The following is a 121896-nucleotide window of genomic DNA, read 5'->3' as shown; positions in this document are numbered from 1 at the left end:
CCAGCCAGTCCTGGGGTTGTAATGTACAGCATGGTGACTACAGTTAATAACACTGCATTGTATATTCGAAAGTTGCTGAGAGAGTAAATCTTAAAAGTTCTCATCGCAAGAAAAAAAAGTGTAACCATGTGTGGTGACAGATGTTAACTAAACTTACTGTGGTAATCATTTCACAATATGTATATATCAAATCGTTATGTTGCATGCCTAAAACTAATACAATGTTATACGTCAATTATATCTCAATAAAAGAAAGAATAGATAAATCTCCTTTATAATTTGTTCCCAGAAATAAAAGTTGTCTTACATTAACATTTTATATTGAGTTTAAGGTGAGTTTAAGGCATCTTGCATTTTTTAAGCTGGTAGAGAATAAGTTACTAAGGAGTTTTTGTTATTGACTTAAATTCTCTCAACCATCGATATTTTCTCACCGTTGTATTTTTCAATCAGAAATACCCTTCAATTTTATTGTGGTTGATTCAGGCTCTTCTTGAGGATTTAGCAACAAAAACTTGGAATGGTTCTGACATCAGGATGACTACCAAGCAAAGTGACTAATGAAGATCTGGACGTTAAGAGAGAACAAAGGTTACTCTGTTTGAGGAGCATCTTCAGAAACTTCTGGGGTGGTTCTGCCCCTTTTTATGGAGTTGCAGAAGCCATATTGCAGCATTCCTCCAACATCATTTATCCTGTAAAGTATTTCTGCATACCTTCTCTCGTTCAATCCTCTCCATAACACTAAGCCTCGCATCATCTTATCTTGAAGACTGAGGATTGAGGCCCAGAAGGCATTGAAGGACCTATCCATTGTCAAGCAACCAAGAAACAGAACTAACCTCAGAACTTGGTCTTCAGACACCAAATCCACAATTGTTTCTCATAGACCTCAGCTGCCAAATTTTGCCCATTTGATGCCATATGGTAGGTGTGAATAGCTTCATTTGTCACAGCCTCTTGGCTCTGCCATCTGCTCAAATGGAAAAGTACTTGGCTGGATAATAACTAAGTAACAAGTATGTGTAAGAAAACAAAGGAGAAACGTTAATTTTAACAAATCCATATTCTAGAGTTTGACAGAGTGCTGATTGAATGCTTCTCTCTGGTTCTAAGATATTTGGGTTGGTTTTGAAATGAGATACAGAGATGACTTTAGCACAAAGGAATTTTTTAAAATTCCAACTCATTGGCTAAATAAAGCATCTTATTTTAATAGGAATGAAGTCCACATGAGTATTGCACACAGATAAGTTTTTCATAACAAACCACATTTTCCCCGTGCCTAAGTGACGTGCTGGACTGGGAATTAAATGACATGCACAGAACATCATGGCAACCAGTTAACATTGGAAAATAAAACTGGGTGAAACAACTAAAAACAGCAACAAACAGTCAATTAACCTGTTGTTTGTTCCATGCTGTATCAAACATCCACTCCAACTTTTAATCTCTTGATTGCCCCTTGCTTTGGTGGAGTAGACACTCAGTTGTGGCTCATCTGGGTGCTGAATGACCCTTTCAGGTTGCTATTATTAAGGTTCATGTTGAAGCTATTTAAGTTTCTCCCTCTCTCTTTCTTACACACACACATACTCAAGATGAAACTAATGTTGACGTTTGCAATGGGACATGGTAAGTACTTGATAAATAATTCTTAAAATAAGATGAATGAGATTGCTCTGTATCTCAGGGGATCTCACCATGGCCACCCAATGGAATCCACATTGACTATTGGCCACTGTATGGCCAGTAGGAGGCGGTTTTTATATAACCGACAAAACCCAAGGGCAGAGACATTGTGGAGACATTTTAAGTGGGCTGTAAGATGCTAGAGCCCAGGGACACATCTTACACTTGCTCTTTAGTCTCCACGCTATCTAGCACAGTACAGGGTACCTTGAAGATGACAAATAAAGACTTCTTAACTGGTGGAGTGAAAAAACCAGCATCTGCTTCTCTCATTGTCCGTTTGTGGGTTGGGAACGGGAGAAAAGTTGTGTGGGAGATATTTACAGAGTGAATATTCTCTTTCTTACTTTTCTCTTCAATTTTTTTTCATTTAACATATATTATTAATTATAACAACCAATATTTGTATTTGAATATTATGTAATTTGTACTACTGTTTTTATTTGCCACTACTTTTGTGTTTATTTTGTACATAATTATAGCACACATTATGAGTAATATCCAACTTATCCATAAGATGCTTATGTGTCTGTAAGTTATACACGTTCAATATTTAACTTAGAAACAAACATTCTGTAATACAAAAAATTTTATTAAATGTAATGTCTCACTCCAGTGACAACAAAGCATATACCACAGCGTTGACTCTCCTTCAGAGGCAACTTCCTCTCTCTCTCTAGCGGAAGTGAAAACTTTGACCTGATGAAAGTGGTGAAACCCCCATTTCCCAAGAAGGCCCACTGTCTGAACACAGGAACTGAACACAGGAAGCTCAGTATTTGTTTTGCATTATAAAGATATTGGCGCCATAAAGATTTTTTAAAAAATTTTTGATTATTAGAGATTCCAACAATGTTTACATACAAGATACCAGTCTATATGACACTACGTACTGGCAGAGGGCCAGCCTGTGCACATACAGCCCCCATTGTGAGCAGCAGACAGTGGCCAATGGGCTTTGGATTTTATAAATTAAATTAACAAACGTTTAATGGGAACCAGCTTTAGTAGATAGCTTGGCCAGATTTAGGAGGAAGTTTTTATGTTCTCGTTTTTTTTTAATTCCTCCCCACTGACAGCTGTTGATAGAACCAGACAGTTATTAACTCTTCATCTCATCTACCGATTCACATTGACACAGATGTTTTATATTTATTTTTTTAATTTTAATGTTTTACTTTACTTTTTTTTTTTTTTTTTACAATTTTGGATTCTCCCAGCTACCCCTTTGCTTCTTCTCTTCAAGCATTGGGCTCTGATATTGGGGTCACAGGCATTGTGGCTGGAGTTCTTAGAGAGAAGGTGCATGGAACTGAATCCACCTGGTGTTGTCTTCTTGCCAGTGGAGCACTGAAAGGCATTAAAAAGAAATTATTGAGGCCACTGAAACCATGTCCTCCATCACATCCACTCTGTGGGGCAGCCTTGTTCATGGTAGCTGTGAAATCCAGAGAGTTCCTACTCTGTATTTTCACTTTTCCAGCCCAACAAAGGCACATCAAAGGCCCTAAAACCTTAATGAATTCATTGTACGTTTATAAGTTTCAATTCCTATGCACTCAAATCGTATCATGGAATTAATTACCGTATAAGCATGTGAAATCCTATTGTACTTTCTTGTTTATGCAATTTTGTGGAAAATTTTATTTTGGAAGATACTAATTAATATGCCAAACATGACAATAATTTTGATTATTAAATTCATATCTTTATTCTGAATACTTACAGTCATTCTCCTCTGAAAAAATATTTAGGAATGAATTATTATTAATATTTTATATATGTATGTATATCATGCATTATTAGTTATGATTTGTTTATATCTTTGTATATAAATATGTATGTGTATATATATTTGAGATTATCTTTAATCTCCTAGTTTCCTTAAGGTTGCCAGTAATATAGAGGATGCTCAGTTAAATTTGAATTTCAGATAAATAATGAATTCTTTTAGTAGAAGTGTATTCCAAAGAATGCACAAGACACACTTATACTAAAATGTTAGTCATTGTTTATGAAATTCTGTTTTAACCTGGCATCTTGTATTTTTATTTGCTAAATCTGGCAACTCTAAGTAGAATGTGTTTCTAGCCTTCATAGTTTATGCCTGGCCTGCACGTGCTCTCTAACAGTATAAAATCTTGACCCCTAAAATAACAGACTTGGAACAAAGTTTTCATGTTTGGTTCAAGGCTGTTCACATATATTTTACAGATATAGTATTCTTAGACACTATTTTAGAGAGTATGGGTTGTATTTGATAATACAGAAACTGATTATAGAATGCCTTTATCAGTCGCTTCACTGCTCTTCAGTAAAATAAAGGCAGTGGGTGTCATCAAAATAGAAGCAAACCATAAGTCCAGAGAACTGGGTTCCAGTTTCATGTCTGACACGATCTCTGGGTCTGTAATTATCATCTGTGACTGTGAGTACATCTGCAGATTCACTGCATTGACTCCAATTTTTTCTCCTCCTTATAACCTCACCTTTTGAGGTACAAAGTAGTAGAGTCTATTTCTGTGCCTCTTGAGTCCAACTGTGGTCATGTGACCAATTTTGGCCAACGAGATGTTAGCAGATGGGACACATGCAGAGGCTTGAAAACCAACTGTATTTGTATGTTTCTTCTTCCCCTGGTGCACATCTGCCTTCATGATGAGAACACGCCCAGGCTAGCCTGTTGGAGGGATGGGAGAGTGAGGAGGAGAAGAGCATTTAGCTTCTATGCATTCCTGTCTCTCGCCCAGGAGAGGAAATAATCTGATTGAAAGATTTTATTTTTCTCCACGAATCATTATTCATCATTTGTATGTAGCTATCGGCAAGGTTTCAAGAAAACATATTGATACATGCATATTGGAGTCTTAAGTAAAGTTTGATCTGGCTGTAAAATTCTGAGCAAATCAAGGACCTAAGTATAAACTTTTACTTTCTGTATTGCATCGCCCCTCCCAAGTTTAAAGAAAACTTTTAAAAAAGGAGGACTATAGGATAAAAAGCAAATAAAAATGAAGGATGAGAACTGGAGGCTTGTTAGTCCATGTGGTTAGTTTTGTGGGCAACTTCAGTTGAACATGTGAAGGTAATGTTTAGATGTTCATTAGTGTGGGCATGGCCTTGGCTAAAGCTGAATAATAAAAGAGAAAGAATAAAAATAATAAATGAGAAAGAATAAAAATTTGGAAGGCCCTGTACCAAGCCTAGTACCACTTTTCCGAGTTCTACAGAATTAGAGAGTTCTGTTATGGTTAACGGTGTTTGAATATTTACTAGCTGGGTTTAGGGTTACAATGGATACTGCATGGAACTTATTTCATCCAGCTGCATGCGTGAGTTTCTCTGACTGTCTGACTTGTTCTTTACGGCTGTTAATGAACAAGCAGGGCAATATGAGTGATTTTCTGTTTGTGCCATGCGTGGCAGAATGTTGAATTGTTGTCTCATCTCCACGTTACATTGAACTAAATTTTTTTCTGACTTACAATGAAAAGACCTGATTTATGTTCCATTTTTGCAGGTTAGTTAAAAAGGAAGGATCATCCAGGGCTGGAGAGCTGATATCTCCTCTTCTCCAATAGGCTCCTGAGATTTGACGGGCTGTGAGAGAGGGAAGGGAAGAAGGACTTACGGTCTCATTTCAGGCCTGTCTTTACTGCGTCTCCATATACTCCTGTACCAGTAAGTAAACTGAACCGTACAGAAGATTACCTGTGTTTAACCTGGGCTTAAATAAAAACATGGAAAGTATCATGGGCCAAAATTCTCACCAGACTTTGACAAGAGTACAAGAGCGTATACTCAGAAACTTGTACAAATACTGTAACTACTACTACTGTTAATTTCAAATTGCTAAGCAACCCTCGTCTAAATGCCAATAAAACACAGAATAAGGAAAACAGATGAAAGTAGTGTGCATTTTCTTCAAAGTTTCTAAGTTTGGAAGGAATTCCTAGATATAATAGGTATGTGGGGAAAAAAAATCTTGTTGACGGCACAACAATTCATTCACTTCCTAACATGACTAGTCATGTACTGTACTTCAGTGCAAACAATAAGGTTATTGTTCAGATGGGAAAACAAGCAATTTGTTGGAAGGCGAAAAGGTGAAAATGTTTTATAAGCTGATTTTGTTTTGGCAGGCTGTGCGTCATTTTCCAGGTAGTCTTAAAAGATGTATTTAATGGACACATGTTTAAAGATTTGACCACTTGTGAAAGCAAGGATTCCTTCTAGTTTTCTTAGCTCTTGGGTGGGATTTTTTTTGTCCTTTGGTTTTTATGTATTTAGATCCAGTGGCTCAATATGCTTATTAAGTAAGGACAGTAGGGTCCCAGATAACATTGCCTGTTCTGTTTCTCTCCAGCATGCAAGCATTGGGGATTTGTGGCTGGAAATCTTTCAAGGTGACAACACATCAATGAGTTAATATGACCCAGGACTATGATGAATGAAGCTGCTGGTAAGTTCACTTTATGCTCTAATTAGAGGACTTTGCCAGAGTAACCTCATGGTTTGGGTTCCTTCCTTTCCTTATTTTGCATCAATTCTTGGCTGATGGTAGTCCAATTGGGATGGTCTGGAGGGGAGAGGAGAAAGAGCCTGACACTTTGGGAGAAAGAAGAAAAATTTGGAAGGCCCTGTACCAAGCCTAGTACCATTTTTCTGAGTTCTACAGAATTAGAGAGTTCTGTTATGGTTAATGGTGTTTGGATATTTACTAGCTGGGTTTAGGGTTACTTACTGATCCCCAAATAGATACTACTCGTACAATGCTTAGAATCTGTGTTAACCATTTGCTTTTCCTAATTAAAAGACACCTGAATTTGGCCTGATGTTTTTCTATAAGTTTCTAAACCTAGGGACTTGTTTTTGTGTGATTGACTCAATTGAAAAATAAATAAATGTGGCCCAACTTGTATTTTCTCTCTATGCACAAAATGGCAAGTATCCAGCTGTCCTTAGCTCTTCTGGTTCTCCTGGAAAGAAATCTTTGGACACACACACACGCATACACACACACACCATGGATAAGCTCTCTCCAGCCTATTCCTCTGAACTTCCATCCTTCCATCCCTGTGAAGCAGCTAAATAGCTAAGAAAGATTTAGGCAAGTTCTCAAGTAGTAGGTGTTCGGAATCCAGCCCCTCATATTCTGTCTAGAGAATCTTTTGTGGGCGCCATGGTCAGACTGGATGCTTCTTCCTACATTTGTTTATAGGTTCCTCCCAAGTACTTGGGTCTTTCTGGTTTCCATTTGAGTGTCTGCGGCTGAGAGCAACCACGTGAGCAAAAATAGTCCAGGGGCAAAACAACCTCAGACAGACTGCAGCGAGCAGGGAACTGCAGCCTGAAATATCTGCATTGTCATCAGTCAGTGCTAAAAGGAGGTCAGTGGATGTTGCTGGATTTGAGGCATAGGCAGGATATGGAATCTTGGAAGGTTTTTATTCTATTGATATCCATGTGATTTAGAGGTTTTTGCTATTAGATCTTGCTGCTAACTTGGAGTGCCAGAGTAAATAATAGTGGCCAGGGAAAAAAGCCCTCTGGAGCTCATTTAAAGAAAACTGAAAGGAGATTTTTCCTGCCAACCTGGGCGTCTTCTTTGAACCCACAACTGAGCGAGATGGAGACAGAGACAGATATGCTGTAGTCTGGCAGGCAGGTCATAAAAGAGGAGTCGCCATTTTCTATTTGATTTTTATGCATTGGTTTGATTACCGATCTGATGATTTTCGTATCACTCTGCACTGACTTTGTGCCCCTCATGAATTCTGTCATTCTGTTCGCTTCAACAGTACTTTGAAGTAAGGACTATCACTGACCCCAATTTACAGATGGGGAAATTGATGCACAGATGGCAAGTGATTTGTTCATGGATATATACCTAGAAAGCGGGGAGAAGGAAGATGGATCTGAACTCAGGAAGACTGGTTCCAAGCACCATGCCTTGTAGTTATCCAATATTTTTATTATCCTTGTCTTTGTTTCTTCACCTCCCTTCATGTTTTCCCTTTCTCATACAGGCGGCCTTTGAAAAATACCTGGGATCTAGATTAGAGGGTGGTAAGAAATCCACCACGGATCTGGCTGATCAGAGTCAAGTTTGTGGGATATTGGAGGATTTCAATTGCTTCTGCTAACACTGTTGCTAATCAACACAGATAATCAGGAATTGACTCTATCTCAATTTGTACAGCTATCTTGCTATTTCTAAGAAATATTTCCCTGTAAAATTTTAAATTCATAAAGATAATTAATGGACTTTAGAGATAGGCTCTGTTCCAAGGAACTGAAAAATCTTGTCTAACACTTTTTTTTATATAGTAAGTAGAAATAGGGTACCTGTTTGAACTTAGAAATGCTTTGCAGGTTTGACCACAGGATAAAGGTGTGTAGCGGAGGGAGAGCATAGCAATGATGATTATAGCCCAGCATGTAGCCCAGCATGGCAATGATGATTATAGGCTGTGACGTCACTAATCAGGTCCAAATCTTGGGCTTGACACCAATTCTTGCCTTGGGCGAGTTAAATAACCTTTGCACGTCTCAGTTTCCTCAGCTGTAAATGGGAATGATAGCAGAGCCTACTTCATGGGGTTGTTGTGAGATTCATAATTGTCATTTTAAACATTGAAGCCCATGTTTTGTATCAGAAAGTGCTCAATAAACATTAGATATTTTTACTTATTCTTAAAGTCTCCCATATAAATTTACCTAGTGCGAACTGTGTGCACTTTTCAAATAAAACAGCCTAGAGGTTTGTTTATCAGTGATGTACGATTGTCTAAGTTCCACGCATAGTTGATGTTACCATGCTGCAATCCGGCCTCTTGGAAACCTAAGTGTCGTTTTCAGCATCTCTCTCTTTCTTCTCCACACATAAAATTTGTCCCTCAAACTTACGGATCATCCCTCCATTGTCACTCTGAAATTGCCTGCTTTCTATTCCTCAAGTTAGAACACTTGGCACCCTGTGCATACAAGTCCCCCCAAAATGCCTCTTGGACCCACCCCTCACTCACAGCCTCCCTGGCAGCTGTTCCGTAAAAGGTCCCTTTTCCCCACCAGTTGCCTTTTGGGCTCTCTCCAGCTACTCTAACTCCAACCATAACCTGCTCTTGCCTGCTCGCTTTTGTGGACCTTTTATTTCTGGGCAACTTCTTTTATTGTACCTACACTTGGGGGCTTTGAATCTTTGTTATCCTCGACTTCCAGAATTTATCCTGGACCGGTATATTAACTTCAGATTTCCTTTGCTCCTCGCTCAAGGCTTTGGGCCAGACCCTAACTCTTTGAGATCCAGCCTGGCCAAGCTGGGGATAGTCAACATTTTCAATTACACTTGTGCTTTTCACACTGTGGATCTCACCAAAACGAGAGAATCTGAGTTACTAGGTCTGAGATGGAGTCTGAAATTCTGTATTTCTAACAAACTCCCAGGTGATGCGGATGTTACTGTGAGTAGCAAGTCTGCAGATCTCCTAAAGAACCTCTGAACTCTTCCCTCTACTTTTCAAATGTCCCTACTGCCAGAGCTGTTCCCTCAAACAATCCTGCTTCTTTATCTTTAATGGCTCCCTACAGCCTATAGAAAAAATCCAAATACGTTTGCAGAGCATTCAAGTCACTCTGCCTAAAATCCTGTTAAATATTCAAAGACCAGCTAAGTGATAACTCTTCCTCCCCAAATCTCCTCCACTCCTGGTCAGCCTTAATCATCCCTTTGCATGCAGGTTCCTAGTTTGCTCCTCTGCTAAGCCTTTTCTTTCCTTTATATTCATGGATAGTAAGTGTGTTCATTTCCTCCACTCGGAAAAACTCTTCAAGAGTCCACTTTTGCAGCCCCAGTCTAAGCACAGAGCCAGAATATGGCCAGCGCTCCCTAAATGCCTGGGCCCATGAAACCAGGGTGTGGCCATGGTGGGGGAGCTAGTGGTGGAACCAGCCGAAGGACGCGGTGGATGGTTTTGTTGTAAATCACTTAAATTTTTTGGGAGGGGAGGTGACCAGTTGTAAATAATAGAGCTGTGCATACCAGGTTCAGAACTGAGAGGAAAAGGAACTAAGCCTCAACATTGAGGATTTTAAATACCAAATGAATATTGGAATCATCTTTCCTTTCGCAGACTGCTACTGCTTGAAAAAAATGTTGTTTCTGTGACACCATGGATCTGAGAGAAAGATATCATTAATGTCTGGGTGTTAGTGTTTGAGGGTTGTAGGCTCTTACTGATTCTATCTTCATGGCTCTATGTTGATGCTTACATATGATTTTGCTTTCATTTTCTGTCTTTGATACAGTCCTTAGAACTCAACGTGCAATGATTCACCACTTTAACACTGTATTGGGATCCATTTTTTCCCATTGCTGTCTGATTAAAGTGCTTATTTAATTATGCTTATAAAAACTTACAGTTAAAATTTTATTAAAGCATCACTTATATACATACTAAGGTCAGTGGCCAACTTTTAAAGACGGGTTTACTTATTATAATATTCCTGAATCACAGTTATTTGTTTAGATGCATTCTGTATGGTGAATTCATAATGCCAATAGTCAATATCTACTTTAAGAAATCAAGATTCAAATAAGTTTTCCATTCCCAGAGTTCTTTGTATACGGTCACAGAAAGCTGGAAAGAGTCCTACAATTCAGGACTTGCATGGGGATTGTCGTGGCAGAGTTAGACACAGCAGCGGCTCCCAAGATCTTGTTTTAGTATTTTGTTCAACCACTAGACAGTGTTGTGATTCTAGACTGTCCACTTTATCTTCTTGGACTGCAGTTTCCTTAGTTACAATAGGATAGAGCTAAGAAAAAAATCATTCATTCAGAAGTATGTACTGAGAACCTACCACAGGGTAGGCTATGGGATAGATTTGCAAACCAGGTAAACGTGGCCCTTGTCCCCAAGGAACTCCTAAGATACATATGTGTCCAAGGCAGACGAGAGAGAGCATCAGATGGGAGCTAAGGAGATGGGAGTTTCCTAGTTTCCTGAGCCCTGTGTTCATGTCATATTGAACTTTCTGACATTGTGTAAACTCAGCAGCATCTTTCTCCTCCTATGCTGTAGGGTCTCTGTCTATGCATTAGGGGAACTCTTTGTTTTCTGTCTTTTCCTGCTTATCATTTGAGACTTACCTCAGGAGTTACTTCACATGACCAGGTCTGTCTGGGGCAGAAGCTCTCCCCGGCACATCCATAGCCCTCATCTTTGAATTTCATCTTAGTGCCATATTACAGTATCTATTTACTCATCTGCCACCCACTAGATGTAAACTGCTTAGGATAGAGTCATTTTAAAAATCTCAGTTGCATTTAAAACTACAGCATAGTGGACATAATATATATGGGTTAATTAGTTAATAAACTAACTAATGAGGGTCAATAATTAATTAATTAATGATGCTTGATAATGTTAATACTTTGTATCTCTTAGGTGCTTGTTAATAGAGTTCAAATTATTCTATAGCAATGTGGGTCAGTAACACTCATTTAGTTATATAAGGTAGAACAACACAGCAGGAAAGTCTCTACTTTGTAACAAAAATTCAAACATGATGAGTTTCAGTTTGACAATCCATTTTTATTTCATGCATGCAGCCTTCCCTGACCCTCCCAAAGCACATCTGACTTTGGACTCAGAGCACTGGCTGAATCTCTTACTCTTATTTGACCCTTCTCACGAACGCTTTGATTTTTCTTTCATTTTAATTTGTGTATAATCTTTACCAATGCTATCATGACCTCCTCCAAAGAGGATAGTCTAGTGGATCTTTAAGAAATTTACAGCAGCCATCCATAAACAACTAATTGGTTTATTGGCTGGATGTAGCCAATCAAGTAGGCAACATACCAACCATGTGTCGTCACTGAACCTTTGGCAAAGAGTGGACACTCAGGTTTGGTGTAGTTGAGACAACCATTTGACAGTTACTGCCTCATTTGTTAAATATTCACACATCTGAATGATCACAGAGAGGGTGGTGAGAGCTATTCCATAGAAGAGCAAAGCATCAGCCTTTTCCAACCACAGTTGCGCCAGAATCACCCGTGGGCTTTTAAAGCATCCAGATGCCCAGACCATGTCCCTAGAGAATCCAGCTTGGGAGGTCTGAAGTGGAGCCACAGCACCATGGTACTTAAAACCCTCTACAGATTGCACTAGAAGAAGTCAGGGCTGGGAATCTCTCTAGCAAACTTCAGAAAATTAGGAGATACTTGCCCCGAGGACTTTGTGATTCCCTGAAGAGACTTCCAAGTGTTATTACTTTTGAAAAAGTGACTCTAGTCCTCAATTGTCTTAACTGATGAGAACATTTCTTGATTTTAAGCCTGTTCGTGTGAGCTAAAGGGTTTTAGTGAACACAGAAACCATGAGTTAATTAAAATCAACCATTAAGTTGAAGCAGAAATGCCAGTAGTCTACTGACTTGTTGATTGTTGACAGATTGTCATGGAGGGACTTGAGCCATTTCACATCCTATGTGTTACACAAATAGGGCGTAAAGGAGTTGATTTTCAAAAATTGTGAAACCCATTTTAAATGTATTCATAAACTTTCTCAGAAGGTCTGAACAACAAGGAGGCTGTGTGGTCTGGAGCAAAAGGACCTTAGACCTTGGACCTCCTCCCAGGGCTGCTGCTGACCACACATGTGACCTTGGGCCTATGATTTAACCTCTTGAGGTTGGTTTTCTTATCTGAAAAATGCGTGGGCTCTATTAATTATTCTCTAAGTCCGCTCTCAACTTAAAAATCTATAATGAATAGAATTTTTAGAATTTCTTTATGATTCTAAAATATCCAACAAATTAATGTTCTCCCCACCTCCCGCAAAATTCTCCGCTGTTATATTTTTTACCTGAATCTTATGAATCAAGATCACTTGTGTTGATTCACCAGTGGTTCCCAGTGTAGACTAAAATGGGAGTCTGTTAACATCCCATATTTAGTTTAACCACTAAGTATTTGATTAATGACATTTATGCAAGAAAAATAAGTTCTGAATGACCCCAAATAATGGGGTATTCGGTTCAGTTGAGCAAACTTATTCCTTTTAATTTTTTTTGAGGAACAACATGCATAGAGGTACAAAAATTAAACCTCTGAAGTTTGATGATTTTTTCTAAAGTGAACACACCCATGTAACCAGCATCAAAATTAATAAAAAGAACATTACTGGTGCCCAAGTGCTGCTTCGTCATGCTCCCTTCCGGTAGACCACTAACCTGACCTATAAAACTACACATTAGCTTTTGCCTAGTTTTACGCTGATTTGTGTCTGTCTTCTTTCCATCAACGTTACGTTTTGAAATTCATTCAAACAGTAATATATAGGTGGAAATTGTTCATTCTTGGCTCTGTATAGTAATCTATTGTATGCAAATATCACAGTTTAGTGTTGATTAGCATTTGAGTGGTTTCCAGTTTGGGGCTCCTCCAAATAATGCTGCTATGAACACCCTGACATATGTCTTTTGACAGCGTATATCCACGTTTCTGTTGAGTGTGTTCCTAAGAGTGTAATTGTTGGGTTATGTTGTACAACACACTGTTCTTTGAGTGCTTCATATATAACTGACCTATTGCTTGGTGCTGGGGTCCCAATTATATTTTCAGCCCTCAGGGGATGGAACCACTGTTTCTTGGATTAGAAATGCATTATAGAACCATGCATCTATATCTGAGCTACAGATAAACTTCCTGCTGAAGCTTACTTAGGCTCATGTTGAAGCACGTTTTTGTTCATTGAACAAAAACCATGTAGGGGCAGAGGGAAAGAGACCCTCCCTTCTACCACATAGTAACATCAGGCATTAGAATGTCGCAATGAGTTTGAAGAATGTCCTTTAAAAAAAAAATAAACAGGAAAGAAAGAAAAACATCATGTTCTGCTAATAGTCTCTGTGTATTCATTTAAAGTCATCTGGGGAGTTGTAGGCACGGTGGGACTGTGCTTTGTTTTGCTTTGTTTTCAGTTTAACCAAGGGCTCAGGCAATGCCCTTAAAACCTGGAACAAGGGCCTCCCACACATCACATCAATCCCTTAAATTGATCCTGAGATTTGGTATATAAAAAGTTTTATGGTTCTTTTCTCCCAGAGCCTTCCTGGAGGATCCATTTTTAGGCATTCTCAGAAAGTCACCTGCTCATTATTTCCACTGTGGATGGGTGGAGCAGTTTGGCCCCAAGGGCAGTTCCGATGTCTTTGTGCTACTATTATTGGAGATTTGTTTCTGCTAGAGGTCACGTCCACCTTATCACTTAGTGGCCTGCTGGCCCCTAAATGAATGGGGCCACTTTAGGCAATGCATTCTGCTTAGACTAGTAGCAGATTGTGAGAAGGAGTGGCAGTGACTGAGTGGGTAGCTTCAGGAAGGTGGGAAGTCCTTATTCATCTTCTGCAGAGTCAGCTGAGGTCTGAGGGGGATCAAATGAGCCATAATGCCTTTCCCTGGGCTTATGAAGAAGGCTCACTCCTGTCATACACGTAGGGTGTTGGGTCAGGTTCTCTGGAAGCAGAGCCTGGGAGAGGAATGTGGGTGATTTATGGAACTGGGCACTTTCACGATAAGGGGGATGAGAGAAGCAGGGTAAAGCATCTTACCCAATCCTATCATCTCGCCTGATCCTAAGGGAGCTCTGGAATGTGAGTTGCAGCATCTAGAGACTTGGAGGCCCAGCATTTTATACCCCCTTGCCATTGATGTCAGCCAGTCATCTGTTGCAGGCTGCCATCAACAGGGGCACTGAGCAATCTCCCAGGCAAGGAGGCACCCATTTGGCCAAGGGTACTTCTTGAGAGAAGGGAGCAGCTGAGAGCCATTAGTAGCCCATAGGACCTGTGGGATGGATACATTAGCCAGTAACAGGGACTCAGATGAGGACACCAAAAGCATCCACTGCACACAAATTGTGATTGGAACCTTTACTTGGCCAAACAGGAAATAACAGAAGACGCTTTATGATGCCATCTTCTGCATGCCAATAGGTCTCTGGCCAACTTTCATCAGACTTGTTTCTGAAACAACCTGCTCCCCCCTCAATTCTGCAAATACCCTACGCTCTTTTCCTGACTCCTAACATCTCTCTCCTCGCATATCCAGCTAAAAAGCCACTATGTCCCTCAGAGTCTGGCAAAATATCCTACTTCCTCTTCAAAGTTCAAAGCATGCCTGTCATCTTTAGCCTAATTTATCCCCTTCTCCATTTATGGCAGTTAGCTCCTGCCACATAGTCTCACATTTAGGTGTCAGCTTTCGAGATATATTGTCTTTCATTAATAGACTATAAGTTTGTCTTAGGTTGGGATTCCCCAGAAGCAGACCCTGGGATGAGAACTTGAGTATAAGGATGATTCCACAGAGCACTGATAGAGGAACAGGGAAGTGAGACAGGAAATGGGAGGCAGGCAATTTAAGGCATAGTACTGAGGTTACCCCGTCAGTAACTGGAGCATAATGCCACTGAGGACCTCTGGGAGAATCTGCAGAGCACATCTCAGAATTGTTCCACCGAAGGGGTGAGGAAATGGAGCATTTACCCTCCAATTCTTGTTCATCATTAGTGGGAGCCTCATGTGGGGCAGCTAAGTCCCAGCACTTCTGGCATGTACCGGCCAGGCTGCTCCCTTCTACCAGAGAATGCTCTCAAGCCAAGAGAGATAAGTACTTGCAGTAAAGAGCCTTCAGATGATATGGGAAGTCTGAGTGCTAAGGAGATAAGGGTGGAGCACCCACAGCATCTGCTCTGACCTTCTGGAAGACAAGGACCATATATGCATACAAATCTTCCATTCCAACTTACACGGAACATGTAGTGATATCTTTATTGGTTTCACTGATCTCTTGGTTGCAGATGACTAAGAAGTGGTGAAATGGAATTGTTAAACACATATTTGTATTAGAGGTCTTGTAAAATTTGAGGAGCCTAAGGCAATAATTCAGCAAATGTTCCTAAAACTAAATTTTACCAGGATGAAATGCCACCATATCTGTGCTACACCAATTGATAAAGTTTTGTGGATGCCAGATGCTATTAAGAAGTTTCATGAATTTGATGGGTCTACATTGTGGATTCCATGTCCAGACACATTGTTTTGTTTTGTTTTATGGAGAGGGGATATTAGAATTCTATTCCGCTTAGAACACCTACCACAAGGCAGATTCTTAAGTTCAACCTTTAGTTGTCGTGTCACACACTCACAGTTCTTTGACTCTTCTTTCTCTGTGACACTTAGTGGAATTTTCTATTCTTTTTCTAATGTTTGCCACATTCCTGTAAAGTAGGTTGGCTCCAAGAGAAGGTATAATGCTGGGCTTGTTTCCTCTGTAAATCAGTATCAAGTGCACTTATTATATAACGGGAAATGTCATAGTTCAAGTTCAGTACGTGACCTTGCCTCCTTGAATATTATATTTCCTATTCTTTCATGCATTCATCAAATATTTTTGAAGTGCCTGCTGTATGTCAGACAATTCTAGATGCTTGAGATACATCATTGAACAAGCGCGCTCTGCTCTCAGTGGGCTTCCACTCTAGCTAGGGAAATGATGTCATTCAATAAAAAAAAAAATGAAAAACTAATATAAGGCATTAGAAGGTGTTGTGCTATGAAAGAAAATTAGGACAAGACAAGGGGGATAAGGGATATAGAGGGAAGGAGGCTCAGATGAGTGATAATTTTAAATAGCGTGGTCATTCTAGGCAACTTTGAGAGGGTAATATCTTAAAAAGTGAGAGAATTTTGTCCATATTTTTTCCCCATTGGTTGGATGCTACATTATTCCCTTTTGTTTGCAATATCCCATCCATTTCATTTCATGAGACTCCTCATTCCTGAAATTAACCACCAATCCTCCCTTCTCCTGAGGGCTCTAAGCCTATTGTTACCCATTTCCTTTCACATGTCATAATTCTGACTCTCATGACTTTTTTCTGGCTTCTTCTAACACGAATACCACTTGCAAAACTGAGCTCCAGAACTCTATATTTCCCCAATTTCCAGAGTCAACCTCATGACTACTTTTGACATGCTTAATGTATTGCTTGGGGATATTGTTTTCTTTCCTTTGCATTGCTTGGACTATCTTCTTTTAGGGGTACAATTGCACCTCACTCATTTTCTATTCCTTTCTGCCTCCTCCCCACAAGAAAGAAAAACACCCACAGTGGTAAAAACACAACTTATATATTTTGAGGTTTTATATATTATCTATATATATATATAAGCTGATTCTAAATGCTTAAATGCACACAGGACTGAATGACCAAATGTCAGTTAGGACTTCTTTCCAGTCTGAATTACTGCTCCTCCAAGGAACATTTCTAAAATATGACCACAGCTTGTTTTCATGCTTTTTAAATTTCTTTGTAGTTTCTAATAAATGTAAGCAATGCAAAGATTGCATTTCTCTAGACTACCCCAAATGGAATGCCTTTGCTCGCCTAATCATGCTCTCTCAGCCTACGATGAGATGCTGCAGACATTGGGTTTCTTCTTGTGGGATCTCTGCCCAAGATATTGCTTTATTCAATCTAGTTGTATTTATCCTGTTCTGCTCTTGACAGATATGCTGTACGTTTATAGATAATAAGGAATTCATTATTCAACAACCAAAAAATGAGGAAATTTCTCTCAATCCATATCAAGTTATTTTTCTTATAAAGACAATAGACTGAAGTCGAAATCTACTTTTGCCTCCTGTTTTCTAGATAGGAAGGAACAGGAACAAGTTTTATTGCACTTGCAATTTATCGTAGCTTTACTTTTATGACTTAAGTTAAATATGTTAATTTATTTCTTCTAAGACCCAGAAGAAATTTGTGTTACAGATCTTTTTTGTAAAGAATGCATATAAATCAGATTTGGACAAATCAAATCCTATCTGAAATGTACAAGAATGTCTCAACATAGGAAATGTATCCTGTCCGCAAATAACTCTTTTAATATTCAGTTTCTATTTGGTCAAGCTTTTAAAATGGTTTTCTTATTTTAATTTGATTTTGTTTTAAATTTCTTATTTGTTTTTAAAGACTGGCACCTGAGCTAACATCTGTTGCCAATCTTCTCTTTTTTATTTTCTTCTCCCAAAGCCCCCCAGTACATAGTTGTATATTCTAGTTGTAGATCCTTCTGGTTGTGCTATGTGGGACGTTGCCTCAGCATGGCTTGATGAGCATTGCTGTGTCCGTGCCCAGGATCCAAATCTGCAAAACCCTGGGCCCCGAAAGTGGAGTGCGCGAACTTAACCACTCAGCCCAGGGGCTGGCCCCTTAATTTGACACGTAGCCTGGGACTGAGATGAGACCGCCAATAAACATTTTCCATTGTTGGTATATTTATGAGCTATGCATTTAATTTACACAATGAATTAACCAAAATGTATAACTCTGACATATTTCTTGACATATTCTTTATCCTTTAATTATCCAGTGGATACTAGAGCTGCTCTCGTGGGCGTCAGCAATTTCCTAGTCCAAAGGAGTGGAGTTTGGCCACTGAGGTGACCCAGACCACGTGAAGAATGGAGGTTAATGCAAACACCTCTAACCAAACACGTTCACTTGGCTGAATACTGACTCCAGCTTGGACTGTATGCAATATTGGACACACCAGCTTAACTTGCTTGGGCTGACCTCCCCCCTCGGGACATCCAGCACAGTTGGAAGGATTAACAAAAGAAACAATAAAGCTTTTTTGTTGTTGTTATTTGGCCTTGAAATCAGAAAACATTGGGAGGCTTTTTTTCTCCTTCTCTTTTTTACAGAAGGACCCACCCGGTATATTTCATAAACTCTTTTCCTGTTACTCACCCTACCCCCAAAACAACAAAATCCAGTGGGAACAAGAAAGGCCTAAATCCCAGTTTAAATTGGCTGATGTTCACATTTTTTTGTTACATAAAATTAGCAATCTGGTTTTTTGGCTCTGGGTTCCGGAAGCTTAGATTCATCAAGAGGCCATTAATTGATGTTGTACAGTTTCATTTTTATCTACTAAGAGATGTGGACTAGAGAAAGACCTGGGACTACAGTGAATACTTATTTGCTTAATTTCAATCAGAGAAGTTAATAGAATTTTGAGTATGGAATTGCTCCATATCCGAGCCTCCAAGGTTTATAATGCTAGCATTATAGGAGTTTCTTTTTCTTTGGCTACACTGAAGAAGTTATGAGTCTAAACAAAGGCAGAGAAATGTGAACTTCCAAGATTATAGAAATGATTATTATTCCATCAGAAGCATCCTGCTATGTATGGCTGCATCTGCCCCCTGTTTCTTGAGCACTTCTATTTTAGTAGACAGAATTTAAGAAATTAATCAATATGATAGGGCTTCCCTATGTGTCTCCCACTAGCTAATTGGTCATAAAAAGTGGAACATTCTTAAATTACCCTGGGGCTTGTCTCGTTTCATCTGTGAAATAGGAACAATACAACTTCATCTGGTCTCTAAAACAGTGATTTAACAAAAAGAAAACTAAAAAGGTTATTGTATAGAGAATCTCTATGAGTATAAAGTATCTTTATTAGTTGAGCTCTGTGGAGGGTAAAGAAAGCCATCAAGAAGCTGACAAACCTAAAGGCCTTGGTTCCAATCCCAGACTTGTTGCATCTCTTCTTATTGATTCCAATCATCTGGGCAAGTCTCTTATTATCTCAGGACCTCTATCCTCTGATTGTGCACCAAAGATATGAAAATCCACATTTATCTCGTACTTGTGAGAATCAGGTCAGAAAACAAGAATGCAAGCATGTCGTGAAAGTCGTTAAGCTCAATTCTTTAAACCACTGTTGCTGTTGCTGTTGCTGCTGTTATTATTATTATTGCTAAGAAACAAAATAGTGAAACCACCCTGGACCTGGAGGTTTGGGAGACACTGAGCATCCATCTGAGGAGGACATGGAAACAGAATGTTCAGGACAGGCGTAATTATATCCACATAAAGACATCTCTCTTTAAATCTTTTCCTTGAAATTTCCATTTTCTGGCTGTTCATTTTCCTAAAACCTCCTTTGAAAGTCTGAACATGTTAAATGAATGAATTCTGCATGCTATTTCAGTGCTTTTACTTTATTTTGCTTAATGTTTTGCCTATGTTTATTGAATCTGTACACATTTTACTCATTTAAAGTATGTGGCTTGATGACAGACCCAGTAGATAAAATTAAAAAGACATACAATATCAAGTATTGAGGATGCTAAGCAACCAAAACTCTTACACACAGCTGGTGAAATTAAGTGGATACAAACACTGTAGAAATTGTTTGGAGAATGTCTGCTACAAGTGAACATCTGCATAGGAATCCCACTACTAAGAATAAGCATCCCCTGTGATGTGCACGCGTAGGTACACCAAACGAAATGGTCATAGCAGCTTTATTCACAGTAGCCAAAAACCTGAGACTAACTGCTGCCCTTCAGTAGTTTCATGGATATATAAATTGTGGCATATTCCTACAATGGAAAACTCTGTAGCCATGAGACTTAATGAACTACAGCTGTATACAACACTATCAGTGAATTCTACAAACATTGTGTTGAGCAGAAACACCCAATCATAAGCGTACATAACATATGATCCTGTCCGCATAAAGTTTAAAGGCAGGGGTTACAAGTCAGGATAGTGGTTACCCTAGGGGGCATCGGCTGTGGAATGCCCAGGAACCACCACAAGCACAGCTTTCAAGGTGCTGGCAAGGCTCTGTGTCTTCATGTGGGTGTTGGTTATGAGGATGAGCTCAGTGTGCAAGAGTTCTCCAAGCTGTACAGTTATACTACACGGCTGGCCCTGGACCCCTGGTCTCCATATTCTAAGAATGGCTCTGACTAACTAGTTTGATGGAATGCTTTGAACACAAAGAGAATTTATTTCGGGCTGACCCCATGGCCGAGTGGTTAAGTTCACGCGCTCCGCTTTGGCGGCCCAGGGTTTTGCTGGTTTGGATCCTGGGCGCAGACCTAGCACCACTCATCAAGCCACACTGAGGTGGCATCCCACATAGCACAACTGGAAGGACCTACAACCAGAATATACAACTATGTACTGGGGTGCTTTGGGGTGAAGAAGAAAAATTAAAAAAAAAAAAAGATCATCAACAGATGTTAGCTCAGGTGCCAATCTTAAAAAAAAAAAAAAAAAAAAATTATTTCCTTTGTTTTCAGCATTAGATAGGGGTTTAAGTGACTTGCTGCCAAAAGAACTACTCTATATTCTTAGTCTACTTGTCTTCAGGACCAAGTGGAATTAGAAGCCCCTAGACAAGTGGCAATTCTACAACCGAACTTTGGAAGTAGGGCCATGTCTGACCTCAGGTAGGCCATGTATTTGCCATAACTCAATGAGCTGAGTCAAGACCAGCTCTCTGGCCATGCAGGGCCTCTCATGTTCCTGTGACAGGCTCCTGTGAAGTGCTCTGGGGAAAGAAGCCAGCGTGGATGTTATTGCTCAGGCACTGATGTGGGGACAAGTTGCTGAGGGGCACCCAGCCTCCAGGCAAGTCCTCCAGGAACGTCCACCACTTCTCCAAAATGGTCTCTGCAGCCTCCAGATGAAAATGGCTGGAAGCATCATGCTGCCTCACGGTCTGAAGCAGAGTGAGATGCACCTGTGCCTCCCTCTGACTCAGAGGTAGGAAGCAGAAGACAGAATGACTCTACATCTGCGCTGACATCAATTCCGGAACTAAAATATCTGACTGGTGGCTAGTGTTTGTTATTTTCATGGCAGAACACCTGCCCTACAAGGCAATATCATCCCTTAAAGTATGGGCAGTGCTCTAGCAAACTCAGCCTAGAGATTGACTATCTTTATGCAGTTAATGACTACACTTCTGAGCTCAGTGATGGGGTCAACTGGTCTCATGGTCATGCAGCTCCTGGTACAAAGAGCTCTTAGGTAGCAAAGTTAATCTGAAGCCCATTTCTGCCACTTGGTAATTTTTCTCAAGTTCTTTCAGAAGCTTGAATGGCCTGATAACTTGATCTTTGTGCATAAAAAAATGCGAAAAAGCTGGAAGACAATTTGTTCTCACAAACCATTTTACAAGGAGCTATTTTTTTTAAGTATGCTTTTTTTTTGTTGGTGAAGAAGATTGGCCCTGAGCTAACATCTGCTGCCAGTCTTCCTCTTTTCTTTTTTCTCCTTAGAGCCCCAATACATAGCTGTATATCTGACTTGTAAGTCATTCTAGTTCTTCTATGTGGGATGCAGCCACAGCATGGCTTGATGACCAGTGTGTAGGTCCATACCCAGGATCCAAACCAGGGAACCCTGGGCCTCTGAAGCAGAGTGCTCATACTTAACCACTCAGCCCTGGGGTGGCTCCTACAAGGAGCTATTTTTATCCAAAGATACAAGGGACAGTCATTCTGAGAGGTTTCATTGGCTGGTGGCTAAAATCAGATTCTCACTTTAAAACAAAGAACTGAAGAACTATAGAATTATTTGAACTCTTAGGTCATCCTCATCAACACCAGCATTTCATAGACGAGGGTACTAAGACCAAGATGCTTGTTCATTCTTTCACTGTCTCTATCGCTGTGAACCTTTCGATGATGCCCATCTTCCTTGTTTTACCTTCCTATCCTTTTCCCTTTCTTGCTCTGCTCTGTGTTTCCCTCATGATTCTCTACTTCCGTAGCCAAAGGGACACACGTTAGAGAGAGTGTAACTTAAATGTGGAGGGTGTATATATGATTTTCTTCTATCATGTCTTCTAATCAGTGTACCTCTCAACTCATTCTATCCCCACTTAGCTTATCATCTCATTCTGTCAATTTGGACATGTTTAATGTGGCTTTATCATTTAAGAGGCATAAAGATTTCAATAGCCAGTGGAGATTTGGGGGATTTCACAGTTGAAATTTTTGGCTTTCCAGTCTAAATAAATAATAAAACAATACAGAAAGTACCCAAATCAGCTGAATAAGTCCAAGTTGCAAAATTATACCCATATTCAAATTACAATATTGGTAGGTAGATTCTTTTTCTCTTAAAAGAGATGTTTTTGACACTAGTTTGCACTGGCAACAAAGAGTCCCTTACGTGTAACAGAGAACACAACATAAGAAAACCAAGAAATTGACACTCAATTTAGGATATCTTTTGATATTAATTGTCCCAGTGCCAAACTGGTAGCTTTAAGCCAAGTTACTTTAGACAGCATTCCCAGGCATGACTGTAGCCAGGAAATCCTTCCACAGTTTGTAAATATTGCTGGAGGGCAAACAGTTGAAGTGGGAATAAATTGAATTTAAAGACACAATTAAACAATCATACCTTGTGTGTGTGTCAAACTTAAACGTAGTTTGCTTGGATCCACAGAGCACACAAGAGGAAGTCTTCTGAATTTCAGAACTGACCAGAGGCAGGAGGAAATCTAAACCTGGCATGCTACTTTCCACAGTGTCTCCATCTGATGAGTCTGCAGATCTTTAGGGGAAAAAAATCCCTCTCTGAATCCATTCAAATGGCTTTAGGGCATCGTGTCCATTGCACTGTAATTGGTGGCCCTTCATGAACAAGGGGGTGGTTTTAATTCTTTGCAAAGCTGTAGTTTGTGCAGCTGTGGCCACTCCAACATTTTGGGAAAAGGTATTGAGCATACCTAAAATAACACCAGATTCTTATTCACTTTCTTTGTCAACCAAATTTGGTGGTTTCCGAAAGTGCTGTATGAATTCACGTGACATTTCTCCTGATGGGCTAAAAAATTGGTTTTACTTCAGTATGACACTCTTTACATATTCAATCATTATGTACTTTGTGGAGGTAGGGAGAAATTTTTCAATTAATAAAAAATCATTTTCCTTTTTCTTTATATTTCAGATGAGAAATTCACAATTTTTACGTACATTTTTCTGAATTGAACAACTTAATAGAAGGGATATAAAACCATTTACATTTGAAAATAAATTACTAATTCCAGGTGAATAGCATTTTTCCATGTAGAATCTTAATGTCAATAATTAAAAATTGTTATATTATATAAATATTAAAAATAATTCCATATAGAACAGCAAATCTTATTTAGAATTTCTGCTTATTTTCTTTTTCTTTTCTTTTTTTTGAGGAAGATTAGCCCTGAGCTAACATCTGCCAATCCTCCTCTTTTTGCTGAGGAAGCATGGCCCTGAGCTAACATCTGTGCCTATCTTCCTCTGCTTTATATGTGGGATGCCTACCACAGCATGGCATGCCAAGCGGTGCCATGTCTGCACCCAGGATCCGAACCGGCAAGCCCCAGGCCTCCAAGAAGCGGAACATGTACACTTAACCAACAGGCTGGCCCCTCTGCTTATTTTCAATCTATGCCTGGTGACACTCAGAGACCTGAGATTGTACCATGAAACCTGCTCTTAGACAAGGCAAAAGACTTTAACAGAACTAGGACATACACATAGGAGGTGTTTTTAAATTTTCCACTGGGGGCATCCTCTACTTTGGGGTATAAAGAAAATTTTACATTTTACCAGATATGGAAGGACTCTCAAGTTGAAATCCAAGTGAACTGGTATCATAGGTCCAATTCATCACCGTGATAACATCAGTCACTCATAGACTGGCAATCAGCTGGCCAGTTCCCTGCCCTTAACCTGGTTTGCTGTTTCTGCAGAAGAGACATATTAAATGTAATAAGGCTTGGCTGGCTCTTGCCTAGTAAGTCCTTTCTTCCATGGTCCTGATAAAGAATAGTAGCTGGCTTCAAAGTCTTCCTTTTTCCAAGTCCCTGTAGCTGACGTTTTCAGGGCTCCTCTCGCATCCTTGGGCCTTACCATTTCAGTACACCTTTGCCTGAATCCCAACTGCCAGACCTGCACCTTTGGCTGGGGACTTGCTCTGGCCCCTGAAGCCCAATTTGCTCCTGCAAGAGGCAGGCTACAAGTACCAGGGAATGAATGTTCCCCTGGAGCAGCCTTCAACCAATGACAGATACGAGTCAGGATTCAAAGACTCCAGCTCCGACTGCCTGTGGGGAAGCTCATCTTGAAGCACGTGTTCCACACTGTCTCCCAGAGTTCCTCACGTAGGGTTGAGTCCCCGTTGTCCAGGATGATAACTTGCTTGATAAAGCATCCTTATTGGCTGCCTTCCATCACCAGTCTCACTGTCTCCCACTTCTCTACCAGTATTTCCTAAAGCAGCCTGCCAAACAATCTACATCGAAATCTTTGTTTCAGGGTCTGCCTCTGGGTCTACAGCTGGAGGAATTTTGGAAAATTCTTAATAGAAACACCTTCAACCTGACTGTTCCTCCCACAAAATAACTAAATAAGCCATCTCTCACCCCCAAATATTCAGAGATTGTCTCCACTTTTTCTAGGTTTTCCATTTGGAGCATATTGTTACCTTGGAAAATCTACTGGAGTATACATAGTATAGAGAATTACCGTCCGCTGCCGACCATCATGCTTAATGAGCACTTGCTTGGACTGAAGCTCCGGTCAGCAGCCTGCTGAGACCTGGGTTATATAAACCTCAGGAGCTACGTGGCTGAGCAGCTCTGGTGAATGAGGTTCAATTGTGAAATTAAAATGATGCAGGGACGATTTCTGATGTACTGTTTTTCAGATAACTGGCCTGCATAAAATAAAAAGCACATTCATCTTCCATCTTCCTTCCTTCTCCTCTAAGAGATTTCAGAGCAAGTTTAATGCAATTTACAGGGGTCCAAGGCAATCTTCACCTATATCAAAATCACTTGTGAAGCTTTCTTATATTACATTTTTCTGAATTTCATCTTGAGGATAAAGAATCAGAACTTCTGGAATTGAGGAATTCATACTTTACAAGTCCCCTCCCCCCAAAATGATTTCTATACGCTTTGAAGTTTCATTGGCTTGGTGCTGAATAGGGGGTTGTTCTTGTTTTCTCCACTTTTCCTTTCTTCTAATCTCATAGTTAAGTTGAATCAGATTGCCCCATTCTTTTGACAATCAAAAGGAAACATGTTTGCATGTACACCCTGGAGAACAGTATTTACTTAAGCCTAGGCTTAACAGAAAATAATAAGCTTTATAAGATGCCCAAATTCCTACAATAAAAATAAAACAATAAATGCATAGAAATATGAGGAAGAAATTACACCCATTAAATGCATCTAGCCCGATGAGTGATAGGATGGCTGTCTATTCAAGCTGGGAATTTTACACATGATCGAAGCTTTATTTAGTCTAATGGAATGTGCTTCCTGAATTTGCCTCTGACTAAGCCAGAGCACAATAGCGAGTATTATGTGATTGGCCTGAGCTCACTGCCGTCTCAAAGTCATTGTGATTCATTCTTGACTGCCTCTTTCTCTCAGGTAGCCCACCATCTTGCTGGTCCTCTCTGGTTTAGAAATTCATTGAGGATGTTACCAAAACTGATTTGACCATCTTTATGCATCATGGGTTCCTCTTCCCAGGCTTGCTTGAAAAACTTCTGAAATCACTGGGAAGATTCAGCATCATTCTACAGTTCAGGAAACACAAGCTCAGTGATTTATGGGAACAAAATTCGCAGCAAATGTTACTAGTGGCCAAGATTAATGAGCCCGTCTCACTGCTAGATGATCACATAGGTGGACTGGTGCCATGCCTATTGCACCAGCAAAACAGAGATGACCCCAAAATGGTTTGGGGGAAGAATTTAATATTTGCAATTTCCAAGAACAATATTGAAGACATCATTCTTAGAAGTTTCCAAACACTCATATATGTCCTTACATTTATTTGTCTTTATTTTGACATATATTGAGAGGTAGAGGCGAACCAAAATCTAATTAGAATTTGTGGCTTCTGACCATTCTTAATCTAAACCTTTCCTGTTCTCATACATTGCTTAGCCACTGAGCATAAACCCGCAAATGACAGAATCAGGAAAGCAATGTCAAGATGCTCATATATCCTGGGAATAATTTTGCTGTTCCTTCTAGTCACCCTGGGTTGCCCATACAAGTGTCCAAGTTGATGCTCCAATCCTAAGTTGTTTTGAGAGTTTGAACTGAGTACCTGTGGGACCTTGATATCAGGGGAAGCGTACGCCATCCCCAGGCAGATCCTCAAGGGTGGCAAATTTCTAACGAAGTTGTTAAGGTTATGATTGGCTAGAAGTGTTGTGAAGTGGCCCACCTACCATAGCTCTTCAGACTTCCCAGGAAAGTGGCAGACCTCCCTGCTTTTGTAAGACTTTCAAACACTCTGGTTAAATCTTGACTTTCTAAGACCTCTCTTTACATGCCGTGCCTCTGAGTCTATCCCCCAACAATAAGGACATATTTGGCCCTTAAAATCAATAGAAGAAAATCCCGTTTTTCTTTCAAGACATCTCCCTTAGAGTTTCAGTGTGGGCTCATTCTGGACCACTGGTTTGACTATGAATTCTGGGAAGTGCCCAGTTATCAGATAGTAATCCACAATTCATACTGACCTATGAAAGACATATAGTTTATAATAACTTAAACCACATCTTAAGTTTCCCCTCCTCTGGAGTCTAGAATGAAGACAGAACATCATCAGCATCATCAGGCAATATCCCTCCTAGAGACATTAGATGCTGGTTCTGGATCCCCAGCAATGTAATCCCCAGCACTTCAGTCTTGCTAACAGCATTTCTCACATCGTTGACGTTGTGGGCCTTACATAGATGGTGTAGGCTTGCTTCCATCTGTTTACCATCCACGGTCCTAGACTTCTTCCACTTCACTGTCACATTGCTAAGTTCAGGGTAGGGGAAGGCAGACTCCTCCTCCCTCTAGCACGACAATGTTATATTGATCAGGTCCTGACACAGAAGTTTTGATGACTTAATTTGGTATAATTCTTTTAAGATAGCCACTCTCATTTGACTCACATTTCCTTTTCTTACAGTCACTCTCTTTGGGAATGCAGGTTAGCTTCCCTTGGAGAGAGTTCTAAAGATGATATGAGTAAAAATATACAGTTGGACACATCAAACAATTTCTTGCTGCCTAAAATTCTTGGTCCAAGCTCAGTCTCTCCTGAATCTAGAATGGTAGCTCTAGGGGAGCAAAGATGCGCAAGGACACCAACTGACTGAAAAAACTGACTCACTAAGTAACCAGTTTGCTGAAAGCCAATTTGGCCGCCATTTGCATATATACATTGATCATTCAAGAAATGTCTAGGGCTCTTAACATGAGAAAACTATTTCTATTTTATCTGGTATCATCTGCGAATCACTACTAAATCCAATCAACTTAATTTACTTTATTTTTTTACAAAGTAGAAATAATATCACCACTGTCTTTTTTACTTCTAGTTTTCCACTGTGGTGTAATCTGTATATTATTTAAAAATAGAGAGTAAATAATTAAGTGAATATGTAATAAATAAATAAATAAATAAATAAATAACAAATCCTTTCAATGAGTGGTAAGGGAAAGTCAGTGTTCCAAAGTAAAGAAGCAATAGGATAATACAATAAATCACGCACACAAACAACATGTTAAATTCAATTCACTATCTACATATCTTCAGTAGATGACAGTGCACTTCCATTGAATGTAGATTTATTTGGTATTTTATAATTTGGATTCGTGAACTCTTCTCTATCATTCACCATTTTTTATGTGAATGTGATGTTATATTTGTCAGCATCGCTGTGGTAACAAGTGATCCCCATATCTCAGTGGCTTACAACCATAAACATTTATGCCTTGCTCACCTTTCATAGCAACTGTTTGGTGTTGCTCTGTGTGTCTTCTCAATCTGCGGCTAAGGCTGAAATCTTCTTTGGCCCATGCCATTCTCATGGAAGAGGAAAGAAAATAAAAACCAACCACGCAGTGGCTCCTAATGCTTCTGCTTAAACATCATGACAGTTTGCATTACACTGAATAAAGCAGATCGCATGACTTGATCCAACATCAAGGGGAAAGTATATTTAGCTTTGTAAGAAACTGTCAAACTATCTTCTAAAGTGGTTATCCTACTTTGCATTCTTATCACCACCAATGAATGAGAACTCCTGTTGCTCTAGAATCTTGCCAGTAATTGATATTGTCAGTTTTTTGGATTTTATCCTTTCAAACAAGTGTGTAGTGCTATCTCACTGCTATTTGTATTTACATTTTCCTGGTCATCATTTTTATAATCAATCTACCACATTCTACATAGCAATTGGTAATGAAAAGTAATTTTTGATGAATTCATAATTTGAAGGAATGGTCTTTCTGCAAGATAGTTTTTCAATAGGCCTTCAGAAAATGAGCTATTCAGCATGTGGCTGTTGACTGATTGAATTTTGGGAACATCTAAGCCCGTAGGCATCATATTTGTATTGTTTACTTTCACATCATCAGCATCTGACATATTTTAGGTGCTCAATAAATATCTCTTCTATGAATGAATGGATAAGCTTAAAGTCATCCCCCCTCATCTCAGAGACAAGCCCTTTGAGATTGGCAGTGGCTTTTGTTTTGTTTTTTTATCTTATTCTGCATTCTCAACTGAAATGTAGCATTACTTGTTACTTGTTTTCTCCAAGGAGACTATCAGACCCCCTTTCTGTAATTCTAGCTCAGTGATATTTTGGAAAAAAAATATTTTAAAAGTCAAAATACCAATTAATGTGCTGAGAGACCCAGGATGGCATAGAAATGCTTGGGAACATGGTACTGTTTCTTAGATTTTCTTCCTTTAATTCCCTCTCCCGCTTCTCGCAGCTCTTGATGGCAAGACTTAGAAAAATTGACAAGTACAAAAAAATTTACCTAATCCCTGCTCCTTTTTAGCACTCTTTAACTGATATTGCAGCAATAACTTACATTAATGTATAGACTTATTTCTGGAAGTCTATGTGAGAAATTAATGACTTTGGAGACGGGAACTTGGTGGCTAGAAGCAGAGGAGAGAGAGATCTTTAGTTTTCAGGTATAATTGTTGACATCTTTTCTGATTTTTTCAGTTTGCATAAAAAAACCAAATATCTCACATGCATTTTCATGTTTTTCTAGCTGTTCAAGCCTGAAAATACATACTTCTGTATAAAGTTTATTTTACCATTTTATCCACATGCATAACTGACCTGAATGTTTTTAAAGTGAATCATCAATTTGCCCAGTAAACTACTATCAAACTGGGTGAAGAAATCAATTAGAGCCAACCCTGATGGCCTAGTGGTTAATGATCAGCACACTCTGCTTCAGTGGCTGGGGTTCAGTTCCCAGGTGCAGAACCACGCTACCCATCTGTCAGTAGCCATGCTGTGGTGGTGGTTCACATAGAAGAACTAGAAGGACTTATAACTAGAATATACAACTATGTACTGGGGCTTTGGGGAGGAAAAAAAAATAGAAAGAGAAAGATTAGCAACAGATGTTAGCTCAGGGTGAAACTTTCCTAGCCAAAAAAAAAAAAAAAAAGTTTTGGTTATTAAAAAAGAGAGAAAAGAAAAGAAATCAACTATTTTTTAATTATTTATTTCAATAATTGCTCATTTTTAACTAAGAGTTTGAACCAGCTTGGCCTAATTTAACTGCATTTTCACACAAGTAAAGGTACTTTTTAAAAAACAAATAAACAATATCAACAACAAAAGAATTTATGAAGATTGGCTCTCTGGGAGAAAAACTATTTTGATTAATTCTTCTCTGCAAAAATTTGTTAATTTTTCATGATGAAATTGTTGTGGTTTCCACCAAGCCAGGCTGGTGCACTGGTCTTCATGAAGAATGCAGGGCACCTTTCTTGTCTTCTTGTCTTCCCCTTCCCAGTTCAGGATCAGAGGACAAGGCTCACTCTCCAAAGGTCAGTTTCTCAATTTAAAAATGAAAACAATAGTAACCGTTTCATTTATTTCTAAATGGGATAAAGCTGGACTCAAATATTGACCAATGAGAGAGGTAACACTTGGAGAGCTGAAATGCATTATTTAATTTTTACTGTGGCAAAACAAGCAATATGTGAGAAAAAGGGAATTTCCCTTCTATTGTTTACTGATGACTGAGTGCATGAACAGTATATTCAATCTGATGACTGTTAATACAGACAAATGTGAGTACCCCGAATCTAATAAACTCTGGGCAAATATTTAATCAATACATTGTGGTTTGACTAAAGGAAACTGTAAATCCTTTAGCCTAGGGCTCAGTGTAATCATGCTCACCACAGTTTCGAGAGCTGGCCTGCTATTTCAGGAGAATGATGATAGTGTTTCCCGAACCCATCAGTCTAACACTATATCCATCTATTTGACCATCCTACTAAAACCATATCAATCACTGGAAACTGTATTCCCAGACTGTGCTATTTAGTTTGCTACTTAAAATATCAGCATTTTCTATAATGTTAAACATCTCAACCTACTGGTTCCACTAAGAAATGTTTTGTTGTTAAACATTTGTTTATTCCAGGTGGAGGAACTAGATTGCATAACTCTAGAGGGCATTCTCGTTATTTTTTTCCTTTTAAGTTTAGAAAAAAAGATGTAGGTTAATGTAGTCTACTGTTTATTGTACCCAACATCCAGTTCCTTCTTGTCAAAGAATTATCAATCTCTGCTTATTGCCATGTGAATTGCAGTGACTCCTTAGCTCAACGACACCACTCTGCCTGTGTGACGTGCTTTCGCCAGTGGAATGTGAGCAGCGTGACACATGCCGTGTTTGAAGTCTGAAGAGCCATATTTGATTCAACCATCTCCATTTTTTCGTGCAATGAGAAGGGTATGTCCCAAAGAAAGACTACTTCTGTTCCTTGGCTTCTGGGATGAGGATGTATGTGGACCAGATTCACGGTCAGTGTGCAGCTGCCACAGCCCCAAAGTAAGGCAAACAAAAATAAACCCTTGTCAACCTTTGTAGCTATATGTTGCTGGGTTTCAGAAGCTGTTGGTCATTGTAGCACAATGTAGTAAATGCCGGCTTACACATTCAGCAAGGATTCTGAACACAATGAGAAAAAATCATCTGAGAAGCTTATGAGAGCTGAGATCTTTCTCAAGCCAAATTTTGTTTTCTTTTTATTACAAACATACAAGCCTTTTCCACCTCGTAGAATTTATTCCTTTAAAAACTAATATTTACAACACATAAATTTATTTGTATATATGCCTTGTCCGTACCATATACTATACCAGATCCTTATAAATGTCTTTTAAGTTTTCAAAGTAGTCTAATGAGAAGTTACTTTGGGTTCTCTGTTACAAAGAAGGAAATTGGAGCTCAGAGGTCAATATTACATGGGCCACAGAGACACAGTCAGGATTTCAACTTATACTGCAGCCCCCATTCATGCACTGTTTTATCACCTCTGTTGCTTAATCAGCCTTCAAATTAAATGATGTTTTTCGAAAAAAGCTGAAAGTATAGGATAAAGAGATGTGTGACTCAACAGAGACGACGTAGTTACTCAACCCAAGGCCCCCACATGCCTTCCCCAGAGCTCCATGTGAGGGAAAAATTGCTCCTTAACAGGTTTTCCCAGGTGCAGAATCCAGGTGGTGTATTACCTTTTCTCCATTTACCTTAGACATTGAAGCATTTCCATGGTCCAACGTAACCATGCACATTTCAAGGACATGATTTAAAAAACTGTCAACAAAAATTTTTAGCAGGTTGGAATTTCCTTTTATTAACATTTGCATTTCTATTACTTCTCATAACAGAAGTGATTCATGGGGGTTTTTTTGTAGATAAATTGGAAAATGAACAAAGGCGTTAAAAATAGAATAGAAACTATGCCACGATGCATTTCTCTGAGTGTAATGTATATTTCAATTAAAAATTTGCATACACTTAAAAATTACACCATAGAATTGGCCTAAGTTTTTAAATTGATAGATCCATTTATTACATCATTTATTCAATACTTATGTATCTGCTGTCTGTTAGACTAGCCTTTGGATATAGCAAATCCGACGGATAAGTATTTACCCTCACATCGCTTGCATTCTATATGAAAGACAAATAAGGAACTGGCTAAAAAAAAAGGGGCAATCAAAACTGTTAAATATCAGAATAGAGTCTATAAAGGAAATCATTAAGGTGAAGAGGGAGATGCTGACTTTGGTTGAAGTGGTCAGTGGAGAAGTAATAGCTAAGTTGACACTTAAAGGATGAGAATGAGTCAGCCATGCAAGGTACTGGGGAAACACCACTACAGTCAGAGAGAAGAGTGAGGAAAGGCCTAGAGCCAGGAAAGGGTGAAGTAGGCTGCAGGAAAAGAGAAGATGCCAGCTGGGCTGAAGTGTAATGAACAAGGATGAGCGTGGTCAGAGGTGGTGAAGAGATGGAGGTGAAGGTGGAATTTGTCTCAGGCAGAAACTTAAAGAGTTTAATTAGGAGTATGGATTATTTTTCAGGGCAAAGGAAAGCCATCAGAGTGACTTTCTGACTAATGCTTTAGCAAGTTCACTTCAGATGCTGTACGCAAAATCCTCTGAGAGAGAGTAGGAGTGGAAACTTCTACTTTACCAGTGTATGTTGTCAATGTGATCACACAGTTTCCATATACCTCGAAGTAATGACAAGAACTCTGTTTGCAAGGATTTAGCAAATAGAAAAGACAGAAAAGGGAAAGATTTCAATTAGGAAGTTCTTATAGGAATCCAGGTAACGGATAAGAGTAGCTTGGACCAGATGGAGAGAATTAAGCAGATTTGAGGTATGTCTTAGAAGTACAATCCGCAGAATTTGGTGATGGATTGGATATGGAGTATACTAAAGGAGCACTCAAGAATGGTTAGCAATTTTATGGCTGTAGTAACTATGAGGAAGATGTGAAAGTATTTTTCTCAGACAGAAAAGACCTGGTAAAAAATGCAATGGAAGAAGAGAGTTACAGCTTCCATTTTAGACACCGAAAGTGTCTGAGGAATGACCAACGAGAGATATCAATACTCAGTTGTAAAGTCCAAAAGGGAAGTATTGGCTTGAGACATAAATTTGAAGAACTGATCATTTAGATGAAGGATTAGCTCACTACAGTATGTGGGCCAAATCCTGCCGCTGTCTGGTTTTGTAGGGCTCCATAAGCTATGAAGGCTTTTTTCACGTTTAAATTGTTGGAAAAAATTCAAAACAAGAAGAATATTCTATGACACATGAAAATTATAGGGAACTCAAATTTTAGTGTCCATAAATAAAGCTTTATTGGAACCGAGCCACATTCATTCATTTACATATTATCTATGGCTACTTTCATGCTACAGCGGCAGGGTTGAGTAATTGTGACGAAGACCATATGGCCTGCAAAGCCAAAAACATTTACTGTCTGGCTATTTACAGAAAACGTTTGCCTACCACTAATCTAGATGATATTAAACCTATGGGATTGGATGGTAGAAATCCTAGACAGTTTTGCTTTGCTTTTGCATCCAGCGACCCAGATGTCCTGAAAGAATGTGGGAACCTGGAGAGAGGACCATCCATTCACTTGCCTGCTGTGAGTTCCCCTTGTGGACTCTCCAAGGAAGGAATAACTTCAGAAGAGAATGATAAATTAGAAGGGCCAGACAGGGTTCCTGCATTGTAAGCTCCAAATTAACTGTATAGTGAACAGATTTAGGAAGTTGAAAAAAAACACATGGGAAAAGGACCTTCTGTTTATTTTTTCTCTTTATTAATTTACCACAACCACCGTCAAGTGTCCCAGTTTCTGTCTGGGAAGAGAGGCTGGCAGAGCCAGTGATCAAAAAGCAGCTGGAAAACCCCAAGAAATTATGGAACCCTCATAAAAGAATCAAAGGACAATGTTTTTCAAACCACTTGAAAAACTGAAGAGTCTTTTCTGGTCATGTTATTGTGTTTTTCGTTATGTGTCAACAACTGTAACGAAGAGCATCGGCAGTTGTGGACTGGGGTGGAATGTTTTCAGTGAAATTCCAGCCTCCTAAATGCTAGGATTTACAGGATCTTTTAGGGAAGATGGTGCTTTAGCATGAAAATAATGCCCATCATGTATCTTAACTAAGAACCCAAGCAAGCAATTCTTTAGCAGAACTTCAAACAAATAAATGTTTATAATAGAGTGCAAGACATATTGCGTATAAAATATATTTACACTTGTCTTCTCCTTGAGCCACACAAATTGTCTGCATTGATAATGTAGTTTCTATTTATCTCAGAAGCAACGATAATAACCCTTTTTGAAAAAGTTTAGCTAATAGAAGAGAGAAAAGGGGAGGTTTCAGTTTTTTACCTCAGGATTGTGACTTAAGACTGAATGGCAAGGAAACCACTGAATCTTTAAAAAAAAACCTCTTTATTTCAATTTATTCACCAGGCTTTTGAGCATAGGTGGCATTTTATTAGTGTTTTGAAATATCGACTGTGACGCAAGGAAGGCCAGAAGATGCCACATCCATTCACATTTTATTCTAGAATTCTTACTGCTTCTAATTGTGGTGAACCAACCTTATTCTACCAGTCATGCCTGCTTACGATGACTTGTCAGTTTTTCCATTTCCTGGTCACTTAAGTTAAGTGTATCCATCTATTTATTTACCTCCAATATTGCCAAAAACTACAGTGAGGGAAAACATTATCTAAGCCATTATACGTTGAAATATTATTATTAAAAACATTAGCATTTGTGTATAAATAGTTCCAGGTGTAGAACTAAGTGCATATGTTAAGGTTTCTAGACTCTCTCTTCCAGAAAATATTATCATTAAATAGGCTCATAAAATTATTTTGTCATAATATGTATCACAATGTAATATAACCTGGTTATTGGTGTATACGGGCACACACGCACATGCATACACACACACACATACACATATCAGCCATTTGGTGAATTTCCTAAGGCAGTGGCTATTCAATAAATGTTGGAAGAAAGGAATACAGACACGCTCATACGTATATGGTAGCTTTGACCTTGACCAATTTAACCTTCCAGTGTTCATGACCATGTCTTATTCTATTTAGGTGGCACCAGCGTTGTTAGCAGAGCACCTTGCATATGCTAAGTACTCAATAAATGGTGGTTGAATGCAGGATAAAATCAATCCTGCCATTTTCTTTTCCAATCCTTAAGGGCATTGACTTTCAGCAAATACTAGGTTGTTTTAAGATGGAAGTAATACCATTTTGTAGTTTATAAAGTCCTCTTATACCCAGTTTCTCATTTAATCCTTAGTACAGCCTATGCAACTAAACATTTTTATTCACATTCTCAGATGAGAAAATTAAGCACAGACAAATTAATGACTTGCTCAGGGTCGTCAAACGTTAAGTCATCACATTGGGAATCAAACCAAATCTTGATCTTTGCACCATCAATTTTCCGTGTAGCGTTGACAAGTCAAAAAGCCTGTCTCCTTTACAGGTGGGGGTGCTCGAATGTGGAACCTCAGGCATTTAAGGGACAATTTGTCGCCAGTTTAGATCAGCATTTGTGGGATCTGCACCTACAAAACCACCTCCTTTTCTCTTTATAATCTTAAGGGCTGAGTATTTTCCTTGTGAGATTGCGCTGAAATGAGATAAGTCCCATACATTTTGTCCCAATATCTCAGGCTTAGATTCTTTGCTGAAGTCTTTCATGCTGTTGAACTCAAAGAACTTCCCACGTCCTAACATATTTCAAGTCACACCTTTACCCTCCCATCTTGTGCAGAGTTTGTCTGAAATTCCACCTTAGTCCACCAAAAGTTTCAATAAATGATTATTTGTATTGATAATTTCATACTCCCAGTCACTTATCCTCCTTTCTTCTATTTACTTATTTTTCCAATAGCTCCTTTTAAAAAATCTAGTTTTATTAGTAAGAAAGGATTATCTTTCCCTCTTGGTTTTGGTGTTTTATTTTGTTTCCTTTTTTTGGTATCAATGTTCAGGTCAGTTCTGTAAGGATTTAGACTAAAAGGCATACATATACAAAAATATAATGCCTATTCCCAAAGCTACAATTAAAAAAACACTTTTGGGGCCGGCCCCGTGGCCGAGTGGTTAAGTTTGCGTGCTCCGCTACGGCGGCCCAGGGTTTCACTGGTTCAGATCCTGGGCCAGGACATGGCATCATTCATCAGGCCACAGTGAGGCGGCGTCCCACATGTCACAACTAGGAGGACCCACAACTAAAATATACAACTATGTACTGGGGGGATTTAGGGACAAAAAGCAGAAAGAGAAAGAAAAAAAGAAGATTGGCAACAGTTGTTAGCTCAGGTGCCAATCTTTAAAAAAAAAAAAAACACTTTTGGAGAGGAAGAAGGTGGAGAAGATCTCAGTAAAGCGAAGAACACGTGTTTTGAGGGGTTTGAAGACCTAGATTTGAGGCCCAGCTCTAACACTTTCTAGCACTTTCTTTTGACCCGAACCAAATCAGCTACCCTGGCTCCCTCTTGGTTTCTTTATCCTAGACAATGGGAATGATGACTGTTCCTCTGAGTGGCTTTGAGGGTCTTGAGAGGATGGATATAAGCGCAATTTAAACTCTGGAACATTTGATAATTGCCAGGTAGCATTATTCACCCAAACATAAAAATAGGTCATTAAATATCATCAAAGAGAAAAGCAAATGTCCAGGGTTCATCTCTGTTCCCCTGTTGCTGGGGAAAGAGGCTCTTTGTCCCTTTAAGAGCTCTCAGACACATCTCCAATCACATCCTAAAAGGCTTCCTGGTTGTGTAGCTTAGGTGCATCCGGTAGCACAGCCATGTCCTGATCTTCCTGGCAGATGTCATAATTTACTGTCACCCTCATGCAGGAATGTGGCGCAAGGGCCCCCATGCTGGCTCTGTGATCCGTTGCCTGACAAGTCCTGGGTGTCAACCTTAGGCTGGCCCAGCGGAGGTGGAACGCCATTTACCTGATAGCGTCTGTGATAAAGTGGGCAATTAGATGCACTTGGAAAATCCTGGCTGGAAGCTGGCTGGCATTTAAGAAACATTACAGCCAGGTCAGGCTTCATAAAAGTTAATGGGGAAAAATAAGTCTTTCGGGATCTACCTTGGTCTCTAAGGAAGCCAGGAACCCAGGACTCCATAGCTTTATCTCTTTTTGTGTCTCCCCGACCTTCTCACTCTATTTCCCCTGGACAGGGTGATATATTCTCATTGGAGATGGGAGGAAAGGGGAGAGAATTGAGTTAAGGTTTCAAGTTTTTGATCTCAGAGCCATGTTATTTCTTTAGTCCTCAATCTCCTCTCTCTCTCTCTCTCACACACACACATGTACACACACACACAATTTCAGTGCCAGGATTTAATTTGGCACATTAGCATACATTTTGTCTCTCCCTGGAGTTTCTTGAGTTTGGTGCCAGCTCGAGAGCGTGATTTGTTTGACATGTATTCGTCGGCCCCTCTTCCTTTCCTCCTAACTGGATAGCTTCAGCTTGTCAATGATTAATGAGTCTGGAAGGTGAGCGACAGTTATCTTAAGGGCTCTCAAATGTTTGTTTCGAGAGACTGGCCAAAATCTCCCACACTGCATGAACTGCAGTTAAGATTTCCTGTTGATAAGAGCACGTGGAAAATAACCGCTCGCCCCCCAAGCTGCCATGAGCAAAGCTGTTTGTCAGCCAACAATGTGCATGTTCTCTCCTATGCATTTGCTGTTTCCCTTCAGGCCGATAAACACTTTACCTATGAGAAGTAGGAAGGACACAGTGAGGCTGGTCCAACACGGGGCCTCACTTGGATGTGGAGACTTTCTGAAATTGAAAAGTCAGGACTGAGCTGGAAAATGTGCTTACAGACAGTGGAACAGGAAAACGATTCCCCCCCAAGGCTAGTTCCTCCTCCTCTGCTGGGTGGAAAAGGTGGGAGGAAGGGACAGGGTGTTCTCTGTGTGATTGGAATTCCCCTCTAGAGTCACAGGGGATGAGCAAGCCTTGGGTTTTCATTTTTTATATTTTATTTTGCACCTAGAATAATATACTTGCAGAGAAGAGACAGAGGTGCCCACATGAGGTTTTTTCCTCTCTAAATAATGATGAGTTCTACGCTAAGCAGAGGGCTCCTAAGGAATGCTGGTGGCTAGATGGTGGGGACTATTTGGGTTTTGGCTTAATTATAAGGAGGGCAGAGGGACATCCAGGGGCCAGAGGATGTGCCTTAATGCCAGCCACTTCACTGGGGAAGAAGAATGATTGGGTCTGCTCCCCCCAAGTCTTCAGAGGACATCTGGGATTTGGGCCAAGACAGTCACGGTCTCTTTATTGAATAAACAGGCTTGTTTTAGTTGTTGGAGCTTAGGGAGGGGGAGCTAGAGAAGAAAGCACATGCTTTCAGACTCCAGCAGACTTCCAGAGACTGAGATAGGGAGATGATGGAGTGCTCTTCACCCATAGGTGCGTTGGTCTCTCGTGTCATCCTGTGGTGGTGCTAATATGGACCCAAGTTATAGTTTCCTTGTGATGCCACTTCGCTGGCTTGAAGCCCGCCCCACTCATCATCTCATCATCTTTGGAGAGTACACGCAAATGAGCTGTTGGTAAAACCGTGTTAAGGGAAGCAACATGTGTATACATGTATATAAAGAAACAAAAACAAGAAAATAAACAAATTTGTGATACATCAGGTGGTACTTAGTGCTGTGGGAAAAAATTAAGTGGCTTCAGCCAATCACTGAGTGTTGAGGGGAAGAGGGCTGGTGCAGAGGGGCACTGCTGTTCCAGAAAGGATCATCAGGAAAGGCCTCTCTGAGACTGAGACATTTGAACAAATTCTGGGCGAATTTAATTTTTCTAGACCATGTTGAAGTGGGATGAGGGACACAAAGACATCACTTTCCTGGTTCCATGTCCATCCCAATTCAAGGATGGACATAGAGACTTGTGAAGACTCACCATGACTTACCCAATAAAGTGCTGTTCATCTTTGGTCCCTGTGGGAAGGAGACAGCATTTCAGGGCATGCAACCCTTCACGTGCTTAATCCTTCTGGTATCAGAGCTCTAACAAGCACCTGTTGGGCCTGGGACCTAGAGAGCTAGAGTCTCACATCTGCACTGCCATAAGGAAATCACATGACCTTGGCAAAGTCATTTATTTTCTCTGGGCTGGATTTTTCCCATTTCTTAAGTGGGGAGTTGAATTACATGCACTCTAGTGAAACTACTGAGTCTGACAGTCCATGGTTTTATGAGATTGTATGGCTGACGCTGTGTTGGGCTTTGCAGGAGAAAGAAAAGAAAAAATAAAAATGGTAATAATCTTGCCCTCCCCAGAGTCACTTATAATCTTCTTGAATTCTTCATAAGATGAAAGAGAGAGAAAGAATAATGCAAAGTGGTAGAAAACGATGCACCCTACAGGAACCTGAGCAATATCTTTTCTCTGGCCCACCAAGTCCTCTTATCCCCTGCCCAAATCCAGAAGCAACTAGTTTGCTTTTCATGAGCTATCGTAAATCAATAGGGCTTTGATCCTTTGGGCAACCACCAGGTCCCAGTTTCAAAGGATGATGTAAGACTGGCATCAAAGTCGCTACACTGTCTCCAGTTCAGTCTCTGGAGTTTCCCTGAGTCCTAGGAGCACTGCTGATGGTAATTTCGGATGAGGAGACACCCATAGTGAGCTTCCATTCATTCTCTTCTCAACCAGGGTCTCACTGGAATGTCCTTGTGGTCAAGAAAAAACAAGGCCAATCTTGGCTCTCATGCACAGACAACAAAATCAAACTTTGATGTTTGTAGAGAAAGGCAAGGCTGCCATCTCGTAACCTTCCTAGAGTGATAGAACTCTTGACAAGCATGATGACTATGCAGATGAGAAGAGCATCGCAAGCTCAATAAAGGTTCATAGGGTGTGTGAGCAGAGGAGAGGGCTGGCTGGCAAGGCAGAATGAGGCCAGGAATGAGAAAGAGTGTCTAAGCTAGAAAGAGGCCAGCATCCAGAGGAAGTGCTGGTAGCCAAAGCCGCCCGCTTGGGTCTGGTGCAGCATACACCCTCAATTCTGACGTCAGTGCTCTCAAGGTTAGAGCACACAGAAGGGCAGGAACTGCACCGAAAACGCCTTGTACGAAACAGGGAGGGAGAGGAAGCTGCGCTGTAGCAGCCAGGGCGGGGCATTGGATCTTCCTGCATGGCTCTTTTCAGACATGGTGAGGACAAGAGAATGGGGAAATACAATTTTACAAGGAAAAATTATTAAAAGAGACAAAACATCAACATCACGTGCACACACAAACACTGACATACACACACAAACACACATACAACAGAATATGGACTGCAAGGAATAAGTGATTTTGTTTTCATCCTGTTGCCAAAGGGGGCTGGTTCTCCCCAGCTGTTGATTTCTCACTCTCTTTTTGCTGTTTCTCATTTGATTATCCTGAAAATGTTTGTAAACTGTTAACCACTCTTGACAATTTTGTATAATGGAAGCTTACAAATGGGAATTTTGGAGCTGGGCATCCTGAGATGAAACCTCAGGTTCCACCACTTCCTAACTTTGGTCTGGGAACTTTATCTCCCCATTCCTTAATTTTGTTACCTATAAATTAGAAATGATAATAAATCTACTTCATAAAATTGTTATGAAGATTGTATAAAATAATACATGTGAAGCACATAGAAAATCAACGTCTTAATTATTATAAGTTTTTTCAACTCAAATAAAATGTATCAGTTTCTGGAGATCCAATAACAGGCAAGAAAAATGGATGGAGGTTGTGAGCGGTTTATAAAGGTATACATGAAGCCATTCCTTATCTACAAATTAGTTAAGGAGAAAGCCATAAATGCGTAAAAAATTTAAATAACAGGAATATTCAAGGCAAAATAGATAATAAATACAATCAGATAGAGATATTGAGTAAATGGAGGATTAATAAGTGGATCCTTCTTCCAGAATGTATAAAAAGAAAACAAAATTTACTGAAAATAAATTTTCAGTTTGACCACATTCTTTGATTTAGACAGCACTTCAGATGTTATTTAGTTCAATCTTTTACTTATTTAAGGAATTTTTTTATCAACCAGTGATTGATTATTTCATGTGACTCATAGTTCATTCACTCCTGCAGCAATCTAGTCCATTTCTGAACAGCTATAAGAGGAAAGATGAGCAGAAAGCTACCTAGAGAAATATTTTAAGGCAAAGAGGACAAAGGATTGATACTGTTAACTTATGAAGAGCTTAACTGAGTGCTTCTATTTCTATTAATAGCAGATTAGGTTATTCATATCAATCTTTCTGCTGAAAACAATAAAAAAATTCTGGATAAAATATTTTAAAATAATTCTTATAAAGTGTCAAAGAACTGGTAAAATAGTAAAGATTTATCAGGTCAAAATTGTAGGGAAAAATGCAATCCAAGAGATAGGCGAAAAAAACATTTGATTTTGCCTTGTCGGCAATTACCAAAACTTTATATACATGAACCTGGATTTTGAGAACTTTAGCCTTGCAGGAAAAGAGAGGAAAGAAAGCAAACTCAGAGACTTTTCAGGCTGTGGAATCATCAACTTCAGTTAGGAACCCAAGGAGTGTATCAGAAAAGGGTAAAGCAAAAATAAGGTGGACTTGCATGGAGTTTCAAACCAATTTGCAGTTCCTGGGTGCCTCCTTATGGAAAAAAAAAAAAAAAAGCCACAAGTGATTACATTAATTGAAGTAGTACTGGTCTTGGTAATAACAATAAGCAAACAGAAGAAGTAATACAAATCCTTACTAGAGAAAGATATTATCATAGGCCTCAAAATCCTTCTGCAAAAATAAATTTTAAGTAAAATGAGAAACATACAGTCAAAGATTTCTAAGAATCCAAGGAAAAGGGAGTCAGGTGGAAGAACAAGCAGAAAATTAAACATGAAAAAAAAAAAGAAAGAAAGAAAGGAAAGAAATGCCAAAAATGCCAGATATTGTAATTATTAGACATAGATTATAAAACCACTATGTTTGCTAGATTTAAGGAAATAAAAGCCAAGTTTGAAAACATCTTCAAGGAACAGAAAAGTTTAAGTCGTGGTCTAACATATTTTAAAAAGTAACAATTCTAGAATTTAAAAATACGATAAGGTAAAATTTAAAGCATGGGTTTGAATGTAGATTAGATGTAATCTAAGAAAGAAGCAGAACTAGAAGAAACCTCAGAAGAAACTGTCCAGGACGTAGCATGGAGAGACAGCAGATGAAATACCGAAGGGAGGTCCAGAGGCAAGAAATACAGATGGAGCAGGTCTAATATACCTTTAATTGGAGTCCTGAAAGTTGAGAATGAGAGTATGATAGAGAGATAATATCTGAATGTATAATAATCGAGAATTTTCCAGAACTGATGAAAGTCAAAATTTAGAGATTTGAGAAGCCTAACAAATTTCTAGAAAGGTAAATAAAAAAGGCATTTACACTTAATCATGCTACAGTGAAACTGCAGAACTCTGAAGAAAAAGAAAAATTTTGAAAACAAACAATAGGAAAAGAGATTACCTTTAAAGAAAGGACGGACAGCTGATTTCATAATAATAACAAGAGCCAGTAGCAATGGAACAATGTCTTTAATGTGCTTCAGAAGGTAACTATTAACCTGAAAATCTATACCCACTAAAAAATACCTTCCATACAAAGAAGAAATTAAGATTATTTTCAGAAAAACAAAACTGAGAACATTTACCACCAGCAAACCTACATTAAAGGAAACACTAAAGAATGTTCTTGAGGCAAAAGCAATTTGAACCCATAGAGAAGACCTAAAGTGTACAAGCAAATGATGAGCAGAGAACAGAGTGAATATGTGGGTAAATCTAAGAAAATATACAAAATGACAATAATTAGACATAATAATAAGGTATTAAAGATTAAAATGGAATTAAAATACAAAGATTAACTTAGAATAGGATAAATGAGAGTTAAAATATTTTAAGAACATTGTATTTTCTAAGAGGTGTTAGAAGTATTGATAATTTAACACTTTGATGTGTATTCATATTTTAATTTCTAGGGTATCATTTCCAAATTAGTGTAAGGAAAAATTACAATAAACTGAAAAATTGCAAATAGGGAGGAAATGAAGCAGAATAGGTAGGAAAGAAAGAAAAGAAAAAATAAGATGGTGTATTTTAAACATGAGTATATTAGTAATTATGTAAATGTAAATAGATTGATGAAATAGTTAAAAGTAAAGAATATTAGCTTGGATTAAAGAAAATTCCAAGGAAATCTGGTGCATAGCATAATTCCTAGAGGAGGGTCATTCACATCATGATTTATGAGGCTGGTGGCCCCTAAAGTAGTACAGTGCACATCCTATGTGGTCCTGCATCCAACTATAGAAGAGATGGAAGTAAAAGAATGGAAAAATGCATATTATGTGACTGAGAAACAAAGGACAGCTATTGTAGTATTAAACACAATAGAGGGGGTGGCCTCATGGCCAAGTAGTTAAGTTCATGCGCTCTGCTTCAGCAGCCCAGGGTTTTGCCAGTTCGGAACCTGGGTGTAGACCTAGCACCACTCATCAAGCCATGCTGTGGCAGCATCCCACATAAAACAGAGGAAGATTGGCACAGATGTTAGCTTAGTGACCATCTGCCTTAAGCAAAATGAGGAAGATTGGCAACAGATGTTAGCTCAGGGCTAACAAAAAAAAAAAGTGTATGTATATATATACTGATAGATATATCAGAAATTGATAGAACCACAAGACAGACAATATGAGAGCTGAAAGAAGATACAGATAAAACCACAGTCATATAGGAGACTTTAACACACCTCTCAGGAACTGGAGAACAAGCCACCCAAAAATAACTGCTCGGGATTTTATCATCTCTCTCTCAATAATTGATAGAACTGCAGGCAAAAAAAAAAATCATTAAAGAAAAGAATAGAGGCTGAAAATTAATGAACAAAGCATTCATTACAAGGAGTTAATAAACTTTCATAAAATAGAAGAAAGTAATAAAAATGATAAGAACAGGATAGAGGAGATCAACATTGCTGAAATTGGTTCTTTGAAAAGACAAATAAAACTTTAAAACATCTGGCAAATTAATGAAAAAACTAAAAGAGAAAAAAGGAGAGAAGGCATAAATTGCCAACATCATGAAAGAATAAGGAGGCATCACACATAATCTGGAAATATTGTTAAGAATATATTATGAACACTCTTGTCAATGAAATGGAAATTTTAGGTAAAATTTTAAGAATCTTAGAAAAATGTGATTTATAAATAAAATCTCTCAAGAAGAAATACAAAACTTGACTCATCTCACAACTTTTATATACTCTTAATGGGAACCTAGAATTGTTTAAACTCTAGAAGCAATTGTGAAAGCGCTTAACAATGTTCATACACTTTTACCCAGTAGACTCAATTCTTGGAAAATTTCCTAAGAAATTGGGCCTAAATGCACAACTTTGTGGCACATATTCCACAGAATTATTTATACAAAAAGAAAAAATTGAACCAAATCTAATGTGAAACTATTGTTGAATATCTAAAGAGATATAGTCAAGTGAGCCCAAAATACTTGTTTTTTCCAATCTTCTCATTGGAAATATGGGAGATCTCTTCATGTTTCACTTGTATTTTATTTTGGTGTATACTATGAATGTCCAGCAACAGAGGCATGAGTTCCATAAATCATGGTATCATAGCACAAAATACAATGAAGTTTTTAGAAATAATCGTGTTAAGGTAAATATATTGAAATGGGAAAGTGTTTTACAATGCTTTGTTGTATGTAAACAAAAAAGAAAGAGAGCTTATAAAACAGTATATACATTGTGCTACCATTTGGAAAAATACATTTTCTGTGTCTATATGGAGAGAGACATAGTTCTATAAATGCAGAATGGAATCTGAGCAGACAAAAAAAAAATGGATATTTCTGGATGGCAGGATCATAGGTAATTTTTGCTTTTTCCTTGGGCTAAAGCAAATCACAAGGTCAGTCTAGATTCAAGGACCAGGGAAGTAGATTCCGTCGTCCGATGGGAGGAAATGTGGGTCAAGAAGGTAATAGAGAATGAGGCCTCTTTTCTAATTCTCAGGAACAAACTTCGGCAGGCTGCAGCATTGCTCTTGGAAGCCATTCAAGGGAGTTTAGACACTGAAACAACAAATGGTTTCCACCGTGAGTCTGTCTCATCATTCAGAGATTTCACACCTTAAACCCTGAGATCTGGCTTCTAATGAGATTCTAAGACCAACATGTTGACAGCTAGTTTTTAAAATTATTAAAATTGCCTGAATCCCTCGACAAGATAATTTTTAATAAAAAGTTGTAGTCGCCAATCCTTCACTACTTAGGAGTTAGTGCCTATCAACTCATTGGTTCAGTACAATGAACACAATTTAAATTCCATTTCTTCAAATTAGTATAATTTATGTCATGCCATTCTGTTACACTTTCTAAGCTCCTAATCCATATTGCTTTATCAACTGATTTTTAAAAGGAAATTCTAAATGAAATGTGTTGTTGATCATGCAGCCTTAAATCCAGACATATGACAAGTTCTTGACATGTGGTAATGACTCAGTGAATGTGAGATAATACTGCTAAATAACTTTAAACCAAGCTCTGACATTCACTAAAATTTTCTGTCTAAAGATAGGATATAGAAGAAAGAAGAAGAGGTTTGAGTCCCTGAATCTGCAGTGAAAGAATTAGATGCCAAATTTTGAAATTAGAGATATGGTATTTGTTGTCTTTTATCCATTTGATATTGATGATTTGGGGCCTTGGAAAGCCTTAGGAAGCAGGCAATTGTTTGGGGGAGACTTACCCTTGTGTATAAGTTCTCTTGATTGTATGAGAGGAAAATTCAGGACCAATAGGGAAAAAAGGACAAGAACAGTACAAGCTGACAAGGCAGAGTGTTCCTGGAAATCAGGTCAGGGTTCAGAGAGAAACCCAGCTTTATAGGATGCAGAGTTAGTAAGAGCAAAACCAAGAATTATCTGTTGTAATGCTTAAGACAGAGCTTCCTATTTCAGTGGGAAGAATTATTGCCACTCTGGGGACTCATGAACACGAGTCCATCTGTGATCAATGCAACTCAGTTCCAAGTTCCACTGGATTGGGGGCTGATCCTGCTGGTATACCTTATTTATTAGTTCTGCAGTGGTTGTTTTTTAAGCCATAATGTTTTAAAAATTGTAATGCATTTTGTACTCAATGACTACTCTAATGGAGTGTTCTTTCTTGTTATTACTAAATTGATAGTTTGTCTTAAAATTTATGACATCTTAGATTCAGGGAAACTTGGTGTTTCCACGGTCTTCCAGACAGCTCAGGAACTGGGCCTGTGGGTGAGACCTGGCATTACAGTTAGCTGTGAGGACTTAGGCACATTGGAAGGGAAAGACCCGAACTGAAATTACAGATCCTAATACAATCAATATTGAAGAAGAGTGTTTCTAGTTCTCAGAAGCTTGTGCACTACTATGAGAGACAGGCTAAGAACAATGTCGTTTTCTGAGAAGATTGCCCAGCGTATACGAAGTGGTTGGTTCACTAAGACCACTTTTCCAACTGCTCATGCACTCTGTTGGTGGTAGGCAGAGTTGGTAAGTCTCCACCCTAGCACAGAGTTTCACTTGTCTTTCAAAGTCTGTAAGTTGGAAGGTGGAAAGTTGTGGAGTTTCATTGCCAAGTTCAGTGGAATACACTATACGCTCTGAAAATTTAGGGGATCAAGACTGAAAAGGACTAGAGAAGGATTGACAAGTTGGAGCTGGAGCTTAATGAATTTCAGTAGGTAAAGAGAGGCTTTTCAAGGGCTAATAAATGTGAAACTCTTGAGGGGGAAAAGAGCAAGGTGCATTCCTGCCATAGTGCCTTGTCTGGAACATTTCCTGATTCAACCCTGGAAGTCCTTATTTGGTTAATCAGGGGTTAAGTTGCAAAGGTAAGAATCTACTTGCAAATGGTTGAAATGTCACCATATGCTTCTCTCTGCCTTTTCCTCCTGACAGAATTAGAGCCTCAGCCTCTACGAGAATTTTCGAACAGAGCCGGAGCTTCATGCCAACATATTTTAACCATAGAGGCCTATTTCTTATCTTGCAAATCTTGTGCCAGAAAAGAGCTTGTGGAGTCGTTGTGGCACAAACAGACCGCTAAGGGCACAGAGCAGGATGAGCAGAGGGCGAACGGTGCACATCTCCCAGTGCTGGCCAGGGTGGAAAGGACGCTCTGGTGCTATTCCCCCAGGGGGAAGAGTCCCACACAAAGTGAAATCTCCAGGCATGCCCAATAATGGTGCAAAATTAAATTGGACTCTCCTTCTACCTTAAATCTAATTAATCTTCCTCTGCCATGTACTCACTCCACTAAAATATGGCATTAAAATGCCACCACTTTAGTTTGCGCTTTCTGGTAGCTTTCTATAAGCAGCAGTAATCTGATCCACCAGTTCATGAAATCCTAATATGGAATGACTTAGAAAAGTGAAAGGATTGGACGTCAGCAAATGAGTAACAAGACATCAACCGGGGAGTTTTAGATGCCAACAGTGGAGAAGCGGGCTCTTAGGGATAGAATTATCATTATTATTATTTGATTTGTTGTGCTGAGACCGAGAAATCATCTGTTGTGTTAGTTGTTAGTGGAATCACATGCTCCATGCACACACTTACATATTCTTGGGAATGATTTGTAGAAACAGCATGGCTTAAACCGGTCTATAATTGTCAGCAATTCATATTTAATTCTGAATTTGTTCTGGCTTTTGTTTTTCATCCATTTAGGTGTCAGATCTGCTGTTGTCTTGGGAAAAAATGTTTGCTTCAAAATCGAAATCAATTCCATCACTGATTCCAGTGTATCTTACAGCTTCAGGATAGAAGCACACAGGACTGAGCTAGTTGAACAAGGGTACATTTTATTACTTCTTTAAAATTAAGTTTCTATTAGAATCTTCTCCTCCTCTAGTGAGGAAATCCTAGACAAAACGTCTCTTGTATTTACTTGTTTTGCCCATGCCAGAACTACAAAAGGGAAACCATATTCTGGCAACAGTTGTCCTGAGAAGGAGAAATTGCAAAATACGCTAGCATGTTGAAACATTTAGAAATATACCACAAATATTTATGTATTATGGATTGTTTATATGTATATATACATATATGTGTTTGTATTATAATGACAGCATAAGGGCCAAGATTCCTACGTATTATAAAACCTGGATTTATCACCAACTCTAGTTTTGTCACATTGACTATAGAGAATGGACTAGAAATAATTATCCCCTTTAACTTTAGATTGCGTGATTTTATAATTTGTATATATTCTATCTGATCGACTTAATAAGGTGGAGAATATGAGCAAGTCATATGCAGGCTTTTGTTTTCCTCCCGAAGGCCAGGTATGTGAGGGTGTGTGAAGGGTGAGCTTCGAAAGGATTTTGTAGGTAAATAATTGCAACAAGATGACCATTGATGTCCATGTATGATTTGAAAGGACAGGAAATTATCTTATGCTTCTTTTTATTCCTTATAGAATTTCTTTCATTGCTTTGATTATTAAATATCCATAAAGTGATTGAAGGAAGAAAGGAATGCAAGAATTAAAAAAACCTGTTTATATCAAACAACATGTATAAATCTAAAACAAGGATCAGTCAGACAGTAAACACTTTAGGCTTTGCAGTTTATGGCGTCTCTGTTGCAACTATTCAACTTTGCCATTTTAGAGCAAAAACAGCTATAGACAATGTGTAAACAAATGAGTGTGGCTGTGTTTCAATAAAACTTTATTCACAAAAAGAGTCTGTAGACTGAATTTAGCCAATAAGTCATCGTTTGCCCATTGCTCATCTAAAGCATCAGGGGGAATCCTTTATTTTCAAAATAACTGATTCACTCAAAGGTATGTTGATGATTTGCAAGACTCCATTAGAGGGTCAGTCCAGAGGAATTTCTACTCACCTAAACCTTTCTACAGATAAGCCATCAATACATAGATGGTGTATAGCACCAGCCAGACTTTTGTGCTTTCTCTCCTCCCTGTCACTAGATTCCTATTGGCCTCACTGCATTTTATGTGCTGTCCCCATTTCCAGGCTAAATGAGGGGAAAGGGGTAGATGGCATAAGAGGACATTGAATTCGACTGCTGGCAGCTCACATAGTCTACCCGTTAGTCACTCTGGATTTCAAGCAGGGTGAATGCAGCATTCATTAATGCCCAGAGACGGCCCGGGCAAGGTCCAGACAGTCTGCTGGCAGAAAGAAAGCTAAAAGCAAAGGAAGGCTTGTGTCGATTGTCGTCTGCAGTTGTGAGTCTGAGAAATAGTAGCCATGAATCAGCTTGTCTGAGGCTCAGCTGTCTTTATTTGCAACAGTAAGGAAGATAATATTTTAAAAAGCTTTTAGGAATAAAATGAGTCTTAACCACTAGAGAGAAGAATCACATCGTGTCTGCAGCTACATTGCCTCGGGGTCTAATGATGATTCATTGTAAAATTAGACCAATTAGGCACCCTTCCCCAATTCTGTAGTCTTGAGAGAGTTGGATAAGATGATTGGGTCCCTTTGACTCACGGAATCCTAAAATAAAAGGGATCTCAGAGATCTTCTGGTCATGGGGTTATGGAATGTTAGAAGTATAAGACATCTTACTGGAGATCTGGTCAATCTCTTTATTTACAGAGGAGGAAACTGAGTCCTGATGAGGTAAGTGATTTTCAGTGATTCATAGCTAGTGGGTGGCAAAGGTAGAACTTGAGCCAGCACTCTTGATTCTGGGTTGATTGATTGATTCATTCATTAAGACAATTATTATTCATTCAACCAACGTAGTTTACAAATTGTTTCCCAAAGTGATTTTATCAGAGAATGCTTTCTGATTTTTCACAAGGATCGGAGAAGACCAGCATGCCCCAGACTCACTCAGGAATGGCTGTGATTACCCCACACCTGCAAGCTCTTCCAACTCCACCCACACATCCACTTTACAGGTGAGGAAAACGAGATCCAAAGAGTCTAGGTGGATTGGCTCCTGAGTTTGTCTGCATATCGGAAGGATCTAGGTAGGGATCTTTCAAAAATTCCAGAGCCTATGCCACATCCAGACCAATAAATCATAAGCTCTGGGAGCAAGGCATAGGCACCATATTTTTTGAAGTTTCCCAGGTGATTTCAATGTGCAGACAAGTTTTGGGAACCACTGGGCCAGATGACCTCTTCTTATGTCATACCTCATGTAGAAAGACTCATTGCCTATTGTGGGAGAAAAGGTCTTGGGGACATCAGAAGAAATAGAATAACATTTCTCAAAAGGAGGCCTTGCTTCATACACGCACACACAAACATATGCATACACACACACACACACATACTACAGGGTAGTTATGAAGAACAAATGAACCAATATAGGTGAAAGTGCTCTAGGAAACCAAAGGACTTATGTAATATAGTACTACTTCCTCTTAGAAGACACTCAAATTTCAATTAGCTGTGAATATTGTTTTATCTGTCTATTTACTTGGAAGACAATCACAAATTAGAGAATTAGTAAACATTCTAAAGCACTTAAGTTTTGAAAGAAGGTCTAAAATGATTTAATGCTTCTCCTGATATTTCTAATATTGCAGCTCTCTGACGACATCTCAATGAGCATCTATCTGTTGTGGGGCCCTAACTTAGCAGCCCACCTGCTCTGTCTGTCAGAAAGCTTTAATGTCGGTGCTCTTCAAAGATGATGGCAGGAGTTGGGTTCATTCATGCTTTATAAAAAATAATTTACTTGTGCTTGCTTGAAAACCAAAACCCAAAAGCCACTTTTAGAAGAAATTGTGTTTCTACTATATTTTAAAATCTCAAGTTATATTTCAGTGTATCCAGCCAAAAATGATGCAGGATAGGGGCCGGCCTGGAGGCGTAGTGGTTAAGCTCCTGCACTCTGCTTCAGTGGCCCAGGTTGGCCAGTTCAGATCCTGGGCACAGATACGGCACCGCTCATCAAGCCATGCTGTGGCAGCATCCCACATAGAAAGACTGGAATGACTTACAACTAGGATATACAACTATGTGCTGGGGTTTGGGGGAGGAAAAAAAAGAGAAATATTGGCAACAGATGTTTGCTCAGGGCCAGACTTCCTCACACACACATATACACACACTCACAAAAGATGCAGGATATGTCATAACTGAGCTGCCTCCTTTAACTTGACGCCTTTGCATACAAAACTTGTTACTACGTCCACTCAAATACCATATATAATTCTTTTTCTTGATTTTCAAATCTTCCCCTCCCAGGTAAAGTTGGGCAATAGGTGACCTTGGATAATAAGCTAAAGTGGAAGATTATGGTACTGCATTAAATGTTTCAATTTGAATGAAATTCCAGGTGAATTTTTCAGGTGGAAGTTTCTAGATTGCAGTCTTGGGGCCTTTCAGAATTTGCTCACTTTCTTCGGATCACGACGAGAGCTCTCTGGTCCTTGCCCACCTGACTCATTTCAGCTGCCACTATTTGCCACTCCACTTTAGGCTCTAGCTCATTTACTTGAGGCTCATCCTCTCATCCCATGAGATCTTGGTCCTTCCAGAAGTAAGGCAGAGAAGTGGGACCCCCTTACCCCACAGTTGTTTCTCTAAAACCAATTAACTGTCTTAACACAGTCAAATGCGTTCTTGTTCCCGGTGACTTGAAGCTGTGGTTGCACTGTGAGTACACTATTCTTACTTAAATTGCATTTAATTCGGACGATTTGAAGAGTTTATGGAAGGAGCTAAGTGACTCCCCATTTCCAGCCACCTTTGGTGTATTCTCTCCTATAGAAGTTTGGAACTGAAGGCAAAATAAAGTCTTCTTTCACCTCTTCGTTTTTATACCCATATTCACAGATCTTGCTTTCTGTGGGAAATGTTTTGTGGGATTTAGGAAAGAGCCAAGAAATGCCTGTTCTGAAAACAGAAGGACTCAGTCAACAAGGAAAGAGCTAGAGCCTTCGTAAACAGAAAATCTCAAAGCATCGAAAATCTCTTCTATTGTCGTAGTGACAGACCTAACAAAATAAACAGACCAGGATGTTCCATTGCGGTGGCAGAAATACCACTTGAAAATCCTGGGAAAGTGACCACGGGAAGAGCTCTCCCAAGGACAGTCACTCAAGTTAGGAGAGGATAGGAGGGCAGGGAAGATAGGCTGCCCGTCAGGAGAAAGGAAAAGGGCTGACAACATCTCCGCTCCTATCCAAAAAGGCCCAGCGTTTGCTTCTCTGAGACTTGAGCCAGCATTTACGTTGATAAAACTTCTACATTAACCAAGAGACAGGTCTTTTTTTTATCTTCAGTTTTGTATGTGCCTGACACCCCAAGGTATCCATGTAGCCACTGAGTATTTTCATCCTATGGCCAATAGATGTTGTTCCTAGAAATCATATGTTCTCAGATGCTTCTACTTCTGGAGCACCATTTGTAGGCTCATGTTAACAAAAAATGAACAACCATAATATATTTCTGTGGGTGAGAGTGGAAACAGACAGGAGGGAGGGAGAGAGATGGAGATGCTCCACACTAAAAGACAGAAATCAACAAAAGAATTTTTAGGTAGCATTTCTGTCAACAGAATGGAGCATGATGGTCTGTTTATTTTAATAGGTCTGTCACTCAGACAACAGAATATATCTTCAACGTTTTGGGAATTTCTTTTTATGAAGGCATAGCTCTTCCTTTATTGGACTAGTCCTTTGGTTTTAAGAGCAACATTTCTTGGCTCTTTTTTCCTAAATCCCACAGACAGAAATTGAGGGACTACTAAGTGCCAAGCATGAAATAGGTGAAGATGAACTCATGAGACTCATCGCTACATATGAACAATTCAAACACCCCTGCTCTTTGTTTTTAAGGACATCCATACTCCTTGTTTTAGTAAACAATGTCAAGGTTTTTAAGAGAGTTGCTTCCTAGCAAACATTTTGAGCCATTTTCTTTGGTGGATGTCAAAAACGTGCCTGAGGGCTTTGGAATATCTCTTTGTAGCATCATTACCAAAATGCTGCCTGAAAATTGATTTGTCGCTCTCTCTGAGACTAGTGGCACTTGTTTTCTGTTGTTTCTGTTGTCTGTACATGCATGCGTGCGTGTGTGTGTATTAGTGTTTTCCTAGCTTATTTATCTAGGAGCTTTATTTTTTTTTTAATCATCTGGGAACATCATCTGTTATTAGAGATTCCAACAAGAGAAATTCATACTGAGGTCAACAACACAGGTATGGTAAGTTCACTTTTTTTGCAGAAGACGCATTCCATGCTTTGTTTTCTAATATGTCTGGGCCATAGAACCATTACTGGGTTTTTTATTTAAATTTTTTCCTGTTGGGTCAAGATAGGGCAAGGAACATCCCATGGCATGCATAATCATAACTGAAGCCCATATTTCTGCCCTTGACTCACGTCCAGCTTTTCCTCCACTCACAGTCTCCTTTCTCTCTTTTGCTGCAAGGAAACCTATTGAAGCTACTCTTATGAAATATTATGGCACCTGAGAACTGACAATACGAGGAACTTTGTCCAGGTCCTTTTATTGTAGCCTTGATTGGTTTGGGAATCATCCCTGTGAACCTTCAAAAGAGATATAGCAAAACCACTGGATGAGTCTTTAAGGAGGACAGGATGATCTAACCCACATATATCACCAGCTGCCTTCATCACAGGTCTTCCTGCACGTGTAATTTGCAATATATGTCCCTGCATGATATGGGAAACAGCCATTAAAAGTAATTTGGCTTCTTGCTGGGGTCTATGAATTTAAGTGATATGAATGTGTTCATTCTTTTATGCAACAATTAATGATTGAGAGCCTGGGTATCAGGCCCAGCAGACAAGGAGTGGCTCTGCCTACAAATTAGCAAGACGCCCTCAGCCCAGGAGTCTGGGAAACTGTTCCAGTATTTCTGGAGTCAGAGAGAGCTGAGTTCACCTTCCCCAGATCTGCCATTTAATTAATGTGGAACCATTAGCAATGGACTTAAGTTCTATAGATCTCAATTTTCCCACTGAGAAGGTAAGAAGAATAGTGCTCGCTCACAGGGATAGAATGAAACTTAAATGACATACTATATGTAGAAGGTCTAGAACAAGCCAGGATATCAACAGAAGTTGGTTCCTTTTCTCTTAGCATGGTTGTCTTTTTATCCTGTAATTAATAGGAAGGTCCTCTCTATCCCTCTATTTGACCTTATTTTGGTCAATAACAGACATGAGGAGAGATTCAAGTCTCCTAGAAGCAAGACCCATTGGCCTTCAATTGCCCACAGATATTTCAATGCCTTAAAAGGAGCTCAGTGCTCATGAAAAGGAGAAAGGGATGCTGCTTCAGACCAGAGTGCATTTACTGCTCTCTGCTCCCTGTAATTTAAAGGGTTAATTTGCTTTCATGTTGCTCCCACTGAGAGCCACTGTTATTACGGGATGCAGGTTCCCACAAAAATAAAGAGATGCTTTTCTCAAAGCATAAACTGGCAAGACCATAGTTAATTTCCATGAGAGTCAAAAGAGCAAAACTCTGGGTAAGTCTTTGAAAATCCACTTGGGACACTTTATGTCCAAGAGACGGTGCTTGAAAGACAGGAATCCCATACCTTGAATTCACTTTCCCATGAAAGGCAGCTGAAGTTACTGCAGGAAACAGAAAGCAATTTACCTTTACCCCAACCAACCCTCCCCCACGGTTCCAACCTCCTCTCGCCCACTCCAGTTCACCACCTGAGAAATCCTGGCACTGGGACGTAACTTTCTTTAACTCTTTGCTACTCAAAGTGTGGTCCATGGGCTGGCAGCTTTGGTCTCACCTGGGATCTTGTTAACAGTGCGGAGTCTTGGGCCCCACCCAGACATGCTGAATCAAAATCCACATTTTCACAAGATCCTCAGGGATTCTCATGCACCGTGGAGATGGGGGAAGTGGCCTTTAAGTGGAGTCCACGTGGATGGGCCACGTAAAGCTGTGTTTCTTAGTCTTGGAAAGGCTGATCGAACCTCTGTTTATTGTGGGTCTTTTATGTCTATTTTCCTGTTGTAAAAAAATATTTAGCACAAAGGAACATCATAACACCAAAGCCTTCGTATGGGGAATACAGACTCTGAGAGTTTTAGAATTGTGAATTGTTTACCACTGGTCTTATAGTATATCTAGGCCGCCTGGAAACCTGCATGTACATGCAGTGGCATTTTTGGCTTTATAATGTCATTGTCTAATGGGGATTATATCACTCTTATTTGTGAGTAACACAGGCCAGTTTTGAAAACCATACTTTACTTTTGTTGTCTTGCAACAGTGGTTTTATGTAGGCCTCTGGGTAAAGTAGATGCTGTTTGGCCAACCTAAACTCCAACAAGAAAACCAAAGGGTGAAAAAAATCCAAATAAAATTTAAACACAGTCAGATGTTAGGGATACCCTGGAAAACTCTAAGGTAAGGGTTTTTTAAAATTTGTTTTTTGGTTGTTTTTTAAACTAAGATGAGGATGTGGATTAATAAAATACTGTTGAGCATGTAAAATATGCAGTTAATGGTCTGAGTATAATTATATCATGAAGTATAATTATATCATGAAGTCATGGATTTCTGACTCATTTGTAAACATCATTTATTAGCAAATAATGTTGAGCATTGGCCATATGCAAATTATGCTACAAGGTCTCTTGAGGAATATGAAATAAAGACATTTTGCCTTCATGAGCTTCCTGTGACTAGAGGAAATGAAGGTGTTGATGGCTCATCATTACCTATTACCCAAGAGGGCTATATGAGTAATGCAGGGAAAAAGGAGGGATGCAGAAGGAGGAGAGCTGAATTCTGGTCAGGATCAGTGGACAGAACCCCATCACCAAAGTATCACCAGGGGGAGTAATTAACCAGAGACTCGGCCCACTGTCTACTCTGTCCCTACCTTTCTGAGCCTACGCATGACAAGCCCTGCACGTTCCATCACCCAGGAAAGGGCAAAGAGGGGAGCCTTCTGGCTGGATTAGGGACAGAACCCTTCCACTCATGGGAAATAGGAGAAGAGAGTTGGCGGACATGGGCTGCGACCCCCTGACAGACGCGTCCCTTCACACTGTGCCATAATGTGGCCCGGTATGCTTTGAAGGCCTCACATGGCGGTGGTCTTGACATGTCTTTCAGTGGACACTGATTTTTATCACCAATCCATAACAAACTATTTTGCCGACAGAAGAAAAAGGAGGGAGGGGGCAGGGGAGAAGAGTCGGGTAGCTGATAACAGTCTGCATTTAGAAAGGGCTTAGAAAGATCGGTATAAGCATACTTCAGGGACCTCAGCTGGCTGCCAGCTAGCTGCCTGGGGATTTTCACGTGTGCACAGTGAGGGACCAAAATGATACACTGTGCTCTGAGTTCCTAGCTATTAAGGAAAGCTCTCACAGACACGAAACTAACTTGTAATGCTCAATATTTACATCAATTTATACACGTATAAACAATTGTCAAAGCTCGTGGAACTGTATACCTTAAATCTGTGCACTTTACCTCATATTGATTAGCTCTCAATAAAAATAAATTAATTAAATGACTTAGCTGGGAAGTGGTAATGAGGGGAAGGAATGGGGGTTATATGAAACATGACGGCCTGTCATCAATAGTTGTTAAAACTGAATGATGGTGAGTACGTGGGGGTCCCTTTAACATTCTTTCTTTAAAACAGAAAGTCAAGGAAGTGGTTATTTTGAAGTTAGAAGACTGGTTTCCCTTTACAGGGCGGGGAGGCGGGAGTACTCAGAGAGGGCACAGGGGAGCTGGCAGCGTCTGTTTCTGGAAGGGGAAGGGGGTCCCTGGGTGTTTGCTTTGTGATAAATCAGCGAGCTGTATATCATTGCTTCCTGTAGGTATGCTACATTTCACAGTAAAAGGTTTTCAAACTGTTGGACCACAAAAGATACAATAAAATACACATATAAAAATACATGCATGTGAATTAATTGAAGGATTATACATCACAAGCATTCCTAGGCACTATTTTGTGCATAAATTGGAGTATACAAGAAAGAGAGGAACATAAATCCCTCTCCCCTCCCCAGCCTACTGCCCCCTGATGGTCTCTAAGAGAACAATAGATGCTCAATCATCACCCAGGAGGAGAGAGAGCTTAATAAAAATATTCTGCATCTTGGGATGTTTCCTAGCCTGGGCCCCTCTAATCACACAGTTTTCATCTCCTTCCTTGGAAATAGGAGCCAATAAGCACTTTCTCACTTAAGTTTAAACAAATCCAGCATGCCCCAGGTCCTTTGCACTTGCTGTGGCCTTTGCCTGAGACTTGGTTCCACTGAAACATGGGTTGCTTACTTCCTCATTTGCTTCAGCACCTGCCTGCAGAAGGGCAGGGATTTGGTCAGTTCTATTCACTGCACCTACAAGAGCGCCTGGTACATAATTGGTTCTCACTAAACGTTTGCTGAATTAATCAAATAACTAAAATGGGAGAGATGGGAATAGAAAATGAAATTAAAAAGTCAGTCTTTGGTATAACAAATTCATTTTTTACCACTGGCCTTGTGGCTAAAGAATCTATTTTATCTCATTCCATACTTTTTACGCTTTAGTTTGTAACTGCTGCAGGTGGAATACATTTGGAATGTTGTGGGATGTGGTGCCCAACCTGGGATCCATCCTTGTTTGTGCCATGGATTTAATCAGAACTCATGTTCTGAATTCCAGACACCACCATGTGAACCAGCCCTTGAAAGGCGACCTCTCACTGTGTTAGAACCATACCTCAAGTCACCCCCAGGTCGAGCTGTGTATTCCACAGGCACTCTCCAGATTTCTATCACTGCAATCATTACACCAGTTAAAGGACATATTTTTAAGCTGATATCCTGCTGTTGTTATGAAGAGAATTGATTCTAATTGCCAGTTTCCTGCATTTTTCTTAAACATTTAGCCTTCGCAAGAAAAAAAATCTCACGATGAAAATTCCACACGTTACTAGGATTACTTCATAAACAGAACATTCTCGACTTTGGAATTCCCCACAGACTCTGAACTAAGCTTACCCATACAGAAAAACCTGAATTCATTTTGAAATGGGAGGAAAGCAGGGCAAAATGTTATCTTTGAGCTGTGACATTTGGCTTCCAGTGGACACACAAAGTGGAGACACATCAAATGTCAAATACGCTGATAATGGACAGGAAGTACCGCTGTCGAAATGGCAAGCTCGACCTTCGCTGGCAGCAAAACCTTGGATGAAACACAACTGCTCCAACCTCAAGTCACCCAGGGAGTGAGCAAAGCTGGGCCTGGAGGTGAGGATGCGGGATCATGATGCTTGAGGATCTCAGGACATCTCACAGACAACCAGACTGAAGTCTGGCCAACGGGGAGGGCCCAGAGTATTTATCCATTGTTGTGAGATGAGCAAGGCAGAAAAATAGTTCCTGCTTCTAAGTCTTCCCTGGCTGCATTATCAGGAAAACAAGACAATATAATACAGAAATAAAATACAGAAACTTCCTCTTTGCCATCATTTTGAATCTGTCCTGGCATAGATTTGCACTGACATCAGCTCCCAGTGGATCCAATATGAAATTTATCTTCATAGAAATGTGACCTCTGGCTGCCAGTGGACTACACAATATAGCCAACAATGGGGCAAATAAAGATAAAGAAGTTTGTGCAGGACAAATGCTCCATTTCCTATCCACAGCTTTATAATTCCTCTGTCCCAGGAATGAATAGAAAATAAATGGATGCAGGCAGCCATGGAGAATCTCTACTGTGTTATCTCATGCTCCTCACAATGATAACGCAGATAATCTTCTTGCACAGATTGGGAGAGGAGATGACTAGCTGCTATTGCTATGAGTAAATTACATGTGATATACACAAGGTGGGCAGGCAGAAATCCTCATAAAATGTTCTATTCAACTCACTAGGTTTGTGCACTGAAGACATTATTCTGTTTTCACAGTCAGGGTTCAGGAAATGATTGTGTGTGCGCACGTGTGTGTGTGTGTGTGTGTGTGTGTGTGAATGATTTACGATCTTTCAAGCGTCAGACTTACTGTTTTGCTTAGCCATTCTTTTTAAACACCAGTTGGATTTTAATTAAATCACATATGTTTTGGACTCAACACATATGTATATTTTACTTTGAGTATCTTTGGGTTATGGTTTAATAACTTTGGTCTTATTTTGCCCTGGTGGATGTTTTGGCTTTTCCTATTAATGTCTTGCATTTATACAGCTGTTTTCAAAGCAGCTGTGAAATATTTTTAAAATTTCTTCCCAAGGGGAAGAAACTTAGTATAAGCAATATAGAAAAAGAAAAAAAAAAGACAAACATTCTTCTATGGAGTTCTGTCAATGTATTTCAGATACACCAGGAAATCAGCTAAGCTAAGCAAACAAAGACATTTTATGTGGCAAGAACAAAGTAATAGCCTTTTTACTTCAATAAATCACTGTCAGAATTGTCCTAAAGCAATTTGATTGGAGGAATAGACTTTGGGGAAATCCTCCTTCCCAAAATATCCACCTTATCTGTCTTTTCCAGATAGCTGAAATTCCACTGTTTGAGAAGGCTGCTATAAAGCCAAGGGGGGGCAAACATCTCTGCGAAAGGAGGAGCCACTGAAGTATTTACACTTCGGGGTGAGGTGTTTAATCAAATGTGATAACTAACTGGGATGTGTTTTTCTTGTGAAGCCACTGATTTACAAGAGGGAAGGGGTGTCAAGATAGCGGTGGGGGGGCCTGACAGTGAAGGTAGGAAAGTGTTAAAGACGAAAGTCAACATCCTCCTAATATATTGAGAGTTGTATGTTTTCATCCGTGGGTCTGTGCAGTTAAACATCTGCCTGAGATTCTCACAGTGGAAGTTGGGCATAAAAGAATCATGGGATGTGGCATCTTTTTCCAATTACCTAAGATTTCTCTTCACCCCAGTATTTCTGAAGTTGAGCCCTGTTTAGTTACTAGAAGGATGTTCCTGATGGAATTGTTCTGTGCATATGAGCAAGGAGGAGGCAGAAGAAAGTGTGACAATCACTCTTCAAGCTTATCCATTTGTCTGTCATTAAAATAATTTAAGCCCCGATGGAACATTGCTACCCGGGAGCTGGCAAAGAGTTCCCCAGCTCTGTACCTCTAAGAGGAAAGAAAGGGGTATTGCAGTAGTAATTTTTAAGGGTACTTTGGCTTCTTCTATGGGCAACTTCCTCTCTGTTTCCAGTCTCACTCTTCCTTCTCCCATGGCATACATGTTACCATATGGCCAAGGAGAAGGCAGAGCTACCATTGGGCATTGGGGGAGCACCGGACCTTGTCTCAGAGAAGGGCAGCACTGCTGTTATGTGATGGGCAGATCCAGTTTTGAGGATTCAGGAGCTACGGGCTTAGGGTGAGTTGTTTGGCCTCCTTGAGCTCTGGGAATCTATCAGTAAGGGGAGATTTCCATTTACCTCATAATTTCAGCCAGTCACATGTTAGCTTGACAATTTTCCTATCTCTATGAACCACACGTATTCACTTATATACTTTTAACTTCATTTCTTTCACTTCTTTAACTCAAATAAAAACTAAGCTCACCTCATACCCACTTCTTCCTTCAAAGTACTTACTACTGTTTTTGATTATGTTTATTTGTGTGCCTGGCATATTGGACATGATCAAGAAAAATTGCTCAATTTTACTTGTTCAGTGTTGTCAAAGAATAATTATTTTGCTTTGTTTTTCAAAAAGTTAAAACATGACTCACCTACAAATATAGAATGAACATGTGTTAAAGATTTCAAATTCATTATCAGGGGATCAGGATCATGGAAAACTAGTTCCAAAGAGAAATAGAAAGTCAGAGGTTATTACAGGCATTTGACAAAGATGGACTAAGATGTCTAGGTTAGATACAAAAGAAGTTAATATCCCACAGGGCAATCAGACAGTCAGCCTAAGGTTCCATGGTGTAGTGGTTATCACATCTGCTTTACATGCAGGGGATCCTGGGTTCGATTCCCAGTGGAACCACAAGATTACTTATATTTCCATTCAAACAATCACTTTAAGGATTACCTTTTCTACTAGATGGAAGACTCTTGCATCTCTACTGGATGAAAATCAACATTGTCTGTCTTTGTTACTAGGTGGTGAATCTGATGAGAGCAAAGTTCATTGTCCTTTATTTTACTCAAGTTAATTAATCTTACAAAGAAACTCTGTCATATCCATAAATGGAGAACCAGCATTACTTTCCATCAAGCCGAGTAACACCCTGCAGTTAGCACCACAGGGCAGGGATGTGTTCAACAGAAAGATGCAAGCAAAGCACAAAGATTTCCTTAATGTTCGTAAAGCATACAGTTTACTAGCCACAGCTCTGCAGAGGAGGCACAGAGAGCCTCCTCACAGAAGGGCACACTTCCCTGGCCTTCACTTGTGCATCATTGAAAGTGTCTGCTTTCTGGGACACCGGCTAAAGCCGAAGTCCTTTTCCCAGTTGGACCATGCTCTTATTAAGCTTAGGTTTTAGGTTGGTTTGAGTTCTATTCCAGCAGTCAACATAAAACCATTACAGTGAATACTGTTGTCTGCCAAAGGCTCTTGATCTGGCGCTTGTTCTCTCTTTGTTACAGAGAGAGATTAGCAAGTGTTAGGGAGGTGTTGAGGACATCCTAGCACCACACTGAGACTGTCCTCATGACGTTAGCAGAGTGATTGACAAAGAATAAAAAGGGGGTAACCATCTCACTAAGTGATTCTAATTTTTCTCATAGCACATCTGTTCCACATATTGAGAAACACTGGGCTAGCAATAATGGCTAACACTCTCTCATGCTCGAACATTCTTGTTATTATTATAAGAAAGCATTCTAGAGATGAAAGAGACTTTAGTGAGCTTCTAATCCAAGACTTTGGAGAAAAGGTTCTGCTATGTAACATAAGGATGGAGATTAACATTCATGACTTCTAACTACAGTCCACTGGTCCTGCCAATCTAACTATGGCTTCTCCTGGCAAATTTAAGGGTAGGTTTCTTTCTTTACATTGAGTTTGATTTCTGGATTAATGGGTCTAGTCATAGTGAGACTGGTTATGGTAACAGGAGTGGGGGACTTCTGAGAATGCTGGGAGGAATCCCAGTAGGCAGTAGTGAAAGCATTCCAATCTCCATCCCTCACTATCTGTGTAATCTTGGGTAAATTATTTCACCTCTTTGAAGGTCAGTTTCCTCATCTGTAAAATGGGCATGGTATTCGGGCTTCTCTCATTGAGTTACTGTGAAGATTAAATGTGTAAACAAAACGCGCTAAAAGAATGTCTGGCACATCATCAGCGCTGGATACATGTAAGAGGCTGTTGTCATTGGCCTGCCTACCTCTCAGCTGGTCCCATTTCTCCTTTCATTCTCACCCTACAGCTATCCTCGTTGGTTTTAGAAAATAGCATTTATATAGTACACAAGGTCACATTCTTCTCCCCATGTTGGCAGAGCAGCCTACCAGAGAGAAAAGCTCCTGCTTGCTTGAGAACTAAATTTCAAATGAATTGTGGTTTTTTAAAGGAAACAATGAATATTTAAGTAAAGAACCCCAACCAGCGTTTATTTGTGTAGGACAAAGTGATGGCAAATAAGCAAGAATTGAGGAGTGCAGTAAACACGGAGAAACTGGCTGAAGGCAGGGCAAGTGAGTGAAAGAGATATAAAGATGGAAAAAGAGATTTTAACTGAATCAAGAAATAAAGGGAATTTATAAGTTGTCTTTGAATAAACAAAGTTTGAGGATCACTAACGCATGACCGTTGGACACTTTCAGTAGGAAGCACCAAGATTCCCCAAACAAGTGTTATGAATACTCCCAATCCAGTAGTGGCCTTAGATAATCGGGAAATTCGTGATGGAATCTGCTGATTTTTAAGGAAGGAATTCAGCCAGATCTTCTGACCTAAACAGAGGACCTTTCTCCATTTCAAAAATTTCATTAAAAAACATTTATGGTATGATTGCTATGTTCCAAACCCTATGGTAGGAGCTTCCCTCAAGGAGTTTATAATTGAATGAGTGAAAAACAGAACACATGAAAAAGCAGTGGGAATGTTAAATATTTTGACAGAGCTGAACGCCAGGTACTGTGGTTCATTTGTTGCCACACTACGGCCCTGGAGAAAGAGAAGCGGCCCTGTTACAGGGAGAAAAATCCTGACACTCTGTGTGCTGGTCACATGCCACTTTGTTCAGTTCTGGGCATACTATTTTAAGAGGGCCACCCGGGGAGCAAAGACGATGGTTGCAGTAAAGCAAATTGTCACTGGTGGTACTGCTCCAGAGAAAAAAATGAGGAAGAGATTCCTGATATCATCAGGTGGGCAAATCAGCAGAGGATCATGGAGAAATCATGGGGAAGAAATGAATTCTTTCTCTAGTGTTTCTCAAGGTCAACTAAATGGAAATAATGAGGAAGCAGCTTGGAGCACATATTATGAGACTGTAATAAGTCACTTATTTTACTGAGAATGGATTAGGCTATATTTTGAGGTAGTGAGCCCCTGAAGGCATTCCAGTAATGTTTGGATAACCACATGTAATAGCTACTAACCAGGTGATCCCTACATGGGGAACACTTAAAAGTTATTTCTAACTCCAATATTCCATGACTAGTAGAAAAATTACAATGAAATTAAAATGGAATTGTTTTTATTAAAACAATTTTAAGAGTACAGCTCTTCTGCACAATAAAGCATATGGACGTCATTTTACCATAATCAGCTTAAGAGATTTAGACCCACTTTCTAGCCCAGGTCCTTACCGGGTAGAATGTCATTTCATGTAAGTACATCTTCAGCCCTTCTAAACTTAAATTATATTCCCCTTGTTATTCTTCCTGATAGCATTCCTTTTCCCTTCATAGCAATATCGCAATGTGTAGTCATATCTCTGCTACTTACTGAAAGCTCAGAAAAAGCGTGAAACACTCTGAATTGTTCACCTCTGGAGACCTACCACCCAGTGCCAGTGACAATGAGCAGCACATTGAACGAGCTCATATAGTTGTTGAAATGAATTTAAAAATGTAAGTGTCTACTCTTTCGTTCCAAATTTTCCCATAAAGTGGAGATAAAGATGTCTGCCCTTAGGGTTTGCTTTTTAAAATATTATTTGTGTATGTGAGTATGTGTGTACTTATGATCAACATACATATGATAATATGTATAAATGTGTATTGTATATGTTTATATGTATATGATATGTGGATTTAAATTTCTAAATGGTGTGACACATAGAAAGGCACCATAACAAGAAAGTGATACCTGGCTTATTATTGTTATGGCGTCCCCACCAACCCCCACCACCAATATTGAGGATGTAGGCTCTCTTACAGAACTGTGGCCTCAGGAAGTGGAGATGTGAACTCCAGCTCTGACACTCCAGACTCTGTCAATCCAGTTGGGAATCCAAAATGTGCAGAAAAATGTAATGCTACCAGATGCAGAGATTCCTTTGCTCTCTCCACAATGTATTAGACATGGAGGATGCGAAAGTGGCTTCTACTTTGAACCTGCTCTCACATAGCACAGAACCTGGGACCAAAGATGACATGGACAAATAATTACAAAGTGGTGAGGTAAAACAAGAAGAAAGCAAAGTAAAGAATAAAGCCTAAGCCCAGAGTGTTTGAATCTGTCTGGGGAAACCAAGGCAAGTGATACTTGAATAGAAACATGGGTCAGGGAATTGCAGGAGACAGGATTGCAATTCAGATGTACGGATATACCAATTTCTACAATATTGATACTTCCATACCATTTGGTAACAGTCATTGTCCCAAGCCTCACTCCAGCATTTGGCACCCTGCCCAACCAGTTGCTCCCATGGAGCCATGCCCCATAAACCAGCTAGAAGGGGTTCATTCCTGGAGCTGCAGGGGTCCTTCAGGACCTTGCTGTGCACCAAGCCTAACTGGTCTTCACCTGAGCTTTATCTCTCATTGAGTATTGTGACTATCACTCCTCCCAGGAGGATTTGGGAGTGGGGAGGAGGGGAAGGAGGGAAAGCTTGAGGAAGAAAGGAACAACATAAAAATAAGAGACCATGTAGTTTGAAATCACTGAAGTCCCAGGTGAGAGGGCAAAGCAGAAATGAGTGAGTGGACTTAGGTGCATCAGATGATGAAGAGCAAAATATTACACAAACAGGGCCCTGGTGTTACTCTACTGGCATTGAAATCTACCACTTTCTAGCTTTGTCAGCAAGGGCAAATCATTTGACCACACTAAGCCTTTACTTCCTCATCTCTATAATGGGGATAACGATAGCACCTCATCTCATTGTGTAGTTGTAAATATTGCCACGATCCACGAACAGCGGTAAGTACAGAATCTAGCACAGAGAAAGCTATTGCTGCTGGTTTTATTGAGCGTCTCTATTCTTAATACTTTGTATGCACAATATCATTCATCCCCCAATATCCCTATGCATAGTTGAAAAAGATGGTAACCTCCAGGTAACGTAGCACATGAAGGAGTCCACCATTAGAATGGATGGATTATTTCTGACCCTGAGCTGGTGCTGATGTAATTAGCTCGACTATCACTCCAAGAATCGTGGGTGGGTAGCTAGGCTGGCACAGCTTTGCTGCTATGGCAACATGGGCCTTTTTGATGTCCCTCCCTGATAATTTCACAGGCAATGTTGTGTATAATAAAAATTGCATGGCCAACCAGAGCACTCTGAGCAAGAGAGAGGCACCACAGTCAGCAAGGAATTGATAGAGCTCAAGAGAAATGCATAACAGTGAACGAAAAGGAGGGTTAGCTTTTAATAAGTGGCTGTGAAAATGCCATGGGAGCCATAAAGTCCATTTCTAAGCCATGTTTTCTGTGTCCCGGTTTGGACTTTATTTTGCTTCCTTCAATGGAAAGATGCTAAAAGGTTAATTTCGAAATTAGAAGTAGATGCCACAGTGGGCAGAGAGGAGAGAATCAAGTCCCAGGTTAGTGGGCACAAGGAAGACTTCTTAGAAGGACAGAGGAGAGAGAAGAGAGGGGCTTTGAGAGACCACATTTCCTAGAAATCTTCTGTTCTGCCTTTTAAATTCACCTCCTCAGCCAGTTGTATCATGTGACTTCTTCCATGGCATCGCAGCAGACCTCAGATGTGGGAGAGAAGTTTTCTTTAAAACCCAGTGATTAATTCACTTCATTCCCCAGATTGCTGTCTGTCTGAGCCAGTCGGATTAAATATTGATGGACACTTTGATTTCGAGTTATATCCAGGCAACGCAGTGTTTTCAGAAAACAGTGGTAACAGTCAAAGAGAACGAGCCTTCCAGGTGCACCTGCATTTGGAGATAACTGGGTCCAAGGCCTCCATCTTTATTGGGATCAAGTTAATTTAAAATACAATGAAATCCCAGCCCTCAATCCATAATTGCCTCTTTACCCCTGGGAGACGGATTTGATTTAATCTCCAAGGAAACTCACCTTGGCTTTCTTCTCTGTTTATTCTTTTCTATTCTCTTCCACATTATTGGTTAGGAGTAATGACTCACCTTTTTTTTCATATTGGAAGAAAGGCGTTCTTGGCTGCATGCATAGTCAGTGATGGGAGATACAGTGTGATGAGAGATGTAGTGGCAGCTCCCCAGTAAGCGTGCAGGAACAGACTTTCAAACCCCAGGCACGGTCATGAGGTAAATGGTGGTCTCCATTCAAGCATTTATTTCACTCTTCAGGGACCCTGCGCTTGTTTGTAGCCCCTCCTCTCTCTCTATCCTGCCCTTCCTCTAGAAGATTTCTCTTCCCCCTGGATTCTGAGCTTTCTACGTGGAGCAGAATTCCCAGGCCACTCACCAAATAAAACCTACCATCCAGCAATTTCTTGGAAAGGATTTGGGTGACTCAGTCTGTGACGAGTACCTGTGGCTCAGGCTGACAGGGATTTGTGCTTTTTTATGTTTTACGTCCTTTATAAAACATTTCTGGCATTCAGATTTTTTCACGTATTGAGAATAATAGAACAAATATACATGTACCCACCACCCCATTTAAGAAGTAAAATTTTACAAATACCACTGAAGCCATTGATAAACTGTTTTTTGGTCACATTTCCCTCCCTGCCCATTAGAGGTAAATACCATACAATTTTCGGTTATTTATTCTTCTCATGAAATGTTTACAATTTTACCCTATGTGTATATATCCCTAAGCAATACATTACATGTTTTCAACTTTGTCTAATTTCATCATATGCTATGTATTCTTATAAAACTTGCATTTTCCCCATCAATGGATTTTTGAGGCTCCCAATGCACGTAGCTCTAACTCATTTTTTAATTATTGTAAATATCCCATTGTGTGTCTATACACACAATGTGTTTATTTATTCTTTTTATTGTTTATTTTAGATTGGCACCTGAGCTAACATCTATTGCCAATCTTCTTTTTTCTTCTTCTCCCCAAAGCCCCCCAGTACATAGTTGTATATTTGAGTTGTGAGTGTGTCTGGTTGTGCTATGTGAGACACCACCTCAGCCTGGCCTGATGAGCGGTGCCATGTCCACATCCAGGATCCAAACTGGCAAAACCCTGGGCCACCGAAGCAGAGCACGTGAACTTAACCACATGGCCACGGGGCTGGCCCCTATTCTCTTTACTTTTTGGTTGGTACTTAGTTTATACATAAAACTTAGCTATAAAAATATTGCTACAGAAATTCTAGTACATGCTTCCTTGAACACAAAGACAGGAGTTTTTATAGCATTTATATCTGGAAATAGAATTGTTGGGTCATTGGGCTTATTTCCTCAGGTTTTTTTCCAACTTTACTGAGAAATAATTGACATACATCATTGTATAGGTTTGAGGTACACAGCATGATGGTTTGATTTACATATATTGTGAAATGATTACCACCAGAGGTTTAGTTACCATCCATCATCTCATATAGATACAATAGAAAGAAAAGAAAAAACTTTCTCCATGTGATGAGAACTTTTAGGATCTGCTCTCTTAATGACTCTCCTATATATCAGACAACAGCATTAACTATAGTCATCATATTGTATATTACATCCCTAGTACTTACTCATCTTATAACTGGAATTTTGTACCTCTTGACCACCTTTCTCCAATTCCCTTTTCCCCCCACCCGAGATTTGCATTTTAAAAGAAACAATACTCAAAAGCAGGTGACAGGTAAGACAAAGGATAGCAGCTGTTGTGGAAGGGATTTTGCATAAGAAAGGTGTTAAGTGGTAAGTATTGATCAGGGAAATTTAAATTGGGCACTTGTGTTGGATCAGGTCTGGAAAAGTTATCTAGTTAGTAGGGTTTTAAAAAAAGTGAAGTTAGTAAATTGAGAAGAAACTCAGTCAGACTTTGTGGACAGAGAGTGTGCCCACTGCAAAAGGGGAGAGTAGCTGAATAGTGGCCTTCTTTGCATTTGTTTAACCACTACTACAAAGGGAGACAAGAATACAGTGTGAATCTGAGCAAACGGAGTGGAGTCCCCAAGTCAGAATGAAGTGGCCTTCCTCACTCTTGATAATGCCCTTGAGACTAAGAAAGTTGCATGCAGAGGAAGGAAGCAGAAATCAGAGGTGCTGCTACACACCCCGAGGTGGGCTGGGGACTCTCCACAAAGAATGCTCTTCACCCATCACTTCTTTTCCATACTCTGATGCTTCTCATGTCCTTCATGTAACTGAGTGGTCCCTATGATGCCCAATGAGCTCTCATGACCACTTACTTTGAAACTGTGCACATGCAGATTTGGCTTCTAATGAACCAGTATCTGAGCACCTTCATGGTTTTGCCACCAAGCACCTGTATGACCATCAGAGCCACTTAATCTATTCGGACCTCATCTACAAATGACAGTGTTGCACTAATGTAGTGAAAGATCCTTAGAATTTCTTCAGTATAGGATATATGTTGTGTTTGACAAACAGATTCTGCTGTTTAGAAAAGAAAAATACTAGAAAATATTTGAAAACAAATGATCTAGAGCAACCGTGACAAACTCTTAGGAGATCCAAGTAATTCTGCCGCTTGGACTGAAATTGTCCTTGGCCGTAATGATTTCTGGTTCACTGGAGATCACATTCCTATAGTAATCAGGTTGAACCATATCCCTTGATGTGTTGCTGCTACGATAGCATCAAGAAGAGCAAGCACAGGGACAATTGAGGACCAGCAGCAGTAGCCAGCGAGAGAGAGAAACTGAGGCCAACGATGAAGGATTTGTCTTGATTTTATAAGCTTGTAGGGGAAGGAAGAGGTTTCAGTTCACATTAGCAAGCAATGATACTAACTGGTAACCTTTTCATATAGCACATAGAGGGTGCCAAACAATGTTCTAAGCACCAGACATATAGGAACTCATTTAATTCTCACAGCAGACCTGTAAAATATGTATTATTATATCTTCATTTTACAAATGAGGATGCTGAGATACAAACTATTAAGTAGCTTGTCCACAATTATGCAGCTATTCAGAGATAGGCCTAGGATTTGAAACCAAGAATTCATATTTCGATTCAATGGGCATGAGACAACACCGAGATCATTCACTTCTTAGTCTCTTGGTAAATAGATTATGAGGCCAGAGAAACATCTCCTGGATGTCAGTTCCTTAAAGTTCAGGCTATTGAGCCTTTGGACTAAATTCCCAAGAGACGTTAGAGAATCTGGATTTCTAATTAATCTAAGAGTTGGTACTAAGTGGGAAATTAATGAAAAGTGTTCTGGTAAATTCCATTTAACTTTTTCTGATCTTGTAAGTACCTTGGCATGGGAAGTGCTCATAGAGAAAACCATTTTACGAATCAGTTATACATTGTATTTACTAATGCTTTTAATCTTTATAAGCACCATCCCACCATCCTTCAAAGGATTCCCTTTGGACAGAGATGAAAACTGAGGCCAGAGGGTTGAAGTCAAGTGACTTATTCAAGCTCCAAAGTAAATGATATCAGAGATGGATTAAAACTCCTATTTCCTGACTTCAGACCCAGGATTTTCAAATGAGACCACATGGCTCCTATGTTTCAATCTCTTTCTGTCTCTGTCTCTCTCCCTTCTACTTTCAAATAAATGGTGACTTAGCATCTGTATAAGTCAAGATCCCCATGAGATTTCAAGTGAAGAATACTTGAATGAAATGACTACCTAGAGAGACAACCGTAGGATTAAATAATCACGTCCTATAGATTCCCATCCTAATGCCTGCCAAGCATCTCCAGGCCTCCTCTCAGTCTCACTGTTGCTATCTTGACTCACAGCCCAATATTTCTGTTGTCCTGAGGGTGTGTGTAAAATCACTTGGGGCTCATAAGCAAGGCAAATTTCTGCCTCCACTTCCCTGTATGCCAGGCAGTCTTTACAGATACTTTAACAGCTGTTAGTCTCATCAACATTCTGAGGAACAGTACACATGTTGGAGAAGTCAGTAGAGTGTTACTGTTAAGGATATAAGCTTTGGAATGTGATAACGTGGGCTTGGCTCCCAGCTCTGCTCCCACTAGCTTGGGACAGCTGGAGGGTTGGCTGGAGGCTGCATGATCTAGGATGACTTCACTCACATGCCTGGAAGTTGACAGGTGGTTGACCAAGGGTTGGCTGACTCTCAGCTGGTCCACTTTGGATCTCTGCCATGTAGCCTCCCATCTTCCAGCAGGGCAGCTTGGGCTCATTCATGTGGTGGTTTTAGCATGTCAAGCGTAACAGGAAAGCAAACCCTCATGCCCAAGTGTGTTTCAATCCTCTGCCTGCATCCTATTTACTAATGTCCCGGGACCAAAGCAAGTTACATGGTGGAGACAAGATTTAAGGGATGATGAAATAGACTCTGCCTTTTGGTGGACCGGGAGGCATCTTGAGCAATCTACCACACATTTTAAGTTTCAGTCTCCTTCCATGAATAATAGAAATGCTAATGTTCATTCCTGAATCAGAAATTTGCAGTGAGGATTAAATGATAGGAGATATGTCGAGTGCGCAGTACAGTACTTGGCACCTAGAAGGCATCAATAGATATTCTTCACTGCGTAAGTTCAAATATGAATCCTATATCAATTATTAAAACGTAGAGAACATTCTTTGACCTTTTGGGGAATCTAAGTTGTCACTGTATCGTTGCTGTACAGTTTTAATTCACGTGGCTTCTTTCTTTCTTTACTTGGGTTTATTGCAGAATATTGACGTGTGAGTCAAGGGGTATTACTTGATTTCCAGTGGGGACCAGCTTTAAAGAGCCTGGGAGTGAAAAAACAGCCTTTACACATGCGGACATTACTATGGACCACAGTACGTGGTTAGTTTTTTTATAAAAACTATCCCTGGATTGTGATGATGAAAAGTACTTCAGAATATCCTTTGGATATATTGACTTTGGTATAGATTAATTATCTGGATAGGGTTTCTGGTTGAATTCACAACGCCCACATTTTCATTTAAGTCAATTTATCAGAGTTCTGAGTAGCTACATCTGGCTGTGTTCTAACGGTATAAAAGATATCAACCATTTGGTCTTGTTTTAGAATGCAAAGATGTTGGCAATTATTCTTCTCTCTGTATTCAGATCTTTTCAATGTGATTTTGCACTTCATCTTATCAAAAGAAGAGTCCATTTCCCCACTCCTTGAGTCTGAGATGGCTTTGTAACTCACTTTGGCCAATAGAATGTAGTGGAAGCAATGGTGTGTGAGTTCTGAGTCTAGATCCCAAGAAGCCTTGCACACTGTTGCTCTTGGAATGCTGTTGCTTTCCTGTGAACAAATCTGATTTCACTGACTGGAGCATAAGAAGTCATGTGGAGGAGAAGCAAGGCTTACCAGCCAATAGTTAGCCAGCCCCTGGCAAATGGCCTGCCAACCACAAGATACATAAATGAGGCCATCCCAGACCAGTTGAACCAGCAGTTCAACATGGACACGTGAAGACCTCAGCTAAGATCAGCCTAGACTGCTGAGACTAGAAGAATTGCCCAGGTGACTAAGCTTTGGGGTGTTTTGTTACACAGCAGAATCTAACTGACATAGAACTGATGCTAACAACCCTCTGCATCCTCTTTGGCAGGCTTCATGAGTAATCTGACACTTCATGAGATCCAGATAACAAAGTAGTCTAACTCTGTTTGTACCTCATCTGCCTCAGTAGATGGTGAATTAAAACCTTTGCTAGAAAATTCTGCCATCTTTCTGTCACAAGCACAGGAGAGGGAGTTTCCACCCATTGTCCTCCTTTCCCACATATTATATATCTGTGTACTCAGTACATAGATGCTTCCCATCTGTGAACATACCGTGAAATGTTTCTCTGGCCATTGTGGCATAAAGGACATGGCATACTTTTCAGAGTTAGACCAACCTAGGCTTTACCTGAGCTCTCATGTTATTAGCTGTGTGATCTGAGAAAATTATCCAACCTCTGTGAGGCTCAGTTTTTTCAATGGCAAAATGAAAATAAGAAATTTTTTTGCTAAATTAAAATGCAACTTGGGGTTACTATGTTAAAACACAATATTTGTGGGGCTGGCCCCGTGGCCGAGTGGTTAAGTTCGCGCGCTCCACTGCAGGCGGCCCAGTGTTTCGTTGGTTCGAATCCTGGGCGCGGACATGGCACTGCTCATCAAACCACGCTGAGGCAGCGTCCCACATGCCACAACTAGAAGGACCCACAACGAAGACTACACAACTATGTACTGGGGGGCTTTGGGGAGAAACAGGAAAAAAATAAAATCTTTTAAAAAAAAAAAAGATATAAAAGTTCTTTTAAAAAAAAAAAAACCACAATATTTGTGAGGTGGTTCAAAATTTATCTCAAGGGGCCAGTCCGGTGGTGCAGAGGTTGAGTTCTCACATTCTGCTTCGGCAGCCTGGGGTTTGCCGGTTCAGATCCCAGGTGTGACATGGAACTGCTTGGCAAGCCATGCTGTGGCAGATGTCCCACATATAAAGTAGAGGAAGATGGGCAAGGATGTTGGCTCAGGGCCAGTCTTCCTCAGCAAAAATAGGAGGATTGGCAGCAGTTAGCTCAGAGCTAATCTTCCTCCAAAAAAAAGAAAAAAAAGTTTATCTCAAGGTTTTTCCCACTCCTCCCATTAAGAAGTATAATCTGTGTCCCATTCTCTTGAATCTTGCCAGGCTCTGTGCCTGCTTTGACCAATAGAATACGGTGCAAATGATGCTGTACTGGTTTTCAGGCATAGATGTTAAGAGACTAGCAGCTTCCACTTCCTGTCCATTGGCTTCCACTTCCTGTCTGTTGGAGCTGTCTCTCTCAGAGCCCTGAACCACCAAGGTAAGGAGTCCGACTACCTTACTGAAGAGCAGACCTGGAGAGACTGAGAGACTACAGAGAGAGGGATAGTGGCACAGTCTAGTTCAGCTTTCAGACATCCCCACTGATGCACCATACATGGGAATAAAGACATCCTGGACCTTCCAGACCAGCCCAATCACCTACTCATTACCAAGGTAGACTCCAGCTGACATCACATGGAGCCGAAAAGTTAGCCAGAGGAACCCTGCTTGAATTCCTGCCTACAGAGTCATCAGATATAATAAGATGGCTATTGTTTTGAGCCACTTGGCTTTGGGGTAGTTAAGAAGAATTTGCACACGGTAAGCACTCAGGATGCACGGTGACTGGCGCTTGGGGGTTTCCTGGGGTGCCAGACTTTCGGTGTTCAAACCATGGAATGTCACCCTTAATACATACTGAAGATTATCATTGTTATTTTGTACTAAAGGAAAAGTGAACAATGTCATGGTAATTTCATTTCTAGCAAAACTACCCTAAGGCCACCGAAGGATTTCATACCCTCACAGGAGGTGGAAAACATTTCTGGATGGAAACACTGCATGACGCTGAGTTTTATAGAAGACAATCTGGTGAAAATCAGTTCTAGCTGATCTTTATTATCTATGAGACACATTTTTTATCAAGAAAGGCTTTCTTTAGGACTCTCATATATGGATAAGAAAACAGCAATGTGAGCCCCAAAGGCATTTGAAACTTAAGCTCCAACAAAAGCATTTTTACTGAACTTTTGAAATAACGTTAATTATCAGAGCAATTGATAGATATACCCCATGTCTTGCTAAAATTACTATCTGTTGAGATTCTTATCTGCGAAAGATTTTAAAAATGTATATACCTGCTACCTTAATTTTTTCCCTAAACATAAATTGTAAATTTATTCATATTGTGAAAAAATCGTATTGTGAAATTCATATTGTCAATTTATTCATAAGGGCAAAAATAGTGATTTGTGTTGAAACTTTCAAAAATCTAGAAAAAAACAACAATTTAAAAATATTTTTGATAGAATAAACGCGTTTTCTCTTTAATTGCTCTTTGGTTATTGCAAAAAAAAAGAAAAAGAAACGAAAAAAGGTATCTGCATCAAGAGTTCTTAACAACTTGAAAAGAGGAAAGATGAAAAATAAAATTGGCCAATAGAATGATACTTACACAAAATCTAAAGAGGATAAAAGATACTAGTATGTATTCCCCTCCCCCAACCCCGACCCCCCCCCCCCCCCCCCCCGGCACATCCCCACACAAAGGCTATATTTCTATAGAAGCTAGAGAGAGTCTCCCTAATGACATACCAGTGTCTTTGACTGGAAGATGGAAAGTCAAGGTTGTGAGTGGTCCATCGGCAGAGGGCCTCCCTGTACACTAGGCTCCACATTGTCCAGTGCCGGGAGCCCAGAGGCTGAAGGGAAAATCCTTCTTCATAGCAGAGGTACTGGATGAAAGCACACAAGTACTTTTAACACTTTTGATTCCTACTGTCAAACTGCTTCCCAGACGGTTTTGTAGCAACATATATTTCCACAAGTTATATTGGATGGACTGCATTTAGTATTATCATTCTTTAACTTCGCAGATTAGGACAAAAGATATGGCATTGTTCTTTTTTACAGTTTTTAAAATTAGTAATAGATTTAATTAATTATTTGCATTTATTTAACGGTGATATATTTTTTTCTTTTTTGATTGATCTATTTATAATCTGCACTTGTTTTTGTTTGGGGTGTGTTAGATAACATTTTTTGCATTTATTCATATGCTATTTATTAAAAATTATTTCCAGGTGGCTTTTTTCCCACAATAGTCTTATTAATTTATATTTATAAACACTGATTGCTCATTCTTTTGGACAATTGGAGAATGTGTCAGAGCAGTGAACTCGTATGATTTCCAGAATTTAAAGGATTCTGTAGTCTAGGCGAGGCTTCAGGTCAAATGTGCCACAAGTGTCTATTAATGTCCAAAAAAAAAAAACCCAGCTCTCTTGGAATTACTATTTTTCTATTCAATCCTATTATTTCAGACTGCGTGTTTCCAACCTGTGTAATTATAAACACACTGCCTTTTTTTCTCCATCACTTTGTGAAAGTCTTTCATGCTGTTTCAGCAACGATTAGAGTCAGAGCTGCGAGGCTGCAATGTGCCCTTCATGTGACTGCAGAGATGCTGTACTTGCTCTTGGTCTGACCACAGTGTCTCTTTCTCTTTTTCTGGATGCACATTCTAAATGCCACAAAGCCGGGTGCAGGACTTTGGGACTGAGGAGCCCCTACTGAAGGATGAATTGGATGTAAGGGGTTTGTGAGACTCAAGCTGGAGTCTGGCTTTATCTCCCTTGAGTCCAGGGCTGCACATAAATATCACCCAGCGTTCCCAAGAAACAGTCGGCCTAGCTTGCCTGACCCTGGGGGAGTCTGGTGAAACTGAACCGGCCAGCGGTTACTAAAGAATTGCCTGCTTTCCCACCTGAACTCCCCACCCTCAGCTGGTAGGGTTTTAGGGTGGGTGTGTATTTCAGTTTGTCAAAAAGAGATCAGTTCCTGTGCTGAAAGGCAAGCCTGGGGCAGTGTTTGACAGAGCCGGGGACACCAGGAGGGACAATTACCACGTAAGTGGTTCTCACGCTGGGTCTGGCGTTGGGTGCCAGCTCGCACATTAACTCCTTTGACTGTATTTTTGCCAGTTTACTCAACATTCTCAAGGGATGGCTTTGTCGATTGTTTCTCTGGCTGCTGTTTTGACAGTCGATAGCCCCTTGATGCCAGTTTAGGCTGTCTAATAAGAAAGGGACCAACGTGAAATTTTAAACCCAACAACTGCTGGTCATGGAAAGGGTGGCTCCAGCTCTGTTCTCTCCCTTTTTGCCCTCTCCTGAATGGTAATGGGCTTTTATCAAATGCATGTCTTTCCTCATTCTCCCAGGCTTTGGGGAAGAGGGATCATGCATTCATGCATTAGCGTGGGGCGTCAGAATCAGGAGAGTGTTGAAACTTCCAGAGGAAACTGACTGGATGCTAAACCCAAATGTAAGCAGATAGAATTTACGGTGTTAAGGTGATTGCAGACAAGTACCTATGTTTGGGATATTTTCTGTGTCAATTTCCAATGAGTAGCAATGATAGACTGGACAACATGATTTTGGGGAGGGGTGGTGGGCAGCCATTTATGAACAGAATCTGTGTCCTATAGCCTCATCAATAAGACACACATGTCACAGTTCCATGCTATTTGTAAACAGCTGCAAAAGAAAAGAACAGAAGTAGGAATTGCTTTCTTCTCTAAATCCGATGCTTATACGTGTACCATAGCATTTCAGCAAAAGCACCTTCGTGGTGTCCGTCTAGCGCCCACCTATCAAGGTGTAAATAGAGATCAGATGCTCTTTTTGAGAACGTAGCTACAGTCTGAAACTAGCTACCTTGATATTGTCTTGAACTTTCTAGACTGATCACCTCGGAACTTCTCAGTCCAATTTATAATTTTAACCTATTAAATCTATTTCCGTTTTAGCCCCCACACTAAGCATCGTTTTGAATTTCACTATCAGAACAACTTGGAAGAAATAAGATATTCGATTTGTTTTTCATTGACTCTGTAGCCCAAATGAAAGTACAAAAAACTGAATACATGTTTACTTAAAAAAATGTTTTTGCTGTTTCAAAATCAAATGTGGTCATTTCCATGCCTTTAATTAATAATATAATTTCTTAAAAGATTTCTAACTTGGCTCTATAGAACTGTGAGTTTTGAAAGTTAACACAAATTAGTGTGGACATTTTTGTATATGATTATCAAATATTTCAGGGTTCCTCATCGTCTTCTATTTCAATTAACAGAGTAGTATTTTATACTTAATTGTTTTGTTAGTTCAGTGATCCTGTTATCTCAATTTATGTTTCTGATAAATATAAGAGCAACAGAAAAGTGAGAGTAAGGAGGTGCCTTACTCCAGAAATTAAAATGTCCCTCTTAATTGGTCTTCTTAATTGCCCCACCACACCCTCTTTTGAGGGGGCAGAGGTCGGAAGAATAACCCACAGACTGGAGATTAAGTTATAGTCATCTGATATTAAAGGGGAAGAACATTTTAAAAATGCATTTGCTGATCACTGCCACTTGCTTTGCAAAACCTAATACATCCCTCTCTGATAACATCAAAGGAATTAAGGCCCTCTTTATGTAGCAAATGCTTTTCACAGTTCAATAACCATTCCTGTTGCTGCTATAATATTTCACCCACATCTCCATGCTCAGAGTAGGCCTCAGAATTGGAATTGTCTCATTTCTATTGAAAGTGCCTCCATCTCTCCCAGCTACATTTGACCACTCCTCTCCAAATATTTGCTGGCATCATTATATTACTCAGCAAAGTAGAAAACGAATTTCTCTGCTCTGGAGTCTAGTTTCGGAGACACGGAGAATAAAAATGCCCTGCCCTGGCATTATCTCTCATTTTCCTCTGGCTGTCTAAAGAGCCGAACCAAGAGGCAATGAGTGAGTGGCTTGACACATGAACCAGAAACAAACAGCAAAAGACAGGAATCAAGAGCCCTAATGTGCCTGCAATAGAAACCATTGTGTAAGGCACTTCCTGGGAATTAGTTAGGGATTATGGTGTCAAAATTGCTTAATCTGTAGGAAATACCCCAGGCCTTCAATTCACATCAGCAAATATGTATTCAGTGCTTACTCTCTACCCTGAGTTAAGCACATAGGGGAACAGAAAGAAAATATAAGTATACCGCTGTGTAAGCAAAAGTGAGTGGATTCCACTGAAGGAGGTGAAAGTGGGGCGCAGGCTTCAGTGCAGATGTTATTTTCTTTATATCTCAACAATTATGAAGGTGGGTCTTCTCAACTCTTCTCTAGATCTCCTAACAAAACAAAAAACAAGAAAAAAGTTTTGCTCCAGATCAGTTGTTTCAATTTTCAGCTTCAGAAACAAACACCAGTGGTTTTGAAACCTAAGAAGGAGGAATCATTAAAAATCAACATGTGTCAGAGGGAGCAAGAACGGGAGGAGGCAGGACTGGAAAAGACTCTCAGCGCCTATAAAAGGACTGCTGTGAAGACGTAAGGGGAAAGAAAGAAGAATGGGGAAGGAAACTAAATGGGATGTATTTCGTGCGATTTATTTTAGCAACACCAGAGAGAAAAAACTTGACGGAGACTCACAAGTCTGTAACGTTTAGGAACGTTTTTCCCGTTTGATCTTCCTTTTTGACTCTACGAAATGAAAAGACTCCGATCTCATTTTTTCATTAAATCACCTAGACAGCTCTGCTTCTTGACCCACGCCCACCCCTCTTTTAAGGGAAGATTCAGCCCTGCGCTTGTTGTTTTAAAAGGTTTCTAGTCACAGGAGAACTGCATTCGACTTCGCTCATTTCCTGTGCCAATTAACAGACAGGAGTGGTTGTCTCCCCACTGTTACCACAAGGAATTCCAGGGACTGACCCTTTCAAACTTGACTCCCGGTGCCTGGGAAAGTGGCATCAGTTTTGGAAAGAGGCAGGAAGTTGGAAATCCTGAGAGTTACAGGCCGAGAGCCTGAGAACCAGGAGGGCAGGGCAGCTCAAAGGCAAAGAGGGTGGAAGCCCCAGGAGTCAGGGAAGCTTTATTTTTATTTCTAAATTTTATTCTGTAATGAAAGTCTGGGTCCTGGGAATAAAACAACAGCAAAAATACCTTGTTTTATTGGGCACTCAAGGAGATTCCTGGGCCCGGTCAGCCCTATATAAAGCTGCCAAAAGGGTCCAAGTGTTCTGATCTCTGGTTTAGATGAAGGAAGGGGAAGAAAGCTCCTGAGGCTGGCCCAGCAGGGCTGGAGCAGAGATAAAATGGGGGGCCCAGGATTCTCGTGGAGGCTGGGGCCCCACGCTTACAGCTGCTCTGACTTCCTTGGAACCTGGAGGGAGGTGGGACAAAGCAAGAAAAGGAGCCTAAGAGAGAGGATAAGATGCATCTAATTCTGATGGATAAATTAGAAAGGCTGAAACCAAGTCTCCCGCCCAGAATGATCACTCCAGTCCTCCTTTCTTGAGTAAATCTTTGAAGCCCCTCCTCCTTCAGGAACCGGATACAGCGACTATTCCAGGATATCTGTTATCTCTTGGTATAGTGATTCTGTGTAACAAGCTACCATGTATTATTTTCCCAAGTCTACAGTGACCTGGGAAGTCCTGCTGATTTGGGCCAGGCTTGGATGATTGCAGTACGGCTCCTGCAAGTGATTCAGTTCAGCGGGCAGTGGGCTGGATGCCAGTTGGTCTAGGATGGCCTAGGAGAGAAGACTCAGCTCACTCAGCCTGCTCTCTCATCCTCTAGCAGGCTAGCCCAGGTTTGTTCTCATGGGACAGCACAGTTCGAAGAGAGAGAGCACAAATGGACAGGACCTCTGAAGATAGCCACTCCCCATGTCTGGCTCAGAAGCTGATCTCTGTTCAACTCCAAGGGACCACATGGACTTGAATTGTGACAGAATAGAGCCCAGAAACCTCTCCTCTACTTTCCACAGAGATTTGAATTCCCACAGGAGGGTACCAGAGCCCCAGTAAGGGCTGTGAATGAATTTCAACAGCTCAGCAGGATGGGAAACCAGAGATTGATTGTTTGAAAGCAAACTATAAAGAAAGGTATTGCTGAGTTTTACACACTAAAATTTCTCCATGAGTTCACGGATCCTTAAGTCCAAGGACCCAGGTAGTATATTTCTGAAGCCTGAGAACTTGGTGGTTAAAAAAAAAATGAAAATAATTCTAGATAAATAGCATCTCTGGATATATAGTGTCCCAGGTTTGTGGGTGTCACTTTTCCACCTCTAATCAAACAAAAAGAATTATCAAGAAAATGATTAGTAGATGGTGCAGGCATAAAGAAAGCTCTTGGCATCCAGGGATTTGCATTTAATTTAGAGATAGAGTACTCATTAGTAATCATTTATTCCAAACGAGCTCAAAGCAAGAGACACCGGTGGTCAATCTGATACAGGCCTTCTGGCACCAACAAATTTGCAAAGGCTCCATGGAATAAACTGATTGCAAAAATGGCCCCAGTCTTCCAAACCACCCTGTATCCACACCATTTGCAATGTGACTTTGGAGCAGCTCCCATGGGGAGGCCGGGTCTATTTCAATACCTGTTGTATCTGGGCCGGCCTTGTGATTCATTCTAACAAATAGAATGCAGTGGAAGTGACATTGTGCCAGTTCTGAACCTTGTGGTCCTCAAAGGCCTGAATCTCCTGCTGCCCTCCTCCACCCAAACCACCAACCGCAAAGAAAGGAAGAACCATGATATTCCTGTAGATTCTGCTTTCAGTTTGTGAAAAACTCTTGAGGCATGCAACTATGCAGCATAGCTACCTGCTTAAAGTGTGGGAAGGAAGAAAAACACAAAAATTTCTATCCCAAATTACCATGCCATAGCTTCCATTTCAAAGTAGCTTCGAGTAGTCTCCAGAGTGTGCACCAGCTCTAGATCCTGTTCACATCTCCCCAGCTTCCTCGCTCCCGCAATCCTACTCAGAAGGAAGCAGATGAGTTCTGATCAGCATTGGCAGCTACCAAAGGCAAGGTCACAGGCGGTAACAATACAGGCAGGCTCAGAACAAGATGTTTGAAATACGCCCCAGAGCTATTAGATGAAGGAGTGGATACTAAAATGTACTCCCAAACCCAGCTCTTTGTATAACTGCAAGTACAAGCCAGCTGTTCATCAGCCTTAGGAAAGAAACGCAGGAAGAACTAATTAAAGGAAGATGTTTCAAGGCCGAACAAGAGAGGAATGGTGTTTTGAAGCTTGAATAGTTGGCTTCCCTTGTAAAACATTTCTTCTTCTCTGTGTGCCATAATCATTTTGAGCAACTTCAATCCAAATGGAATTCCTGTAGCCACTCAAAAAGTTGTAAGGTGTGGTTCTGACTCAGTTGCCTGGGAGTCCTCAAGGCTGACCTTGCTAGGGACGTGTGCTGCAAGGACAGTTCACACGTGATGGCGCTGTGACTCCGAAACATGTTTATGGATGGTCTCCCACGTGCCATGGATTTGTCACTGGGCAAACACTGGTAAACAAAAGACATCTGGCCATTGCCCTCAAGATCTGACAGTCTAGGGAGGACACAGGTGGTTGAATGCTTGTCCAAACCTTTCTTTTGCCAAAAGAGCTTGAAAATTCATTGTCTAGAGTAGACATGAAAAACCAGGCTCCTCCTTTCAGACTCTCAAATACTGAGAAAACTCCATCTCTTCTCTTCTCTAGGATGGTTTGTCTCCCCATCTAAGACCCACACAATCTTACGTTTTTTCCCACTTCTGACTATCATCATTCTTTCAAAGTAATACAATGTTAGGATGAAGAACTGGGGAAGCCTTTGGCCCCCTTTCAATTTAATGTACCAGATTGTAGTGGCCACTGGATGTATCCACTATGATGATGTCATTCCCTTGGCTGTTCTCAACATTGGAGGAAAAGGAGCTGGGTGACAAGGATGAGAATAATTAAAAGGGGAGTCATAAGAATCATTGCAGACAGAGGCCAAACAGGAAGTGAAATTAAATGATGTCAGCAGGTGAGATTAATAGGGGATGGGGAGGATTCAGGTACAATAGAGGGGACATGCCCCACGTAACGAAAATTAAGTTAAGTTCCAACCAATCATGCCATGAAGGACTATGGTCTTATTATTGTCAGAACTTCCACATTTTTCAAGAGCGTGCAAAAATCTAGATTTCATGGTAATTCCCTCAATTTGCAATCCTGAGGAGTAATTAAATGGCTTTTTTTTTTCTTTAGAATAACATGTGGGTCATGCACAACATGACACTGAGTAGAATGTGGCTTTGGGGCAGCCAGGTGGGTCTCTAGAACAAGGAACATAAGGTTGCAATGAGAGAATGCCTCTGCATCTTCCCCTGAAATGGGGATGCAGGTCGGTTTAGTCAAATGTGACCCATAAGCTTCCTTCTCCAAAATTTAAACACTAAAGAACATCCCCCTCCAGCTTTATCACCAGTCCACATGAGTCCATGGAGGAACAGGCAAGTCATGCCTGAGGTGCAGATGTCAATATGCTAAAAATCTTCTGTTGCCCTGCCCTGCATGCTATGGTTTTCATTGAGGGCTTTGGGTTTGATGAGATAATAGATGCACCTTGGTCTGCCTCACTGGACTACCTGTGTACCCTGGCTTTAGCCACCTCACTGTACCTCTAGAATTGGTAGCTTCCTGAGTTTACCTTTAGTAAGGGAAACAAATAGAGTCAGTCTCACCAGAGGTGAACTGGGAAGGCTGGCGGTACCCCAAGAAGCCAGACTTCAAGCTGGCTTCTAATTCAGTTTCCCAAAGCAATAGATCTATTCAGAGACCCCTTCTGGTTCAGTTTAATGAAACCACAGAAAATTTGCAAACTAAACTCACCAAGACGAGACAATAATACAGAGCAGATTTTTCTCTTTGGGATGCCATGGCTGATGAGAGCATCTCCAGGGAGGCACTGGAGTAAACCCATTCTCTGTGTCCTCAAGGTTTGGGGGAATATGGAGCTGGCAGGGCTCTGCTTGGTGGGGCACACACTATGCATGCTCCAGGGCCTTTGTACTTTATATATAACATGCTCTTTTACTCTCGTAATTATAAAAACTTGCTCCTTCAAGTTTCTCAGAGCTCTGCATAATCTCCTCACAGAGAGCTCCCTTTACCAACTTATCCACAACAGCACCCGCCATAACTTTTCTTTACCCAGCTGGCTATAGTTTTCGTGGTAAAACTTCTCACTACCTTCTGTTGACACTATACATTTATTTATCCTTGTCTTCTCCATCTGAATATACACTCAGTGAGGGCGAGGATTTGTTCACAGATTCACTAGTGTTGTCTAACACCCAGAACAGTGCCTGGAACTATGTAGATGCTCAAAATGTGTACTCATTGATTGAATAAATGACTTATGGTTTACACACCAAGGCAAGATATACTTGAGCTAAAGAGACCCTGTCTGGGTCTCTCCAAGCACCCTTTTTTCTGGCATCAAATTAGATGTCAGCAATGAATCCATGTACTTCTCCAAATCTGTATTCTGCTGTCTTTTATATATATTTTTTTAATCTCAAATTTTATCTTTTTGATTCAACTGCACTTGGCATTCCCATATATAAAAAGAAAGACAAAATGTTTTTCTCTAAATTACTCAAAATATACTTTGACCATCCAAACAACTTCCTTAAATTAATTTGATGGTTTAAGTGTACATGGATTGAATAATATCTCCTTTCATAGATAAGTTGATCTAAAAGAAGAGGGAGAAATTTGTAGGCCTTGGTTATTATTTGGAAAATAACAGCTTTGGGCATTGGATCAGCTTCCTATCTGTACAACTTACCAATTTCTAATACCGACATTTCAAATTTGTGTATCATTTATTTTACCCACTCGCTGGACTGCCTTCAACACAAATTCTAGTTATTTCTCTTTCTCTTTGATAATGAGATATTTTTAAAAGCACATTAACAAACCAAGAAGAAATACTCGTCCCCAGGAACTTGCTAAAGCTGGCATTACAAATTTTAATGTTACTTTAAGACAAGCTATATGAAAAGAAGACTGAGTATATCACCCCCTTCACTTTATTTCCCAAGCAAAAATAAATATTTTGCAGAGAGGGTGGTAGGAAGAGGGAAATCAGAGGGTAGTTGGAATTAAGCAAACAGTTGAAGGCTTGCTCATGGACATCCTGTGTCAAATGATGTTGATCTTTGATTCCAATCTCCATTTACTAAAGAACCAAACTAGATGCATTTGCTTTAAATGACTCCCCATGTTTGTGCGGGAAGGAGAGGGACTGGGATATATACACGAATAGTTGCCAATTCACTCCAATATGTGTTTGGCCCCAGTATTCCAAGGAAATACCTCTTGTTAGTGTGACCAAAGATCTCCTCACTAAATCCAAAGAATATTCCCAAATTTTTATCTTCTTCTCAGCAACATTTGTCATTAGTGACCCCTCTTTCCTGTTTGCCACACTATCTCCCTTTGGCTTTCATGACACAATATTCTAGTTTTCTTCCTAGCTTCATGGAACATTTTCTGTACCCTCGGTGTGGGAATCTCGTTCTATCCATTCACCACATGTTAGTTTTTCCAAAACACAGCCCTAGAGCTCACCTCTTATTTCATCATATTTTTAGAGAGCCTCAGCTGTATGCCTCCCTTCAGTTACTCCCTATATGAGGGGAACTCTACTGTCCAACCCACATCCTTAAACTTTTAGACAATCCCTCACTTGTTAACTTCTATTAAATGTCACAGAGATATCTGAAATCCAATTGGTCCAAAACTAAGCTCATGATTTCATAATCTGATCTTCCTCTGGGCTTTCCTTCCCAGATCAAGACACCAACATTCATCCCGTTATGCAAATCACCCTTGAACTCTGTCTCCTTTATCCCTTCTCCAAACCAACGACAATTTTATTTGCTAATAAATCTTAACTTTGGTCATTTCTTTTCAAAACTATAACCATAACTCTAAGCTATTATGTTATTTTCTCTGGAAAATTGAAAATTCTTCCAAATATGTCTACCCACACCCATTTTAACCTCACCCCTGAATCTATCCCCTCAGGGTAGTGCTGAATAGGCCCCTCACCACCAGCTTCAAACTCTTACTTGGCTTCCCATTGGTTTCTGGGCAAAGAGTACACATTAACAGCCCACAGAGCCCTTCTGGGCCTGGCCTCCACCCACCCCTCAGGCCCCATTATGCACCGAGAATTCTCTTTTCCTGCATATGGGCCAGCCATATCGTTAGATGTTTTTTTCCTATTCTCTATTGCTCCTTCTCATCACAGGGTCTTCCACGTGGTGTTCCACCCTACTAGAAGGGTTGTCTCCTCCTTTCCTAGTTGGCTCTTACTTATACCTCAGATTTCAGTTCAGTGGCCACATCCTCAATAAAATTTTCCCTCACTTCCCTGACCAGATCAAATCTCTTAGCCCCTCTCCTTATAGCACTTAATTCAAAGGCAATTTTATATTTGCTTATGTTATTATTTATTAGCTTTTATTTATTAATGTCTGCTGTCCTCATAAGTTGCAAGTTTCATAAAGATGAGAATCATATCCAGTTTGCCCACCATTATGTTTACTGCCAAGCACAGTGCCTGTCGTGTAACAGGTGCATCATTAATATTTGTTGAGTGAAAGAATAAAAGTCATTGCAAAGTAGCATTTACCTTTAAACTGCTTGTCAAAAGTCAGATTTAGGATGTGTATATACCTGTGGGCCCTTAAAAAAAAACGAAAAAATAAAAACCTAGGCAATGATTGCAGCCTGGAGTTGGTGCTCTTATCTCTAAACTTGAAGATGCTCTGGAGCTCCAGTTACTAGACTCTGGATGAAAAAGGAATGAAGTATCAGAGGGCATGGGAACTGAAGAGGGATGTTGCCCAACTCTTTCTACCTTCTGACTTATCAGGAACAAATAACCCTTTATCTGCCTGGTAGGATAAAACATGTTCTCTTATAAAAAGTTCTGTTCCTCTGAAAGAAATGACTATGGTTTCAAAGCAGGAAACCTATGGGCTAGCAGTATGGATAGAAAAAGGAAAGGATAGAGAAAGGAGAAACAGACAGAACTTTGTAAGGAAAATCAGTCCTTATATCTGAAAAATGGAAGAGAAAAAGCATTTCACAAAGGGAAATGTGGAAAATAGTTTCTTCAAAATCTTAGTACCTAATGTATAAACTCCCTGTGAGCACATATACATATGGTCACCATGATCCTGGATTTTAAATAATCTCTGCTGTTCCTATAAAACCATCCCAGAATCCTCAAATTGTTGGCATTACACGAGCTCTCCCAGAGTATTTCTCACATTCACAAGTGATATAAGAAACCTCTGGTGGACCATGTGTTCTGATTTTTGGCTCAAGATATAAATTCATTGTGTACACACTGTATTTTCATGTTTTAGGTAAATAACAGCCCTAGTATTCTTAATCAAAACAAATTGAAAGCATTCCAATGTGTTAAATAGGAGCATGTCAGCACACAGAAGACATTTTTTAAATGCAGAGAGGTAGTGAAGCCATGTGCTGGGGCTAAAGTAAGAATACTACAATTTTTTTCTACTTTAGGACCACACATCTTGAAAGCTTTTCACAGAAGTCCTGCCTGATATTGCATGAATTCTGGCAGGACCCAAGATTCATTCAAGCTTTAGCACTGGTCTCTTGAAGGCCCCTTTGCTTAGTGTTTTTGCTTCTGACCTACTTGGGTCACTATGAGGAGAAGTCATGGTTGAAATAAAAATTACACTGAACAATTGCAATCATGTAACCTTGAGAACATAAACTGGTAGCTGGTAGATCAAATTTATTTTAAGATCATTTTTATTTAACTTGCGCAATATTTATAAAGCAAGATTTTAGTTGTCAGTATTTAAAAACCAAGAGATTTTACATGAAATTCCAGATTATCAGCCTCTTTAAAAATTGTCCTGGACAAGAATTGCCTAGGCTTGGGTTGTACGTTTTACTAAGTGTGTGACCCCAGGATGCTGCAGTCCCCACCATGCCATTTTGCCTCCATTGACTCATGTGTATTACTAAATTGATGTCTGTAGGCAGGTTAGTTACCAATCCTGGCCTACACCCTTACCAATAATTTCAACCCAGACTCAAACTCTCAGAACAGTCCTATTTTCAGCAAAGGCACCCTAAAATGCCCCGGGTTGGGAACTCAGGGCCTGAAGTGCATTTTATTTCTTTTCTGATCCTGACTTTATGCTATCATTCTAGTTAGAGTGTTATGTTTTCTTCTTATCACACCCCAATTCATGCCCCATTTCCAAAAAATGAGTGGTCTAGCTCTATTCACCTCCATGAACTCTGCTTCTTTTGAACTGTGGGCATCTCTTTGTATTTTGGCTGCTCTAGGACTAGCATCTTGCCTTGAAATCCCAGCGCTCATGAATGGCTTTCCACTATTTGAATGATCCTGAAAATAATTTGTTCCACCTATGACAGTAGTTCTCAACCTTGGCTGCACATTGGAATCACATGAGGAGCTTTGAAAAGATGTCTAAGTTACAATGCAAACCAATTAAATCAGAATCTCCGGGGGAAGGACTCAGTATACAGTATTTTTTTCTTTTTAAAGATTGGCACCTGAGCTAACAACTGTTGCCAATCTTTTCTATCCTGCTTTTTCTCCCCGTCTCCCCAGTACACAGTTGCATATTTTAGTTGTGGGTCCTTCTAGTTGTGGTATGTGGGACGCCATCTCAGCATGGCCTGGCGAGTGGTGCCATGTCCGTGCACAGGATCCGAACCTGTGAAACCCTGGGCCACTGAAGTGCAGCGTGGGAACTTAACCACTCGGCCACAGGGCTGGCCCCTGTGGTAGTTTTTAAAGTTCTCCACCTGATTCCAATGTACAGTCAGGGTTGAAATACACTCTGGGCAAGTACACGGATTATCTTCTTCCCATAAATCTGTCAAGAGTCACAGCTTCTGCTTTTGCTTTCAAGACCATCCCACTGCCAATGAAATCTCCTTGTATGTGATCACTTCTTCTTATGTTTCAATGACTCTCAATCCTGGCTGTGTATTAGAATCACTTGCACAGCTTTTTAAAATACTGATGCATTGGTCCTAATTAGATCAATTTAATTAAATCAAAATCTCTGTTAAGCTGAGGTTGACAACTACAGCACTAAATTATTTACTCTAACGATAAGAACATTTCCAAGATGGTGTATCAGTTACCTATTGCTAAAATAATCTGTGTAACAACCACAAAATCTCAGTGACCTACAAAAAAATAAGCATTTATTGCTCATGTGTCTGCAGGTTGGCTGGGCTCAGCAGGGCAGCACTACAGATATTGGCTTGACTTGTTCACACAACTGGGATTGGCTTGCAGTTGGTTGATATGGCTGGATGTGGCTAGCACAATTCAGGTCTGTTGCATGTGTCTCTTCTCTTCTAGCAACTAGTGAGTAAGCCTGGGCATGCTCTTCTCATGATGTTGGCTGAGGCATAAGTAAACAAGGGGAAACAGAGATGCACAATTCAAGCATTTGCTATGTCACGTCTGTTAATATCCTATTGGCCAAAGTAAATGACACGGCAAAACCAATATCAGTGCGGCGAGGATATTATTGCCATGGAAGTGAGGGGAAGGGAGTGAATATTTGTGAACAAAAATCTAATCTATTACAGAAGATGTGGAGACATTTATGACTTTTTCCTTGAATAATAAATAGCTCAAAAATTTAAGATGTAGAGAGTATGTTTGAGAATTCTTAGTTGACTTCACAATATTGCCTGTGGTCTTTTCAGTATGCAGCCACAGCTGAAGCTTGTCACTGGCCTATTGCTACGTCATGTCTTTGTCACAATTCTAGATCCCTGGATCTCTGTTATAAGTATATGTTAGTAGCAAATAGGTCTCTTGTGCCACCCATTACTGAATTCAAAAAATAAAGAAAAGGGATGATATTCGAGATGCTAACCACCTGTTGAAAAGTGAAAATCCTGGGTCTGTTGAGCGGCACAGAACATTCTTCTCTTATTGCAAGTTTTGAAAATCTCTTACTTTTATATACAATAAAGATTATAGCTACAATAGAGAACAGAATTACATGTATCTCAGGCTGCAATCTCAAGAATTTATCTAGCAATAGTAGTCAGTGCAATCTTTAATTCTTAGCTTTCTTTGGACTAACTTCTTTTCTTTGGTGGATTATGCAAGGTGATTGGGTATATTTCACACGAAAGATATCCAAAGATATTTAGATTCCTCTCTGGAATTAAGTGAAAGATACATGTGACTATGAAAACGAGGTAACAGGGCCTAAGATCATGCACATACATTCTTTTATAGTTGCAGCCAAAATCAGGTTTGGGGATTCTGATGAGCTCCTTTTGGTGGTGGTTGTTACAGAAAAATGGATCTTTCTGCTGCATGCTTAGAGAACCAGATGTTATCACCACTTGATTATTCATTTGCTAGTACAGCTTGTTTCATTTATTAAAGGAAAGACAAGGCTGAAATTGGATCTCTGCAATATATGTCAGTGGCTTTATGTATTTGTGAATAATAAATAGCCTTCGGTGTTCAGTGTTGACTTTCTAGGCTATAACGACATCAATTTGATTTCTTTTGATGAGCCAACAACAGCATGGCGTTTTTAGCTTTCAATAGGAAAACTCTTATGAGGATGAGAGGGGCAAATGTTTCCTTTACAAGCAGTAGGAGAGGAGGAGAAAGGGGAGATTTTGGTTCAGTCACAGAAAATGGACGTGTGTCTCACGGTGGCCGCAGTTTAAATAAACATAAACTCTGAACCAGAGATCATACCCATCATTTCCTCAGTGCTAGCAGCACCAAACCAAAATATAGTTTTATTTGGCTAACCTCAAAGTAGGATGTGGGTACCAGCCTTGAAAACCACATGATCAGGTTTCAAGCAGACACCACTAGGGCTGTGCTTTTGTCTCAAGCAGCAAAGTCATAAAGGCAGTACTCCGCATAGCGCCATTATTGTGTTTAGGAAACAGATGCAACCATAACAACAGTTAACTTCAGAGAGAGGTCTGTAGGGTCCTTGGCTCTTTACACACAGAATATGAGATCTCTCTATAGGATAACTCTGCAGAGAGAGGGGTGTTTTTAAAGGAGCAGAAGAGAGACAATGGGAACCCATAGCATAGGCTGATGGGGAAGAAATGATGAGATATTCTCCCATCCTCCTACGGTTGTGGAGTCAACCGATCTGGAATCCACGTCTAGAAGCCCTACCTAGAATTCCCTGGAAATTCACTTTCTCCAAATGGTGATCCAGCAATGAACAAAAGAGTGAGCTGTGGTTTTGACGTGTCCCTATTTTGTCTTTCTTTTGTAAGGAAGAGTCTTCAGAGCCTGGGATCATTCCAATCCTCTCAAGTTCTGTGAGCCTCAGGGGGCTTGCTGCTTCAGAGATTTCCACGGTGTGAAGTTTTATTTATTTACCATAGAACTGTTGTTTTTCCCCCCTCTCTGGGGCTGGGGAGAGATGGGCAGATTATAGAGTTGGGTGCCCTGAGTTAATGACTAGCCCTATATTCACAAGCTCGTTTACTTTTGTCCTCACCTGGCGCCTCAATGCTGCCAACGAGCAGGAATTAATTTTGTTGAGGAGTGCTCAGTTCCTTAAAAGAAAAACTGCTCACTTGGCTGGAAATGCTTTGACAGAAGGCAGAGCAGCCGGTCACACTCGAACACTGTCTTCTGGACTTGGGGGCAGAAGGGGTGTGGTGGATTCAGAGGGAGGAGTGAACCAAGCAATCATTTCACTTGAGTTATTATGGGGTGGCCTGAATCCCAGCAGAGTCTATCAACAGGCTCTTGTGCTAGAGACACTGCCCACTGCCTCTTTTCTGTTACTCCCCATGGAATCGGTGCGTGACCCCCTAGCACCCTTCCCAACAATCAACTCCCCATAAGAAGGTAATCATCTTACGGTGAATTGGAGAAGAAGACAAGGCACTCTAGGAAAATGTTATGATAATAGAAAACTCTTCAGTGTTGTAACCATCTGGTGCGCTGCAGTAACAAAGAAGGCGATAATTGAGTGCCCAGTAACTTCTTTTGGCCTCAGATAATGGGCACTCACCCTGATTTGTATTCTTCACAAGAGTAATTCACCATCATTTCACACCACATCTGTACCACATTTCCTCCATCAATACAGCCTTACACATAAGTTACCACACTTAATTAAGTCCACATCATTCTCCTCCAAAGAACAGAAAGAGTTGTGTGGAGGCCCGAGTGGCAAAGAGGCACAAATGAGATTTTAGTGGCTCTTGTTTTGTGGGAGGGATTGAGATGGATGGGGAGCTCATGCCACCAAGGTTTGGCTCTGGGGTGGGGCGGGGTGGGGATGCGCCTTGACAGCTTTAGGCTGGGCAACAGCTGTGGATCAGCTTAGGCAGGCGGCCTTGTGGCCAGGCGTGCTCAGAGAGAGGATGGCGACCCCATTGTTGCATAATCTTGCTTTTGAAAATGTGCTACAATTGATTCGATCTGATTTCTAAGGTGCTGTCACCAGAGCATCATTAAAAGTCCTTTAAGAAACTGGAGAATAGACTAGATCACCAAAGGCAGCTTTGTCCCCAACTCTCTGCCTTGCTTTGACGGGCTTTCCCTTCCAGCTGACAGAAGGGGCACAGGCTGTAAGCTCTGAACAATTAACATAGATCATTTTATTTTTCTGTAATCAACAGGACAAAGTTCCTGGGAGAATCAAAGCAATGCTCTTTGAAAGACAGTTCTAAACTCTTTACTTCACCACCTTCTTGCCGTGAGAATGTTTCCACATTCCTATGGTTGGCCATAAGCTTCACTTTACTAACAAGTTTATTAGCTGTTGGTGTGTGTGTGTGTGTGAGTTTTCTCCCTGAAACCACTCCTAGAGACTTAAAAGTTCCCTCCTACTAGAAGCTGTGTGAGCAGCACACAGAAAGGAAACCTGAGCCGAATGAGAAAGACATTAATCAACAACCTAAGTACCAACAGATGAAAGCAGAGATTCCCCCAGCCTCCCAACTATCTTAGTCATAAGTAAATTAGCAACTCTTTTTCCTCCCTTTAAATGATAAGGAGGGAGCCAATGTAGGGACCTTACAGATATTTCTCACAACAAGTGTCAAAATACCCTGAAAGCTCCCAGGGGTCCACCTCCCACACACACAGTATGCCCTTCATTTGTTTATCTAAATGCTGACAAATTGCAGTATTTTAACCGCCTATCTGTGGGTTTGCCTTCATTTGCATGGCGTGCCCTCTATCTTTGAGCCGATAATGAGGCTCAACATAAAGCCCTCATTGAGGGCTCTGCAGAGCCTGACAGTGATGAATACAGAGCAGGAGAATTAGATGGTTTAGAGAAGAATATGCTATTGTGCCCAGCCCCTATCCTTTTATCTTCCCTGCTGCTCATTTTCAGGTCTTTCAAGGAAACTGCCTCCCTACTCTTTCTAGCCAGTGTCTTTTTCCTCCCTTTCACTTTGAATGGGCACCATCCTCCAAATCGTCAGCTCAGCCTTGTGCTATTTTAGTCACCATAATTATCTTCCCGTCTTATCCTATGAATTGCTAGAGGTTTCCTTTCACTGTGCAAGCCACTGAGAAAAGCCGTAAAGCAATGTCCCAGGAGCAGTTGGCCCCTCCACCCAGTGGATTCTCAGATATTTTCTTTTGCTTTGTGGAACCCAGCCACTTTCTGCCAGAAACAGCCACTGTCACCAGACAGAGAGACATCTATAATTTTACTTGATGGCGCTTATATTTTTAAGTTGAATACAGACAGGATTTAGCTCGGTCAGAATGAGCGATGCTACATAGAGGGTTTCTCAAGGGAAGAGTGAGTGCTTTCCCATGACACAAAGCATTCCTCAATGTGATATGTAGGAAAGAAGCTTCGGGAGTGAAACAGTGGGCTTATGGCATAAAATGTTTAGAAAGGACTCTTTTTTGAAGTATAATTGACATACAGTATTATATTAGTTTCAGGTTTCCAACATAATGATTTGACATTTGTATACCTTGCAAAATGATCACCACAGTAAGTTTGGTTATTGTGTGTCACCTTACGAAGTTAACGCGATATGACTGATATTCCCCATGCTGTACATTACATCTCCATGACTTATTTATTTTATATCTGGAAGTTTGTACTTCTTTATTTCCTTCACCCATTTCACCACGCATCCACTAACTCACCTTCCCTCTGGCAACCACCAATTTGTTCTCTGTATCTATGAGCCTGGGTTTTGCTTTGATTTTAGATTTCACATATAAGTGAAATCATGTGGTATTCATTTCTCCATCTGAATTATTTCACTTAGCATAATACCCTCAAGGTCCATCCATGTTGTTGCAAATGGCAAAATTTCATTCTTTTTAATGGCTGAATAGTATTCCATTATACATACACCACATCTCCTTTATCCATCATCCCTCAGTGGACACTTAGGTTGTTTCCATATCTTGGCTATTTTAAATAATGCTGCAGTGAACATAGGGTTGCATATGTCTTTTTGAATTAGTGTTTTTGTCTTCCTTGGATAGATACTCAGTAGTGGAATTGCTGGGTAATAGGGTAGCTCTATTTTTAATTTTTTTGAGGAACCTCCATACTGTTTTCCATAATGGCTGCACCAATTTACATTCACACCAACAGTGCATGAGGGTTCCCTTTTCTCCACATCAAAAATTTACACAACAAAGGAAACCATCAACAAAACAAAAAGGCAATCTACCAAATGGGAGAAGACATCTGCAAATCATATATCCAATAACGGGTTAACTTCCAGAGTATATAAAGAACTCATATAACTGAATAACAAAAAACAAACCATTTGATTAAAAGATGGGCAGAAGACTTAAATAGACTCTTTACCAGAGAAGACATATAGATGGCAAACAGACACATGAAAAGATGTTCAACATCGTTAATCATCAGGGAATTGCAAATCAAAACCAAAGTAAGATATCACCTTACACCTGCCAGAATGGAAAAGATCTTCTAGATGGATCTGGCTGATTATTTCCAAAATAAGAGAAGAGGTCCAGAAGGTGAAGTGATCTGTCCAAAGTCACACAAGTCTGTGAACTAACTCCATCTCGCCTCACACAGAGATCTGGGAAAGAACACAAACCAGCTGAGTGAACTCACAGAAAAACACACATCCTGGTGCATTTTGCTGTATCTCTGTTTCCCAAGAAAATTCTCCCAATCTATTTTTTTTTTGAGATGCCCAAGCTCATAAAACGATCATTTCTTTTTGCTAGGATCCGTTACAAGGAGCATCTGTAATTCCCAGACTCCTGACTCCCTCTACTCTGGTTCTTGAATCCAGGATTCATTCTCCCTAACTCTCTGACAGTGAAGCTGGTAATTCTTACTTTGTCTGCTTTCTGCCTGGTTTCCTGGGGAGGTGACTTTTTAAGTGCACCCTGAAATCCTAGCTTCTTGCACTTTCCTATTCTCTTATACACACTATCTGTTGGGATAAGCAAGACCTTGGATCTACTAGAAATCAAATAAATGGTCATAAAAATTGTCAAGCTGACGGGCAAAGAGCCTGCTGGATAATGGCTGAGATTCCATCCAACTTTCTTATTTCATAATACCATGAATTTCTGGAAGCTTTTGTAAACGCTTAGATGTCCATAATAAATTTCCTTCTAGGTCCTCATCTTTTTAAATGATGCATTTTATTTTCTCCAATTATTAATTTAATACATGCTTGTCCTAGAACATATGGAAATTAGAAAAGTGTATTTCACTCCTCATCATCTCTAGGTCATCATTGGATCATTATGAACATATGGTTATGTATGTCTCTTTGCTCTTTCAAACGCATTAACGTCACGTTCTCACTCTAAGTGTCAGGGCCACATATTTCTTCCCACTGACATGCCTAGTTTTTAAAAACAAATACTGTATAGTACATATAATGGCTCTAAGAAGCACTGTTTATATAACTGATAATAAATAGCTAGCAAGTCCCATGAAAGAAGGTGAATAATAATAATTTCACATGTAATGACAGGTTTGTGTGCAAAAAAGTTGAGAATTGTTATTACAGAAAAATAGTTATATAATCAGTTAAGTTAGAAAGTCAAATGCATTCCTCTTTTGTATTTTCTCGGTGCGAGAATCCGTAGGATATGTGGTGGATAGGCTTGAAGAGAATGAAAAGCACAGGCTTTCACATTTTGACTCTATTCCTTACTATGTCTGTAGGTTTAGGAAATTTGCTTAGCCTCTCTGAGTCATCATTTCTTCATCTCTAAAGGATAAGTAACAATGCCTCTCTTTTAAGATTGTTGTAATGACTTAGGATAATGTATTTTAGCCATTTAACACAGTGCCCGGAAAGCAAGGAAGAGTTTCTACAAGAGTAGGGGCTTAATGAAGACACTTGTGAAATCTTCTGGAATTTGCGTCTGTCACAGATTCTCATGCCTCTGGTAGCAGGGTAGTGTCGTCTAAATCTTCCTGGGAGCTTAGGAGGAGACCAGCTGATCAGTTTCCATTGTGAGGATATATGTGCCACCTCTCTGTATAAAATCCAAGGACCCGCCCCCAGCACTGCTTCAAGGGCCATTGGGAGGATGGTGATAAAAGCCATCTGTCCTGCTGGGATAGAGAAGTGATTGATAAAATTTTATGCACATGTTCCTTACAAGTCAATGACTAGAGTCTGCCTGAGTCTAGATATGCTATCCCTATAGGTATTTGCGAGGACATATGTAGTGGCATTTAAGTGCCAATTTTTGCTTTGGAAAGAAAGGAAGATTTGCGTTGAAGACATTATTAGAAATGCAGATGGAGGCTGTAACATATCGAAAATAGATAATAATCCTCATAGTTCAGTATAATAACACTAGTCTCATTGTGAAACTCAAGAGAATATATACATTTACTTGTCCCACTTGAAAATAGATTAAATAAAAGAAGATCCAAATCATTTGAGAGTGTATCATAGCAGAAGGCATTTGAATGGCTAAAAAACTAAGGCATTAATTCAGTCTTTTTATCAATTACGGGACAAATCACCAATCTACTTTGAAATTTGATTTTTTTCAGTTCACTTAAATCGCATATTTTTGAATGTATCTTGCTAGAAAATGAAGCAAAGACCAACAAAATATTTATAACAGGTTGATTTGTTAACACTTACAAGAAGGAAGCTTGAGATACAGCTCTGTTGTACTTTAATCACATTTGTATGAGATACAGCCACATTTTCAGGCGGCAAATGACACAATCAGCCTTGAGCAAAAAGAGATGCTTTTCCCGTTGAATCAAAAATCTCACTTTTTTCCCCTTAATCTCTGTTTTCACCTTCTTCCTCAGGAATAGAATCTCCAATTTAGCTGGACAGATAACTTCCTGGATAAAGACTACATTTCCCAGCCTCCCTTGTGGTTAGGTGGCCATGTGACCAAGTTCTGTCTATGAGATGTAACTGAAAGAAGTGTGTGCCCATTCCTGGTGTGTCTTTTGACTTGTCCTCTTGCATGCTAGCTGGAATGCTATAGGAAAAACGAGAGCTCCCACAGTTCCCATAACCATCCTGGACCTTGTGAATCGCATCCACATACAACAGAACAAGAAAACAGAAAAATCTTGAGTCCTTGACACTATAGACCATCATACTATAATTGTGGGACTGACTTATATCCAAAATTTGTAAATGTCAAGGAAAATATACACTATATATACTATTTTTTAAGCCACTGTTAATAGGCTTGTTTATTTTTTTACAGATTGTACCTAATCTTAATTCATATATCCACACTCAGCATTCTCTTTTGAAGTTCAAATGATTATCAGATTTTCCAGAATCTTCTTCCAGCATATCAAACAGTGATTTGTATTATGGGGGTGTATCTGCCGCCCCTCTGTGTGAACCCCAGGGTCCTACCCCCAATATTACTTTTAAAGACACAGGGATGGGGCACAGGGAGATACAAAACCCATTGCTATATGTTTTCCAGCTTGTACAAAATTCTACTGTGACCATGAGTTCTGCATAGGGAATAAGATATTTAATATTGCTGCTACCCCAAACAAAAACAGCAGAAGTTCCAATTACTCCTCACTAGTGGCCCAGTTAACAAGCAATGTTTGGAACCCCTGGTTTCTGGGGAGCTCTGTGATAAGGAGTCTTCAAAATATATAGAAGACATAGTTTTTGTGCTAAAAGAGTTTCATTGGGAAAGCCAGACCACAAGATTGAAACCGAGAATAATTGAAACAACTTGAATAATAAGGATGGAACTTGCAGCAAGAGTTTCTGATTGGGAAGATCTGGGTGGGTCACAGGTGTTAGGAGTTGTCTCATGCAGGGAAGGAGACGTGAGAATGGGATGTAGAGAGTTCATATAATAAAAGGGGGGAAATAGAGCAAAAGTATAAAGGCAGTAGGAATCCTCCCATTTCTCAATAACCTTGTGTGTGCAAAGCTATTCTAGGTGATTGGGATGACAAAATTAACCTTGGACAAGTAGATTTACTTCACTGTAGCTTAGTTTCCTCATCTGCAAAATGGAGGTAATAATGGAGTTCTATTGAGGACTAAATTTATCATGCATATAAAGCACTTAAAATAGTGCCTGGACATAATAAATATAAACTATCATTATTTTTGTTATTATTTTTAGAGGAACTCAAAGCCTAGTAAGGGTGACAACCTGCAAACATTATTAGTGATAGCATGGTGTAATGATTAATATAATAGAATGTGGATGCAGCATGCTGGAAAACACAGGAGGAGGAAATGAAGAGTTGGAAGAGGCATTTGTGAATCCTCCCCAAAGAAATCATATTTGTACGTACACTTGAAAGGGGACCAGGGGGTTTCTCCAGATGAAGAATAGAATTCCAGGCAAGGCACAGCTTGTGCAAAGCCAAGGGGTAAACTAAAGTTTGGCATGTTGGCAAATGCTGATCATGCTTGGAGGGACAGCCAGGATCTTACCTACTGGTACGCACTGTGTAAGCATAGCAATTGTTTACCACTAGCATCCATTCTGATAGGGCCACATCTGTTCTCGTTGGCTGATATCTATGCTGAAATGATTGTTATTTTGAATATCATCTCTCAAAAATGGTGTGGGAGATGATGTGGGAAATGTCAATACAAGCTTTCTAAACCTTGATAAAGAATCAGGAATAAGCCCTGATGGTGAGTTCGCTACTCCCTGAAAATCAGACACCCACTTCACAGAGACTGTCACTGCAGTTCTCTGTTCTCATTATCAGTGATGGGCTTGTGTAAAATTTTCAGTATCATCCAATTGACGTAGGAGAAGCAATTTGTACTGAAAAAACCCAAAAAATATACAGCTGATGTGCTATAGAAGGGTCTAAACTATGTCACATGTCATTTTAAAGATGTTGATGTGTCTTATACCAATGTGATGAAAGTGGAGGTGCTCATGGAATTTCCATTAACTCCTCCACCTTTCGCAGCTGGTATGATTCATTCTCAACAATGATATGTGAGTGAAAGTGAAGAGTATCACTTCTGATGAAGTGTTAAGAGCTGGTGTGTGTTCTCCGAGTATTTTCTTCCTCTGCTATGCCACCACGGAATGGTGTGTGATGAACACCTTTGTTGGACATGTAGCACAAGTAACAAAGCTTTGTTATGTTAATAAAGCTTGTTTGCAGGGTTAATGTGTAAGATCAATATAAGTAAGAATTACCTTGAGTAATGTCAGAATTATTGTCAGAAGTGGAGTGTTACACATTGTTACACTGGACTGAATGCTGATGCCCCCCCAAAATTCATGTGTCGAAACTCTACCTCCAATATGATAGTTTTAGGGAGTGTGACCTTTGGGAAGTATTTAGGATTAGATGAGGCCATGAAGGGAGAGCTCTCATGAATGGGATTAGTGCCCTTACAAGAGTTATGAGAGCACTCCCTTCCTCTCTCTGCACTCTGCCATCTGAGAACATGATGAGAAGTCAGAAATCTACAACCTAGAAGAGGGTCTCCCCAGAACTTGACCCTGCTGGCACCTTGATCTTAGACTTCCATCCTCTAGAACAGAGAGAAATAAATTTCTGTTGTTTGTAAGCCAACCAGTCTATGGTATTTTGTCACAGCAACCCAAATTGACTAAGACACACATCAAAACCTGAAATATGTAGCTTTGATTTAGTGATTGATGGTATACAGTGATGGAACACATCAGAGGCTAAAAACATGGCACTCCATGTTTTACAGGAACAAAATATTTGGTAAAACTGTCATCTGAGGAAATTTCCTTGGTACCAGAGGATATGGGTTCTGAGTTGGAAACTCCCAGGAAAAACACTGAAAAACATAACCTTTGGAGTTTTCTTGGTGCTTTTCATAGCTAGATTTGACAAGGGGTCTAATATTTGAAAGGAGTGATTTCAGAGAGAATTGGCTGGTGCGCACACAGAACTAAAAGGGAATAGAAATAGTGCAGAAATGCAGGGCCTTGCACTGCGGGAAAAGCTGGCTTTGAGACCACCAAAACCACAGGGGTTGGGATTTAAAAGGGCTTTTATTGGCAATTTTACCAATAAGACCTTTCAGAGCAAAGTTGTTGTTGTTTTTTAAAGTATGGTCTTCTCACTAGAGCCAACAGCCTCAGTAAATTAAAAGCTAGAGGCATGTGCTAAGAAGGTGAGGAAATAAGCATTTTTTATTATATTTTTTTAAAAGTTCAAGTGTAATTATTGATATATAGAACTGGAAGCAAGTGAATTAGAGGCCTACTGAGTTTTGGAGAAAATTTTACTGCCGAAGAAGCTATAAATCCCGTCTAAAAACATCTGTGACTATTGAGGTTTAAAACAACTCTTGGGCCCCCAACCGTTCATGGTCAGGGAGCAGGCTGAAAAGTAGTGCAATCTCAAGGGATAGCATATTCCATAGTACCCCTTAAATGAAGTCGAAGAATATAATGAACAAATAAGAATATCCTGGAAAGAGATCCAAGGATGTTGGAGAACAATGGGTAAGGAGTCTCCTCCAGGAGAACAGAATCAGTGTCTAATTGAGTAACATTCTGCATCCCCAGGACCTTAAAAGTCTGCTCAGAGAGAGCAGACAAATGGCTGCTGTGTGTCTTCCATTCTTCCTATTTATTGTGGTTGACCTTATTTCTCTTCCACCATTATATAATGGGGAGTGAGAAGACAATATGTTTAGTTCATACGTTTCTGGACTAAGAGGACCCATATTTGGACATGATTGAACAATTGTTGAGTATCATATGGATATTCTGGATTTTGAGCAGGATACAATGATAGGATGAAATCTTAGGTCATTTTTCTTGGGGAATCATTGAGTATTTTCTATATAAGAGAATGTATCAAGTGGAATTCCCATAGGAAACAGAAGGTACTCTCAAAATAGGGTAAATTGAGAAAGGTTTATTGATAAAGGAATCAGTTATAAAGATGTAGTAATGTTGAGGGAATAACAAGGAGTATTGCAGAAAGCTGGGACCGTTGTCATCCCTAGGCCCAGAAGAATGAAGGGAGTAAATGGTTTCCAGGACGTGGAAGGAGAGCAAGAGTGAGTCATTTAGGTCAATTCAAAAGGCTCAGAAAGCCAAGGTGACCTCACAGGGAGAGAATCAGGGGAATAAATATCCTGACCTCATCCTCCTCCTCCTCTTAGGTCTCCTGGGCTTTCCTCTTTAGTAATCCCAGCTGGAAGCCAGCAGGCATTGAAGTCTTTTAATGTAGTCCATATATATTAGCTTCTATCGGCAGAGAGACAGGTAATGACTGACGGGGGAGAATAGATATGGAAGAGTAAAAAGAAGATATATGGAATGGGAAAGAAGGAAAAAGAGGGTTGACTGACCAGAATGGATAATTCAGGTATGGAATCCAATTCACACACCCTTCCACACATTCACAATTTAGAGTCTTCAGTAAGGAATAAACACATGTTGTGAACGGCAAAGACCTCACGATGCATGTTGTAGATGGGTAGAGGTCATAGCTTCAGCACAGCATCAGTGACATAGATGTTCAGTTATAAGGGGTTGATCTGAGCCAGGACACAAAGTTCACAACTCCTCCCAAGATATCATGCTGCTGGCCCAGAAATAGTCACAGCTTGGTTAAAAGTAAGTAGCAGGCAGTAGAGTTCATGAAGTATGACAGTGTATGAGCACCAGAAGGTGATCACTCCATGCTCTCCATTCACCACCCTACTCACTTCTTGATTGATTCATTGCATTAATGGTGCCAATTCTTTATTCCTCTCTATAGCCATGCCCTTCACCATGTGACTTTGCAGTTCCTTTCACTAAAGAGATGGAGTCTCTTTTACTACTCCTTGAATGTAGGCTGTCCTTATGACTTGTTTTAGCCAATGGAAAGAGGCACAAGTGATAATATACCAGGTCCAATGCTAGGCAAAAGAGGTCTTGTGTGTCTGCTTATGCTCTTGTGCCTCTGCTATCACCCTGAGAACATGCCCCGGTTAACCTGCTAGGAGATAAGAAATATCCAAAACACAGCCAAGTCACTGCAGCCAAAGTCATCACAGGTTAGGCAACAGCCAGCTGAACCCCACATATGGGAGCAATCCCAGGCAAGATCATTAGAGATTAACCTGCTTACAGTTGACTCAAGAAGTGCGAACAGAGTTATTGTTGTATGCTACTGAGGTTTTGTGGTTGTTTATTACAGGACTACTGTGACAATAGATATCTGAGACACTCTCTTTACTCTCCAGTCACATTAAATTTTAGCTGCATAAGGTTATTATTCTGTTTTAATGACAGCTTTGACTGCATGATGGCTTTAGGTCTGGCTCTCGTGAACAGCAATTTTCACAATGTCTTTTCTCCAGTCCTAAGAATTGTTTTAGGCCCTTATTCACACTCAGCTCCTTTAATCAACCTTTATCCTTAATTAAACCCAGGCTCTAGAACCAATCAGTCCTAGGTTTCAGTTCTGGCTTTGCTCTTTAACCACTACAATCCTGGGTAGATTAATTAAACTTGCCAAACCTCAAACTCCTCTTCTGTAAAGTGGGACTAAACTATTGTGAGAACTAAATGAAATAATGGGTGAAGCTTTTAGCATAATCCTTTCACTCATTTATAAGACCTGGTCACAAGAGAAAAGATGACGTCTACTTCTTGTTACTATCACACTCGGAGATGTGGTGTGGGTGGCACGTAAATCACCAAACTGGATGGAAGGGACGGAATGGACTGTGTTTACAACCACAGTTTTTACTTCTGCCTATTTGTTGCATCCTTTTCAGAGAAGAGCAGATACACTGAGGGCCAGTAACTTTATGAATAACAACAAAGAGGCCAAGAGTCCTTAATTTATTTATGGTTAGAGTTTATGTATTCTCATGAGGGCGTCATTGCAGGTTACGTAATGAAGTCAACAACGTTTGGGGCAGGTGATTCTGGTGGGGTGCTGAAGCGAGGCTGGAACTGTTGGTGAGAGTCAATTGTTAAATTTTCAAGAATTTTTTTTAGCTGGTTGTTATATACAGTTGCTATTAAAAGATTAAATTTATAAATTTACATTGAAATGTACGTGGAAAACAAAGGTAGTAAATACTAAAAGCTCACCGTTTCCTAATGATTTTACCACATTTTCCTCCTCTCTATGCCCTTGAAGTTATTTACATTGATTGTACCTAGAAAATACTACATAATAATGAGCTGCTGCATATCTTTTCCCAGCTCTGAGTTCAGTGATGCCACACTGATCCATTGGATTTGGCCATACTGGGAGTATACACACCATGGAAATCAGCAAATTCCACAGATCAGGGCTTTTTGTCTTGGCAAGCCAGTGATGGATGTGGACAAGCACACAACTCGGGGATTCCGTCGGTAGCATCTGGAAGATGTTGTTTTCTGCTACTTTGCAACGACATTATCCCCTGACTACTTTTGCCACGTTACAATGTTAAAAAGTTGCCCACAGTTGTCATGATTCCTGCAAGGAAAAGTTTTCTTTCTTCAACAATATACTAATGAGTCAAACAAACTTTAGAAAAAGCCATCAGAATTAACTCCAGAATGTGGTCATTGTCATTCTTAGCTACCTCATGGTCTGGCAAGGGGCAGAGTGAGAAAAGCGTAGCGAGGATGAGGCAACCTTGGAAACCCGGGGCAAATATTTTCTGAGGGTTCTTACGTTAATCCGATTTCCTGGCTGACTGGTATGTAGAAGGAATGGCGGCTTGGGAGGCAAGAGACTAAAGTTCCAAACTCTGCTCAGTTGCCTACTGTATCTGCGGCCTTCCTTCTTTCAGTCACTTCCACACTTCCCTGCCTCAAGGTTACTTATCCAGAAAATGGAAGGATTGTATTAGATAATATGTAAGATCTTATTTAGCTCTCAAACCTCGTACTATTCAGCTCATAGAAGGAAAAAAAGAGAAAAAACATCTCTGAAAGACTCCATTTTTTCTCCTGGTGCTCCTGTATAAATCCTTGGTGACAAAGACAATTTTAGAGAGATGTGGTCAGTCTGAGTGGTGCTCTTCTTTAAAAGGAGAGAACTTAATGGAACGAGAAAGAGATTTTCATAGGGAGATTGTGACCTGTGCCTCACAGCTTCTGGTTTTGTTCCAGGTCATGTGAAGAGAAAACTTGGGCCCTTCGCATCCTTGTGCAATTTTATAAGAGAGCACAAGCTGTGCTGCAGCAGGTAACCAGAACAAGGCTGCTTTGTCCACTTTTAGAGGCTGTTGGTCTCTGGAAACACACCCCAGCAGGGGGTAGGAGTGGCAGAGATGAGAGCGATGGGGCCTTGGGTCTTGTTGGGTAAACAGCTCCTTTGGAACTAGTCAGAGCTGGCAGTATCCAGCTAGTCCCTGGCCCCCTCCACTGCCCCGCCTTCCTTCTCTGAGGCCAGCAGCCACCTCTGCCTCTGCCTCCACTTGGCTGAGCTGGGGCTGGGCTCCTACCACCACTGAGCAGAGCAGGGGACACTCATCACCCTTAGTCACACAAGCTGGAGGGTATGACCTGTTAGACCACAGAACTCTCACCACACACACACTGGAGTCTGACTCAAGCCCACAAAAGCAGGACAGTCAGACTTTTGTGGCCAAGATCTCCTCACCTCCTTGGTTCCCAAACCCCCTGGGTGTCAGTCCACCCACCCCATGAGTGCTCCTGGGGGTGGAAAACTCCAGGGCCCTGGGAGAATTTCAGGAGAAAGAAGGCGTTTAGGGCAGAGTGAATTACACTTTTAAGAACAAGAGGGCACCGTGCCCTCAGATGAAAATTGTTTCATAGATTGCAAACAATTCCTGTAATGCCTGGGTTTGACCTCCTGTAACTTTGTCTCCCAACTATATGGTAAGTCCCTGAGGCCTCCTCAGTTTATGCTTCTTCCAGCACCAGTCACAAGGGAACACCCACTGGGTATTTTGGTTTGACAAATGTTTCCCTTTGGGGCCCTCTGTTCCAACTCAAGAGATAGACCCTTCAGAGATGACCATCACCTGCCTGGCAATATGGCAGCAGCGATCAGTGCTGCCAGCTCAATGTCCCACCACAAATGAGACCTGCTCTTCTGTAAACTCACCTGTAAACAAAATGATTCAGTAGCCAAGGTAATCTTTTCTATTTATTTTATTTACTTATTTTTGGGAGGAGGGGGGGAGATTAGCCCTGAGCTAACTGCTGCCAATCCTCCTCTTTTTGCTGACGAAGACTGGCCCTGAGCTAACATCCGTGCCCATCTTCCTCTACTTTATAAGTGGGACGCCTACTGCAGCACGGCTTGCCAAGCGGTACCATGTCCACACCCGGGATCCCACCCGGCAAACCCCAGGCCGCCAAAGCGGAACGTGTGCACCTAACCACTGTGCCACCGGGCCGGCCCTCTCTCTATTTACTTTAGTTCTATGGTGTGATATCTTTCTCTTTTTTTAACGTAAGATTTTTTCCAACCTTTTGCACAATTTTGCACAAGCCTATCTAGTTCTGAAAGGTGTCATTAGTTAATCTATTGGCTTTCATATGTGATTCAATTTTGAGGGTTTCTCCTAATCTAAGATGGTTTTTTCCCTAAATCATTCTTGAATTTGTTTTAATAGTTCTATATTAATTGACTCATCAGTCAAGATTTAAAAGTTAATTGTTATCAATTAATCTTAATAATATTAATAGTCCCTTACCATAGGTTTTAAGAGTCAATGTATTCTACCCCTAGGTATAACTGAAGAGAAATTAAAACATATGCCCACACAAAAGCTAACACATAAATGTTCATGGCAGCATTATTCATAATAGCCAAAAAATGGAAAAACTCTAGATGTCTGTTAACTGATGAGTAGATAACTAAAATGGGGTATATCTATAGGATGGAATATTATTCAGCCATAAAAAGGAGTGAAGTACTGATACATGCTATGGCATGGATGAACCTTGAAAACATTATTTAGGCAAAGAAGTCAGGCTCGAAGACCACATAATCTGTTTATGTGAAGTGTCCAGAATAGACAAATCCGTAGAGACAGAAGGCAGATTAGTGGTTGCCCCGGGGTTGGGAGGAGGGGTTGAGGGGAAGTGAGGAATGATTGTTAACATGTAGAGGATTTCTTCTCAAGGTGGTGGAAAGGGTCTAAAATTGATCATGATGATGATTGCTCAACTCTGTAAATAAACTAAAGACCCGTGAATTGCACACTTTAACTTGAACTGAATGGCGTGCAAACTATATCGCAATAAAGCTATTATAATAAAAAAAAATTTAAAGAAGAGCCAATCTGTCAAACCTCTAATTTTTATTTTATAAATTATTTTTCCTTTTTGGATTTATTATCAGTAAAGTATTTTACTACTGTGTAATTAAGGAAAAATATAGTAGCAATCATTGAGAAACAATAATATAATAAAATCGTTATCAACAATAGTGATAACATGTTCTTTTTTAATGGAATAGCTTTTCATATGGAGCAATCAGGAAGCACTATTTAGTAGAATGGGTTGACAACAGCTACTAGTTTTTGCCTTTTAAAAATTAATGGCATATGTGAAAATCAAAGTCCTTTGAGTGCCTCCAGGGACTACAGGATCTGATTGCTGTTTCTTCTCTGCCTCATCTCCTACCACTCTTCCTCCTTGCTCGGTGGCCTCTGGCTCGCTCTCTCTGTACATACTTGGCACGCTGCTCCCACCTCAGCCTCTGCCCTGCTTGTTCTCTCTGCCTGGAATGCTCCTCCCACTCGCTTGAACATGGCTTCACACTCACTAACTCAAATTGCGTCCAGAAGTCAACTTCTCAATGAGGCCTCCCCTGACCACCTTACTGTATCATTCAAACACACTAAATTGTTTACTTATTTAATATGTTTACATTTTCTTGTGGGTCTTCCCTTTTGGAATGTAAGCTCCATGAGGTCACGGGTATTTGGCTGTGTTATTCCCTGATACATCCCTGGCATATACCACAGTGCCTGGCGTACAGGAGTTCAATTAATATCTGTTCAGTGGAGGAATAGACATAGATGCTAATAGACCAATTTGAGGTGCGCATTCTGTTCTTTGTTAGCTAATTTATCAATCAGTCCACCTCCACTTTTAGATATTCTTCTAACTTGGGACTGAATAACCAAAAAGAAAAAACAAATTGTAAAACTGGGAAAATATATCTCTGAAAAGTAAGGAGTCAGTCCTTTAAAAAGAAATGAATTTATAAGGAGAAGTATACAATATAAAAAACTGAACTATATGTTAATTATTATTCTGGCAACAAATATTTGATAGATCACTTTGAAGTCTCCTTAAAGTTAACACCATGTATTAATTCAGTCAGCCAGACAAATACTAATCGAGCATCTTCTGTGTGCTAGGCCCATGGTGCCAGTGATGTAATGGTGGAGACTACATCATAGCAGGAAGACCAACAAAAACCAGCTAAGCAAGTATATATGATGCCAATTGGGGCAAAGAGAAATCAGTAGGGTAAGGCATAAAGAACTAAAATGGTGCTGGGATGGTCGGCTAAAGCCGTTTAAGGTGGTGACATTTGCACAAAGACTTGAGTAAAGTGAGGGAGACACTCATGCACATCTATAGGAAGTGTGCCGAGGACAGAGGGAAAAGCTAATGTAAAATCCTGCAACTGGAACATGTGGGCATGTTTGAAGAAAAGCAAGGAGTGAGGAGGAGAGCAATAGGAAATGATGTTGGAGTGGTCTCCAGGTGTCAAGTCATCACAGAGCCTTGCAGACCATGATCAGAACTTAACGGCTGTATTCTCAGGGTCAAGGGAGCCTCAGCCAGGTTAAATTGACATGATAACTTCTACAATGAGTGACATGATCTGATCGACATTTCAGAAGGACTGTTTTGACTTTGGCCATGAAAACATAAGCAAAGTAATGGGAAGCACGGTATATGACAACCAGAGGGGGAATCCAGGCCTCTGCTCTGTCTGGAAAGCAGCAACAGGCCACGAGGAAAAAGAGCTAAGTTGAGCCCCCCCCACCTTGGAAAGATCAGACCTCACAGAACTTTGCTTTCATCCCAGCAGCTCCTTGGGATGACAGGCAAGCTGTCATGTGTCCAGAGGAGTGAACAGGACAGTGAGGAGGATGTACCTCATGGGATGAGGCGCTGCCAACTATGTTGGGGTGAATTCCATCTCCTCAAAGGCAGGATCCAAAACTATCATGGATATACTCGTGTTCAGGATGGAATATCGGAATGTTCTTGCAGTTCCCCAAAGTTACATAAAACAGGGAGTTTTAATTGAGTCTTCTCCTCTCTTAGATTGGGTTCCCCAAAAGCAGTCTTGGGACAATAATTCAATGGCAAATAGTTTTTTGGAGAAGTAAAAGAAATGCAAATGTGGGAGAGGGAAATGGAGATGGAAAGGAAGGCAGCCCATATAGAGTGTTTCACTGAACCAGCTACTGCTGTGAGCAACTGGAACTTAGTCCTCCTGGGGACTACTGGCAAATAGTGTGAAGTAGATGGCTTAGATTCATCCCACCTGAGGGAGGCAAGGGAAGTGGGGTGTGTATACACCAACTCCTATCAGTCATTCATTGAGAGCTGCTCCCAGGGGATGTTAGTTCCCCTTCACTTCTTGCCCACTGCATGATGGCTAAACTGTTGTAGGGCCCAGAGAACACCCTGACACAAGGAAGAAGTTGGGCTTCTGTGCCCTGTAGGAGTCAGGGCAAGGAGTATGGATAGGGTACCTGTAGTGTCTGCTACAACCACCGGTAGGACTATTGCCAGTCATGTAGGCTACATACAAGTGGCACCCCCTGGAGTTTTGCAACCTCCCCAAAGGTTCATTTCTGGCCTCCCCAAATCCAACCAATGTGACATGGGCAGAGCAAGAGGAGTACACGCTCTTGTGTCTGAGCTTGGGGACCATCCTTTGGAGGAATTCAGTCTCTGGAGAGCACACAGTATTAATAGCAGTGAGAACTTAGGGTGAGCTGATAACAAGTCAGTGATAACACCCTAGGAGGTTCTTTGGAGAACTTGATCACAGAAAAGCAATCCTTTTTATAGCTCAAAGTCAGGTTGTTTTCAGTTTGTGACTATATCTGTGGGAAGAAGCGTATGAGGCCCATGGCATCTTTCTTGGATCCCAACAGCCAACTTTTTCTTTCTTTCTGTCCCCGTTACATAGTGTGTCCAGAGTATGTGTGTTCTAAATGATTTAACGAAAGGCACTCTCTCATTGGCAGGCAATGCAAATATAATGATTGCTTTAACGGCTTTTCCTTCTGAGCTGAAATTTTGATTTGATGCCAGCGTTAATTTGGGAGAAAACTATGTATGAGTGAGTTTTAATTAGACTCTGAAATGAAGTATGTTTGTGTGTGCGCACACACTTACATGGAAATGGTGACCCGGTTTTAACTCTGGTGGTATAAGCAAGGCTGTTGATGGCAGAAATGACTTCATCAGGAACTCAGGAAATCCTCACTCCAACTTCCAAATATACAAATAGATTCCTTTTATTCTGCTGTGAATCAAAATGATGCCACGTCCTGTAATGAAGGATGTTGTTGACCAGATTGAATGGGAGCCAACCATGCCTTGCCTTTGTTTGTATGACAGTCATTTCAAAGTTCAGCATCTTAAGGCTCATAGCACCTTATTTGGCAAACACTCAGGCGTTCCGTTTTCAGATTTATTTTGAGGTGATAATTTTCATTTAATCCTTACCTCATAGTAAGAGACATGTTAATTGCTTGAGGCCAGAGGCACAAATATTTGTGTATTCTAGGCAGGTTACTGTGCAGCCAAAATGAAGATAGAGAGTAAAATAGCTGAAAACAAAAATTCCTACTTTGGTGACCTGAGCTAAACAATCATTGAGCCAAAGGACTTTTTCAAAAGTTGTCAAATGCAATATATGTGCAAGTGAGTCAATAGATAACGTTGACTTATTATTTCTTTCTTTCAGGAAACCATATGCAGCCGTTAGTCTTTCTAAAGATTAACTTCTTGAAGTGACCAGGTAACTCGCTCCTGGGGATGGCAGGATGAAACGGTCTGTTGAATAGACACACAGGGATGGAGGGGAGTTGTAGCACAGTGACACAAACACTTCTGAAATCAGCAATTTGACTCTCAGAGACACAAAGGTGTAAGTCCCGTAAACCCAGCTGCACAGGGCCTGTGTGGACTCTCCCTGCTGGATTTCAGAAGGGGGCACCCTGCCCAACTTTCCCAGCTGCAGGAAAGAAGAAATCACCCTAAATGCTGAGATAATGCCCAAACTTGCAATGTCTTCTGTCCCGCCTTCTAGTCCACCCCCATCAAATTCTATCTTTGTTTTAGGCCATGACTCATGACCCAACCCCACCCCTCAGTCTGCTGTGACTCATCGAAGAAGCCAGATAAACTGAACGCTGAACGACAGCAATGGGAGAGGTGTGTTTTTTCCTTTTTTTGCCTAGTGAGAAAAGTTAGGTCAAGTGGTCAGGTGGTGGGAATCTTCTCTGGGTGTTATTGTGTGTCTGGCTCTTTGTGTTTAATTTGGGGGAATTCCTGCATTCGACGGGGGATTCAGCTGGGTGTTCCCTTTTAAGGTAACTCAGTGATACTGTAGCTCAAGCTTTGACCATTGGGAATAATCTATCTTTGACGGATTGCAAAAGTGGCCCCATTCTTTTTATTGCTCCTTGTATCCTTGTCCTTTGTAATGTGACTTTACAGCTACTTCCATGAAAGAGTGGAGTCTCTTTTCTCACTTCTTGAATATGGGCTTGGACATGTGACTTGCTTTGGCCAACAGAATGTTACAGGAGTGATGTTATCCTGGTTTAGGGTCTAGGCTGCTGGAGAGTAAATTCTCCACCTCTCTCTTTCACTCTTCTGCTTTTCTGTGATAACAAACCCAGGCTAGCCTGCTGGAGGATGACAGTCATATACAGCAGAGCCAAGCCATCCAGGCTGAGGCCATCCGAGACCATCCAGACCCCAGCCCACCTGCAAGTTGACTACAGACAATGAGTGAGCCCAGCTGAAATTGGCCAACTGTGGTCCAAGTTATTAGAACTCCTCAACTGATCTGCAGCCTCATGAGAAAAACAAATAACAAAATTGCTGTATTAAGCTGCTAAAATTTGTGATACTTTGTTAGTTTGGCAGTAGATGACTGACATACTACCCTTATGCATTTTAACTCAACTATCTGGGCTGACGTTTTTTGATTAAGAGAACTCATGCCATATGTTTCAGGAGACCATATTTCTAAACGTTGAGTCCTCTCAGTTCTCAATATGTTATTGCTTAAAGGCCCTTCAAAGTTGGAGAAAGTTAAGCTCTTAAAGTATGTCACTTGAATTTGTTAAGAGGAAATTTTACCCCTATCTTGCTGTAATAGGTTATCAGACCTAGATGAGATCAGGGCCAGAACCATTGTATTAGTTTGCCAGAGCTGCAAAGTATGAAATGTCACAGACTGGGTGGCTGAAACAGCAGAAACTCATTTTCTCACGATTCTGGAACTAGAAGTCCAAGGGCAAGGTGGCAGCGGGGTTGCTTTCTTCTGAGGCCTCTCTCCTTGGCTTGCAGGTGACTGTCTTCTCCCTGTGTCTTCACGTGATTTTTCTTCTGTGCATGTCTGTGTCCTAATTTCTTCTTTTTATAAAGACACCAGTCATATTGGATCAGGGCCCGTCCTAATGACCTTGTTTTAACTTAATTACCTCATTAAAGACCATGTCTCCAAATACAGTCGCATTCTGAGATACCAGGGGTTAGGACTTCAACACATAAATCTGGAGGGACGCAATTCAGTCCATGAGACCCATTTATGTGCTGTCTGTTGTTATGTTCCTAAAACACAGCTCTGATTATATTACTACCTTGTTCAAAATCTTTCTATGGTTCTGAATTATATATAAGACTAGAATAAAGATTGATTTTCCCTGATCCTGACCCCTCCAATTGCATCATTATCTTAAGCCAATATTCAAAGCTACCCCAGACTTCTTTTCTATCTTTATTTCCAATTATTCACACAACCATGACTGACACATATTTGCCACTCTAGTCTACTTTTCAGTTCCCTAAACACACACAAACACACTGCTCACCTGTCTCTGTTCCCTAAGTCTGGAATGGCTTTTCCCACAGCATCGTCAACATCTTTTCAAATCCTATAACCTCCGAAACTTCTTCCAGTTTACTACTCCAATCAGGTTGAATCTCTTCCAAGTATTCTGGTATCACATGGCACCTCCATTGCTGCACCTCTTATGGTCTTTCTATATTATGACTATGTTGGTTACTCATGTGAGCTGGAGTTATAATACATTCACTTTTGCATTTCCAACAGTGCCCACTACAGTGCTATTCATATTGCAGGTACCTGTGGTAGAAACTACTGTGGTCACCATTTTCCATGTTACCCTCTTTTTCTTGGGCACAGAGCCTCCCTTGTGGCTAAGTGGGGACACGTGATTGAATTTTTGCCAGTAGGATATGTACAGAAGTACTGTATGACAAATTTCCAATGTATGGGTGTGTCAGTCAACTTCCTGTTTACTCCCAGATGTATCTACTGCCCTTCTCCTAGTCTACTATGTATTACAGGGACTCATTTTCCAAAGATCCCTTGCCTTCTAGATTCTGGGTATGTTCAGGCAAAGGGAGAAACCAGCTGAAAATTGGAGAGTAGGAGGCAAAGGGAAGCCAGCATATTTCTCTCTCTCTCTGCTTCCTATGCTGTCTCTCTTGGCAGACACATTTCCTCCATGATTCCAAGTTCATTGGACAAGATCCTACTATGGATCTTCTTCCTGTTGGATCTTCTAGGTTCCTGGACTCTGGCAAAAATACCATGCCTCTCATTGTCCCATCAGCCCTGGGGTGTTAGCAGCTTCCTGATCTTGCTCTATTTGGTGGCCTCTTTGTCCCTTGTTTGGCATCTGTAGAACAGAAACCATAATGCCTGCCTCATAGGGCTACTATGAAAGAAAATAAGCTAATATATGGAGAATTTACAACTAAGGACCCAGCACAGGATTAAAAAAATCCAGTCCTGAGTCTCTCTAGCATTACCCAGGCGTGTATCCTTCTTGGAGTCCTCTCCTCCTTCAGTCTCTGAAACTCTACCTGGTCTTGGTTTCCTTCCTACCCCTCTGGCCGTTTGTAGCCTGTCTGCTTCGCCACCTCCATGTCATCCCTTTAGTCCTTACCCTGTAGATACCTCGCATGATTTACTTCACTGCATCTCTTTTCCCATTCCTTTTCGAGAGAGCTCCCTCACCTTCATGGCTCCAACACTGATCTTTTTGCAAGGAGAGCATTCCCATGTACATCTTCCTCTGTCATCTCCTTCTGGAGTTTCCATCTCATTTCTCCTATTGCCTCCTGGGTCCCTCGTGTTAGCCACCCAGGTACTGTTCCTGGAAGGAGTGTCAGGGAGGAAATGCATTTCATAACTTTAGGCTTTTGGGGACTTAGATGCTCCTTTGAGAGGGATTTGGGGATATATGGTCTCTAACTAATACTCCTTCTAACTCTGTTGCTTTGGTTTTACATCAAAACTTAATTCATCATCTCTACTTTCCACTTTTATTTTTCTTTCTGCTTTTTATCCCCAAATCCCCCCCAGTACATAGTTGTATATTTTTTGTTGCTATCGTGGGTCCTTCTAGTTGTGGCATGTGGGATGCCGCCTCAGCAAGGCCTGATGAGTGGTGCCATGTCTGTGCCCAGGATCCAAACCGGCAAAACCCTGGGCCACCAAAGAGGAGCGCGCAAACTTAACCACTCAGTCACCGGGCCGACCCCCTCCACTTCCCACTCTTTAGTGACTTTTACTCCTACTTTCCCTATATGTGTCAATATTATGTTATTAAGGCTCAAGCTCTACAATTCAGATATGAATCAATTATTCTGCCACTTCTCCCTCTCCTCCGCTGTGGCAGTTGAAGAGTTAAGAACTTGGCCATTAAGTCATGTTACTTGGGTTCAAATCTTAACTTCAGCACTTATTTGTTATGTTATATAGACATTTCTCTTTCTCTAGAACTCAGTTTGTCATCCGCATAAAGGAGATGAAATGAGGAAAACATTCAATATAGTGCTTGGCATGTAGGAAGCACTCAATAAATGTTTACCATAATCCACCCATCCACTCATCCAACAAGCGTCTGTTTGGCAGTGCAGTTACTTTCCTTTGAAATTTGTTTTTACTTATTTTATCGCCTGAGAGTTCAGATGTTTTCTTTTGAGGGAGGCCTAATTTCTTTTAAGTCACAAAACAGCTTGCATAGTAAAAAGCTACACAAATCGTATGGAGAATTTCTACTCCTAGGAATGAAGTATACAGTTAGGGTGACTATGTGCGCAATTTTCTAAAGACAATCCCAGTTCATACCTATCATTCTCACTTAATTATAAATAGCATACTATTTCTTTGTCAAAATTGGCCTGAGTTTGGATGATAAATTATATGGTCTCTCTGTGTATAGGTGATCTGTTTGGGTCTTCGGATCTATCATCACAAAGGCTCTTAGAATAAAGCCCCCATTTGTAAACAACATAGATAAAGAGTATTTAAAAATAAATATGATTCCTACTCCCTGCAATTTTTCACACTCAGTGGCGTTTATGTAATATGATTCACTTTGTGTTTGATGCTGGATCTTTACTACATTCTTTCTTTTATGTTTTAGTAATAAAGTGGAATCCATCTGATTGGTGGTGTAAAAATAATTTTCTAATTGAAACTCATACATTTGCATTAAAAACAAATATGTAATAGTTGCTTTTCTGACTTGGATGTTATAGACATTTAGAGTCTTTCTCACAAAATAGGCTATCCTTAAATTTTTTGTCTCAAGCTTACTTATATATCACAAGGAAGGAATGAAAGCTTAATATCAAATGAGAGGGTCTTTATAGCTCTTGTCTTCAAGGAACCACTGAAGATAGTCATTCTCAGTGGAGACTGCAATGTTTTCTTTGTTGCTGTTTTCATTTAAGTTTGCATATCTCAATATCCTATCCAATTAGCATGTCTTGAGTAACTCATTCCAGGTCAGATGTGGAACAAAACTGCCAACTCACTTCTCTCCACAGCTGGGGCAGCCCTTGAAATTGCCTAGAGGGATTCTGGGGACTGGGGGGCCATCTTGAAAAGTGGCATTAGTCTGTCTCCTGGAATTCACATGCTCAGAGTCTTCAATTAAATAACATATTGGGGGTTTAACTCAGGTGTCCTAAACTCTGTGCGACTTGAAGGACTGAAATATTTGTAATTCAGTGAAGGAATTCAATTTAATTCAAGACAACAAACATTTTTTCCCCCAAGTGTTATGCAATATGCTATGGAGATCATAAATATGATTGAAATGTGATCTTTGCCTTGTTTCATATGAAACAGCAACTTCCCCCAACCTTCCTCTCAAAAAATAATAAATAAAACCATGGTTTCCTCCATAGAGGAGAACTAAGGGGACTGTAGTGGTTTGCCAAATACACTCTGCGTTAATAGACACATATATCAGTTAACAAAATTAAGAAATCAGTTAGATGGAAGCCCTGGTGTCGACCTCCAACCATTGGGCCTTATTGCCATGTTGAAATGGAAACCTATGAGACACACATGCCTACTCCCTCACTTGCATGTACTTAATTAAAATACAAATTTTGAGGCTCTTCCCACAGAAATTCTGCTTTTGGGGATCTGGAGTGGTTCTAGAAACTCACTTATCATTCAAACACTCCAAGGGATCCGGGAAGGAATTCAGATCTCCAACAGGACAGAAACCATCCTGCCTCTCAAAAGGTGAAGAACCCCAGGGGGTAGGTTAGAACTCAGAAGCATTCAGGGCACAAGAGGGAGGAGGGACGCCTTCTCCACTGTAACAGGAAGGAGAAATGATGTGGAGGATTGATCGTAGTGACGGCCCCAATTTGTTCACGCTCCCTGTATCAGGCCCTTTGTAGCACCCTCCTGTATTGACACTGGGCTTGCTCCTGTGACCTGCTCTGGCTAATGGAACAACTCCACTCATTAACACACATATTAACCCCCACATGAGAAAAGTGTTAAGATTGTTTTGGAGAAGAAAGACTATAGATGAATATTAGTATTTTGAGTCTTATTGAATCCCTTTAGTTTTTGGCTAACACTTCTAATCATTCATCTATCCATGTATCCAATAAATATTTGCTAAGTATTAACTACATGTCAGTCTCTAATACAGGCACCAGAGTTAATAATGGTCTAAGAAATGATTTGGTGAAGCCCTTCTCATCCTTTACTTAATCATTTTAACTCTGATACCATATGTTGAGATTTTACTGGGATCTGAAATATTCAAATGTACTATAATAAAGAGAGTTTTACTGCACTGCATAGTGGATACTTAGTTCTCCCTTTTCAGTACATCTGGACCCTTGCACAGGCAGTCGGATTTAGTGCCTGCATACTTCAACTTAAGGGATACTGCTAATTAATGGCATGGAATGCAAATATGTTGATTCAAATTTTAAGGCTTTGTTCCTTATTGGCCAAACCATCCAGTTTTTATTAATACTTCACCTTTTAATAACTCTACCACTGTCTCCCACCCCTCACCCACCCCTCATCCCACCTAGAATGGCTCTTGTCCATTTCTTACACAAGTTACATAGCTATATATATGCACACATATATACATATAATGCTGAGCTAGAACCCAGCAAACACTATGACTAACTCATGTTGAATGTAGGTGGAGAACCCAGGTAACAGAATCGGCTCACCGATTGAGGGGTGTTGAGGAAGAGGAACAGAATGAGGAAACAATTCTACAATTGTTGCTGTGGGCAAGCTCACACTCCTAGCTAAAGTGTTGTGAGGTCAAACAGGTCCCGTGCTAAGTTCTTGTGTGGGTGCCTTCCAATTCCCTCCCCAGGCCCCCTCTCTACCTTTCTTCACCCTGCTCTGTGCCCAGGAGGCTGACCCACCCACTTGGGCAATGCCAGGGGTTTTGTCCTAACTTGGGTCTCCCCAGAAGCAGACCCTGAGATAGGGATTGTACTGTCAATAATTGATTTGGGTGGTGATCCCAGGAGGTGGGAAAGTGAGACAGGGAAGGGAATGAATCCAACAATGGGTGTGTTATCAAGCAAGTTTTCCTTGCCCATCCTGGGGGAACTCCTGGAGATAGTGATGGGTAAGGAAGCAGGGTATTTATTCACCACCTCCTGTCACTCATTGGTTTAGGGCTGCTTTGGGGCATGTTGGCTTTCCAGCATGTTTGCTGTGTGCATGGGCCATGCGTACTCCCCTGCAAGAAAAAATGCTCCGGCCGAATGTCTCAAGGGTGAAAAGCCTTCCCCATCTACTCGAGTGCCTAGGGGATGTGGTCAGGGCTGCTGCTTCGTTTGGCTAATGGGTGGCACCAGCACAAGATTCAGAGTGGGAGGAGAGTGAGGTCCAAGGATTGCTCTCTGAGTATACATCCTCATCCTCCATTGCTCCACTGGGCTGCTCTTGTCATGCTTTGGTGTCTGCCCCCACCCCAGACCAAGTCGACAGCTTGTGTCAGGATGACCGTCTCCCATCAACTCCCTCTGTAATTTCTGGAAACTGCTCCCAGACTTTGCCCCTTCCGCCCTCACAGGGTAATAACTCCGGGATGTCTCAAGCCCTGGGGTGCTACAGAGATCCCTTCTTGCTTTTCCTAAACCATGCTTGCAACTTTGTAAAAAATCCCTTTATTAAACAATCCTCTACTAACCCATCAAAATGTACCCTTTGTTTCCTGATATAAAATATGCCTTTATATCTGGGGTAGTCTCATTAATACCTCACAACAAGCCAATTGTTTTTATGTTTCGTCTTTGGCAGATGTGAAACCCTGAGAGGTAAGTTGCCCACGGCTAGGAGGGCTAGGATGTCAATGAAGCAAAATGGAAGCCCAATGTTGCTGACTACAAGCCCACATTCCAAAATGATGTAATGCAGCCTTATTGTTAATAAAACGTGTTGTTATTACTACTGGGTTCTCAGCTGAATGCTGAGCCCTGTGGCCCATTGTCCAGCACTCAGCCAGGTCCCCAGGGAGCACTGGGGCCACTTGATGCAGGGGAATGCAGAGCAGCGTGCGGTCAGGCAGGCCCAACTGGCCAGGTGACGCCTCGCCAGATGGTCGCCTGCCCCAGAGGCCACTATTGAAAACCTGAAAGAGACAAAACGCCTGTGGAATCTTCCAGGAGAGGACAGATGCTGCTGAGGGAAAACCTGTCTTTGCTGCAGTGTCAGGCAATGGATGAACAAAGCAAGGAATGAGAAGCTGCCCTGCCTCATTTCATAATCAAATAAATGCCTACCACCCGTTTTTTCCCCATTCCTGGTTATTCGCAAGTTAAAATGACCCCTACCAAAAGATTAATATTAAAAACGGACTCTGAGAAATAAACTCCCCATATCTACCTTAAAGATTTCCATGGAGAAATATCTGAAGGGAAAAATTGAAGACGGGGCGTCTTCCTGCTTGTTGGAGGGCCTGGGTGTGTAATTTTTTCCCCGCTGCTAGTATTTCTGTTGGCAGAGAGTACATGCTGTTGGAACGTATCCCCCAGGCCTTAAGTAGGGGCAATGGGTCCTGCAGGATGGAGACATCAAATGGGGCTGGACGAGGGTTTTGTCTGTTGTGACCCCGGGGTGCCCGCTGGGATCTGTGAACAGACACGGGTCTGCGGGAACACCCTCCGCCTCCCTTTGTTCCACCCGGCTCCAGCCTGCAGCAGCTGATCTGGTTATTATGCTCCTGACGAGAATTTCTAGGTGGCCGCAGTGACCATGAAGGAACCGAGAAACCACGAGGGCTGAAAGCCACGAAGAACAACACATTGGCTGTTGAGTGCTAATTCCGCCCATAATTAGAGGATTTCTTTCAGCCCTGTGGTGCCCCTAGAAATCTGAACGAAGGCAGAGAGGAGCCGTCCAAGGTCTGTAGCCCACCATTTACCAAATGTGCTGTCATCAGCATAATTGGCTCATTTCGTGGGACTCGATATTTTCTTGAAAAGGAATTCAGAAGGCTATCTGAAGGGTAGATTTGGGGCAAAAAACGACCGCATTGAAGATTTAATTAAAATCGCCTTAGTTTTCTCAGCTTTTTCCTCCCTTCTCCATTCTTAAAATCATGTACATTTTAATGGAAATTTAATCTGCGTGGGTCTGATTTGTTTACCTCAGACTCATCAAAATGCTGTTTTGTAAGAAGGATTTCATATCCAATGTGGTTTATATAACTTTCTCTTTGGCTAAATTTCTTAGAAATAAAAACTGAGGTTGGGTCCCAAATTAACAGGTTTGCCTCTTCTGAGACTTGACATGGCTTTAGCTGTGACAGTTTTTCCCTGTTGTCTCCGCTTTCCACACTCTCGGACCCCATCCCAGGCATCTCAGGGTCTACACTGCAATAAAGAAGATCTGTGCCCTGTTGCCTGTATTTAACCCACATGCGTGCCCAGGAACATGCCACCATGTTCTGTGATGTCACCTTCTATTTTAATTTGTCACACATTGCCTGTTGGCTTAGTGTAGGAAAATGAATATCTGATCACAAAGTCACTAATCATGTTTGGTTATTGGTTAAAACATTATACGAACTTTTAAGAAGAGAAGAAAACCATAGATAACTTTCAAAAGTGACACAAACCCATTGCTGTTCTAATCTTTTTTTAAAAAAAGATTTTATTTTTCTTTTTTCTCCCCAAAGCCCCCCGGTACATAGTTGTATATTTTTAGTTGTGGGTCCTTCTAGTTGTGGCATGTGGGATGCTGCCTAAGCATGGCCTGATGAGCGGTGCCATGTCCGCGCCCAGGATTCAAACCGGCAAAACCCTGGGCCCCTGAAGTGGAGCATGCACACTTAACCACTCGGCCACGGGGCCGGGCCCTGTTCTAATCTTTGTAAATACATGTATTGCAATTAAATTGTTAGGGAGAGGAAGATAATGTCGTGAATCTGTATAACATTTTTGACTTTTTTTCAAATCTATCGTCTTGTTTAAGTCTACTAAAACATTGTGAGATAGATAAAGGCAGATTTTCTCTTAGTTCCCCTTTACAGATGAGGAAATTGAGGCCCAGATTTTCCACAGCCACACAAAAGAGTTAGGATCATAACCCGAGTCTCTAGTATCTTGTTTGTGCTTATTTCATTAGACCAGACCCCAAGCCGGGGTGTATGGCTTTAACCTAGGGACCTGCTTGTCCAAGTTCCAGTAAGATATCTGTCATATCTGCTTCTGCAGCGAAAGAGAAGGAAGGAAGAATTCTAAATGCTAGTTGTCTTGGGTAACACTCTTGCTTGCCGTGGAATCTTGGTGAATAAAAATATAAAGGTGAAATTCCACTAATGGTCCAGCAGGCTTTCCCCAGAGGATTGTCACAAATCCCTTTGGAGGCCGGGAATAAGAAGGGAAGACATAAACTGCTGTCTCCCTGGAAGGCTGTAGTAGCAACCTGAATTAATCTCTCAAGCACATATTGCAAAAACAGCAAAGCTGGTCGCAGAAATCATGGACGAGGGTCTATGCAAGCATACCTTGGCCCCAAACGATGCAAATCTAAGCCCGGAATTTGGAATGACATTGGACAGAGAGATTGTAAATTTTAATTAAAGTTTCTTAGCTTCAAGCAGATGTACAGTGCTACCAGTTAGCAAATAGTCAGGCTGTGTTTGGAGCCAATTTTGAGTACCTATTCATTGCTTCATTCTGATTGAGAACAAATTGTTTTTTTAACAGGATATAACCCTGAATTACAAGTGGCATGTAAGTAGCCAATTTGCATCCTGTCCATAAGGAAACCAAAAGAAACTTTGAATGCAACACATTCACCACATATGACCCCCCTGAAAGGTCCTATTGAATGGCAAAAGCTTTGCACACATTTAAATTAGATTTCACATAATCTATAAAATGACAGAGAATTAGGAGGATTAGCCTAATTAAATGAGATTGTGAGAATGCCTCAAAGAGATCCAAAGTGCAGATATCTTCCAAGTAGGATCACAGGGAAGGCTTCCAGAATCCATTTTCCCGGCTCTCAGGTCTCCCATTACCCTTAGCCACAGTAGCACATTTGTGTATGCAGTGACATCTAGTGACAAGGAAAATAAAACCAGCTCCAGGGACACTTTCTTCACCTGAGAGGACCCACAAAAATGACCCCATCCTCGTCACCACAGATTTGCTTACAGTGGTCTCTATTACAAAACAGATACATCAGTTTCTACACCAAATATGTTCATAGAGGGAAATAAAAAGAAGTATCAACAAAGTGTGCCACACTGGCCTGGCATCAGAATTCAAACAGGCATTTAAAGTATATTTCTTTTTGTCTGCCCACACAGTAAAAACTTCTGTTCACATGTCTGGCACACAGTTAGCGTGGAAGGCTCTGAAGGACCATTGGCATCTTCCAAGGAAGAATGCATTAGGATTAGTAGAAGATGTTGTCCTATATTGCCATCGGAAAGTTTAGAGAATATGTATACATGAGTTCTACAGGCAAGACAAAGATTTAACCAAACCTTAAATTAACCTTAATTTACCTGAAATCCCTTCAGGCCCTAATAAAAGATTTATCCTTTAATTTTATATTTATAGGTATGTATAGTCTTGATAGAGCTATAAGAAAGTGAAACCCAGAGATGCCTACTGGCTTCCCTCAGCTACATGGGGCTGGTTAGTTCTGTGCTGACCAGTCTCCGGGTGCCTAGGCCACAGCATCCCACCTTTAGGTAGTCTGCAGTCTGAATTTTCAACAAACATCCCGGTGATTCTTATGTAGTTATGCTTCAGTCCACACTTGCTTTATATACCCCAACAAAAAAGGGAAGATACCACTGGAGACATGGAGAGGATTCCAACTCTGCAAAGATAATTTACAGTCATACAAGTTGCCCGGGACTGGGTCCATAAATGCGTAACATCACAATCCAGATTGTCTACTTTTTGCTACAATACTTTTAAAAATTAATTGTGCAATTGCCAGAACATTCT

General features: G+C 40.5%; 1 long non-coding RNA gene and 1 other non-coding gene across 5 annotated transcripts; both read left to right on the top strand.

The window, feature by feature from the left end:
• The first annotated feature begins 5215 nt into the window (after window positions 1-5215).
• LOC103553847 (uncharacterized) lies at window positions 5216-59859 on the top strand. Of its 4 annotated transcripts, none has more exons than XR_011530970.1 (6): window positions 5216-5373; window positions 6059-6154; window positions 31235-31377; window positions 48304-48430; window positions 50413-50512; window positions 58239-59656. It is a non-coding gene; the product is annotated as an uncharacterized lncRNA (long non-coding RNA). The 4 variants fall into 4 exon arrangements; XR_011530968.1 differs by lacking the exon at window positions 5216-5373 and adding an exon at window positions 5838-5944 and having other exon boundaries at window positions 58465-59859; XR_011530969.1 differs by lacking the exon at window positions 5216-5373 and adding an exon at window positions 5838-5944.
• A 1615-nt stretch (window positions 59860-61474) lies between these two features.
• On the top strand, window positions 61475-61547 carry TRNAV-UAC (transfer RNA valine (anticodon UAC)). Its single transcript has one exon. It is a non-coding gene; the product is annotated as a tRNA-Val (tRNA).
• Window positions 61548-121896: the final 60349 nt, after the last annotated feature.

This window comes from Equus przewalskii, chromosome 21 (genome assembly GCF_037783145.1).
Source record: "Equus przewalskii isolate Varuska chromosome 21, EquPr2, whole genome shotgun sequence".
Taxonomy (NCBI): domain Eukaryota; kingdom Metazoa; phylum Chordata; class Mammalia; order Perissodactyla; family Equidae; genus Equus; species Equus przewalskii.
This window is presented reverse-complemented; position numbering and strand designations above follow the sequence as displayed.